Source organism: Pinus tabuliformis, chromosome 8 (assembly GCF_031772625.1).
Source record: "Pinus tabuliformis cultivar Carrire ecotype Pingquan chromosome 8, CPIR1, whole genome shotgun sequence".
Lineage (NCBI taxonomy): Eukaryota > Viridiplantae > Streptophyta > Pinopsida > Pinales > Pinaceae > Pinus > Pinus tabuliformis.
This window is the reverse complement of record NC_142294.1, coordinates 867,095,872-867,240,050: the sequence shown is the minus strand read 5'-3', so window position 1 is coordinate 867,240,050 and position 144,179 is coordinate 867,095,872.

Below are 144,179 nucleotides of genomic sequence, written 5' to 3'. Positions count from 1 at the left end.
TTTATAATATATATGTATGTTTTTTTAATGATTAAAATAGAACTTTTAAATCTTAATCTTATAATATTTCTTTTTGGTATAATCAAATATATCTATATTAATTTTTTTAAATAATTAAAATGAAATTTTAATATATATTTTATAATATGCATAGTTGTCTTTTTAATGATTAAAATAGAACTTTTAAATTGTAATCTTATATAAAAAAAATTGGTATAATCAAGTATATGTGTGTGTGAGAGAGAGAGATTAAAATATAATTTTTAAATTCTAATTTTATAAAAAAAAATTGGTATAATCAAGTATATTTACATTAAACTTTTTTAATTAATTAAAATAGAATTTTCAAATTTTAATTTTATAATATTTGTTTTTGGTATAAGTTTGATCAAGCATGGATGCCCCTTGGGATAGTTTAATTCCCCTAAATGTGGCTCCCATCCTCAACCCCACCCCATGAGATTTGAACTAATGACTTGGTGAAGGCTAAACCCCACATAAACCAATCAGTTTACACCTCATGAATTATGTGTATGTGTGTGTTTAGCAATTAAAAAGAAAATTTAAAATATAATTTAATACTATTTTTTATATTGTTTTTTATATATAGACATTTTAAAGAAATTTAGAATTTCAATGAATTATAAATTTAAATTTCAAATTTGCATGGAAAACACATTCATATATCATAACACAAAGTTATATATCAATATTACATATTTACTATTACCATATCAAATAGACTATATATTTTATTAGAAACAAGGCTTATCCATATTTGCAAAAGTCTAATTAATGTTATAAATTACACATAAAAATAATGCTTTAAAATGACAATATCAAAATGGTTAATTATGGCCCCTGTCGGGGCAACTCAATTGGTGATTGTCGTGATATGAAGTCTTTGTGAAGTATGTGGTTCAAAATCCCTCCTCACTAGCCTTATGGGTTGCATGTTGGGGCATGCATGGGTTCACCCAAAGGTTTAGTGGTAATGGTTGGAATTGACCCCATGCCACGTGAACATGATCCTGACCCAATTGGTAATTCTTCTAGATACAAGAAAAGGAAAAAATAGGGTTAACATACCTAATCCCCTAAGTGCTATCAAGGAGGTGGAATATTCAATTTTTTCTTTTTCTTCTAAGAATACTATTCTAGGGTTACTTTTGAGCTCATATATAGTTTTTTTTCACTGAAATCTTTCCAGCAACAATATTCTTGCTAAATTTTGAACTTTTATCACAATGTTATAGCCTTTCAAAGTTTACTCAAGGGATTTTTGTCTTTTTCCATGTCAACATGTTATACAAATGACATATTGGCTTTACTTGTACATGGTACTCATATTGCCACTTCATACCCCATATGATCAACCCTAGTTTTCACAAAGGTAACCCTTCGTATGCAAACTGTGGAATGATAAATAATTCTCTACAACTATTTGACATCATCCCTAAAAGGGATGAACCCTCATGGAATGCAACAATTGGGGATGCTCCCATAATGGGCTTTCCAATGAGGCATTGAAGTTCTTTAGCCAAATACTACATGTTGGTGGACTAACATTCATAATTTTCCTCTTCGCGTGTGCCATGCATTCTGCATGCAGCTACAGGGGAAGAGGATACATGCCCACATCATTAAAGCTAGATTTGAACTACCTCTTTTAGTGGGGAGTTTTCTTATTGGAAAAAATAAGTGAAAAAGAAGAAACCCTATTGTTTTTGCAAGTCAAGAAGAGGACAACAATAACATTATTGTACTATTTTAAAAACACTTTGAAGGAGAGGAGGGAAATGAATATGCCATAAGAGTGGAATAGACTACAACTCATTGGGTGGTTAGAGACAATGAAATATAGGTCGAGGTAATAACCATATCAATGGTTGTAGTAACCATATCAATGGCTGAAAGAGAATGCAACCATGGAGCATTTACAAAGTTTGAAGGCATTGTGTCCTTAAGTGAATATACTCTATATACTATCTATACTAACCCTAGGATATAAAAAACCAATTTATTTATCCAAACAATTCTCCAAGCCTAAAATTTCTAATTAAATAAAGTAATTCTTATTTATAATTTAAATATTCAATTAAATCACATAATATATCACACCTTCTTTCTTCTATGATACTCTTTCCTATGCTACTTCCTTTCACATTCTTTTAAGTTTTATTCTTTTATATTGTTGACTTTTTATTGGGTGCAATGTTGATTAGTTATAAATGGTCAAGACTCATGTTGTTTCAATCACCAGGTTGTCAATGGCATGGATGTAGTTGCTTCTGAGTTTTACACTGAGAAGGATCAAAAGTATGATTTGAACTTCAAGGAGGAGGTGGCTCTCTATCTTGCATTAATACCAATGTATGACTTCTCCTCCCAAAATTTCTCTAGCTCCATCTTGTAGAAGGGTGTCTCCATTAGTTGAATTTTGGGATCCTCATAGTTGTTTCCCAACTCCTTGATGAAGATAAAGGGGTAGTACCATTCACCAACTATAACAATAGGGGATCTTTTCTTCGAGAAATATGAATTGGAAGGGGGTAATCGTGCCCTCAAGTAAGCATTTTGGCCTCAAACATATGCAAGTCTGTCATGTTTACCATGTAAATATTTGGGGCTAACTAACCAACCATCCCTACGTAGAAACATTAGAGGAAAACCATCAGAAGTGATTCACTTTGAAGTGAACCCACATCTCTTTTGAATTACTTTGATATGTTGGTATGGACTGATGGTTTCCATAGATCTAGGATGCAAGTCTTTGATGCATATACAGATGAAAAATTTAATCAAGTGTTCTTCTATGGAGTAGGTTTCCACCAATCTATACACAAGTTGAAATGCTTAGCAACCAGCCTTCTCATTCTTTTTCAATTAGAACCCAATGATATAAAAAAATTATAAACATCAGAGGTCAATTGTTGATTGAGAAACACTTTATATAATTATGATATAATGCTAAATACTTTTTTTATGATTGGAATCCCTTTGAACCAAAATCAAACCATCCCTTGAGTTACAAATGGAGTTACAAACACTAAAGGAAAGTCCCACTCTGTTCTCTGAGAAACACAACTCACTTATTTTAAAGATTGGAAACATTGTTACAATCATAATGTTATCTAAATATTCTTCCCTTTAAAAAAAGAAATTTTCTCTCAAAATATTTCTTCCCCATGGAGGGAAATAACCTAATTGAACTACGAAAAAAAATGATTTTATAGCTCACATTCCATAGGGTTTATCAATCTCTAATTTCTCATATGAAACCACTCTTGTTCTGACAAGAGATGTCAAGGTTGATTGATCACTGGGAGTAATTTAATTGTGAGTTGGACTTCCATAATCAGGCATAATGGTAGAGCCCTATCCAACATTAGACTATATAGGTCTGATGACAAATGATGTGGCATGGTCTTTATTTTGTATGCCATCTTTTTATAGGCCTATTGAATTTCATAGGATGGAAGAGTGGCTTCAATGGCATGATTTGGGTTCAGTTTTTCCATTTCATCTAATTGCTTCACTACTTAAAACAACAACCTAGCTACTTCAAGACTGCTCCTAATTTTTCTATGTGATAACAAAAATTTTGTGGAGGTAGATGAGTTATGTTAAAATATTCTAAACTTTCGTTGTCTCCAACCCTAAAGCAAGAGATGAAGAAGTTGGCGCATTTCCATTTTATGGTTTCTTAGAAGAAAGGTTGACAGTAGAAAAGGCCAAGGCATGTATACTTTAGTTAAAGTTTTAGCTTGTCATCAAATTTTTTGTAAAATTCTTTGAATATTATGAACATTGAACAAATATTCAATATATTTTGTTAACAAACTTGATAATTCCTCAAAGATGATACAATTACCAATTTGTTGCATATTGACATATAACAAGATTTTTAATTTATGAACCTATTTCCTTAACTAAAGGCTACACTAAACATGTTTTCGTCCCAAAAAATAGAGAAGTACCAATATCATAGTTTTTTTGCATTCCAATGAGAACAACATATCTAAACTATGAAACAATGATACACAATTAGTCCGATGAAAAGTAAGGGAACCTTTATTTCTTATAGTGTCATGAAGTTTGGACAATCCTCTAGTTATAATACACAATTAGGCCACTGAAAAGTGAAGGAACCTTTCTTTCTCAAAGGGTTATGAAGTCTAGGCACTCCTACACAATATTCAATCTGAGCACATTGTGGACAAGTATCAGTAGGAAGCCCTAGAGGGTAAGCCCTCAATTCAGGATGGAAAACAAAATCCTGCAAAACACTCAGATTCCAAATGTAGGAAGACATGGTGCAGACTGAAATAATGTTGGCCCATATGCATTCTGGTTTCAATTTACTGATTTTTTGTATTTTTCCCTTTTGTTTTGTATTTGACTTATACAACAGAGAAACAAAGTTCTTAATCTTTTGTATGATTTCACAATGTTTCAAATTGTTGAATTGGTTTTGAGTATTAAATGCATCCATGATTTTTGATTTGGATGTTGCAGGAGACACTTTCACTGTCATCATGGAAGAGTAAGGGATTGATGCTACTCTTTCCTATGCTACTGCATTACGGTGTTTCTTTTACAACATGTGGTACAATTTCTAGTTTTAAATTTTTGTGGCCTAGGGGGTTTAGAAAAGATAGTGAAAAGGTGTTTTGTTAAGGCACTTAGTGGTGTAAAGGTCACCAACCATGCTAGATGATGGTACGGCCTAAATCGGTCCTATCCCCGAGTCATTTTGATAGCTTAGATTCCCCTAGGTGGTGGCTAATCAAGCCACATGTTAGTCATGTGGTCATTTCAAGACTTCCATAAACTAGCAAACAAAAAATTGTTAATATTGATTAAGGCTTCTAGTAAAATGTGTGTTGTAATTGTTAATGTGTCTAACGTTTCAGGTGAACACTTTAGGGACATCATCGTCAGTTTGTTTTATGTCCCTGAGACATCTTCAATTTACTTTATGTCCTAAGATGGGTGAAGTGTTCACCTAAAAAGTCGGACACATTAACAATTATAACTCACAGTTTACCAAAAGCTAACAATTACAAAACTCAGTTTACTAGTAGCCTTCATCAACATCAATTTAATGACTGTGAAAATTTTCATGCTAAAAAAAAATACCAAAGTTTTATGATAATTTGTACAACAATTACAATATAAATTTAAAAAATTCTATAAAAAAATTATATTAATTTTTTAATTTCATATTTAACTTAATAATTATGAAAATACAAGTAATTGTAAAAATTTATACTAATAAATTAAAAAACCAATAATAAATATAACTAGTTTGAAATTATCTACGAAATCTTAATATATTTTCATAAACTTTGAAAATAATTGTTAATCACTAAGCTTATGATTACTTGTAAACATAGAAACGTGTTTCATGAAAATAATAATCTTCGCAGCATAACTCCCATTTATCTTTTATTATCTAAGGCAAGCCTCTTAATGTTGTGTTCAATTATCTATAGAAAATAAGTTTATCTTCACTAATTACTTATTCTCTCATGTTTTAGGATAGACCTCTCAACATCCTACTAACATATTTTTTTGCATAGTGTTTCCCTTTTGTGGGTGAGAATTAACTAGTAATTGCACCACATGTTGCAAAGGAAACCCCATAAGGCAGTGGCATAAGAAAGAGTAGCTTGAAGAAAGAAGCTCTGATATGTTATGCGATTTAATTGAATGTCTAAATTATAAATATAAATTATTTTATTGAGGGCCTAGTGTTATCATACTTCACCTTCCTGAAAAACACTTTCCAGAATACAGGCGTTGAGGTACTCAATGGTGCACCCTCAGATTACGGGATCTTCAGGTAAAGCCCTCCCTCCTATATAGGCAAGGGGATCTTAAGGCAAGGGAAGCCTCCTTCCATTAACAAAATTCCATTGCTTTCTCTAAGTATATGTTAGCTATAAGTAATTGCATATTCACAAAGAAGACAGAGTAACATATGTATTGTGTTGTATTAGTATTGCCATTGCTTATATGTGCACCCATTAATCCTTGCATTCACATGCTCATATAGATGATATGGTCACTCAATAAGGTCAAAAGAGGCAATAGGTAATTATAGTTCAAATACCATTATACTTAGATTAATGGGATCCATAGTGCTATGAGTAATATGAGCTTATAGAAGGGAAGTTCGGTAGTGGGTGAAGGAGGTTTTGGTTGTCGAAAAGGTGAATCCAGTAAGAGGTGGCATACCATTGCTTACTAATAATGAGCAATATGCTTCGATATTGGCATGATTCTTAAACATTGTATTAGTTATAGACCTGGGGATCAGGCTCAACCCTGATCCATGCAAAGGAGTCATACAGATAACAAACGTTTACTGCTTAGGTTTACTTTAGAAGATATAGGAGTTGGCTCCTTACCTTAATGAATGAGCCTGAAGACTAGGGTCTAAATTGGGTAATAAATAGTATAAATAGAAATAAAAAGTATAGGTTTCTATTCTTATTTTGTTTCTTAGGTGGAATTCAAACATACTGCTTTTCAATTACTTTCATGAGCCCTTATATAAAATACTTCATTTATTGGGGATATATAATTACATGTTTCAATTCAAAACCTAATTATTAGCAGTGACTGTTGACCCCATTCTAGCCAGGAGCTGGTAGTAATCCAAGGGTGGTATCGTGTTCTGAACAGAGAGCATGACCAGGGACACTATCCAAAAATATCCCGCCGAGAGCTAACTACCTAGGAAAGCAAGCAATGCATTATGACGCTACCCAAACATACCCTGCTAGCCAAGAAGGAAGCAATCCATCTAGGGCCATTTTCCTCAAAATTTGGACTGGAAAACTGACCTCCTCATCTAAATGTCCAACTGGTCTAGGCTATGAAGAATGTTAAAATTAATTCATTCATTATTCCATGTATTTAATTAATCCAGAATGTATAACATATCAATATTCTCGACTCTGAAGAATGTTAAAATAATTCATTCATTCATTCCATATATTTGAGTAATCCAGAACACATAGTAGATGCTTTATAAATAGATAACATTGTCCCTAAAAATGGGATTTGTGTAGCACAAAGCAATACCCATTGATTGAAAATATAGAAAGGGTATTATATTTTAACTTTACTCTCGTATTCGTAGGGTACAAACAGTAATTAAAAAATGCATGCTCATAAGATGACCAAGAATAGGGAAACATGCCATCCCAATTTGAGAAATAGTACCATTTCATGTTCAAACACAAAACACTTTATTGATAGGATATCAATTTACAAAACCTGAAAATGAAGGAGGCCAACCAATTTGTAAATCTATGGATTTGATTTTACAGTCTCAATAGCTTGTACCATATCATTTAATTTTTCTCTTGTCACTTCTTTAACAATCTTTTTACCCTTCAAAGTATTGAAGGTGGGCACAACCTTTAGTCCCAGCTCCTTTTCCAAATGATACAACCAAAAACATCAATCAAAAGCATTAGTTTAAGATATGTTAGATATCACAAACAAAGGAAATATTTAACAAACAATTCAAATATGGATTTGAGAAAAAGCATGAGGAAAAATAGAGTGTTTAGGCAATGCCACTTTATCCATTAAAGAGACAAGTGAATAGGAGCGTAATAAATATTTGATAGAAAAAATGTGGTGTCATAGAAGAAGTGAGATGATGAACTTAAGTCATGAAATACGTCAAGAAAATCAACAGAACTTGTTCCCCTAGTTGCAATCTGTTAGGCCCCTATACTACTAGTGTAACCCCTTATTGTTATTAGTACAACCCCCTTATTATATTGTTGTACCCATGTAGTCCCCATATTGTTATTATTGTGCCCCATAGAAGCCCACTATTGTTATTATTGTGCCCTTACATTATTATTGTTATGTCAACTCTGATTATATTATGACCCCTTAGACTCCTATATATAGAAAGGAGGTCTTGTCATTTGTATCATCCAAGAATTGTTCATTTGTGTAATGTAAAGGAGGTTGCCCCCTCGAAGAGGCTTATTTCTAAGGCGTTCATCTATCTTTTCTATCTTTTTGTGAGTTGGTTTCATAACATTTGGTATCAAAGCTTTGGATTTTAGGGTTTCACTGCTCCAAATAGGTCATTGTGGAATTTTCGCTATAACTTTTTTTCTTTGACTTTTCAGAAGCGAAAAAGAAAGTCCATTTGAGACGAAATCACACTGAACCTCGGGTCCAAATTTCAGAGCTTTTCGTGCTATAATTGCAGAGATATGATCTGAGGAAGTTGGTCTTTTTGCAGACTCCTGAATTACATTCCAAATAGGTGACCTGGGGAAAATTGTCATAACTTTCTCTCTGAGCATCAGATTGAAATTTTGTAAGAAGGTACAAAAAGAGGACGGACTATAATTTCTTGTATATATTTTTTAGAGCTAAAGGTCAAAACAGTGACACATGGCACTTCATACAAGTTCGCTCTTCTGGAAAGGTCTATAATCAGGTCATCTTGGGAGATTATGCATAAATCTTCCTTGGAGAATCCAATTTGGATCAGACTGGTGGCATTGGAAAGAGGACATAGAGTGATACTATAGGTCGTGATTTCAGAACTGGAAGATCCTAAATTACAAAGTTACAGTTGTTTCAAGATGAAGCTCCTAAAATCAAGAAAAAGCGAGATGAGGAAGTTTGATGGCAAGGATCCGGTAAATTGGATACTACAGATGGAGAAATATTTTGATCTACATGGTGTACCATTGTTGCAAAAGGTATGTATTGCATCTAATTATTTAGAACCAAATCAATTTTTATGGTATAAAGGGCTTTGTTCTCATAAACCACTTGTCACGTGGTCAATTTTCACGGAGGAAGTGATAGCACATTATGAGGATACAAAGAGAAACTCCTTCTTTAGCCAATTGATAAATCTCAAACAAAAGGGTTCAATGGAAGAGCACATTGAGGACTTTCAAAAATTGAATATAAGGGTAAATTATATTCCAAAGAAGTAAAGGATTGATGTCTTCATAGGGACTTTAAAGGATAACATTCAACATGAGGTTCGTTTTTGGGAACCTGATTCATTGGAGGAGGCATTCGAGTTGGAAAGAAAAATTGAAAGCGAAATTATGGAAACAAGGAATCCAACCACTCATGACTATAATTATGGAAGTGTTTCTTCTCCTAGCCTTCCACAACCTACAAGGCTTACACCACAACAATTGGAAGAAAAAAGAGAAAAAGGGCTTTGTTACAATTGTGATAGAAAATGCACTAAAGGTCATAAGTGTGCTGAGAAGAAATTATTTTACATAGAGTATGAAGAGGAGGAAGAAAAGGATCAAGAAACATCAAAAGAAGAGGATATATGCCAAGACCCAACCCCCGAGAAAGAAGAAATGAATCCGACCATATCTTGTAAATCATTGGCAAGAATTACCACTCAAACTCTCAAGATAGAAGGACATATCAAGAAGAAAAAGGTTCAAGAAGTGAAAGATCACATCGAGAAAGAAGAAATGAATCCAACCATATCTTGTAATGCATTGGCCAGAATTACTACTCCTGAAACTCTTAAGATAGAAGGACATATCAAGAAGAAAAAGGTTTGATGAGCCCCAATTTTTGGTACAATTTGGGCTCATATTGGCCTACTTACCTTGTTCAACCATTCATCTTTTACCACTTATGCATTCATTTCTTAGTATATTCGTGTTGTTTGTAGGAAGAAGGGCAGGCATTATATCTATGTGACTAATACATGATGATTTCAGGTTCTTGGCATTAAAGAGAGCAAAAGACCACGCAAAAGGAGACAAGGAGACAGCAAAGGTGGCATTGCATGTTTATAGGGAGGTTGTCTACAGCTTTAAATGACTTCCCTCGTGCTTTTCACCTTAACTCCGAGCTCTAACAGCTCTCCCCACCGAGCTCAAAGGCAGCCAACACGTTCTACAGGATCAGCAGTTTGACTTTCAGTTAGACAGCCAAGCTCCACGAATGAAGGCAGCCAGCTTGATCCTCATTTTGTATAAATATGGAGGCCGTAGCCTTTGTTAGAAGCTTTTTGACTTTTGGAATTACTATTGTAATCTCTGAGCACGAGTTACAGCTCGGTTTTTGTTATTTTGTAAGCCAGTTTTGGCATGACATTAGACTTTTGAATATGAATAAAGGCAAGCAGATTTGGATCTAATTCTGAGTCTTTAAGGGAGCTATAGCTCTCAGGTTAGGGCCCAACCTGAGAGCAATAGACCTCCTCTGTTTTGTAGTGTTATTTGCCTTTCATTCCAGCACTTTGTTTCTTTACTTTGACATGAAATTCGAATTTACAGTCTGCTGATTTAGTTTTCGTGTGATTGAGTAGGATTAGCTTATGGTTACTTTGCTTTCAGTTGCTTAGATTCGATAGGAGGTTTGTAATACACAGGAGCTCCAAGAAAAAGGTTGTTAGAGATCACTGCCATCTCTGTTTAGGGATTGGGGTGCAGTCCACATCAACCACCAAAAAGAAACGCAGTCTTTTACTTCCATGCAAGCTGCAACATAGTCATTTTCGTTGAAGATCCATCCATGCACTTTTGATATTGAACCATACTTCTACATTTTTCATTCCATGCACGGCTTCTTTTCTCGGGTTTACATTGCTGTTCATAGGTTTAATGGCACAGGTATCATAGGTTAATGAATTCTCGTTTTTGGTGCAAGACATAAGTCATTTGTTTCATTTACACTTCTCCATACCATTCCACTTCCTTCTTCTTCTTCTTGACCTCTCCTCAAGCCACCTACTCGGCCTCTGTCCAGCTCGTTTACCCTCCAACTCATCCATTGCCACGTAGCTTCATCTTTTTGACCTTTCGTTGCTGCCATCCTTCTATCCACCAACCAACTTCGTGCACTCATTCTCTATCCTATTTCTCTGCCCCTGAGTCATCACAAGTTCCATCTCCACCTTACCTATCCACCCAAACCATCCCATCACTTCACCATCACCCAAAACCTCCACTTACAGCTCATCCTGTAGAAGTTAGCAGACTTCATGTAGAATTCCTTAGTTTCCTATAGGATCCCCTGCAGACATCCTGTAGAAGCCTGCAAACTTGGTTGCCGAGCATCCGAATGTTGTAGACCTCTGTGGACTAATGCTAGGGACCCTCTGGGACCTCTCCTAGCCATCCTGACCTTTCCCAAGCTTTCTCTCCCTTCGCACCACCTCTGCACAGCCAAACCCTAATAAGAGACAAATTCATAATCACTCCATCCACTTAAGCAAAAATACAAAAACAATGTTCTTTTTCATAGCAGTAGTTTGAGCTCATGCATTTCACATCATTAGAAGTAATGGCATCCTTTTTAGACATTTGCACTTTCACCATTGCATCATAGAGGTTAAACTAGTCAGATTAGGGTTTACTAGGGTTTCCATGCTTTGGTTGGCTTTCAGTTCATTGTTGCAAAGTAGATCAATTTCCCTTGAGATAGCCTTCATCCATCATTTAGAAAGCTTCTTCTGAGAGCATATAGAAGTTGGCTTGAGCCCTAGCGGACTTGTGCCAGCTGACCAAGTGACAGCTGCGACAAGAGCTAGTACTTGTGCATACAGCACCGTCGCTTCCAAGTTTGTATGAACTACCGGGTTGATAAAATTAGAGATAGGGAGCCCCAGGAGTTGTAGCATTATTGCTACAATACTGGAGCCCACCATCTTTTTGGCGCCGTTTCCGGGTAAGCGTCAGAGTATTAGTAATTGTTGCTTTTCTTCTATTTTCTTACTCTTGCCTTCTGCTAAGTAGTTTATTTCATTTCCATTATGCAAAAGTAGCATAGACATTTCTTGCTTTCATAGATTAGCATTTCCTTCTTTCATAGATTAGCATTTCATTTCTGCAAGCGTAGACTAGCATTTCCATTCCTGCAATTTCATTTGAGCAAAGTAGATTAGTTCTTTCCTGCTTTCAGTTTAATTATGTATCTTTCTAGTTAGCTGTAGATCAATCTGTTTCAGTTTTGCAGGTAGAAAAGAAAAAGCAAAAACAATAAAAAAGAAAGTCTTTTCCCTTTCATGCCTCGTAGGAACCGAGATAAATCAGGCAAATTCCTACCCAACACCCCCACCACATCGCTGAGTCACCCTTCTCTCTTCTTTGGTGACAGTGACCCAGAAGAACCTATAGGTGAACATCCAGAGATATACAAAGATCCTATAGTAGAAGAAGAGTTATATACCACTCCATCTGAAGCTATGGCTGACAATAGAAGAGAAGACGAGAGAATAGAAGGTGCCTTCCCCATCCGAGAGACCAATGGAGAAATGAAAATGAAGAACATTAGCCCCTCCGCCTTACCTCACTTCCATGGACTGACTACTGAAGATCCTGATACCTTCCTGTTTGAGTTTGCTGTCCTTTGTAGAACCTATGACTATACTGAAGATGAGCAAAAGCTGAAACTCTTCCCTTCAACTCTCAAAGATGCAGCATTGCGCTGGTTCATGGGATTACCTGGGAATAGTATCACCACTTGGGCTCAAATGCAGCAAGCTTTCAATACCAAGTACAGGGATTATTGTAGGTCTAAGGAAACCAAGGGAGAAATCTTTAGGATGACCATGGGAAATGATGAGTCCTTAGAAGATTATGAGGAGAGGTTCCAACTAAGCTATAAGCAGGCCAGGTGCACACTTGACCCTGAATCCCTCAAGTTGGTCCTACTCCGAGGAGTCCCTGAAGACCTCTTAGATACCCTTCACATGTTAGCTGGGGGGGACATTTACCAACTGCCTTATGAGGACATCAAGACTGTGTTTAGAAACCACTCCAGGGCAGCTAGGAAACGAGGTAGGGGAAACCTCCTCTCAACTAGTGTCCCTTTCTCCAAACATGAGCTTGCAAATCAATTAGAAGATCTCAAGAGTGAGGTGAGACAGACCATTTCCATGCAGCTGGACACATTTAGAATCCAGCAGAAGAAAGAAGAAGCTGAGAGAGCCTTGGCTGTCTTCTGCCCTAGGTGCACAAGGAGACACCCTAAGAACGAATGCCCATTGCATTCGGTTGAAGTATGTTTCGTTTGTGAGGAGGACCATCCCACAAATCAGTGTCCAACCTTACCTGGGTTTAAAGCCATGTACCAAGGGACAGAAGCTCCCACTGAACCTCTCTATTACCTCAACCAAAGGAGGCCACAAGGATCTAGACCTTATCAGCAGGGGATGCAAGGGGCACCTCAAGCTTATTACAGCCCCAACCAATCGACTCCTATGCCTTCCTGGGGTCCCCCTGCTCATCCTTCATGGTCCATGCCTCCTCCATGGTCTTATCCACCTCAGTACCCCACTCAACCTAGTTCTCATTCATATCATTCACATGCCCGGCCACAGCCTCAATGGAATGCACCGCAGTTGGGGTGGAGGCCCCAATACAACACTCCCCCTGCCATCTTGCCTCCACCACCAGTTCAACCTCAACCATTACCTCCTGCTCCTCCTAGGCAACCTCAAATGCCTGCTCAACCGAACCCGAACCCCAACAATAGACAGGCCCAGTAGGTATACACTGGGGAAACCTCATGCCCTACCTATGCTGTGGAGATCCAGGAGATCAATCTTCGATCTGGAAAGACTCTACCAGATCGCCAACCTCCTCCCTCAGAGGATGAGGAAGATAAACAGGAAAGTGAACCAAAGGCTATTCCACCCTTTCCTGAGAGACTAACAGCCACCACACAACCCAACCCAGAGGAGGATGAGCTTCTGGGTGAGCTCAAGCAGTTGTGTGTAAAAATACCACTTCTCCAAGCCATCAAGGATGTGCCAATATACAACAAGTTGGTTAAGGAAAAGTGCTTCAAACACCCAGGCAGGCGGAAGAAAGATGCTTCAACCATTAATGTCATAGGACAACTGTCTGACCTAATGCTAGGACAAGTCATCTACCCAAAGTACCTAGATCCTGGAAGTCCTATAGTAGATGTCCACATCAATGGCACCATCATACCTCACACCTTGATTGATCTGGGGGCTGCCATTAATGTGATGACCAGGGATACCATGCTCAAACTCAATCTTCAGGGTTCCTTGAGGAAGACCTCGACAGTACTGCAATTAGCAGATCGCTCCACCGTGACTCCCAAAGGGATTGTGGAGGATGTCTTGGTCTCTATTGACTCTTGGGAATACCCTGCAGACTTCCTGGTTCTGCAACCAAAGGAAAAGCTTACTGGATATCCTCTCATTTTGGGAAGGCCTTGGTTAGCTACTGTGGATGCTTACATAAGTTGTCGTGCAGGAAACATGACCATCAAAAATGGTCCCATGTCCAAGCAGCTAGTCCTATACCCTCCTGCCCAACCCTCCTTAGAGCATGACTTACCACTCTGGTTGGAAGAAGGAGAGGAAGACGAGGTGTACTCAGCACCTCTGTGCACCTTAGAGACCACTAGAAGAGACCCCCCAACCGAGGATGACTTGATTGAGACCTTGATCCAGAATCCACCTTCCAGTGCACTATCCTTAGAGGAATTGGTGGAGGATGCCCAAGCTAGCACCTTAGTGGATCTTTGTACAACCAACCCTGTTACTCCCAGAGTCAAGAATGTGGAGTTCAGCCCTGAGAAAGCATTGAAGATCAGCTCCTCCCTATCTCCTTCCCAGGAAAAGGAGATGTGTAGTCTGTTGGCCAACCATCTAGATGCTTTTGCTTGGAGCTATAAGGAAATGAAAGGAGTCCATCCTTCGGTCTGTACCCATCATATATACATCAAAGAGGATTGTAAACCGGTTAGGCAACCCCAGAGGAGAATGAATCCAGCTCTTAAGGACATTGTCAAGGAAGAATTGCAAAAACTTTTGGATGCAGGATTCATCTACCCCATCTCAGATAGTGAATGGGTGTCCCCTCTGGTGTTGGTTCCCAAGAAAAATGGGAAATGGAGAATCTGTGTGGACTACCGAGAACTGAACAAAGCTACCAAGAAAGACCATTTCCCTCTACCTTCACATAGATCAAGTGTTGGATGGACTAGCAGGAAAGAAGTTCTTCTCTTTCCTGGATGGGTTTAGCGGGTACAACCAAATCCAAATCAGCCCGGAAGACCAAGATAAGACCACCTTCACTTGTCCTTGGGGTACCTTTGCCTACTGAGTTCTTCCCTTTGGGCTTATGCAATGCTCCTGCTACCTTCCAGAGAGCTGTCTTGAGCATCTTCTCGGAGCTGGTCCATGATGCAGTGGAAATCTATATGGATGACTTTACTCCTTATGGGGCCAACTTCCAGGAAGCATTGTCCAATCTGGGAAAAGTCCTAACCAAATGCATCGAGATGAACTTGTCCCTTAGTCCTGAAAAATGTGAATTCCTAATGACTGAAGGGACCGTGCTAGGCCATACCATTTCTTGCCAAGGGTTACAAGTGGATCCTAACAAAATTGCTCTCATCAAGAAGGTTCCACCTCCTCAAAAGGTAAGGGATGTCCAGAGTTTCTTGGGATTAGCAGGATATTACCGGAGATTCATTAAAGATTTCAACAAGCTAGCCTCGCCATTGTTTGGCCTATTGGCAAAAGATGTGGAGTTTAAATGGACTGACGATTGTCAGAGGGCTTTAAATGAATTGAAGGACAAGTTGGTGTCAGCCCCAATCCTGAGAGGTCCAAACTGGGCCCTACCTTTCCACATCCACACTGATGCCTCGAACAAAGCCATAGGTGCAGCTTTAGGGCAAGTTGAGCAAAAACTTCCATATGCCATTTACTTTGTTAGCAAAAACTTGTCCAAAGCTGAGCTGAATTACACTGTAACCGAGAAAGAATTCTTGGCTGTGGTCCATGCACTAAACAAGTTCCGACATTATATTACTGGTTACCAGACCTTTGTACATACAGACCATGCTGCAATTAGATATTTAATGAATAAACCAGATGTGAATGCTCGTATTATTAGATGGTTGCTTTTATTGTAGCAGTTTGATTTGACCATTGTTGACAAACCAGGTAGAGAAAATGTTGTTGCTGACTTTTTATCTAGATTGGATTTGTCTGCAGATGAGTATGGAACAGTGGATGACCAGATGCCCGATGAACATCTGTTTGCTATTTCAGTCCTCTCTCCATGGTTTGCTGATATAGCAAACTACCTTGTTTCAGCACAGTTCCCTCCGCACCTATCTTCCAGAGAGAAGAGCAGAATCATCAGAAAAAGTGCCTCATTTACTTGGATCGGGGGCAATCTGTTCAAGCTTGGCCCCGATCAAATCTTAAGGCGTTGTGTAAGGGAGGAGGAAGTCTTTGATATCCACCTCACTTGTCATGATGGGCCTTGTGGAGGACATTTTGCAGCAAAGAGAACTGCCTTCAAAATCCTACAGGCAGGCTACTATTGGCCCACACTTCATCAAGATGTCAGAAGATATGTCAGCCAGTGTGACCAATGCCAAAGAATGGGGAAACCGACCCAAAGGGATGAGATGCCTCTCCAACCTCAAGTGACTCTTGAGCCATTTGAGAAGTGGGGCATGGACTTTGTGGGCCCAATCAACCCTCCTTCGAGGCAAAGGTCTTACATCATTGTGTGTACTGACTATTTGACAAAGTGGGCAGAGACTAAAGCAATCAAAGCAGCAACAGAAGAAAAGGTGGCCGAGTTCCTAAGAGAAAACATCTTCTATAAGTTTGGCTATCCAAGAGAGCTGGTCACCGATCAAGGGAGCCAGTTCACATCCAACCTGGTTGAAGATCTACTAGCTCATCACAAGATCAAGCATAGGACTTCCACCCCCTATCACCCTCAAGCAAATGGGCAGGTGGAAGTCACCAATAGAGCATTAGAAGGGATCTTGACTAAGGTGGTGAGCAGCAGCAGAAAGGACTGGGCAGATCGCCTGGTTGAAGCCACATGGGCTTACAACACCACTTGGAAGACCACCACCGGCTTCACACCTTATGAGCTGGTCTATGGGAAGAAAGCTTTGCTGTCCATTGAGTTTGAATACAACACTTTGAGGATGGCAGCTCAGATGGACCTAGATCTCAGCCATGCACAACAAGAAAGGCTATTGCAGCTGAATGGCCTGGATGAGCATCGAATGCAGGCCCTCCTTCACTCAGAAGTGGTTCAACTTCAGAGAAAGGTGTGGCATGACCAACATCTCCATGACAAGCAATTTCAGCCGGGAGATTGTGCTTTGTTGTATGACTCTAGATACAAAGATTTTAAAGGGAAGCTGAGAACCAGATGGCTAGGGCCATATTCAGTGGAAAAATGTCATGACAATGGATCTGTGCTTATTAGGACCATTGATGAGGAAGCCATCCCCATGCTTGTCAATGGGCATCGATTGAAGATCTACAGGAAGCCTCCCTCGAGACAAGAGTTCATCAAAACTATGGAGAAGGCAGTGTTGGTCATAGAGAAGGGTTCTGCCTCTGCTTTGGGCATACCCTGAAGAATCTAAGAAAAAAAAAAAAAAGAAGAAGAGAAAAATAATAATAAAGATCCTTGGGTGAAAACCTTTCTGAGGTGCCCAAGGCAGGTAATAGGGGTGAAAACCTCATTGAGGCGCCCCTATTGTCTTTTCAAAAAAAAAAAAAAGAGATTGGAAAAAGATCCTTGAGTGAAAACCTCTTTGAGGCGCTCAAGGCAGATGGCAAGGGTGAAAACCTCAATGAGGCGCCCCTGTTATCTTTCAAAAAAAAAGAGAAAAAAAAGAAAAAAAAACAAAGTCAGCAGATTCCTTATGTAAAATTGCATGCAGGTGTTCTATGGAGGAGAGGAAGCCTCTCAACTCAAATCCAAGGGTCCTCATCATGCAGCAAGGACACCTCACCAGCACCTCCTCCAAGAATCCTCATTTTCTCCAAGGTATGTGCAATTTTATTCCAGCTTGAGTCTTCTACAGGAAGACACAGATTTTCTACAGGAAGATGCAGATCTTCTACAGGAAGGTGCAGACTCTCTACAGGAACGCATCCTTTCTACAGGAAACACTGTATTTCTACAGGAAGCTTCCTGTAGAAGCTCAGAACGGGCCAGAATTCATTTCATGAGGCGATCTAACGGCTAAGGATCGGTTTGGATGCATGCATGCCACGGTTGTCAACCATGCACATTGCTGTTACCTTGCTCCACCGTCCTTGTCGACATGCAACCAAGTACCTGCACCAGCAAAGCAGATCGATGAGTCTCGAGGAAAAAGCAACCTGTAAATGGAAAAAGCGCTAGAGATCTCACACCATATTCATCACAGTCAGCTCGAGGCTCCGAGAGCATGATCGTGAGGCCATCCATCGTTGTGCAGCATGCACCCAAGGAGGAAGAACTGTTCCAAGACATCCCGCGGGAGTCCTGTAACAGTTAAACCTGCTAGAGTGGATACCATTCACCACGCAGGCCATCTGAACGGAAACATGGGCGCATGCAATTGAAGCATCCCATCCATCGACGGCAGCTCATGAACATGGACCTCCGGGCCTGTGTAAGTCCGCCAGCAGCAGGTAAATCGACTCATCAGCATCCAAGAGCCGAAACATCGTGTACAGCCACGCAGGTAAGTGTCTCGACCCTTCCTTCCATCAGACTGCATGAATGTTACTTTGATTGATTGCTAAGTGTAAAGGTGAATTGGTTGAGCGACTGTGTGGCCATTTGGCTGGCCACGTCGGCCAGTTAATGGTCTAGTTGGATGTGTGGGTGGCGGCCATGACAAAGAGAATGGGCAGCATGCACGTGAGAGAAATCCCGTCGAGGAAACGAGTTCAACAGGAGAGGCAGCGGCAGATCCGCGGAAATTGATGCGGCAGCAAGTGAACGCACAGTTGAATGATGGGGTGACGTCACCCAACGGTCCAGCGGGGACAGCTCACCCCCGCGCCACGGATTCCGCTGAATTTGAAATCTAATCGGCTAGATCGCGTTCATGCATTTATCACCCACCGGTTTGAACTCGAGCGGCTATCCTGATCCTTCTACAGTGTGATACGCCGAGCCTTTGGCTATCAGAGCGATTGAGAAGCACGCCCCAGGCGCAGACCGACTGCAATCTCTCCCGAAATCTGCGCGCTGCATTCTACAGGAACGTTGTCATTCTACAGGAACGCAGTATTCTACAGGAACGCTGTCATCCTACAGGAACGCAGTCTTCTACAGGAAAGTGGGTGCCTCACGTAAAAAGGTGGCCAATTAAAGAGGTAACCCTGAACTCTTCATGCAACTGGTTATTAAAGGTGGCAAGATTGTCATCCACAGTCGGGTCATAGAAAAACGGTGAAATTGTTCTCTGTTGTGCCTATACTGTCATTCTACAGGATGTCGAGTAATTAAATTGTGTCAAAGTTCCTCAGGGATAAGTTTGTGGGTTATGTGCATGATATCCTATGCTCTGTCTCAGTAAACCAAAACCTCTTCCACAATCACCACCTCTGGTTAACAAAACTGTGTTATCATGCCGGGTGGGTTTATTAGACGAGAACCCACTGATTCAGCCAAATTAAGGGAAAACCAGGAAGTGGTAGAGCTCTTCACACGAGCACAATGGATGTCTTTTTGTGATAAGCTGCAGGGTTACGATGATGAAGTGGCCGAAGAATTCTTGCAGGCTCTGAGGCCGAAATCCAAGACACTGGCCACAGTGAATTTCAGGGGCCTAAGCCTCAAGCTCACCCCGCAATATATCAGTCGAATCACTGAACTTCCAATGGGTCTGCCGTGGGATAAGGAAGAACGGAAGTTGAGCCAGCAGGCCAAGAAAGAATTCTTTCCACCTGAGGAGGAATTCTCGGAGGACAAAAATGGGGTGCGAAGAACGAGTCTGTTGCCACCATGGAATGAAGTCAGTTTGCAAATCATGAAATATATAACTTGTGAAGGCCGTTTTAGCATCGTGTATGCATATCACTTTCGGTTGCTCACTGAATTGAGGCACCGGATTGATCTTCCTGTAGAACAAAAACTGAGCATCCCTTATTTCCTGTTGCAGTCTCTAATTGAGTGTGCCACAAAGCTAAAAGAGGGCATACCAGATCAGATAGCCCACCATGGGTTGATCAAGCTTCTTGTGGAGGATTCGCTGCATTCATATAAGGCTCCCCTCTCATGGGAATCCTTCCGGAATTTGACAAGAGATGGAGACATTAAAATGTTGATTGAGGAAACGGGTTCTTCCAGCAGTGAGGAACAAGAAGCAGTGGCCGAGGGAAAGAGAGAAAAAGGCCAGAAGACCCCGACCACAGTGTAGAAGAAGGAACAAAAGAAGAAGCATGAAGAAAAGGATGACAAAGAAAAAGGCGGCACACCCATCTTGTCAGCAAGAGAAAAGAGGTTGAAGAGCAGAATGGACAAAGCTGAGGTGGTCCACGTCAGCCCAAGTACCTCATCAGCACCTGCAACCAAAGCAAAAAGAAAAACCCATGCGGCTAAGCAAGAAAAGGTGGTGACACCCGTGTCTACAGGAAAGCAAAAACAGGCTTCTACAGGAAGCCCGAAGACAGAGAAAGGGTCTTCTATAGGAAGCCCGAAAATTACCAAAACAGGGGCTTCTACAGGAAGCCCCGAAAAGGTGAAACCCAAAGAGAAGAAGGTGGATATTCTGGCACGGGAGGCAGCAGTTGTATTAGCTGGCCTCAGCACGCCACCTAAGCCAAAAGAAAAGAGGAAGAGGGAGACCCCTCTATACTTTAAAGCTCGAAGAAGTGTTAGGATAAAGACGAGCAAGCCACAGCCTCTGTCCAGCAGCCCGATTGTCATCGAAGATACACCTGCTTCTCCCAAGGAAAAGTCACCCTCCAGGATCACAGTCACCTACGAGAAGGGGAGTCCAAAGAAAAATATGTGGCAAGAAAGGTTAGACCTGTTGACTAAAAAAACTCGGCTACAGGAAGCTGAAAATGTTCTACAGGACACTCTGGCCCGGCTACAGGAAACGGAAAAGAGGGAAGGAGAAGGACCCTCATCACCACCAAGGGAGGGTGAGGTAGAACCACCTGAAGAGATAGAAAGAGAACATATACCAGAACCTAGCCCTTCGCCTAATCTGAGTTCATACTACACCTTTTTAGAGGCGGGCAAAATCATACCGCAGAAATTTACTGTGCCTCTATTTTTTGCACTAGAGGAAGAAAGAGTCTGTTCCCACACATGGATGCAGATCGCCAAATCAAAGGGTGTGGCGGACATAGGCCCTTTACAAGAGCAACTCAAGGAGGTCAGGAGTGAATTCACCATGGCTAAACATGTGGCTAATTGCCAACGTGTGCTTCTACAGGAAGAAAATCAGAAGCTGAGATTGCAGCTACAGGAACTAAGGGCAGGGGCAGGAACATCCTCCAAAGACATCACAAAAGAACAACAAAGCAAAAAGGAGCTGACCACCGGTCTTGAAGAGCCAATGACACTTCTACAGGAAGCAGAACAGCAAACAAAAATTGAAGTGCAAGCCCTAAAAGAACAGCTGCAACAAAAGGAAGCACAATTGGCCTGCATGGCCAGTTGGGCCATGGAGGCAATTCAGTGCAGACAACCTGCAAAATCCTATGGATTGTTCTTAAAAGATCAATGGCTGCAGTTCCAAATAAACACCTTGGCACAAAGAGGTATTTCACATATCCAAAACCCACAACAATTTTCTGAATTGTGCAGTACTAGTTCGTCAGAAGACAAAGCCAAATTAGCAGAGTTTTACCTTCACAATTTGGCTTTGCCTAATGAAGTCTCCTGGGATCCCAATATTGCCTTGGGTGATATGCAATTGATGGCGTTTGCCTCATGGTTAAACCATGAGGATCAAAGAGCAGCTGAAGCAAAATCGGTCATGAACCGAGAAGTGAGCGAGCCACTGTTCATTCGAGCAGAACTAGAGGATCCGGTGGCACTCATCTCAGCCCACCAACAGTTGGCTACGGATCCCACAGCTTCCTTGAGATTTATGGACCAACAGGCCCAAGCCATAGCTCACTTTGAAGACATGGAAAGGTTGTTAGGAGAAAGTGCTGCCCAAGCATGTACACGCAGATGGAATACCTTGGCACATAGCTTGAAAATCCGAGAGTACCATACCCCCATTCGGATGAGGGAAGCTTTGGCAAGGGTTGACCTTTACAAGAAATCCATGCAAAGCCTCCAGGCCAGCTGGATTGGCCTTAAACTCAGCCCACCATTACTGCTAGGGTTGACTGAAGGCAATACAGAGTAGGATAACAGTCAACAATGGGAAGAGGTGAACAGGAAAGCAGGGTTTCATATCCACAAAGAGGACACTACCACAGAGCCTTGGGATGCAAGGGAAGCAGTGAAAGCAATGAAGGATGAAGATTTGGACTAAGTTGCTCAAGGATGAGCAAATAGTTTAGCTGGGGGGTGATGATGAGCCCCAATTTTTGGTACAATTTGGGCTCATATTGGCCTACTTACCTTGTTCAACCATTCATCTTTTACCACTTATGCATTCATTTCTTAGTATATTCGTGTTGTTTGTAGGAAGAAGGGCAGGCATTATATCTATGTGACTAATACATGATGATTTCAGGTTCTTGGCATTAAAGAGAGCAAAAGACCACGCAAAAGGAGACAAGGAGACAGCAAAGGTGGCATTGCATGTTTATAGGGAGGTTGTCTACAGCTTTAAATGACTTCCCTCGTGCTTCTCACCTTAACTCCGAGCTCTAACAGCTCTCCCCACCGAGCTCAAAGGCAGCCAACACGTTCTACAGGATCAGCAGTTTTACAGCAGTTTGACTTTCAGTTAGACAGCCAAGCTCCACGAATGAAGGCAGCCAGCTTGATCCTCATTTTGTATAAATATGGAGGCCGTAGCCTTTGTTAGGAGCTTTTTGACTTTTGGAATTACTATTGTAATCTCTGAGCACGAGTTACAGCTCGGTTTTTGTTATTTTGTAAGCCAGTTTTGGCATGACATTAGACTTTTGAATATGAATAAAGGCAAGCAGATTTGGATCTAATTCTGAGTCTTTAAGGGAGCTATAGCTCTCAGGTTAGGGCCCAACCTGAGAGCAATAGACCTCCTCTGTTTTGTAGTGTTATTTGCCTTTCGTTCCAGCACTTTGTTTCTTTACTTTGACATGCAATTTGCATTTACAGTCTGCTGATTTAGTTTTCGTGTGATTGAGTAGGATTAGCTTATGGTTACTTTGCTTTCAGTTGCTTAGATTCGATAGGAGGTTTGTAATACACAGGAGCTCCAAGAAAAAGGTTGTTAGAGATCACTGCCATCTCTGTTTAGGGATTGGGGTGCAGTCCACATCAACCACCAAAAAGAAACGCAGTCTTTTACTTCCATGCAAGCTGCAACATAGTCATTTTCATTGAAGATCCATCCATGCACTTTTGATATTGAACCATACTTCTACATTTTTCATTCCATGCACGGCTTCTTTTCTCGGGTTTACATTGCTGTTCATAGGTTTAATGGCACAGGTATCATAGGTTAATGAATTCTCGTTTTTGGTGCAAGACATAAGTCATTTGTTTCATTTACACTGCTCCATACCATTCCACTTCCTTCTTCTTCTTCTTGACCTCTCCTCAAGCCACCTACTCCGCCTTTTTCCAGCTCGTTTACCCTCCAACTCATCCATTGCCACGTAGCTTCATCTTTTTGACCTTTCGTTGCTGCCATCCTTCTATCCACCAACCAACTTCATGCACTCATTCTCTATCCTATTTCTCTGCCCCTGAGTCATCACAAGTTCCATCTCCCCCTTACCTATCCACCCAAACCATCCCATCACTTCACCATCACCCAAAACCTCCACTTACAGCTCATCCTGTAGAAGTTAGCAGACTTCCTGTAGAATTCCTTAGTTTCCTGTAGGATCCCCTGCAGACATCCTGTAGAAGCCTGCAAAATTGGTTGCCGAGCATTCGAATGTTGTAGACCTCTGTGGACTAATGCTAGGGACCCTCTGGGACCTCTCCTAGCCATCATGACCTTTCCCAAGCTTTCTCTCCCTTCCCACCACCTCTGCACAGCCAAACCCTAATAAGAGACAAATTCATAATCACTCCATCCACTTAAGCAAAAATACAAAAACAATGTTCTTTTTCATAGCAATAGTTTGAGCTCATGCATTTCACATCATTAGAAGTAATGGCATCCTTTTTAGACATTTGTACTTTCACCATTGCATCATAGAGGTTAAACTAGTCAGATTAGGGTTTACTAGGGTTTCCATGCTTTGGTTGGCTTTCAGTTCATTGTTGCAAAGTAGATCAATTTCCCTTGAGATAGCCTTCGTCCATCATTTAGAAAGCTTCTTCTGAGGGCATATAGAAGTTGGCTTGAGCCCTAGCGGACTTGTGCCAGCTGACCAAGTGACAACTACGACAAGAGCTAGTACTTGTGAATACAGCACCGTCGCTTCCAAGTTTGTACGAACTACCGGGTTGATAAGATTAGAGATAGGGAGCCCCAGGAGTTGTAGCATTATTGCTACAATACTGGAGCCCACCAAGGTTCAAGAAGTGAAAGATCATATCGAGAAAGAAGAAATTAATCCAACCATATCTTGTAATGCATTGGCTGGAATTACCACTCCTCAAACTATCAATATAGAAGGACATATCCAGAAGAAAAATGTTCAAGAAGTGAAAGATCACATCAAGCATCAAGAAATGAATCTGACCATATCTTGTAGAGAATTGGAAGAAATTACCACTCCTCAAACTCTTAAGATAGGACATATCAAGAAGAAAAGGGTTCAAGCAGTGAAAGATCACATCGAGCATCAACAACAAGTTCTCCAACTTTTAAAGGATAATGAAACTTTGGTGCAGAATCGAATGAAACAACAGGTATATCAACATCGCAGTGAAAAAAGTTTTGATGTAGGTGATTGGGTATTTTTACGGCAACATCTCAAGCAAGCTATTTATGAGAATGAAATGTTGGCAATACTACATGCACTTAAGAAATGGAGACCTTACCCAATGGGAAGACACTTCAAGGTAAAAATGGATCATGATAGTCTTAAATACTTTTTAGAACAAATATTATCTTTAGAAGAACAGAAAAAATGGGTCACAAATATGTTGGGTTATGACTTTGACATCATCTACAGAAAAGGGAAGAAAATTTTTGTTGCAAATGCACTCTCAAGAAAGAATGAGGATGTGGAAGCATTGTTTTGTGCTATTTCTATTATCCAACCAGATTGGATAAACGAAGCAAGGGATGAATGGAAGAAGGACAAAGAAGTGTGGCCACTCATTCAAAAGTTGCAGAATATTCCAATTCAAACAATATTGCTAGAACTTGAAGAGGAAGGAAAAATCAAATTGGAACCTGGAGCAGTCATAGAAACAAGAACTCGACAGATACGAAATCGATCAAATTCAAAGTATCTCATCAAGTGGAAGAACTTACTCACCAAATATTCCACATGGGAGGACAAGAATTTTATACAGAAGAATCAAGAACTACTCAAGCGTTGAGGACAACACTTTTTGAAGGAGAGGGGCATGTTAGGCCCCTATACTACTAGCGTAACCCTTATTGTTATTAGTACAACCCCCTTATTAAATTGTTGTACCCATGTAGTCCCCATATTGTTATTATTGTACCCCATAGAAGCCCACTATTGTTATTATTGTGCCCTTACATTATTATTGTTATGTCAGCTCTGATTATATTATGACCCCTTAGACTCCTATATATAGAAAGGAGGTCTTGTCATTTGTATCATCCAAGAATTGTTCATTTGTGTAAGGTAAAGGAGGTTTCCCCCTCGAAGAGGCTTATTTCTAAGGCGTTCATCTATCTTTTCTATCTTTTTGTGAGTTGGTTTCATAACACAATCAAGCTTCAAGAACAAAACATTGGAGTATTTCTCTAATAGTTCTTGCAGATTGCGAGCAATAATCTGCATGGACCACACCTTCAAAGGAATTCAGAAAAAGGAAGCAATGTAGAAAGGGAACTTCTTCTTACTAAAATGGATTTATTATTAGTGATGTTTAAAGTTTCTTAAACCACAAGGATCGAGACCTTTTCTAGACAAATTTCTCATATTCTAAAGTATTATACAACATGGAGCATGACATTAATCCTTGCCTAAAAATATGAAAAGGTTGACCTAATGGATCAAGGGGGAAGAGGGAACCATCACAAGCCAAAATAGACTATGTTTTTCTATGAATGCATGCCCCGTGACACTGAACAAAAGCCCACAGAAAAACAATTGCATACACCAATAGGGACACCATTCTGTATGGAAATATCCATGCCCACAATATCAGATATCTTGGGACATTATTGATCACTTCTAATGGTTGATATGACCCTATTTTATCTTTGCATGCTCCTTTACAACTCATATATTTCTTTAGAGCTCCACAATTATTTAGTGCCAAGGACTTGTTTGATACACAAGACTGCCCCCTGGACTTGCAAGTCATGGTGCATGATTGGCCTTGCCTTCCTATTATGATGGAAACATCTGAAATATCCATTTTAGATTCCAAGCCATGCCAATTAACCCAATTATATCTTTGTCCAAGGTAATCATCACTAAGTGCTCTAGTCAGACACCACAATTGACTAGATAACAGTTCAAGGTAGAGACTCATTGTTACATCATCAACACTAAGCAACAATTGACTGTATTTTATATATACCTAGATACAAACAAGAACATAATTCTCATCTAACTCGAGATTTTCCTACAAGGACACAACTAGTGACATAACTCATCATCCAAAAAACAAATACCAAATACAAGCCATCATTTTCATTCTGCATGCAATGCAATCAAAACCATTTCATTGTGCATTCAACAACATTATCCACCAAGAGAGTGAACTCACTCTTATTCATTGCTCATTCATTGACACCTGGAATGTACGTCCTTTTTTGCCAACAAGAACTTAAAAGACCAAACTGTTTATGCTTTCTCAAGACAACAATAAAGACACAAATTTCAAGGATCATAATACTTTCATCAAATGGTATTGGATATAAGAGATACCATTAACCTTATCCTTCAATCGATGCCTTTACCTCTACCCCAAATGCCTCTACCTCGACTCCTTATTCTATCTTTACTATTGAGTCATTGGTTGCTGCTTACAATGAAAATAATTGGCGAAGGACTCATATGACTGGACCAACGGCTAGAGACCTTGTTGAAAGTCGATAATTCATACTAGGTAAACCTCTATAATCTCTATATCTCATAAAAAATGAGCATTGATTTACATCACTCTCTTCAATATTTATTTGAGAGAGTCCCTCAGATTCAGCATCATTTCTTTGTATTGTCTAAGAGACCTCCATGAGGGATTTTTTGAGTGGGAAGCCACCATTTATGATCATTTCTCTTTCCATTGCCTCTCTCTTTGGATGAATCGGCCATTGATCTATCCTCGACCTAAAAAATTAGTCTCCCTGAATTTCTCCAAAACTTCCTACATGCCAAGAACGATAATCAAACAATGAATTTCTATATAATATCTTCAACAATTTGAAAGGAAATTGAGTTGTAAATCTTACAAGAGGCATTACATCCAATTTACGTAGTGTTGGGATGTTCATCTGAAGGTTTGACTGCTCTTTGTTAACCATGATATGGCAAACAACAATTTTCCAACTCTTTATGAATCATATTATGAATTTTTCTAGCCATTATATTGTCTAAACCATGTACCTCATAAAAATTAAAGATCAATAATTGGTCTGGTACTTAAAGGGAAAAAAATTAGAATTAGATATAGACGTGAGCAAGGTGACATCATTGACAAGAGGCACCAATTCTACTATATAATCAATCACAAAGAGTAACCAGTCAGTTTCCTTCTACCACATTGTCTTGGGCTCTGGAGCTAGGGGTTCCAACCTCCGTAGATCTTTGAAAATGGTAGCTGCATTTGACTAATTCAGTGAAACAACCAAAATTGAAATAAGTTGAACCTGAAGACTAGTGTCTAAATAGGGTAATAGACATTATATATAGAGATAAAAAAGTATAGGTGTCTATTCTTATTTTGTTTCTTAGGTGGAATTCAAACATACCGCTTTTCGATTACTTTCATGAGCCCTTATATAAAATACTTCATTTCTTGGGGATATATAGTTACATGTTTCAATTGAAAACCTAATTGCTAGAAGAGACAACAACAGTGACTGTTGACCCCATTTTATCCAAGAGTTGGTAGTCATCCAAGAGTGTTATCATGTTTTGAATAGAGAGCATGACTAGGGACACTATCCAAAAATATCTTGCAGAGACCTAACTACGTAGGAAAGCAAGCAGTGAATTATGACGCTACCCAAACATACCCAGCTGGCCAAGAAGGAAGCAATCCATCTAGGGCCATTTTCCTCAAAATCTGGACTGGCAAACTGACCTCCTCATCTAAATGTCCAACTGGTCTAGACTCTGAAGAATGTTAAAATTAATTCATTCATTATTCCATCTATTTAATTAATCCAGAATGTATAACATATCAATATTCTGGACTCTAAAGAATGTTAAAATAATTCATTCATTCATTCCATGTATTTGAGTAATCGAGTGCACATAGTATATGCTTTATAAATAGATAATATTGTCCCTAAAAATGGGATTTGTGTAGCGTAGAGCAAAACCCATTGATTGAAAATATAGAAAGGGTATTATATTTTATCTTTACTCTCATATTCGTATGGTACAAACAATAATTACAAAATGCTTGCTCATAAGATGACCAAGAACAGGGAAACATCCCATCCCAATTTGAGAAATAGTACCATTTCATGTTCAACCACAAAACACTTTATTGATAGGATATCAATTTACAAAATCTAAAAATGAAGGAGGCCAACCAATTTGTAAATCTATAGATTTGATTTTACAGTCGCAATAGCTTGTACCATATCATTTAATTTTTCTCCTAGCACAGATGAGTAGCCAAATAAATATGAAAGAAGAAGGTTCTGTAGAAGTATTTAATCCATGAAACAAAAACGTTAAATTGCTGGAGAGAATGCTGGAAAATTATGATTTAGTGCAAGAGGGTAAGGATGATAGGGAGGCAGCAAGCAAAGCAAAAGTTGGAACAAGCAAAGCAAAAGTTGGAGTAAGCAAAGCAAAAGTTGGAAGAAGAGCAAAAGAAGAAGAAAAAGTAAACCAACAATTGCAAAGTGAAAGTAACCAACAACAGTTTAAAGAGTTGGTGGACATCAGCAACAACCTGAAACAAAGAAGTAAGTGGCAGAGTATAGGCCAATCCAAGAATATGCTAGACACAAAGATTGAAGAAATGTGGCAGTTGATGATGAAGCAGTCCAAATGGAGGAAAATGGTAGCATCAGGAAGCATGATCAATTAGAGTTTGAACCTGATTGACAAGAAGAATAAGATGGAGAAAAAGACAGCAGAAGTGCAGCAACAACAAAGGTATAAAGCATTTGGACAATTACAAAACAAAGTATGGGATCCAGGAAGATAAAGATCAGAAGACACATGATCAGGAGATCATGAATATTTTCTACTTTGGGGGTCTAATGCAAGAGCATTCAACCCAAGAGAAAATCATTGTAATTAAGTAGACATAGGGGGGTAATGTGTTTTAGGGAAGTTAGTTTCCTAAGTCTCAAGTTAATGTAATATTTAGTCTTTTAAGTGATTTAATTAGATAATGTGAGATGTTTGTAAATGCTCTCGAATAAATGAGAACATGAGTGGGAAATAATGACAAAAGAGTCTAAAGTCAATTAGGACTCTTTAAGCAGTTCCATGATTTGAGTAACTAAGGAGAGATCTTAGGAATTAAATGGAGATTAGAAGTGGACGTAGAGGATAGAGGATTTAGGAGTCAGTTCAGTAGATTTAGGAGTCGAACCAGGATTAATTCAACGAACCTTTCTGGGATAAATGTAAGCCTACAGGAAAAGTAGAGGAGGAGGCCACGAATAGTTGAGGATCAGGCCTGTGCGAGACACAGAGTCTCGAATGTAATCGTGTGTTTATATTTATATATACAGAGATTTATTCTTGACTATGTCAGCGTGTGGAACGAGTATTTCATGAATGAATTACTTGTGAATTCGTAGGTTCTGTAACAAGTTTTCAGACAGAGTTCAGAGGAACGCGCAGAAGAGCAGAATGATTCAGAGGGATCATAATGGGTCATTGAATCCATTCGAAGGATCCAAGAGGATAGTGATCAAAGGAGCATGCGGAGTTAAGCTCAGATCAGAGTGGCGCAATGGAAACAGTGAAGGATGAAGAACCTTTGAAGAAACCCGGAAACTATCGCAACCACTGAAAATGGTGTAAAAATTAAGTTAAGCAGAAGAACAGATAAGTGAAGTATCCATGCACAGTAGTCGTCGGATCGAGAAGACCAACGGCTAGGATTAAATCGCAAGAGTGGGGAAATCGGGATCACATCGCAATCCTTCAAAGGAAGGAAGCGATTGCGACATGCGATGTATAGCCAGACCCGAAACCCTATCGAATATGGCCTAAAACCCATTGGGTCCAAAATATATGTCGGATCGGAGTTTAAAGTGGAAGAGTCAAAGATCAAGCGATAACCGATAGCGATATTGCGACATTGTCGATAAGTGATGAGGTCGATCGAAGATCGGGTAGATCGACGATCGGAGAAGGAGGAGATCGGAAGTTATAGCGGAAAGGCTTGAAGGAGGCGGACCTGACAATAATTATAGTCGCAGGTGTAATGTTTTTGAGTTTCGACCTATGTGTTCCGGCGGAGTTTTCCTTTATATTTCTCTTGTTCCTGTGTAATTCTGATATATGTGTTGCCCGAGTCTTTTAATGCAAAAGTGATGTTAACGATTCCGATAGTCGCAGATCGGAGTCGGAGAGGTGGTGAGGCATATATGTATGTATGACCCGCGAAGGGAGCGATGCCCGATTGCGATAAAGGTAGCCTCGGGAAATGTGCAGAGGCCGTACCGATGCGGAAGAATGTGTACTTGCGTATGTTTTCCTTTGTAAATGGTTTTATAAGGAAAATAGTGCCGATAAATGGTTTGTGGGTTAAATATATGTGTAGCCAATGTTTAAAGAGGGGAGGTTACATATATAAGTTGTTAAAGGGATAATGAAGGTTATGAGGAGGTAAGTGGTCCCGATAGAAGGTTTAAAGCGGGGTGATTAATTTCCTTTCAAAAGGAAAAGGTGAGTTAATGTGTAGACTTTGGTAAGTCTATGAATCATTCCGCATGAGACTAAAAGAGGGCCTTAACCATTAGAGATGGAAGATTTGACTCCTTTGTGAGTTAAATACCTGGGACAGATGTGTGGATGCATTTTACATGCATACTGTGGGTGTAAGCGAGGGTAACCCTGTCATCAAATGAATCAACCATTGATCTATCTTCAACCCAAAAAATCAGTCTCCCTAAATTTCTCCAAAACTTCCTGTATGCCAAGAATGGTAATCAAACAGTGAAGTTCTATATAACTTCTTCAATAGTTTGAAAGGAATTTGAGTTGTAAATCTTACAAGAAGCATTGCATCCAATTTATGTAGTGCTGGGATGTTCATATGAAGGTTTGACACGCTTTGTTAACCATGGTCTGGTAAACAACAATTTTCAAACTCTTTATGAATCAGATTATGAATTTTTGTAGCCATTATATTGTCTAAACCATGTACCTCATACAAATTAAAGATTGATAATTGGTCTGGTACTTAAAGGAAAAAAAACTTAGAATTAGATATAGATGTGAGGAGAGTGACATCATTACCTCTATCTGGTACCATCCACTGACCATTGACGAGAGGTACCAATTCTACTATATAAACAGTCACAAAGAGTAACTAGTCAGTTTGCTTCCGCCACATTATATTGGGCTCTGGAGCTAGGGGTTCCAACCTCCATAGATCTTTGAAAATGGTAGTTGCATTAGAATAATTCAGTGAAACAACCAAACTTGAAAGAAGTTGAAAATAATTGGATCAAAAGGAAATTTAATTAGTCATAGAGAGTAACCAGTCAATTTCCTTCTGCCACATTGTCTTGTGCTCTGGAGCTAGGGGCTCCAACCTCCATAGATCTCTGAAAATGGCAATTGCAGTTTATTAATTCAGTGAAACAACCAAAATTGAAAGAAGTTGAAAGCGATTGGATCAAAAGGAAAATTTTCATGATTCGTGAGTACATATACCTGGAATTAGACAAATCTAGGGCTGAAGAGACACCATTTCCTCCACCAGACATATCTTCTCTGAGAAAAAACTTGGCAAACCTTTCTTTCATCAACTCCATATCCGTGCAAGTAAACCCCGATTATCCATTCAATAATTAAGAACTTGTGTTCATTGTATTGTTTCAATCCTTAGAAACTCACAATTTTGCAGAGTTCTCGGATTCCTTATATCAAAATAAAAGTAAACTCTTCCTTCTCATAGCCTAAAACGATCTTAAAAATTAGTCCCTGTTTGAGGACCATCAATATTCAGGCAGACCATTTTAAGCTTTTGTACTGTTCTTAGAAATTCAAGATTTCATATAGACCAAACATGGGATAAACTAAGCATGGAAGATATCAAATTGGTACCAAAACTACTTATTTTGCGCCTGGTTCTTGGATCAATTGGGTGGTACCAACCCTTGTGAAGCTTGGAAGTTAGGCAAAAGCGCGTTAATCCATTAAAAACTAGAACCTTACAGGCACGTAATGGATTACAAATTCAACAATAATGGCTTTTAGAGACACAATGAATGGATTACAATGAAATCTTGATTCTTACCTAGCTAGAGAATACTGAATAGTGCTCCCGCTCTTGCCGTGGCATGCCAATGCTTGCTACGAGAACCTTTGGTGTTCAGATGGTGCTCGAAACCTTGGAGTAGGAACCTCGATCAATCACAATTGTTTCAAATATCCTGAACAGTTCCAACTACCCAACTACCTTCGCTTGATCGAACAATTGACAATCCTCCAATCGACTAACACATAATCTAACAGTGTAGAGTCATGAAAGGTAGCCTCTAGGGAAGTTCTTCTCAGAGGGGAACATCTTATGACGTAACAAATCCCAACTAGAAATGTACTATTAATTATAATTATAGGTTTTATTCACTTTTAGATTTTAGTTTATGTAGATAAATTTTATTTTGAAAAATTAGATAATAAAAATTTTGTATTTTAATGATATATAATTTTATTTGAATTTCTAATAAATTATTTTATTCTATGGAAGGTTGTAATGGAAAAAAATTCCATGAAACAAGAAATATTTAGTGACTTGGAAAAGATCTGCCACTACATCTTGGCCACTAATACATCTATGGTTTAGATCAATCTCATTGAACATGCAAAAACACATGTTCAAGGCCGTATATTTAGTGACTTGGAAAATCATCTATGATTTAGATCAATCTCATTGAACATGAAAAAACACATGTTCAAGGCCGTATAGCAGGGGCACATTTTTTTAGGTGATTGTTATGGTATTGTTACTAATTATCTATATTTATGGATGTGTATCTTGTTTATGCATGAGTTGCTTGATTATTTATACTATTTGTTTCAAATAATTGCTTGAAATCCAATCTCTGCCATGCTAAATTACTATCTTTGAAACTGTCTCGAGCATGTGATGCCACTCCTTGAAATTGTTCGAACAGAGAAAAATTCACGACAGAGTATCATTGATCTTATAAATGTTGGAAAGATTATAAGGAAAGTCCCTATAATGGTGGGAAATTGCACTAGATTTACTGTCAATCGAATGTTCTTCCCATACACTCAATTGGCTTATATGTTGGCAAATATTGGTGTAGATATTCATAGAATAGACAGAGTCATCATAAGTTCTGGAATGCCAATGGGTCCATTGAGGTATCTTTGAGAGCATGTTCTGGGTGCATATACGTTTTGGAATGCCAATGGGTCCATTGAGATATCTGTGAGAGCATGTTCTGGGTGCATATCTAAAGTAAGAAATATTTTGGCAAAGTAAAACTTGGATATTTTAGCTATACAGAGCAACTTGTTACTTGCACGACAAAGTGATATGGATTTATTTTATTACCTACAAATTGCAAGATCTTGATCTATTGTTGGATATTAAGTATCTATTGAGGTTGGCAAGCAATTTGTTACAGCGTTTGAAGATCGGACCTTCAAGTCACCACTAACTGAACTTATGACAGAAAATAAATGAGCCAGTAAATGGCAATTTAATGAATAATATATATATATATATATATTTTGCCAAATGTTATTGATATCACACATGGATGTGGAAGTTTAATAACAATTCAATTCAAATTATATAACCGGAGTATTTTTAGTGCACTATTTTAACAATTCAAAAACGGATTTTGAATGAAGTTATTTAAAATTGTGTGAAGTTAAAAATGTTATTGATATCCCACATGAATGCGGAAATTTAATAATAATTTAATTCAAATTAAATGTTTATCTTTTTTTATTCATTTTCAACTCTTTTTTATTTTATAATAGAGTTAATTTTGTTAATTTAATAATAATTTAATTCAAATTAAAGTTTTATCTTCCTTTATTCATTTTCAACTCTTATTTTATTTTATAATAGAGTTAATTTTGTTAATATAAATAAGAGAATGAAAAAATAAAATAAAATAATATGATTGTATATTAATTTGATATTTTAAAATGGTATTTTTAGTATATTGTTATTATAAAGTTAGGTAGGTGAGTTGTTTTTAGTTGGATTTCAAGGTATTATGAAAATATGGTTGTCTCATAAATATTCAATTTACAACCAATATTTACTAATAATTACTCTAAAAGATGCAAAAAGAGACCAATAAGATTTTTAAATTGAAAAAATTGTATTTTGAATTCTATAATTAACAAAAATAATAATAATAAATTAATTATTCTATAATAAAATATGTTTTTATGAATATAAACAATATTTATAATTATAAATATGGAAATTGTAAGATAAATTTCTAGAAAAAAAGTTGTGCTTACAAAAGTAGATTTTTTTTTCCAAAATTTTATGTTAGAGTAAAAATTTGCATAAAATAATATGAAATTTAAATAATTAACAATACACATTATAGCTAAAAGAAATGAAGTTATGTATAAACTTAAAAACTACTTAATAAATTATGATGCATCTATACATCAAATAAACTTGATGAAATTATTAACATTTTTCATATTCCAATCCTTTCTCTCATACAAATAAACTTGATGAAATTATTAACATTTTTCATATTCCAATCCTTTGCTTCATGGAGGTTTCCCCGACACATTGTGAGTGTTTTATCAGGTCAATTTTTGGTATTTATTTATGTGATTTGTTTCTTGCTGATGGTGTATTTTTCTTTCTGATTTATTTAACTTTTATGAGCTCTAAATACCAATAAATAATAAGCTTTCTTTAAAAATGAATTTGAATATACTCATTGGCAAGTGAAACATATACCTTGGATTTACTAAAAAAAAAGAGGGTTGAATGGAAGTTGGACATTTTGTTTCCCCTCATTCCAGTCCAAGTACTTTATTAGTGGATACACCTGTTGTTTCCACTTGCTTAATTTTCGGAAGGTAGCTCTAAGACTCTGCTAGCCAGTTTCATTGTGCATTATTGTACACCCAACTATTTTTATGGTGCACAACCAACCCTTGTTAATTCCATGATGTACATTCAACACATTTCCTATGTTGGGTTAGAGTAAATTCAAAAGCAATCTTATCTACAATAAAGTTGTGTATTATCCTTTTTTGTATTTTTTTTTCTTAGTTCCCTGCTAACTCAATAAATTATTTATTAATATGAAAAATGTTAATAATTTCATCATAATTTTTTTTATGTATTCAAAATATCGGATACATCAAAATTTATTAAGTAATTTGATGTTTATACAAAACTTCATTTATTTTTAAGTACTCTGTATATTGTTAATTATGTAATTTTCATTTTATTTTATGTAAATTTTTAAATTTTTTTATAAACACAATTTTTTTTAAATTTATTTTACAATTTTCATATTTATAATTATAACTAAATTCTATTTTATTATATAATAATTAATTTATTATTATTTTCATGATTATAAAATTTAAAGTACAAATTTTTCAATTTAAAAATCTTAGGGCCCTCTCTTTACACGTTTTGAGACGATTGCTCACCTTATACTTAACCCCGTTCCTCGTTCTTCTTTTCCTAGTCCTTTGGTGTTTTTTTTTCATTCAAGTTCCGATACTTTGCTTCCTCCTCCGTTCATATTTTCTAATCTTGTTCTTATATTTTCCGCATCTTCTTGGCCATTTTTACGCTTCTTCTTGGATATGACTGGAGGTATAAATCGTTGCTTTTACTTTTTCAGCCAAATTAAAGCTAATGACAGGTGCCGCAATTATGGAATTGCTTTTACTTTATTGCTTTTCCATTGATCTCGAGACCAACTAAAGCTAGAGGCATCTCGATGCTTTCTTTCATTCGAATTCCTATCTTGTTTTGAGTGTTTTGCTGTTCGATGCTTTCTTTCATTCGAATTCCTATCTTGTTTTGAGTGTTTTGAATTCCTTTCTTTCATTCGAATTACTTTATTGCTTTTTCCATTGATCTCGAGACCAACCTAAAGCTAAAGCATCTCGATGCCTTCTTTCATGCTTATTCCTATCTTGTTTTGTGTGTTTTGCTGTTCGTGGCGTAGATAACTAGATTTACCTCTAACTTTATCTTTTCTGATTTTAACTCATTATCCTCCAATGAAATCTTTGTTGGATGGGCGTGTTGACGCTAACTCTGGTATGAGAATGTACTCTCGTTTCTTTTCGCCACTGGAGTAAGGTAGAATATAGTAGAAAGATCTGTTATGAAAAGAAAGCAAAGCGTTTTCCCAACAACGGTCCCACACTTTCTTTTTCCAGTAACAACACGTTCTGCTTTTTCTTTTCCAAATAAACTCTCAGATTCGCAGAAACTTTTCTTCGTTCTCAAGTCGCTTCATTGCCACGTTATGCGACATTCCCTGAAAATTTTATTTTCTCGTATCACCACGGCTATATGATTATATATTAATGCTTCTTGGATGATTGCATTTTACCTTGTTTCCCTGACTCCCCAGTTTTCTGCGTTCGATCTCCCTTGCAGCTTTAGTTACCCACAGATACAGCGCCCGCATTTTCGCATTCCTTTCCTCTGCGCTGCTCTCGCGGGATACCAAGAAAGCCATGGAAACCGTGACCACAGTACCTGCAGTCGACGACATATTCAACTCAGTCATGGAGTTGTTGAAGGATGTTATGAGAAAGGAGGATAACTGTCAGATTCTTCAAACTGACTTGAGACCTATGGAGAGCCTTGTGCAAGATATTGCCATCTTATTCCGATATCAACAGAAAGAGCCGCCGGAGATGGTGAAGATTTGGTTGCAATTGCTGCACAATTCGCTTACAGAGGCAAAAGGCCTGTTCGATCAGTCGCGGGGACAACGCCAAAGGTGTCTCGACTCTGTGGTGTGCAATCCAGGGAGACTGTCGGAAAAAATAAGAGCATGGAAAGCATTTTTTAATCATGTCTTTGAACGCTTTGAAAGTTGGGTATTTTTAAATGGGAAAATACCAAAACCAATCAAGCAAATACCACAGAGCCAATGCTCTGTTCCATTTCTTCCAGGACCTTTGCACAGCGAAGTTATTAAAACAAAATGACTCATAACAGTCCATTACACAGCATAAAACATTTTCTATTGATTTAAAAACAAAACTGTTATAAACTTCATCCTCTGCGCAGAAAGGGATTCACTGGAGAGACTCTGTCTCCTCATTTCTGGTCTTCCACTGCTGTGGGTATTACAACAACAATTTCTTGCTGCTCCTATGTTTTACAATGGCGAATAAAACCATTACATCCCTGTTTTCTTTAACTTCTCGCACTGCTGTGCGTTCAATACATTTCCATGAACAAAAAAGAATTACAGTCCTATTCTAGTTGAGCCCTTGCACTGCTGTGCATTCTCCATATAAAAAAAACGGGTTTTTCACCGCGCGTAGGCATATATCACAATACACTTCCATAAAAAAAAATACAACACACCACCGTGCGCAGCCACCATACATATGCATAAAACTAACTCACGTCGGCCTTTTTCTACAGCATAAAAAAACATATATAAAAAAACATATATAATAATATATGCCCATAACCATATTAAAGGGCCTCCACCAAAAACTACGAACAACACTTAATATTCATTAATTCTTCCATCCGGCAGTCAAACCAAAAACTTCCATTCCACGCAAAAAATTGATTTGACGCGGGTGGTATGCATCTTCGGGAAATCAACGGCTGAGATCGCGCGCCCAGATCACTTGGCTGATCCAACGAGGTTCGGGAGCCAACTTCGGGCAAACCAAACGGACTTTAACGTCCGGGGAGCAGGCGGATTTGGTGTTGTACAGGGGACGCGTGGCGCGTCCTGATTGTGTCGGGGCCTCCTCTGCGGGTACAGCCTTCTGCCAAAGGCGGTGCGGGGAGACCGGGCCGGTTTTCCAAAACCGCTGTGCAGTTGGAATTAATATTTCAACACTCCCCTTTAATTTCAACTGCTGGGCATTAGGACATACCCAAACACTTCCTCTCGTAGAGGGATTCCTCAGTACTGCTGTTACAAAGATATCTTCCTCACATAGAGGGATTCACCAACTGCTTCTGATGCAGTTCACAAACAAACAAAGTTGTCTTCCTCTTAATAGAGGGATTAACCTGAAACTGTGCTTAAGAGCACCTTCCTCATGATAGAGGGATTCACCATAACAATGTGCTGAAGAGCACCTTCCTCATGACAGAGGGATTCACCATGTGACTGTGCTTAAGAGCACCTTCCTCATGACAGAGGGATTCACCTGTTATAAAAAACATCTTCCTCTTAACAGAGGGATTTACCAAACTATGCTAAAGAGCATCTTCCTCTCAACAGAGGGATTCACCAAATGACTGCTTCAAATGCAGTTCCAAAACAAACAATCATTGCACTGCTGTGTGTGCAAACTCATTACAATGTTCTTTTATGCTGATGCATATTCTCTGCTGCACTGTTGTGCCATCTTCTTTACTGTGTCTACCCCACACTGCTGTGTCTACACTTACTGTTGTGTTGCTGCACTTCACTTACATCTCTTTGCAAACTCTGCATTGCTGTGCATTCTTCAAAGACATAATACTCTGTCTTTTCTGGAACAATTACTCTGTCCCACCTTACAAATTTACACTGTTGTGTGTAAACATTTCTTACATTCACTGCTGTTGCATATGTTGCATTTCAATTCAATGAACAACACATTCACTATACTTACATTTACTGCTGTAAAGGAAAAATTTCTTTTACATCTGCTGCTGTCCATTACCTTTCATTTCTTCAACAAAAAACTTTACGCTGCTGCATTTTCTTATTTGCAATGCTGTGTAAAAACACATTTCTTCATTCTCTCTTAGCTCTGGCTTCATTTTCTACGCACTACTGTGCTTCTCCTTCTTGCCATCACGCTGCTGCCTTCTCTTATGCACTGCTATCCATACCCATAACCATAGACTATCATCCCTGGGTTTTTATTTGCTGCTGCGTTGCCTCTGCAATTTGCACTGTGGCTGCCTTTTGTTTCATCATACTGCTGTGTGCCCATACACTAACTCTTTACTCTCCATTACTTGCACATAGAGAGAAATCATCCTCATGCTGTTTTGCGCTGCATTCTCCACACAACAAAAAAAATTAACACGGGCTGCTGCCTTTTCTTTTTACACCCTTGCTTCACACAATCTTAGTATTCATTCATTTTTTTTACAATGCACTGCTGTGCAATTCCTTTCGATTTGCTGCTGCCACACATTATCATTCCCCCATGTGCATTAAAAATCTGCTGTCCCTGTTTTTCTTTATGCGTTTCCTTGCATGCTGCATTGCATATGAAGAAAAAACATTACATTTTTTTTTACTGCTGTGTATTGTACTCACTCTGCTGTGAGTATGTTCTCTCACATTACATAGAAGGAAACTACCTTCCATTGCTATGCATTTCAATGCATGTACTCCATAAAAAAATTTCAAACTGCTGTTTTATGTTTTGTCTTCCCACTGCTGTGAGGGTCTCCATGCTCTGCATACTTTTCTTCTTGCGCTGCTGCTCTTTACATTTGAGCGCTGCCCCCATTTCTTCTCTGCTCTTATGGCAGATTTGATTTCATGTCTTTCCTTTATAAAAAGAAGTCTTCATTAAAGAATGACTGTTAAGACAGTTCAACAAAAAATTACAAGCTCCCCTTTAATGTATGCTTTATCTTCTTTCAGCAAGGTTTTCTCAAAAGAGACTTAGATCAACTGGGGAGTTCAAGGGGGTTTCAGGTTGCATTTCCTTCCTTTTCCATACTTGTGTAACTTTCTTCTTTTGCATGGGTCTAGCTTGTGTAAGAGCCCATGTCAAGTTACAGTCTCGTGCCATATGCCCAATGTTATGACACTTGAAACATTCAACATTGTTCATGAATAACATTTCATGATTTCTTCTAAAATTGTTTCTTGGAGGTTGTCGAAGACCACAACATTTATCTTTATGAAATGCTCTACAGTCTTTTGCCATATGACCAAAGTTTGAGCAAGCATAACAATAACCATAAAATGAACTTTGGTACCTGGGAGATGGAGGTTTCCTTGATGTACTTCTGAAGCCTTGCTGCCTTGAGATCCTTTGATGATCACCATTGCCTCTTGCCTCTTTGACATCAGCTACATTTCTTCTTGGAGCTGGTTTTCTGCTTGGAGCAGGATTTCTTCTATTGCAACCTTCATTTTTCTCCTTGCCTTTGCTGGAACTAGGAGCATCACCATCTCTTTCTGGCTTCTTCACATCTCCTTTGCTTAAAGCATCCTCATCCTTGTTTGAGGGTTCACCTACATACCCAAGTCCTGATTTATCAGATGGAGATCTGTGATAGCTGAGCATGTCATCCAAAGCTTGAGAGCTTTTCATAATCTTGTTCATCCCTTCAACCTTCTTCCTGAGGAGGACAATCTCTTCTTCTAACTTTTCACATTCATTATTTTTCTCTGCTAGTTGTCCCTCAGTTTCTTCCTTGCTACGAGTAGCTTCAACTGCTACTATTTTGAAGGAGATAATATATGTCTTCATTTTGGAGATTTCTTCATCTTTTGCTTGACTGCTCTTCATTTTCTTTTCAGCTCCTTGTGCCTGCTTCCTGGCTTCTTGTAGTTCGGACTTAAGGGAGGAGACCTCTACCTTGTACTGTCCAATCTCTTCCACAAGCTTATTCACTCTCTTGTGTCTTTGTTCAAGTTCACTTGTCAAGACATCTGCCTGCTTCTTTGCACTATTCAGCTGATTTGTCATGGATATGACTTCTTCATGATGTTTCTTCTTGCATTGGTCAAGCTCCTTCTTAAGCTTGGCAAGCTCTTCATCCCTTTCTCTTACTTGAAGTTTGATGAGGTCAAGCTTTTCATTTTCAGCTTCCATGATGGGTTCTTCTTGACTCATTGTCATGGTCAGTGCTCCCTTTGCATGAAGGTCATGCAGTCTGTCCCATATATCCTTTGCTGATGTATATTTTCCTAGATTCCTCTTCACAGAATCAGGCAGTCCATCCAAGATAGTCTTTGCTGCTTGTGCATCATACTCCATGGATTCTTTATCCATCTTGCTGTCATCAATCACTGACTCCCAGATTTCAATCCCCTCAGACATTAGGAAAGCCCTCATCTTTATTTCCCATACATCAAAGTTTCCATCAAACTTTGGAGCTTCAAATAGAATGTATTCAAATAAATTGCCTTCTAGTTTAGTAGAGGAGGGAGACACATTTTTAGCAGGCTTGGAGGCTTTCTTCTTTGACCTCGCCATTCTTATCTAGGCTTTAAATGCTTGACTGTGTTTTCTTTTAAATCACTGACTGTTCTTTTAACAGTAACAGAAAGGAAAGCTTTGAAAAATACCTTAACTCTTTTGGCTGAGTCTTCACACTGCTGGAGAAGTTTGACTGCTGCAACCACACCTTCCTTCAGCTTCTTTGAGTCTTCAAAGAGCCTGGACTTGCTCTGTCACCATCAAAGAGCCTGGACCAGCTCTGATACCACTGTTGGGTATTTTTACATGGGAAAATACCAAAACCAATCAAGCAAATACCACAGAGCCAATGCTCTGTTCCATTTCTTCCAGGACCTTTGCACAGCGAAGCTATTAAAACAAAATGACTCATAACAGTCCATTACACAGCATAAAACATTTCTATTGATTTAAAAACAAAACTGTTACAAACTTCATCCTCTGCGCAGAGAGGGATTCACTGGAGAAACTCTGTCTCCTCATTTCTGGTCTTCCACTGCTGTGGGTATTACAACAACAATTTCTTGCTGCTCCTATGTTTTACAATGGCGAATAAAACCATTACATCCCTGTTTTCTTTAACTTCTCGCACTGCTGTGCGTTCAATACATTTCCATGAACAAAAAAAAATTACAGTCCTATTCTAGTTGAGCCCTTGCACTGCTGTGCATTCTCCATATAAAAAAAACGGGTTTTTCACCGCGCGCAGGCATATATCACAATACATTTCCATAAAAAAAATACAACACACCACCGTGCGCAGCCACCATACATATGCATAAAACTAACTCACGTCGGCCTTTTTCTACAGCATAAAAAAACATATATAAAAAAACATATATAATAATATATGCCCATAACCATATTAAAGGGCCTCCACCAAAAACTACGAACAACACTTAATATTCATTAATTCTTCCATCCGGCGGTCAAACCAAAAACTTCCATTCCACGCAAAAAATTGATTTGACGCGGGCGGTATGCATCTTCGGGAAATCAACGGCTGAGATCGCGCGCCCAGATCACTTGGCTGATCCAACGAGGTTCGGGAGCCAACTTCGGGCAAACCAAACGGACTTTAACGTCCAGGGAGCAGGCGGATTCGGTGTTGTATAGGGGACGCGTGGCGCGTCCTGATTGTGTCGGGGCCTCCTCTGCGGGTACAGCCTTCTGCCAAAGGCGGTGCGGGGAGACCGGGCCGGTTTTCCAAAACCGCGGTGCAGTTGGAATTAATATTCCAACAGAAAGTGACTGGTTTGAGCACATTCCTCTTTCAGGCAATACCATCAACACCCATATGGTCGGCCCGGTCATCAAAATGTTGGAGGGTGTTATTAACAAGGAGGATAACCGTCAGATTCTGCAAACTGATCACTTGAGGCGTATGGAGAAGCTTCTACAGGATATTACCACCCTCTTCCGGGATGAACCCGATATCACCACCCTCTTCCAACGTCAAAAGAGAGAGCTCCTGAAGATCGTGAGGAATTGGTTACAATTGCTGCAAAATTCTCTTACAGAGGCAGATGGCCTACTCGATCGCTCCGCACGACGCCGAATCTTTGGCGACTGTGTCGTGTGCGAACCCAAGAGTCTCTCCAAAGAAATAAGGGAATGGAGAGCATCTTTTGACAACATCTATGACACCATCCAAAGTGACTTGTCAATTTTGGTGACTTCTCTCGAGTTTTTTTTATCAAAACCGTTATATGAAAAGAAGGAAATGTTCCCTCAAGAAGCAGCAACCTCCTCTGAGTTTGGAGGTTCCGGGTTTATAGAGGCTCAAGATCAAGTAGAGAAGTGGCTTAACGAAGGTGATCATGTTCACGTAATTGGCGTATATGGCATACACCGCGCTGGGAAAACGCACCTCCTCCAACTGCTCTGCAATAAATATAGACAGGTCGGTAATGTTTTCGAGCATGTGATTTTGATCACAGTTTCCCAAAATTATGAAATTTTAGAGTTGCAGGATCGTCTTGCTAATGAAATAGATTTAAGCCTCCCAAGCAGTTTTGATGAGAGAAAGATGAAGCTGTCTGCATATCTGAAGGAGAAGAACTTTCTTCTGCTATTGGATGACTTGTGGAGTCGCCTCGATTTGCAAGAAGTAGGTGTGGCTTTTGGGGATGATAAACACAGTAAAGTCCTATTCTCTACTCGCAGGAAGGATCTGATTCCAGAAATGAGCGCACAACAATCCACTGAAATACAACCCCTCTCTAAAGACGAGCGCTGGAAGCTGTTTCGCAGAGTGGCTTTCAAAGACGAGCAAGTTTCTATGGATATAGAAGACCGTGCCAGGAAAATTGCCAACGAGTGCAAAGGCCTGCCTGTGGCCGTAAATGTAGTCGCCGCAGCAATGGTTGGGAAAACCAGTGTAGATGAATGGGACAATTGTTTATCTTCCATTCAAAAGGTAGATCCATCTTTTCCAGCGATTCATCCTCGCCTTGATGCAGAACTCTATGCAGTACTCCGGTATGCTTATGATTCTCTGCCCAATTCAGACCTGAAGAGCTGCTTTTTATATTGTGCTATGTACAAGCAAGATGAAGAAATTGATACGCTCAGATTACTGCAAATGTGGATTGGAGAAGGCCTAGTCAAGAGCAAACAAGGAAGCTATTTAATGGACATGGCCATATGGCGCAAGTACCTCAAACTCCTTCTAGACCATTGCCTTTTCCTGCAAGTTAGGTGGTGGACAGATGTATTTAAAGATAGTAGAATAAGAGTTGACGAGTGTATTCGTGATATGGCGGTGTACATTGGGCAGAAAGAGGAGAACTGTTTATTCATGGCAAATCAAAATCAAAGAAATTTCCCTGAGGTTCAGGATGAGAATTGCTGCAGGATATCATTAGCCAATAATCTTTTGGAAGATCTTCCCAGTCATGAGTTGAGATGCCCAAAGCTCGCGAGTCTCACCTTATACAACAATCCAAATTTGAAAGAGCTTCCGTCAGGATTTCTACTCAGCGTAACCTCTCTCAGGGTTCTCGATCTGTCCGGCTGCACCAAAATAACTTCAGTCCCAGCGTCAATTGGGCAGCTAAGAATGCTTGAGTTTCTCTCATTACGAGAGCTTCCCATCAAAGATTTGCCGGAAGAGATATGCCATCTCTCTAGGCTTCAATTTTTGCATCTTTCATGTTGTAAATCTCTAGAATCATTCCCATCTACGATTGGACAGCTTCAAAATCTCAGGGGTCTTTATTCAGGCGGATGTGAGTCGTTACAGATGATTCCACGTGAGATCTCTGAACTTACTTCATTGAGCAGCCTCGTGTTACACACATTTTTAAGTGTGGAAAAGGAAGCGCCTGCAAGTATTTGGAGTTTGAAGGGTCTCAAAAACCTGACGGAGTTGAGAGTACGCGTAGAACCGTCCCAGGATGGAACAAAGTCAGCATTTAAAGATGGCATAATGGGAACCTGGTCGGAGATGAGGCACTTAGAGTTGGTCTACCCATTTAATATTTCAGATGAAATCATGGAGAATCTTCCACAAGACATGCAGAACATGAAGAAGCTGCAGAGTTTTAGACTATGGTAGTTACAAAGGGTTAAGTCTGCCTAATTGCAAATTTGAACATCTTGAAATGGTATATTTGTACGGGTGCAACAACATAACGGAGCTCTCTCCATTGGAGTGGATGCCAAATTTGAAGCTTCTAAAATTGGAGCGCTGCAAGAATTTGAGAGAGTTGGGGATAGGGAGCCCTAGCAGGGTTCCGAGTGGATATTTAACGTTACAGAAGCTGGTTCTCAAAGATCTAGATATGCTGGAGAGTCTAGCTGGACCATCAAACAGTGGAGTGTGGGATGAGAGGACACTACCTGAGCTCCGTGTGTTGAAGATAAGGAATTGCTTTTCTTTGAAAAGATTTCCTAATGGAATGGAAAAGCTGCCAAATTTATCCGCAATATTAGGATATCCACTTGGTTGGTGGGAAAACATTCTATGGAAAGATGATAACGTGAAAATGAAGCTGGAAAATATCTTTAAACAATATTTACCCACATAGCCGAGGTAAGTAAAAGTAATTTTTTATCAGTGAAACTTTTAAATTAATTATTTTTAATTAAATTCTTATTTCATATATATATATATATATAAATTAAAATATAACTTTTTTACGCTTTTAAATAGAGTAATAGCGGAAGAAAGGAATGCAATTTTCAGAATGCACATCGTGAGAAATGATGCCATTAACTTGCTTTTTCTAACTTGTTTTTAACCAATGTTTTGTCACAGGCGTTGATGATGGCTTACACTAGCCACTTTAAAGCAAGTCCGTAGAACCTCGGAAATATATTTGTGCAAGAGATTAAGCATAGCCACGAAAGAGGTACTTTTAAATTTGCATTTAATTTAATATTTAGTTTTTAAATTTTGTATATCCAAATTTCTTATATATAACTATATTATTTAAAATATTAAAATAAATTTATTTAATGTAATGTGATTAGATTTTATTTTTAGTATTAGATAATATTAATTTATATAAATTATTTTTTTTTAACATTTTATATAAATAAAATATAATTTTATGAGTTTTTTTAAGTTATTTATCAAAAAATAATGTTTTCTATTTTAAATTATAAATAATATATTTTTATATAAAATAAAAATAAAAATATAATTTGAGTATTTTTAAAGTTATTTATCAAAAAATAATGTTTTCTATTTTATATAAAATAAAAAATATAGTAAATTTTATAATAAGAATACATCATATTTTATATAAAATTATTTATAAAGTTTTATAGTTTAAATGAGTTTAATGATAAGTGTTTTTTCTCAGGAGGTTACTAGATCAAATTAAGGGGAGTAGAGTATATATAATTCCTTAGATTATAGTAATCAAATTGCTTAGTGGAGTTAGGTCCCTTGTCCACAAACATGATCTCTTCCTTACCTCACTTTAAAAATATATTATTAATATTAATATTATTTTTAAATCAAAGTAAAAATGAAAAAGCTAAATTTAAGTACAAAACATTTCAAAAGAACTTAATAACATAGATTTTACAAAATATACTTAAAAACCTAAGTATTTTGTAATGTTGTTGTCTATTTGTTATAGGTTTGGAAAAATTTCCGATCAAAATTGTCAAGAAGTTGACAAGAATTTGTTGGAATCCAAGTGCCCCAAGAGTTTTTCAAGGTGTTAAATCAAATATATGGTGAAAAATACATTTTAAACAACAAAAGATCAAGATTTGACCAAAAAATGTTTTGCTAGATTTCGGCTAAAAACTCCAAAATATATAATATTTAGACAACGCTATTTTGCAATACATATAACTTAGGAAAATGTATGAGTGGCTTCTTCCAATGCTTCTATTACTACTTCTGGTCTTCCGAAATCGGGTCTCGATATGTCGGTTGCCTCTAATATTTCGGCATACTTAGGACTTCAAGACCTTAAATTCGGTAGTCCATAACATTTGATCCAGGAAGCCATTTGCAGACTTCAACACACTATTGGAAAGCTCTTTCTGAGCACTTTCCAGTGGATAGGGTCCAATGTAGGCTTTGAGCCCATATATTATCTGAGAAATGGCTGCACACTTTCTGCCATTCTTTCCACCTTGGCTCTTCTTCTTCTTCTTCCTAGAACATGCTCTTCAGAGGCATTTTGCAAGGTTCCCCATACCATTTGAGATATATTTCAGAGCATTAACTAATTGTGACATCTCCAAGAGTATCTCAGCTGGTCTCTTGAGGCATAGCCTCCTCCAAAGTCTGGGATTCCAATCATCAATGTCTTCTTTTTATGGCTTCTATAATAAGCCTGCTACCGTGATGATTCTCTACAAAGCACTACATTAACCATGGGACTCCCCCTAAGCTTGACACGTATGCTGCCATAAACCCTCATGTTAGTCCAGTTGACATCAATGCCAACACTCTTGCCAACAATTAGACAATGCCAATTGCCCAACGCATCTCTCAACATGACTGTTGACATTAATGTAAACACACTTGTACCCACTAGCCATCTAGACAATGCAAACTCTCCAACAACACTATTGAGCTCTCCTCGCATATGAACACTATTCTAGGCTTGGCACTGCAAGGAAATATCCAAGCTAACAATGCCTTGGAGTCCTTGGGCTAAAAGGGAGTTTGATTTCTCTCCTCAAAAAAACACACACACACACGTTAACATTTGGTCATTCAACATTTAAATAAAGTGTCTTTAAAAAGTCACTTGATTGAATCTCCTCAAAAGTTTTGTTATTGAGTCACAACAAGAATGAAAACAAACACGCCTTAATCTTTCGGGATCATGAAAAACAATAAAGGTGATCCTCCCCTTCACACGAATTTGATTCTTGCACCAAAGGAAGAAATCTAGCCTTAACATATTATTTATGTTAATCTTTTAATATAAATCACAATTTAAATCCCAAACATGGATATAAATGTGGCATTCCTACAATAAGTAGGAATACTGTGTAGCATACAAACCTTTTAATCAAATCTCTAATCCTTTCCATTGATATGAAGAAAACCAACAAAGTGAGTGGACAATGTGTTGGAAAATCAAAGATATTGTATTAGGGTTTGATTCTCCTTTCTTGATAATTACTTGTGAGTGTGTTGGATTATTTCACTTCTTTATTATCTTATCTTTCATCAAGAAATTACCACAATATATGTGTATGAAGATCATAAAACAAGAGACACAAGATATAGTCACGTGCTAGGGAAAAACCCCCCTCGAGGGGAAATCCCAGTCAAGATAATTCTTCCTTTCAATAGTATTCTTTAATAGTCTTTACCCTAGACCAAGACCAAACTTTCCCTCCACACCATGTCATCCTCCCAGAACTTCGACCTCTTGCAACAAATTCAACTAGGCAATAGCTTCTGGCAACAACGAAATCTTAGGAGACTTCGATATCCCAACTGAGACCATGAAATAGAGAGAGAGAGGCACCAAAATTTAGATTGTATTCTTCTCTAAATACTTCCCCAAACTCGCACTTCTTTTGACCTCCCAACAACAGACTTCGCACTTCTCCAGGTCTTCTTGAGATATCGAACTTGCTTGAGAGTGAATGCTTCAAATGACTTCGACCTCCTTGTATATATAGGCTTCTTGTGGGTTGAATGAGGGTCCTTAGGCCAACTTGATCTCTTTTAGGCTGAAATGATGTGGAGGGTACATAATTCATATTGGACTTGATGCAAAATCTTTTTACGTGATCCAAAAGCCCAAGAAGGGTCTCTTCGAATATGAAATGACTATATAAATTCAATATTAATCCTAGGAGTCCACAATGGGGACTTTGACTAATATAATGATTACCCAAGCATGAAACTCATGCTTTAATAAGTCATTGTTACAATAATAAAAAATATTTTCTTTATTATTTTGACAAGTACATTTCATAATGACTCACGTACATTATTGAAGACCGAACATACATTTTCTAACGCAATGCATAGAGATGGTTAGGTTGTGAAGGATAGGAGAAAGTGTCACCATCGCTACTACACAAGCCTCCTTCATAATTATTGATAAATTTCCCTCTTTCATAATCATTAAATGATTGCCTTCTTACATTAGTGATTTTAGAAGCTACAATTATAGTTGGAACATTTTTATTCTTGATGTGGAGCTAACAAACGATGCATAGGGATCCTTAAGAACAATAAAGATGATCCTCCCCTTCAAAAGAATTTGATTCATGCACCAAACTAAATTAATCTTTTGGGATCTAGAGAAGAATAAAACTGATCAAAACTGATCCTTTGTTTGACACATTTAATTTGGGTACCATTTTAACCTCATCTTTGTTATAGTTTATTTGTTATACGTTTGAGAGTTTTTGTATTTTTTGGTCAAATTTGCCCAACATTCGATAAAAATTTATTGGAATCTCAAGTTTGAATTATGAATTCTCCGCGATATTAATAATTTAGGGGGTTTTCATGGTGCTAAATCCATAATGTATTCGAAAATGTATTTTAAATAACAAAAAAAATCACAATTTGACCAAAAATTGTTTCGTCGAATTCTGACCAAATACTCCAAAATTTATAATAGTTAGAAAATGCCTTAATCTTTTGGGATCATGAAGAACAATGTAGATGATCCTCCCCTTCACATGAATTTGATTCTTGCACCAACTTAAATTAATATTTTGGATGTTTGTTGTCATTCTTGTTGTGACTCAATAACATAAGTTTTGAGGAGATTCAATCAAGTGACCTTTTAAAGACACTTTATTTAAATGTTGAATGACCAAATCTTAATGTGTTCGTGTGTATTTTCCGAGGAAAGAAATTAGCCTCCCTCTTAGCCTGGGGACTAGAGTGAGGTTGTTGGTACCAGGCGTGTACCAAACCAGCCCACAAGTATACTCACTTAAGAGTTGAGAAGGGTCGAAGCTAATATAACAATATCCATAGGCACAAAGTCATTACGAAAATATCTATCAAAACATTAAAGCTCATCATGTCACTATTAGATTTGAACTTAGGTGGGTAAGATAACAACCATTCTAGCCAACCATCCAAGATAGCCCTAACTGAAAAAATTTTGGGCACTAGGCACCACCAAAGGAAGAAAGTTGGCCTCCCTCTCAGCCTAAAGACAAGAGAGAGGTTGTTGGTACTAGGTTAGCCCTCAACATAGACTCACTTAAGAGCACAACATAGTTAGTTTATTCCAGAGCATAAACATGTCAACTTAAAAGACTCGAACCCCAATGGTGAGGATAACAACTATTCTATCGACCTAGCCAAGTTAAACTCAATTGATATATATATATATATATATATATATATATATATATATATATATAGATATATATATATATATATATGATTTAAAAAGATTTTGGTATTTATAAATGTGATTTTATTTATAATAATTATTTTAAAAATATATATTTATTACATTTAAAAAAAACATATTTATTGTTATTTTTTTAATAGATGATTTAAAGTAATTTTGACATTCATTGTAATTTATAAATTTAGGTTGAATCATAATTGTTATTAAAAAATTACATTTATCCACAAATGTGGGTTGAATTATAATCGTTACTAAAAGAAAGCCACACCACATAAAATGACCCATTGGTGGTTTGTGAGGAAGCAAGCTTTCACTTCTACTAGGTGTCTCTTGGTCTTGGGTCATTATCTTATTTCTTCTTATCCAAGATAAACTCCTAACAAATAAAAACAATCTTAGGTCTTAATCGAAAACCATAAGATGGTTTTAGTCTAGATAGTATTTACAAAAAGGACAACATCACTTATGGTCATCGTTGAAGCCACCTTCACTGGGATCATGAGCTTTTTAGTATCATTTACCATTAATCTCACACATGAGACTGAATAATACCTCTAATTTCCATTTAACTTCTTGTCATAGATAAAAAAAAAACATATATATATATATATATATATATATATATATATATATATATATATATATATATATATATATATATATATATAGGAAAGAATACATTGAAAATCCTTTCTACATAGCCAAAAAGTAACATCTAAAATAGGACTGTTTAGAGGTCTTGACAAAAGAGCTTCCACTAATCACTTAATAAGCCATGTTTAATAGAGACGGAGGAACCCTCATGTGCAACCAACTGATACAATCTATTTTTTGGTGACAAACCTTCCTTGGACACAAAATTTGCCTTAGTATGTTCTGAGTAAATATGTCGATAACTGAATTGTAAGAGGGTTAAAGATATTTCTTTGAGCTGATGTGCTAGAGCCATTAGATTGATGTTTTGCACTTGAATATTTTTCTTCATCCAATGAATAGCTTGGGACAAGCCCCCCTCACCTATATCTGATATAAGTCTACGCAACTAACAAATTTCAACAAATAAAGCAATGTTAGAATTTCAACTTGATTATTCGTTCCAAGTCCAACATTTTCTCTGAAGGAAAAGAAATAATATTCATAGACATAAACCTCAAAACCAAAACCACACATGTTATCATTTCCCTAGCATGCCCCATCAAAATAATCCCAAAGTTGATCGTGATAAAAAACCAAAGGACCTACTTGTATTACACAAGTAATATTTGTCCTCAAGTTGTGTGAATTAAAAAAAACTCTTTCTTTTGACACCACCACCTTTGGTGGAATCAATATTATCAAAACCAAACTAATAGACTCCCCAAACTGAAAATCGGTCATAACCCATAAAAAACAAGACCAAAAAAATGATCGACCAAAAAGTACACAAAATATTCAAACCTTAAATAAAAACATTTATATTCGTTTGCATCCATATGAATCCAAACCATTTATACACAACTACACAAAAAACCTCATTTATATAGCAAGTAAGAGTGCATCTAGCCAAAATAACATTTAGTGCAATACATCTATGAACCAAAAACACATCAACATATATGATCTTGATGGCCTTTAGTATTAAAAAAAATCATACTACAACAAACACCTATATATCATCAAACTCATTTCCTATATTAGAATCCTCATCATCAATATCACCCTCTAAGCATTAAAATAAAATAGAAAAAGCCTCACATGTCAAATCGAGATTTTGTTTGAGTGATGGGTACATTTTTACTAGGGTCATGATAGAGGAGTTCAACTATGAATGCCACTAACATCAAGGTACATACAGTACTTGGTGTTCTTGATTAAATGCTAATTCTATATCCTCATACATGACAAAATTGAGTAGAAATGTTACAATACCCCCAATCCTGAAATCCTAAAAATTGTTAAGTCTACTGGATTTTGAGTGGGATCTAAAAATTTATTTTCTTCATATGAAATCCAATGAGGTCAGAACCACACTCAAACATCATCCTAAGTCAATTAATGGTAATGTTAAAAATTTAAGTAAATGGATTACTTTAAAAATTTAACATTACCATTAATTGTGTAGCATTCATAAGGCCCTAGGGTTAAATATTAGAGTGCCTCACTCATAAGTTATTGTTTTCTTTAAAAAAAATTCATTTGGAGGATCCTTGGTTGCATTGTAGAAAACCATTCGGTTTGGTGGAAAAATATTAGTTTGGTACTAGATTGGCCGATTCCATACAAGAACTATCCGTTTCAATATCAAAACAATTTTCCCAGTTTTGTGCCATTGGTCGGATTGGTTTCGGCACCAAAACAATTGAACTGATTGGTTTCAGTCTAATTCCAATAACATTGGGTGTAATACATCTTCCCTCGAAGATAACAAAAGTTTGTGTAGCCCATATACTCTAGTTCATTATAAAAAAATGCATTCTTAAAGACTTTATAATGCATCCAACAAATCACTCTTGGAAACCAGTAACAACCCTTTCTTTTTTGCAAGGCTCTTGAATTTTGAAAAGGCGAGCCACCTCAAAATAGATGACCTTTGTGAACATGCATAAAAAAAAGAGATGGTTTATTTCTTCATAATTATCTTAGTGCAAAGAACACAAACACAATCTATTCATATTTTTTTTTCTAGCACATCCCACGTCAGAAGATTTCCATTGGGAATTAGCCACATTAAGGCAATGCTTTTTGGGGGGATTTTAGCATCCATAGTGGCTTCCACCACCATTCTTTGTTTGAGGTTTGGTATCCTTGTTGAGTGTTATAGTAACCATTCGAAGAGTTATACACCCAAACTATTTCATCCTTGTTATTAGAAAGTCTAGTGTGGGCACCAACCATAGTATGAACAAATCTCTCCCATCTCATTTTCCAGCCCCCAGGTAGACCCAATTGATCAACATTTAACAATTCCTGTCTCTAAATGTGGTGTACCATGGATAAATGTTTTTGGATAGAGTTGTCCTTCCTCATTGTAGAAGGAACAAAATCATTTCTTCTAGAAGTAGAACCTTAATATGGAAACCAATAATGGCATCAACACTGACCTTCATAGAAGAACCTATGCATACCTTCCAAGAAAGAAAATGGCCAATCACAAGAAAATAAAGAGAAGTTCTTTCCATTGGTCAAAGACATCATGAATACCCTTGTTGGTTTTTCTTACCCAATTAACAATGGATTCAAGAGCAATATACTTGTCAATAAGGATATCCCACTAAAGACTACGCTTGTGTAGAAAATTTGAGATAGGTTAACTCGATAATGCAATATAAATCAAAGCAGAATAGTATAACCTACTTCTACTATCAATTTGTGGAAGCTTAAACATCGAGCTAAAAAATATAACCAAAAGAAGAAGAATCACTGGCACAATATACATGAAAATACTTTGGGGAAAGCCTCAGCTAAAAACCCCACACTATTGTATTATCATACATGGTGGAAATACATGGGAATTATACAAAGCCTTAGCTCTCATAGCTAGCCAGCTCTCAGTATAATCCTCACAGATGCTCATAGGAAATCTTGGCTTCTCTCCAACCTACCTCTCTGCCCTCCAAGCTCCTATTTCCTTACGATGTTCCTTGTGAATGATTAGCCTATTACCAAGTGGAAAACCAAGCTTTCAAAACTGCGCAATCCTCAAGGATGAATCCTTGACTACATGCATGAGTTTTCTACATGAGAAAACACATGCAACTGATAGTACACTGTCCTTGAACATTAATCTCAACTGGGTCTTTCTCAGAATAGACATGCATGAGTTTCTGATGAGGGAATATTCAGTTAACTGGAGTAGCACTAGTTGAGTGCATTAATGCATCAACTGATTGTTAACTCACTATTAGTTCCTCAAACAGTTTGGAACTAATTTAACTAGACTTAACTCAGTAAAATGAGTTAACTAATTACAACTCAAATATAACTCAATCTTGTCTCCTTAATTTAAGGGATAACTCTTGCATGACTTCAGAAAGACTTCTAACTTGAATTTCTCCAACTAATTAATTTAAAATAAATTAATTAATTATTTCCAAGTAGCTGTTAAGACTAAATTCGATTTTAATTCACAATTTAATTCAAGGACAAATTAAATTGGAATATTCTTGTTGCCATATTTCAACACTCCCTCTCAACAAGAAATGGATTATCTGCCACCCTGATCCTGTCTCTATGGAACTCAAATTTACACTTTGACAATGCCTTTGTCAAAATGTCAGCATCTTGCTCCTCTGTCGAAATATACTGCAACAACATGATCCTCCTCACTACACAGTCTCTGAGATGATGATACCAGATGTCGATGTGCTTGGACCTATCATGAAATACTGGATTCTCAGAGAGTTTGATACAACTCTAATTATCACAATAGATCACAGTTGGATCCATCCTCTGATCAAACAAACCAACTAGGATTTTCCGCATCTAGATGGCCTCACATGCTGCCTGACTTGCAGCCATGTATTCTGCCTCTGCCGAGTTGAGTGAAACCAACCTCTGTTTCCTGCTGTACCAAGAAACTACCGCTGACCCAAGGTTGAAAATCCCTCTTGATGTGCTCTTCCAATCTGATGGACTCCCTGCCCAATCTGCATCAGTGAAGCCCTGTAGCTTCACTCCCTTTGTCCGTCTGTACCATAATCCATACTGAGATGTGCCTCTGAGGTATCTCAATACATGCTTTTCTGCCTTCCAAAACATCTTGGTAGGCTAAACCATCACTTGACTCAACTGGTTCACCGCATAGCACAAATCTGGTCGTGTGTTCACTAAGTACATCAGTGAACCCACAAGCTGCCTATACACAGTAGCCTCTACCACTTCTCTTGAAGTAGCAACCTCCTTCCTCCAGTTACCTGCTAGAGGAGTCTGCATGGGCTTGCACTTCTCCATGTGGAATCTCCTGAGTATCTCGTTGGCATACTTGCCCTGAGACACAAACAACTCCCCATCCTTCTGCCACACTTCCATGCCAAGGAAGTAATGCATGAGACCCATGTCTTTCATCTCGAATTCTCTTGCAAGGTCCTCCTTGCAAGACACGATCAACTGATCATCACCAATCAATATGAGATCATCAACATAAAGAACGATGATCAACAACTTACCTTTCACCACGATGTGGTATAGGTTCGCATCCACTTCACTCTTTGTGAAGCCCAACCCGATGAAGTAGTTGTCTATCCTGGTGTACCAAGCACGAGGTGCTTGCTTCAGCTCGTACAATTCTCTCTTGAGTCGGCACACATGCGACTCACAATCAAAGGTCTCAAAACCTTCTGGCTACTCTATGTACACCTCTTCCTCAATCTGGTCATTGAGGAATGCAGTCTTCACATCCATATGATGGATCTTCCAACCCATCTGTGCTGATAGTGCCAACATAGATCTAATAGATGAGTACCTTGTGACAGGAGAAAAAGTCTCATCATAATCAATCCCCTCGACCTGTGAAAAGCCACGGGCAACAAATCTTGCCTTATGCTTCTCCACACTACCATCAACAGCTTGCTTTACCTTGTAAAGCCAACGAGAACTCACAACTGACTTGTTCTCCGGTCTTGGAACCACGTCCCAAACACTGTTACGAACTATGGAGTCATACTCCTCCACCATAGCATCAACCCAAATCAGTTGTTGCACTGCTTCCTCAAAGGAAGATGGCTCGGTCTCAACACATTCCCCAGCAAGGGCCATGTATCTAGTGTACCTCTCAGGTGACCTCCTTTGTCTGCGCTGAGAAGATGGTGCTCCCACATTCTCTCTCGCATCCTCCAACAATATGTCAGCTTCTCTTGTGCGCTTCCATCCATCTCTGGAAGACTTTGCTTGAGTGGATGTCTCCACTCCTGGAACCTCTGCATGTGGCTACTCCGCATCAGTCTGAGGCTCCTCCTCCTTAGGAACCAACAATTCCTCCACAGCCTGTAGTTGGAGCTCCCTCTCAAGGGAAACTTGCATGGCCTTCTGCTCATCAAACTTGATATCTCTGCGAACCACTATCCTCCGACTAGTAGGCAAGTACACCTGATAGTTGTGAGGTGTATCAGTGTACCCCACAAATATCCCCAACTCTTTTGTCAACTCAAGCTTCTTCCTTGCATCCTTTGTCACATGGCAATATACCAATGAGCCAAAGATCCTGAAGTGACCCATATCTGGTCTCTTACTGAAGAAATCTTCCTCTAGTGTCTTCATCCCAAGTATGCGATGTGGGATTCTATTATGCAAATAGACCGCTATGTTGCATGCCTCAACCCACAAGTGAAGTGGTAGGCCTTGGTCATGCAGCATTGCCCGTGCTGCCCCTACAATATTTCTTTTCTTCCTCTCGGCCACCCCATTCTGCTGTGAGTTATGAGGTGCTGTCAACTCTCGTTTAATTCCTTCTACTGCACAAAAGTCCTTAAACTCTTGAGAGACATATTCTCCACCGTTGTCACTTCTCAAGGCCATGATCTTCTTCCCTGACTCTTTCTCGACCAAAGCTTTGAACTCACAAAACTTTCTGAAAGTTTGGTCCTTATTCTGCATGAAATAAATCCAGTATTTACGAGAATAGTCATTAATGAAAATCACATAAGACCTTTGCTTCTCTATGGATGCCGTTAAGAATGGTCCACACAAACTAGTATGAACTCACTCTAAGATAGCCTCTGCTCGACTGTCTCGGTCATGAAAGGAATACTTGGTGTACTTTCCCAAGGTACAACCTTTGCATGTGTCAACTTGCTCAATTTTACCTTTGGGAAGTCCTGTAGATATCTACTGCATTATCTTCAAAGCCTCATGATGCAAATGGCCCAACCGCCTGTGCCACAACTCGCCAATGTCTTGGCTTTGCACCAATTCTTCTTTCGTACTCAATGCTGCACAATCATTTACCTCTAGTTTATAGAGATTCTTCACCCGAATCCCTATCCTCTTGGTCTGACCCGTGGCTATGTGTCTTAGGAACGCCTTTCCTTTACTGAAGACAACATCATAGCCTTTGTCCTCCAACATCGTGACCGATACCAAGTTCTTCTTCAGTTCAGGCACATACATCACATCTGTCAAGGTGATAGGAGCTCCATGCTCCCTCTGAAAAGCAACCGTGCCCACTCTTGAAACATTATACCTTCCGTCACCACCCATCTCTATGCGCATCTTGAGGTCTTTCTCCTCTAAGGCACTGAATAAATTTTTATCACCGGTCATGTGGAATGATGCTCCACTATCAAGATACTAGACACAACCCATCATCGATACACCATGCATGCGATGAGGGTAAATTCCATTTTGAACTGAGAGGCTAATGCCTCACCTTCCTATCCTTTCGAGGATTTTTTCTTCATCATCATTCTTGGATGAAGAACCATCTCGTGTGCTCCTCCTAATGTCCTCCTACATAAGATCTGACCACAGTCGTTCCAAATCTGGCAGTTTATCCCTTCCATTCACAGAGTCCTGGTAGTTATTCCAACTCTTTGGAAGGCCAAGGAGAGTGAGGCTCACCATATCATCATCGGCAATAGTTATTCGCACACTTCCAAGCTCATCTCTGCATGTGCTGAGCTTGTTCAGATATGTGGAAATAATATCACCCTTCTCCATATTGATTCTTCGAAGCTTATCCATGAGCACCAATTTCGTCTAGTTGCTACTGTTCTGGTAGAGGTCCTTCAATGTCTTCCACATTGAAAATGAAGTATCCTTCCCATGGAGACTCGAGACAATATGGTCTCGAACTCCCTCAAGGATGATCCGTCTTGCCTTTGCCACACACTTCTTCCACTTAACCAACTCTTATGCATTAGTTGAAGCCGGCTTTGGGATTTCTTGATCAATGAATTCCTTCAAGCCATTGTCTTCTAATACAACCTCCATTTTATCTTTCCATGCTATGTAATTCGAGCTACCTTTCAAGGCATACTCGAGTCTCAAGACATAGAACGCCATTGGCCAACCTTGAAGTATTAAATGAATTCGATTTGCACCTGCAACCCCAAACTTCAAACTTCGAATTTTGTTCCTAGTATACTGTTCACAGCTCTGATACCATGTAAAAAATCTATGATAGGTTAACCCGATAATGCAATATAAATCAAAGCATAATACTATAACCTACTTCTACTATCAATTTGCAGAAGCTTAAAGATCGAGCTGAACAATATAACCAGAAGAAGAAGAATCAATGGCACAATACACATGAAAATACTTTGGGGAAAGCCTCAGCTCAAAACCCCACACTATTGTATTATCATACATGGTGGAAATACATAGGAATTATACAAAGCCTTAGCTCTCACAACTAGGCAGCTCTCAGTACAATCCTCACAGATGCTCATAGGTAATCTTGGCTTCTCTCCAGCCTTCCTCTCTGCCCTCCAAGCTCCTATTTCCTTCTGTTGTTCCTTGTGAATGATTAGCCTATTACCAAGTGGAAAACCAAGCCTTCAAAATTGTGCAATCCTCAAGGATGAATCCTTGACTGCATGCATGAGTTTTCTACATGAGAAATCACATGCAGCTGATAGTACACTGTCCTTGAACATTAATCTCAATTGGGTATTTCTCAGAATAAACATGCATGAGTTTCTGATGAGGGAATCTTCAGTTAACTGTAGTAGCACTAATTGAGTGCATTAATGCATCAACTGACTGTTAACTCACTATTAGTTCCTCAAACAGTTTGGAACTAATTTAACTGGACTTAACTCAGTAAACTGAGTTAACAAATTACAACTCAAATATAACTCAATCTTATCTCCTTAATTTAAGGGATAACTCTTTCATGACTTCAGAAAGACTTCTAACTTGAATTTCTCAAACTAATTAAATTAAAATTAATTATTTCCAAGTAGTTGTTACGACTAAATTCGATTTTAATTCACAATTTAATTCAAGGACAAATTAAATTGGAATATTCTTGTTGCCATAGTTCAACATCTTGGCTATTAAATCCCACAAAGATCTAGCAACAGGAGACCATCCAAAAAAGTGGATACTTTTTAGACCCCACCCTCCCCACTACTTTGGAAGGGCAATTCTTTTCCAATTTTCCAAGTGAAGGCCTCTATACTCCCCTCTTCCTCTCCAAAGATAGTTGAAACATAATTTACTCATCATCTCCAAAGTTCATTTCAAATTTCATTATATGTTCCTAGAGATGCCAATATACCAATATAGCCTCCAACATTGCTTTAACAAGAACTATCACGTCTCCCTAGGATAACTACTTGTTACACCAAAAGTGTATCCTCTTTTTAAATTTGACCTAAAATCTAGAGCTTTGGCTCTACTTTCCTAGTTGTTGGGTTTGCCAACAAAACAAAGGTACTTTACACCTTCCTCTAGGTTCCTTTTTCTACATTGGAAATAAATAATCCAAATGGGATAGAAGATTATCCTCCAAAAAATTTGCATAGGCTATAAAAATTTTCCTATTTACCTCCATACTAGTACCTAAATAGTAGAGATTTAATATATCCAACACATTTTGGATTTCCCATTTAGTCCCAAAATAAAATAGCAAAATATATCGACAAATAATATGCGTAAGATACACTCGCCTATCAACATGTACAACTTTCTCCAATCTTTGAGATTTTGCATCCAAAATCCATGCACTCTGTTGTCACTTGCTGTGAAAGAGGGTTCTAGGTCGTGTCCTTTTAACTCTAGTCGCAATGATCCTTTTTTAACTCTAGCCGAAATCCCTTTGTATTTCCAACTTTAGTCGTGTTTCCTAATTCCCCTTTGAAATATCTTGAAAAACCTTCAAAAAAAATACCGAAGGCCTTTTAAAAGGATGGGACCTGCAAAACTTTATCGTTATCGGCCCATATACCTTTGCAATACGTATCTTCTCATCTCACTTTTTCTTTTTTAGATTGTGATATCACATCTCGCAAAGCTTCCCGTATTATTACCACAATAAAGTTCTTCCCCTGTCAATTGTGATATCGCAAATTATCCGTCGATATCGCATATCGCAGATTCCCCACCGATTTTCATATAAGTCCCTTCTCCTCTCGTCGATTGCGATATCACAAATTCTCTGCCGATATCGGAAGTTCATCCTGCTGATTGTGATAGTTCTCTCCCTACCGATTGTGATAAGTCTTACCTCGCCAATTGTGATATCACAATTGAGAATCACTCAAGTCACAAGTCCATCCTCCATCGAAGCCCTTTCCGACTTGTAATTGTGATGGACGCGGTATTTTATATATTGCGGTTTGTTATAGTTTCAGGTCCAGCCTGTCGGCAAAAAATTATGGAATATGGTAAAAAGGCCCTCTCCTGTATTGTGATTGCGATACCAGCAGGCCCGGATCAATGACCCAGATCAATAAACATTAAAATGTCTATCTCGCTTCGGCTCAGTTGGATGACGAGGGTATTTTTCAGCGTATATCCAACAGAACGGTCATCAAATGTAATATAGAGTAAATAAAGGCATGGGAGCTTAGGAAGACTTAATGGCTTAGCATGGAGTTCCACTCGAATGCACAACGAAGGACTGCCAGGTCAATCTCCACTTCTACTATGTGACAAATAAACACAGCCAATCGCTACCAACTCCTGAGAGTGGTCAAGTTGGGCAGTTAAGATGAAAGTGACGAGAACTGACCGAAGAGTAGGAAGGGAACATCATGGCAGAGACGTGGCCTGATCGAGGGCCTTCACAGGAAAATCAAGGGGACACTTCCTCGATCATCTTTTAGTTTTTCATTTTTTCTTTTATTCCTGTAATTTCTATTATTTTAAAGAAGGGAATCAAATCATGATGAAATCATTTTGGGGCGGCAGAGCCTTGCACGTTGAGACAGCTAGTCTGTGAGACAGCTAGAGCTTAGGCGAAGATATTTTTGTAAATTGTTCATTCAAAGCCAACCCTTCTCTGTATAAATAGGTGGGAGAAACACTTACTACAGGTTCCTGAATTCTACACTCGTATTGGTCCAAATTCTATGGTTCCATTTTTGTTCTAATAGTTTTTCATAAGGAACTCGTAGGATGTATTTTTGAATGTAAATGGACTGGCGAATGGGACTTATTTTGTAGACTAATGAAACTCTCTGTTGATTCCTATCAGAGAAATGCGCAGTATGTTTTCCCCTTTGTAATCTCATTCCATATATGTTTTTCTTTCTCTAAAATAGTGTGATGAAGCTGTCGGTTTCTCCCTTGTTCACGATTGTATATTTGTTACCAAGTAGCAACAGGACCTGTGTTAGCTACAAATATACTTAAGTACATCTAATGTGCACATAGTTTCTTGATATTTTGGATACAAAAGTGCCCATGAGTATATAGCCTGAAACCCACCTGAAACCTTGACTAGCGCTCCACTCCCACCACTCTTTCAGATCCTCCTGCTTCCATATTTATGTGGGAAGATCGTGGCTTAGGATTATGCATTGCAATCAGCCCTACGCACCGATTTCCCTCCTCCCTTTCCTCCTCTTCACTTTACTGCAACGTCAATATTAAGCTGCTTGTTGTTGTGTGTTGGACACCAGAACTAGACATTTATCTTTGAGGTTGGCCCGATTTACCCCCTAAACATTTGGATTCATGCATTGGCTTGAGTTTACCTTCATGAAGGCCAATTGAACCAAGCCCCCTTTTATTCTCCCTTTTCTAAAATTTCGTGACAATTGAAGTGCAACTAATTCCTCAGATAATCTCGAATGCACTCCTCTACTTAAGATGTCCTAGGCACTGGTCTACAATCAACCAAGAGGTTGTCTCTATGAAGCTTTCTATGTCTCCCGAAGCACTTGTGCTACGAGTGCTATTAAAAAAGAAAACATCTTTCTGGCACTGTTGTTGGGGAATGGGGTATGAAAAATCTTTACATTCCCTCTGTTAGGTGAGCAAGGGAAGTGTGGGTTGAAGATATCTCACCTTGGCGACTCCATTGTTTCAATTTTATGGTAAACATCTTAGCGACTCCACTGTCCATATCTCTATTCATCGTCCTGGCTTCCAAGCAGCCTCATAGTCACTCTGATGCTAAAGCAACCGAAAAATTTCCCCAGCTTTGAAATCGGGATCACTCGCCTAGGGGGTTTTCAAAATGGTCATTCCTGCATTCCTGGCCAACCAATTTGCTCCACTGAAATTTTCTTCTATTGTTGGTTATCCCTATCATGTCCCTTCGTTTCATGAATGGAATACCTATTTGCATAGATTCAATGGAAACACAAATAGAAGGTTGGACCAACACCTTAAGGATTTTCATGGATGCATGGAACAACAGGGTATTATTTTCGAAGATGCGTGAATGAAATTGTTCATGTACTCTTTAGAAGATGCTTTTAGACTTTGGTACAGAAAAATAACTCGTGGCAACATATCTTCATTAAAATGTTTTCATATAGCGTTCCATCATTACTACAAAATATTATATCCACTGAATGCTCTGTTTGAAGATTGTTGCACACATTTTAATGATGAAGATATTCCTAAGGTTGATGATCCTATTGAATATGTTTGTGGAGCTCCGCTCCAAGAAAACATCTACTCGCATCAAGAAGCATCACCAAATTACCAAGAAATAAAAGAAGGAAACACCATCAAGCTGCAAATAAACCCCAGAGGTCTTATTCGGCCGAATTTGATGTTTCTCCTTCCTATGATGTATATGACTTTAATGAAAAGTCAAGTGATGCAGAGCCACAACGCTCCCAGTCATGGGAAGCTGCACAAGAAGAGGAGGCCCACTAGGAGGTCAGCAAAGAAACTCCAGTTTACAATGCACATCCTTCACCGGGGGAACAAGTTCAAGAACCTCCTTCGATTTATGGTTGTATTATTCAGAGGAGGGTGAGACGATTGCAGAGGTTCAAAGGGAGTTGTTTACTAGTAAGTGGGGAGAAGGCTTCCAGCGACAAGTTTTTCTTGAAAAGTCTAAGGCCGACGAACTGAACGGTATTTGTGGCTGCCCTGACCAAGAAGATATTGGTCAACAAACTCTTTATGTAAATAAGGCAGTTGCAAATTTTCCTTGTCAATTGTATGATCCTGTAGCTGATTACATAAGCACATTCTTTGGTCAACATCGGAGGTTGTTGCTCGAGTATGCATCAAGCTTCTTATTTGCAAATTTTTCATGGTGCATGCTTGTTTTGTTTTTTAAATCTCAACAACACAGAGGCATATGGTCCAGTACTCTAATGCTGGTCTGGATCCATTGGAGGGTTGAACTCACTTAGGTGAATTGAGCTTCCATGTAGAATTTCATTTCTGCATTTCAGTTTGATGAGGAAAGGACTCCTAGCAGATAAACTCCCATGGAGATTTTTTGGTTGCACAGACTCATTATATTTCTGACTCCATGCCTAATGGTGAAGACTACTAGTCTTCAGGTTCTCAGCACCTTGCCAGCAAGGCACTACCCCCAGTTGGAGGCAATGTTGTCACTCGTTGCAAAAGAGGGTTCTAGGTTGTGTCTTTTTAACTCTAGCTGCAGTGATTTTTTTTAACTCTAGCTGAAATCCCTTTGTATTTCCAACTCTAGTCGTGTTTCCTCATTCCCCTTTGAAATATCTTGAAAAACCTTCATAAAACATACCGAAGGCCTTTTAAAAGGCTGGAATCAACAAAACTTTATTGCTATCGGCTCATCTCCCTTTGCAATACGTATCCGCTCACATCCCTTTTCCTTTTTGCGATTGCGATATCAGATCTCGCAAAGCTTCCCGCATACCGAAATAAAGTTCTTCCCCTGCAGATTGCGATATCGCAATTTCTCCACCGATATTGCATATCGCATATTCCCAGCCGATTGTCATATAAGTCCCTTCTCCACCATCCAATTGCGATATCGCAAATCCTCTACTAATAATGCATATCGCAAAATTTCTCTGCCTATTTCCACATCCAAGTCCTGTTGTCACTCCTTCGCTGATATTGCAAGTTCATCCTGTTGATTGTGATAGTTCTCTCCCCACCGATTATGATAAGTCCTCCACCGTCGATTGTGATATCACAATTGGGTATCGCTCAAGTCACAAGCCCCTCCTCCACCGAAACCCTTTCCGACTTGCGATTGCGATGGACGTGATATTTTATATGTTGCGGTTTGTTATAGTTTCAGGTCCAGCCCGTCGGTAAAACATTATGGAATATGGTAAAAAGGCCCTCTCATATATTGTGATTGTGATACGAGCAGGCCCGGATCAACGAACCAGATCAATGAACATTAAAACGTTTATCTCGCTTCCGCTTAGTTGGACGGTGAGGGCATTTTTTGGCGTTTATCCAGTAGCACGATCATCAAAAGTAATCCAGAGTAAATGAAGGCATGGGAGATTAGGAAGACTTAATGGGTCAGCATGGAGCTCCACTCAAATGCACAACGAAGGACTGCCAGGTCGATCTCCGCTTCTACTCTGTGACAAGTAAACACAGTCGATCGCTACCAACTCCTGAGAGTAGTCAAGTCGGGTATTTAAGATGAAAGCGATGGGAACTGGCCGAAGAGCAGGAAGGGCACATCATGGCAAAGACATGACCTGATTGAGGGCCTTCACAGGAACATCAGAGGGACACTTCCTCCATCATCTTTTCATTTTTCATTTTTTCTTTTATTCCTGTAATTTATATGTATTTTAAAGAAGGGAATCAAATCATGATGAAATCATTTTGGGGTAGCAGAGCCTTGCACGTTGAGACAACTAACCTATGAGACAGCTTGAGCTCACGCAAAGATATTTTTGTAAATTGTTGATTCAAATCCAACCCTTCTTTATATAAATAGGGGGGAGAAAAACTTAATACAAGTTCCTGAATTCTGCACCCATAGTGGTTTGAATTCTATGGTTCCATTTTGGTTCTAATTGTTTTTTCATAAGGGACTCATAGGATGTATTGTTGAATGTAAATGGACTAGCAAATGAGACTTATTTTGAAGACTAATGAAACTCTTTGTTGATTCCTATCAGAGCAATGCACAATATGTTTTCCCCTTTGTAATCTCATTCCATATATGTTTTTCTTTCTCTAAAATAGTGTGATGAAGCTTTTAGTTTCTCCCTTGTTCATGATTGTATATTTATTACCAAGTAGCAATAGTACCTGTGTTAGCTACATATTTACTTAAGTACCTGTAATGTGCACATATTTGCTTGAGGTTTTGGATACAAATGTGCCCATGAGTATATGGCCTGAAACCCTAACTAGCACTCCACTCCTCCCGCTCTTTCATCTCCTCTCGCTTCCATATTTCTGCGGGAACATTGTGGCTTAGGATTCTGCATTGCAGTTAGCTCTACGCACCGATTTCCATCCTCCCTTTCCTCCTCTTCACTTTACTGCAACGTCAATATTAAGTGGCCTATTGTTGTGCGTCGGCGACCAGAACTAGACATTTATCTTTGAGGTTGGCCCAATTTACCCCCTGAACATTTTAATTCATGCATTGGCCTGAGTTTACCTTCATGAAGGTTGATTGAACCAAGCCCCATTTTATTCTCTCTTTTTTAAAATTTTGTGACAATTGGAGTGCAACTAATTCCTCAGATAATCTCGAATGCACTCCTCTACTTAAGATGTCCTAGGCACTGGTCTACAATCAACCCAGAGGTTGTCTTGAGGAAGATTTCTATGTCTCCCGAAGCACTTGTGCTACAGGGGCCATTAAAAGCGATAACACACTCAAACCCTCAACCAGCAAGAGGAATAGATATGAGGATAAAGGACACCTCTAGCACAAACAACTTAAAGGCTTGAAAAAGGAATAAGCAATCCATTATTAAAACCACCATCTAAAAAGTAGAAACACACTCCATGATCCACTTGACCATTATTAGAGAAAAACCACTTTGAAGTAACATCAAATGCAAGACGGTCTAAAACACCCAATCATAAACTTTTGATGAATCAAGTTTTCTAATTAGAAAAAAAGAAGAATCTAACTTAACATTATGTAAATTTTCATGAGCAACACTAACTCCCTCATGTATATTCCTCCCTTCTGAAAAACCAAATTGTTTTGTAGAAATAACCTAAGATAAAATACACTTTATTCTTGTAATCACCCTCAAAGTAATTTTGTAGAGCATAAAATCATTGTAAGTTTCAACATAATCCACTTTTAATATTAAAACAATAAAAGTGGAATTGATATTCTCTCGAATTGGCCTCTTCAATCACCTGCAAAAATTCCTCCACTATCTTATCAAAAAGAACAAGAAAAACCTTTACGATGCAACCATCGAAACCAGGGTTCTTATCCTTTTTGAAGGTATGCAGGATAGAAACCAATTCATCCTTCGTGACCTCCATTGAAACTCTCCAGGTATATTTCTTCATATTAAAAAAAAAAATGATATAATTATACATAGTAAAAGTAAATTAAATAATGAAATATTCCTGATATATTGTATTTTTTTTGTTTGTATAAAAACAATAGAAGAAAATCATTTAATAAACAATTCCATAAATGTTGTAATTCAATTTTTCCCATAATAAAACCAAAATTGTACATCTTAAATATAAGATGGAGAACATAAGGTTTGAATCAGATTCCCTACATACAAGTCAACAAAATGGAAAAATAATTAAAATAATTTTAAGAAGTCTCACGTAAGGAAATTTGTTTACTTCAACCATACTCAAAAGGATAACAGGACCCAAAAAAGAATCCTCTGTGTTGTTTTATTGTTTTAAAAAAATTTAAATGAATAAATATTATGAAAAACATAATATTAGAGAATATTTGTTAGATAAATTTAATATTTTTTTAATAAAATATGAATTATAAAATAGTATTACAAAATATTTGTGTCTAGCTATAAAATAGGTAGTAAGTTTTGTAGTGCGGATAATATGATATGAATTAGTATGTAAATAAATATAAATATTAGTAATTTCTCTTAAAGGTGCAAAGATATAGCGAAGGAATTCAACATGTGTGTGATGTTACTGCAAAAATGTTGCAGCAAAGGAAAGATAACAAGTTAAAGGGTGGAGGATGGAGGGGAGGAAATGTGTTAAGGCTTGCAATAGTCTCACACTTTGCCGATTTCTGTTTGATAGATATTCTTGGAACCACCTGAATAAATCATTTTTTTCCAATCATACCACTATGTCAAAATCTTATATACATGTTATAATTTTTTTCCAATCATATCACTATGTCAAACTCTTACATACATATTATATCGAAGCTATAACATGCAAGTTAATGAGGAGAAACATTACCATAGGATTCAACATGAAGGTAATATTAGAACATCACTTGCATAGTTACTTTGGTATATGTTACCTCACTTTATGGTGAAGGAGCACTTCCACTAGCAAAAGATGTCAGATTAGGAATTGTTCCGGGAATTGCTTTGATAGTTCCAAATTTGGTTTATTCAGGAATACCTATGATAGTTCTAGAGTTGGTGGTCATCTTTGAATCATCACTCGTTGAGACATTGAGATCTCACACCTTTTGGTATCATTTGTGGTTTTCTCTTAAAAACCACCATTTCAGAGAGTTGATCTTGCTTTTTTGCATTTTTAGCTCTCACTCTTGTACTTTGATACATCCCTTCAGATTAAGGGGGGAATGTTAGACATCTAATCCTTGTGATTAAGATTTGGGTTAGTGTCTATTATGGAGATTAGTTATTGATCATCAAAAAAAATTGGAAACTGAATCCAATGGTTTCTTTGTTATATTTATACATGTACAATTTACATCGTTATTAAATCGAGTTGAATTCATTTTCCAAATTGTAATTCAACAATTTCAAGAATTGATGTTATTAAATTTTTTGATAAAATTTCTAAAATTGAATCTTGCCACAATTCCTTAAAACACAATGAAAACATGTACAAATATTTTGATCCATATTAAACCATAAACAAAATCATAATTTTAAATTTAGAAATACACAAAAATCCATCTTCGTAAAAATAGTTTTTATCCCATTTTTTATGTTGAAATTATAACATAGCATAGTAGAGTAACCACCACCGGTCATCACTGGATTAGTGCATACCATATTAATCACAATTCATATTGAATAAAAAAAATCACCCTTATCATCATAAAAAAATATACAAAAATCATAATAACAATTAATAATGCATATCAAAGATTTCAGTGGCGAAGAAAGAGATTTTGAGACTGAAACCAATCTCCTGATCTTCATAAATAATAATAATTAAGGAGGACAACATTCAACATACATTCAATGTTATTGCTCCGATATCACATCTCATTGCTGACTGTTGCGATATCACATCTCATGATATGTATGAGTTTTAGTTAGATTGGAATTGGAAATTGTGAGTGGACAATTCCTTAAGCAAGTTTTAATTTTGTTCCATGGGACTTTCACTATTATCTCCAACATTGTAACCTCACGGCAATACAATATAGTCTTGTAAGTGTTTATGACACCTTAAAAATAGGGTATTAATAATGATTTTGAAAAAAAATAAACGGTCAAAAACAAGTTTTGCACGCTTCCAAATACATTTATTTGACTGAAAAATAGCCTATGGCTGACAAAATGTCGGTCAAATTATAACTCTAAATTGGATAAAGAAGGTTGCAAATTTCCAAACAAAAATACTTCTGGTTTTCAATTATTTTATTTTCAAGTATAATTCATGTTTTCACTTATTATATTTTTAAGGTTGGTAAAGTTATAGTTATTTATTTAATGGTTTTAAATAAATTAAAATTTACAAATTTAAAATATTATATTAGGAATTTTTACCAATTTTTGTAATAAATATTTTATTAAATTATATTTTTTTTTATTAATTTTTTGAAGGATAGGTATACGTTTTCAAATTGGAGTTTTAGTGAGTTGAATTATGATGATTTTTATAACATTTGTAATAATTAAATGTGATTTATTTTCCAGAGAAAGAATGTGGAAAATGTCATTGTCAAGAGAACAAATAGCGGAGGAATCTAGGTTTAGAAATCAATAAAAACAAAAACAAAGTCAAATTACTTTTATTAATTTGATAAAATACAAAATCATTGGGAGATTAATTTAGTATTAAATAAAAATATTACTGTTGAAAGATTAATTTAATATTAAATATAAATATATAACGGTTAGTAAATTGACTTAATATTAAATTAATTTCCCAATAGTTATATATTTATGTTTAATATTAAATTCATCTCCTAATAATTATATATTCATATATAATTATTGATGCAGGAGTTGACTAACTTTGACAACCCGATACAGTTGGATCATCTATTGGTGTGTGTTATTGATCTGCATTTCCATGATCTGATCAATTGTGGCTTGTTCCATGCAGTCTGAGTTTAGCTCTATTGGTGTGAGTTGTTCTACAATGTCTGATAATGTGAGCACTGGTTCCAAGTAGAAGCAAACGTCTTTTGTTGGGATTTGAAACAAAATAAATTTTCTTTCGCTCTGCCATTGGTGATTTGACTTAAAGGCCAAGTGATATGAGAGAATCCCAACACGAACCTGCAATAGAAATTGGCAAGGCCTGGAAATTTGCGGAGCTCTATTAGAGTGGTTGGTGCTAGCTAATCCAAAATAACTTGTATCTTGGCTGGGTCCATATGCACACCCCTCTCATTAATGATGTACCCCATATATTTAACTTGGGTCATAAAAAAAATGCATTTCTTCAAATTGGCACACAATTTGTGTTATCACAAGGTTTGTAGAACCTATCGAATATGGTGTATGTGCTCTTTCTAACTCTGGCTAAAGATCAGGATGTTGTCCAGATACACTACCATGAACGAGTTGGTAAAGGGCCGTAATATTTCATCCCTCAACCACATGAAGGTTTTGGGGGCATTCGTCAATCTGAAAGGCATGAACAACCATTTGAAAAGGCCCTCCTTGGATTTGAAGGCAATTTTCCACACATCGGAGGGTTCAATTGGTACCTAGTGATAACCATACTTCAAGTCAATCTTTCTGAAATATTTTACCCTATTGAGTTGGTCTAGAAGATCATCAATTTGTGGGATTAGATACCTATTCTAGATAGTGATCTTATTCAACACCTGATAGTCAATATAGATCCTCCAGGTTCCGTCCTTCTTCTATACTAACACAATCGAGCTCCCACAAGGTGATGAACTTGGCATGATGTCCCCTTTCTGCAACAACTTCTAAATCTGCCTCTTGATTTCATTGTTCTCCAACACAGAACGTCAGTAGATCGATCCATTGGGTAAGGGCACACCCGAGGTCAGATCGATGGAGTGGTTAACTTGACAATGTAGAGGTACCCTTCTAGGCGAGGTGAAGTTGTCCCTGTACTCCTCCATGACCTTGTCCATTTATTGCTTCCCTGCGGAGGAACCCTGTCTGGAGTTTGTGGATGTGGCCACAATATTCCTCTTTCTCTGAGGGAAAATCATAAGGAATACAAATTTCTCGGCCTAGTAAATGATCTTACTGCATTGTTTAGCAGAGATCAAAGAAAAGGTGATAGGCGGTGCTACCACTAGTATCATGTACAAATTTTGACCCAAAATAATAATAACAGAACGAGGTATGGATTAATATACAACATGATGCTTCCATTTGTATGGTTAACCTAATAAAACATCATAGAATTTTAGAGGGGCAACATCGCACAATACCTCATCTGCAAAGGGCTTGATGCTATAAGGTAGGTGACACTACTGGCTGACACAGAGATCTCGCCCTTGGTGGAGCCACCCGATGGTGTACAACTGTGGGTGTGGCATTGTTGGCAGCTTCAATCTCTTAACAACCTTAGCTGAGATCAGGTTCTTCTGGCTCCCATTGTCAACGATGAACTGCACTAACAAACCCTTCACCCACACCTATGAGTGGAAGAGGTGACCCCCCTCCTCTGGATCCTTAGGTTCAACCTTTTAGAGCTTGGTGGTGGCCATCGTTACAGTGGGTTCGACGTTAATGATTTGCGTTCCCTTGTCGGTTCCCTTATCAAGTTCCAACTCAAAATAAAATCATGCATGCGTCTCTAAGTATCTTAGCTCAACCACTAGCATCCGCTTCACTTGACATTCGTTCGTGTTGTGAGTGGGAGTTTTATGGAACTCACACCACTTGTCAGTGTCTTTCTTCATCTTCCCATTATTCTTGGCTTGCGACTTCAAGGGGTTGTCCTAGGGCATAACGGCTAGAATTTTCCCTTTTCGTTGTGGCTTGGAGACACCTTTTCTCTTCTTTAGGTTCATAGATCCAAAGTGTCGCTTCTTCTACTTGAATTTTCGCTCAATATTGGCATCATATCAATATGTTGCACCAAGCGAGGAGATGTACATGGACTCCATATCCTCCTGAATGTATTTTTGCAAACAACTGTGGCACTTGAGCACCAAATGTTTCTCATAATATTTAATACATAATTTTGTGCATAGGGTATGGAAAATATTCGTCAGCTCATGCACATCTTAATCCCTTTGTTGTCACGGCGTAGTCCATTGTACGTACTTGTCCTCATAGATCCCCATGGGGTAATACTATTACTTGATGGCATCTTGAAAATAATTCCAAGTGGGTGCGACTAAAAATAGTAAGCGTTCTCTTTCATCCCTCTATTGATAGTAGGTTTCCCACCAGTACTTCACATGAGGGGCAACTTTGAGGAGTGCAAAAGTAATCTTTTCCCGATTGGAAAAATCATGAACCGAAAAATATCTTTCCAACATATTTAACCATCTATCTATGATGTCTGCATCTATCTGCCCTTCAAATATGGGAATGTCAAAGTTGACTTGAACCTTGAAGGGAGTGACACCTCTGAAGTGGCTGTCAGATGAAGATGTGTCACCTGTGGGCGTCCGCCGAAGGATTTGGGTAAAGATGTCCATCATCGCGTTCCTTTGTCGCTCGAGGGCCTCTTCGAGAAATATTTTGAAAGGATCTCCTGATCCGTCATCTTTCTTTTCTTCTGCCATGAGAGGTCATTGGGTTTTGTGAGACTAGTCTTGCAAACGTTCAACCAGTTCGAGCCCTAACTTGTTATATCTTGACCTTTTTGGGGACATGAAAAGAAAAATGAGAAAGAGAAGACTGCTCTGATACCACTGATCTAGACTTATGCAAGAATGAAACAAAATATAGATATAAACATAAATACAGAGATGCAACAGAAATAAATCTTCATTTCATTAATATCAAAGAACTAAAAGATGTTTACATACAAAATGGAAATAAACTAGATAGGGTGATGGTAGCTTATCTCTAAGAAGAGATGTGGTGGCTACATGCCTCTGAATTGTGTTACAATGAGGTTAAAAGGCCTATTTACTATTGAGAAACAATGGAAAACCCTAACCATCCAAAAATCTATCCCTAGGATATGAAGCGCCAAAATTGTGGGCCTTGTTGGGGTAAATTGGTACATCAACTTCATGGGGTTGTAACTTTGGCATATGATATTAGTTTGGTGCATATGATACCTCGTTATAAATATCTATCCAAGGTTTACAAATTTCAACTGCCAAAATTAGTTAAAGACTCACGCAAGACCGTTTTTTATGGAAACATCGTTTAGGGCCTCAAAACCGCTCCGGAAATTGAGGGCCCGAAAGAATGCCAAAAATAACAAACTTTGCTACAATCAAGGAAACTGAAATAAATAATGGTACAATGGTGGGGGTCCAAGTGAAATAGGTAGGTGACCACCAATATCCACCTAAATCAAGGTAACACTTCTCATGATTGTGAATTCAATTTTTCTTTTGTTAATGAACCTTCTACCATTGAAGAAGTTTCTAGTTGTGATGAATGGAAAGATGCAAGGCAAAGAGAGTATGATGCTATCATAAAAAATGACACTTGGAGGTTGGTGGATCCTCCTATTGGCATCAAATCTATTGGTTGCAAATGGGTTTATAAAATTAATTATAAGGCAGATGGTTCACTTGACAAGTACAAAGAAAGACTTGTAGCAAAGGGGTATGCACAAAAGCAAGGTTCTCATTATACAAAAAAAAATCTCCTACAACTAAATGGGGCATTATTTGAACCTTGTTTTATCTTGCAACTCAAAAGGGATGGAAAATACATCATATGGATATAAAAACAATCTTTTTGAATGGAGATTTCAAGGAGGATGTCTATATGTTTCAACTTGAGGGTTTTTCTATCAAAAAAAATAACAAAGGGTATGTAAATTGGTGAAATCATTGTATGGTTTGAAAAAGGTATCCCGTGCATGATATGAAACATTAATTGGACATCTTCTCAAATTGAATTATAGGATTTTTGACCTAGATTATGCAACTAATTTTGTTAAGAAATTCGGAAGATCGGTTGTATATCTAGTTGTCTATCTTGATGATTTAGTGATCACAGGGAACAATGATGATTATATAACATCTGTTAAAAGGGAGCTACAAAATATTTTTGATATGACATATTTGGGTTTGCTTCATTACTATTTAGGAATTGAAGTTGATAAAAAATCCAAACATATTTTTATTTCTTAGAAAAAATATAGTGGAAAATTGTTGAATAAATTTGGAATTTAGGATTGTAATCCTATTTCTACTCTGGCAATGGAGCAAAACCTAAATCTCACTTGAAATGAAGGAAATGTATTTGAAGATCCAACAAAGTACAAACAACTTGTTGGAAGATTAAATTTTCTAACTACTACTTGTCCTGACATAACTTTGCTGTAGGAATACTTTCCAGGTTTATACATCAGCCCTGTGAAGGTCATCAGATTGCAGAAAAATGAGTGCTCAAATATTTGAAAGGCACTCATTCATATGGCATCAAATATTCCAAAGTTTCAGACTTCCATCTCACTTGTTATTCAGATTCAGATTTTGATGGAGATAAGAAGCATGGAGTCTCTACTTCTGGTTATTTGATTAATATTAGAACAACAACTATCACTTAGAGATCAAATTTCTACTGATTCTACCACCTTAGTTGAATATGTTGCGGCAACTCAAGCTACAAAAGAAATAATTTTCTTCGGAAAATACTTGAATATTTTCAGGAGAAACAAAGTTCTTCAACTCCTCTATTCATTAACAACTCTTCTACAATTCAATCGGCCAAGAATCCTAAATTTCATGATCGAAGCAAACATATCAACACCAAAAATCACTTGATTCGACATTATGTAGAGGCCAGAGTCTTTCATATGACACATTGTCCTACTTCAAAGCAGTTTGTAGATATTTTTACCAAAGCACTAGGACGTGGAAAGTTTGAAAATTCATAATGTTAATTGGCATGTCAAATGTCCCTTGAAATTAAGGGAGGATTGTTAACTAATCATTCAAGATTATTTTGTACCATATTAGTTAATAGTTTTAATTTTCCATTAATAATTTACCAAGACAAAATTGTCTCATACTAACTTTACGTATGTATAAATGTATGCTTTCAGTTTTAATGAATCAATTTATCATCGTGGAGTTTATTCACGATCCTTTCCATATATTCCTCACACAGTCTGTTAGTATTCAAGTTTATTGTGCCTATAACAGCCTCCTCCCACATCTACCCAAGCAACCGGCCAGTCGGGGTAAACATGCGATGAGAGGCCACAATGATATGATTCAACCCTCTAAGTCACGTTAAGGAAGTGGAACCAACGGAAACACACCATACAAACATTCAAGATCAGCCTTAGGATCCTCAGGAACCAATCTGACACTTCAAGCAGCTTGCCCCTAGGTTTCACTGAACTTTTGGACAACTTGACCTCTAGACGCTCTCATGCTATGGGCATGCCAATGTCCAGGGACTTCTAGACGCTCTCACAGGACTTCCTGTCAGCATCTAGGGACTCTTTTTATTAGTTATGGGCTAGCGTACCTGGGCATTAAGCCATATTTTTAGGCCCAAAGGCTAGGTCAGTGCCCAGAATTTCACGATACCTCCAGAGCAGTAAATTAACAAGGAAATGACAGTGAAAAAGAAATAATTTGAATGAGACCTTGACTGGACCCCTACTGAATCAACCCACCAAGGCATTCTAGAGTGTTTGTCCAACCAAGGCTTCCAGGACTAGTAACTCAATCCAAGCTGTTACAGGGCTTATAGAGCATTTTTCCAACCAAGGCTCCCAGGAACTAATAAATCAACCCAAGCTAAGGAAACATGAGAACCAACCAAAAAAAAACAAGGAAATAAACCCACAATATTCATGGCTATCTAGGAAATGGAAAGGCTAGGCAATCCACTATCAATCCAGGTAATCCTCCATGCCAGTGACATATCATGACCAACAATCCACATGCATATGCCATGCATGCCAAAACTAGTGAGAAAAACATACATGCAACTCAGTACCTATGAGAAAATCCTATTGTAGCTACTGATCCTGATGCCTTCTTGTGATTTTTTGCTCTTCCTTTGCCTTCTTGCTCCAAGAATCCAAGTATGGCAAACCCTCCAAGAGTGCTCCAAGAAAACTCTAAGTGTCCAAGAGTATGAGCGAGAGAGAGAGAATAATGAGAGAGCTCCAAAACAAAACTGACAAAAGGTTACCAACTGATCCTCAGAAGCCTTTTTATGAAGTAGGCCTTTACTTTCTTCATTTTCCATTATTTTCCTCCTCACATGCAACCTGTGGCCTTTCTCCTACCTTTTCTCCTAATTTCCATCATTTTCATAAATAAATGTGCCAAAATGACATTTTTCCTTTCGAAAGCCTTAACCATTTCCTTTGTCAATTTCCTTAGCCATTAAATAATCACAAGTGATCCCCATCACTAGGCTTTTGTCTAACATCCAACTTGGAATAATTGCCTCATCAACCGTGGTTATTACTTTTTCTTTTATTAACTTTTATTACATGGAATTTTCACCAGGGTTGTTACAGAACCCTCCCCCTTGATGGAACACCATCCTCAGTGTTCAACAACACCTATAACTACAAAAATCCTGTAAGCAAAATAAACTACTTATGGAGATTTATAACTTCGCTCAATGCAATATTTACAATGATCAACTCGCTGAGAAGAAAACCAACATGGAAACATAACAACATAACATTGTCATGACATGACACCCATACCACTTATTGGAGCTATATAAGATAACTCATGTGGTATTTACATCCATATACATATGTACATATACCAAAATCACCAAACATATACCAAAATATATACCAAGACATATACCAAAACACCATACCAAAACTTCTTTGCCTCAATCGACAAACAAGGAAGGATACATAGCCCACATCTGATCCGCCATCTCCCATGTAGCTTCATCGGGCCCGAGGTGCTTCAATTCCACTTTAACTTGCTCGATTTCTCTGTTCTGGAGCATGAACACCTTTTTTTTGCAATATACACTGAGGCTCCGGTTGGAATTCTCCATATGGTTCTAGTTGCAATACAGACCAGTCAATCACTTGATTAACATCTCTAACATACTTCTTAAGAAATGACACATGGAAAAGATGATGGAATTTCATTATCGAAGGTAGTGCAAGTTGATAGGTCACTAGACCAATTTTCTCAACAATATTGAAGGGTCCACAAAACCGTGGTGCTAGCTTGGCACATGATCAAATTCGTAAGGAGATTTTCTTTGGTTCGATGCACAAGTACACTTGCTCCTCAACCTAGAACTCTTTGAACAACCTATTATGATCTACATAGCTCTTTTGCATGTCTTGTGCTGCCTTTAGATTCTTCTTGATCACTTGCATTTCCTATTCCATGTCTGCCAACATGTCTGGTCTAATCAACACTCTGTTAACTGGATCCAATCCAACTGATAAGAGTATTGCAAATCTGCCCATAAACTGCCTCAAACATACTCATCTTCAAAGATTCTTGATACCCATTATTGTAAGCGAACTCTACCAGTGGAAGGTACTCTTCCCACTTTCGATGTTGATGCATCACATACATCCTCAACATGTCCTCCAATATCCTATTGACCCTCTCTGTTTGTCCATCTGTCTGTGGATGATAAGTTGTACTGAAGGCCAACTCTGTGCCCAAACCTGCAAACAATTCCTTCAAAAAGTTGGAAGTGAGATTCACATCCCTGTCTAACACAATCTTCTTCGAAACACCATGCAATCTGACCACATCTCTGATGAATACCTATGCTACATCGCTAGCTGAGAATGTAGACTTCACTGGAATGAAATGTGCAACCTTTGTCAACCTGTCCACAATAACCATGATGGAATCATGTTGCCTCACTATCCTCGGCAAACCTATGATAAAGTCCATGGAAATGTCTTTCCATTTCCACTCTAGAACCATAATCGAGTGAAGCAATCCACCTAGATGCTTACACTCTACCTCCACACGCTGACAATCAAAACACCTAGCCACAAACTCAGCTACGTCCTTCTTCAGGTTCGGCCAACAATAAAATCTCTTCACTGCTGTCAGTGTCTTATGATAACCTGGGTGACTTGAATATGGTTTCACATGAAACTCCCTCAAGATCACCTTCTTGAGCTCACTATTATCTGGCACATATATCCTGTCTCGGAATCTAACCAATTCATCTATTGTAAGGAAATAGTCTACATCCTATGCACCTGCACCTATACCTGTACTAGTACTTGTACCTATACATGTACTACCACTTATACCTATATCAGTACTTTGCTACAACCTGTGCATAATCTCCATATATCTGACATGATGTTGACCTGCCTGCAAGATCCTAGCCTATAAGTCTGTCTGATAGGAACTCATAGATGCTAAGTTATTTACCTATTTATGCATGCTAAGAGCATCTGCCACTATGTTCTCTTTGCCTTGATGTACCTAATCTCAAAATCGAATTCACTGATCATAGCCAACCATTGAGCCTGCCTACCATTTAGATTTGATTGGTTAAATAGATACCGCAAACCATTGTGATCACTCATAAATGGAAATCTCCTACCCAGAAGATAGTGTCTCCACATCTTCAATGCATGTATAATTGTTGCTAACTCAAGATCTCACGTGGGATAGTTCTTTTCGTGCTCATTCAATTTTCGCGACTCGTAGCATACCACCTATCCATCTTGCATAAGGACTCCACCAAGTCCTTTCTTGCAAGCATCTGTGCATACTACAAACTCTTTGTCCAGATCTGCAATCTTTAACACTCGTGCATGTGTCAAAAGATGCTTAAGCTACTCAAAAATAGACTCACGCCCCTTTTTCCATTCAAACTTCTTGCCTTCCCTTTGCATTTATGTGATAGGATAAGAAATCTATGAGAAGTTCTTGATGAACCTCCTATAATAGTCTTCCAACCCCATGAAATATCTCACCTCATCCACATTCTTAGGAGCTACCCACTCTAGGAGGGCTCTTATCTTTTCTGGATATACTGCAATTCCCTCCTTGGAGACAACATGCCCCAAGTAATGTACCTCAGTCTAAAAGAAACTGATTCTCTCTCAACAATCTCAACATTGTTGCTAAATGTTCGACATGCTCTTCCTCATTTTTAGAATATACTAATATATCATCAATGAACAAAATAACACACTTATCCAAATACAGATGCAACACACTATTCATCAAGCACATAAATGTAGCTGGAGCATTAGTCAAATGGAATGGAACTGCAACAAACTCTGAGACTCAATGTAGCTACTTTGGATTTCATGTTCTTTGAATATTCATGCAACCTGAAGAAATTCCTCATGCCAAGCAACCATGCGTCTACATCCAGCGATTTCTTCATCTCTTCGTCAAAAGTAGGTGGCTTTTCTTTCTTAAACTCATCTAGCAAGTATACCCTATCACTCCTCCTGTACAGATGATAACAATGACGATCATAGTGCCTATCCGAATTAGGACTAGAATAATACCTATGTCTATCCCCTCTCCTATCTGGAGTGTCCAAAAATCCTCCATCTATGACCATATAATTTCTATCTAACATGTGACCACCATGATATCTACTATCATATGCCCCATTATTTCAGTCCTCTTGCTCATAGCTGATCCGACATGGTCCATGTCACTACAAATTTGACACTCTGAAGTATCACTGCATTTACCTCTGCTTGTTTCTCCTGTGCCTACATGATTCTGTCATTATCTGCCTTACAACTCCTTATTTCTTCCTTTAAGCTTCTTAGTGTAACTGCCAAATCGGAAGAGTTCCTAACACCATACTACTCTTTTGATTCATAGGGAGAGTCTTTGTAGTCAACCATCTTGCTAGCCATTTGATATTTCTTCTTGCAAGGTATATCATGTCAGCTAAACCAAATCACAATAAAACAATGTACCTTAGTATAACTTGGGGATGATACCTTGTCTACAAGATCAACAAATCAGCGTGATACATGTATACCATAATCATGACATCATATAGAAACCTAACAAATAAGCATATGACCATGCAACCATCATTCTATCTAGGGTCCATTCATCAATGCATGACCTTAACAACACATACTACGATCTCATGCATGAAAATAAAAATTACATCATTGTACATTTGACCACATGCAAACATGAACATGCATAAGTAATATGTAACCAACTACACATATGCATAAACACATATGATCAAGCATAAACTAACAATGCTTGAAACCAAACCTACAAGAATGATACATGCAACCAAGCATACAACAACAATACATGTAAGCAACATAAATCGACATGTAACCATTCATGCACTCACAATGATGTATTCCATAATAACAACATCAACTTCCACATGACGACACCACTACAACCATGATCAACACCATGCAATGCAACAAGCACATGGAATGAAAGTGTAAGAGACACACATGCAATTGACATTCATGCATGACCAACACACCTCCCATCTAGTCTGAGGGGTGAACCATGCTTTGATACCACTATGTAACACCCTCCTCCCACATCTACCCAAGCAACTAGCCAGCTGAGGTAAACATGTGACGGGAGGCCACTATGATAGATTCAACATCCTAAGTCATGTTAAGGAAGTGGAACTAACGGAAACACACCATACAAACATTCAACATCAACCTTACGACCCTCAGGAACCAATCCGACACTTTAGGTAGCTTGCCCTTGGGTCCCACTAAACTTTTGGATAACTTGACCTTTGGATGCTCTCATGCTATGGGCATGCCAGTGTCCAGGGACCTTTGTACACTCTCAAAAGCCTACCTACTGGCGTCCAAAGATTCTTTTTTTTCAGTTCTGTGCCAGCATCCCCGGGAATTAAGCCACATTTTTAGGCCCAGAGACCAGGTCATTGCCCAAAATTTCATGATATCTCGAGAACAGTAAATTATCAAGGAAATGACAGTGCTATAGAAAGCACTTAAATGAGACCTTGACTGAACCCCTACTAGCCATGATAGACATTTCGTCAAACATATCACAAATATGTAATCTACAGGTGTAAACAATAGATCTGAGCATAGGGGTCTCATACTTAGCTGAGAATGGCTAAGAAGCATTGATGTCTCAACACATCAACTTCCATTTCATCAATTAGGTCATAGATGCATTGATCATTCATTCACAAGTAAAAACATGATGAGATCCATACATAGCTTCTGTCATAAAGCATATAAATAACCATCATAATAGAAGCAAAAATACTCATGAAATCACAACCATATAAACCACATATAATCCAATATAGTACTCATATATTTACAAGGAGAAATAACCTCATATTGATGATGCAAATTCCAAACCCGAGATGGGACTTCCACATTCCACTCGACCGTAGAATGGCTGAGCCAAATATCTCTTCAACCATTCACCCTCGTACCATATTCTAAGCCTGAATTTGGGATCTCATAGAAGACATTAATCAAAACTCATCCAGGGCTTCTAGAGGCCATCCACCTCAAACCATCAAATAGTGATTCCACCTCACAGCCGAACATCACAAAACCATCATCAGATTTATCTTCATCCAAGCCTTCCATGACTTCCATAGCATTTGTTCCAACTAAGGATTCCATGTTATCAGGAAATCTAGTGTCTATGCAGAGCTGCTAGTCCCACTAAGGTTGGTAGCTACCTTAGAAACAAACAAACTAAAACCACTTTCGTTTTCCTTTATGAGAAGTAGATAAGAGGGGAAAGAAGGAGACCAATTTCTGTCTTGCGCTTGGTTCCTTGCTTGATTCCTCTCCCTTCTGATAGATCTTTGCCACTCGCTTCCTCGTCTACCCAGCTTCAAAGAGCACCTGTAGAATCAAAGCAGCATAACACTATCCAAGAACAAAGATCTACTATCATAAACAATATAGGACCATATATATATTGACCACACAAATGCATATATCATCAATCATACAAGAATGTGGAGGAAAACTTGAATAGCTTTATTAATAATCAAGAATAGCAAAGAGGATTACAACCAATTGTTCTAACCCAACGTCATCCTCTTAGCAAGAAAGCCCCTCTTCACCTCATGAAAAGCTTAGATCACCCAACACTATGATGTTACACCAAGAAACCAGCAGCACTTCCTTACAATATACAAAATTCCAGCCTCTGGATCTCTGGGATGAGGGATCCATATATAGATTTTTGCAAGGGGGGTGAGTCAGCTTTTGAGATTTGATTAGTGTCCTCTCTCTGATAGTTCTTGATTCCACTTGGAGATTGATGATCTCTTACTCATCCCTGGGCGAATGCAGAGAGGCAAGTGTCACAGGAGAAGTTTCTGGAAGATTCCATGATCCTCCACCTCACAGATTGACCCTGCCATTTGTCCACTCTCACCCATCGCACCCCATAGAAGGGATTTTCAGTATGCATCGCACCTCCCGTGTGCATTTAGGTGGGATGCAGCGCACTTTGACCATGGAGCAGGTGAGATGGTCCAATTTTGACCAGTTCTAAGTAGTTTTTCATGGAGAACTTCTGGGAGATGATGTAATCAGCTGACCTTGTTCTTTTAGGGGTTGGAACAACACTTTTAGGGACTTAGGAGCCCTTGGTTTATGGACATTTATGATTGGGGTTGCAGTGCCCAAAAATGTCTATAATAGTTGCCCCCTAAAGCATGAGGTTGTTAATCTTTTGATGTCGGGTGAAATGCTTTCTCATGAGGATTCGAAGTTTTTTCAAGCTGGAAGGTGACCTGTAATAAGATACAATACAATACATTATCTTCATAATATTTTCATGATCTAGCTGAGGCGGGCATTTCCCATGCTCAGCTTTATAAATTCATTTTCATGTACATAAGACAGACAATTGTCTGTGTGCAGACTGATGATTCTGGTAGAGCCATCATCCCTTTGATTGGATGATTATCTGTGCAACAATGATGTACATTTGATGTCTTTATTTTCCTGAATATATATCGCAGCCCGGATGGATGAAACTAGATCCGGGGTCTTCAATCTCGTTCGATCTTCACTCAAAGTACAAGTCGATCCATGTGAGAGATGTTCTGGAGTCGAACATGGAAAGACATCGCCTGATTACCAGCCAATGATGTAAGCTGTTAACAGGCGCGAGAGGAATCACCGATAATGATGATGACCCTCAAGGTACTACAGTACAATTCACGTGGTGTGAATAAGGGACTTGGCGTCGAACACCACGCAAAATCTTTTGGTCAAAGGCCATTGATGTAAACCTGTCGCCGGAAGTGAGAAACTTGCCATTGAGGCATGCAAGCTTCAAAGTACTGAAAGGGTTGTTCCTAGATCGACTTCTTGGATAATGAGCTGATGTCGACAAGAAGCGATCCGTCATAGGAGGGCCTTAGTGAATCCCACATCAATGACACGGAATGTAGGAAATGATTTTAATGGAGGTGAAAACGATCTGATGACATAAGGTTCAGGGTGGCGGTCATGAAAGAATGGAGCGTAAATGTATTGCAGTGGATGAGACACAGGTGAATTCTCTGAGCGGCTTCTCTTCAACATATCGGCGACACTGACATGATGGATTGGTATCGTTAACCCCGAATATGGATGGTGTGATGGACCAATGGTGATATGACCAATGAACGGAACAACCTAACCCGACTCGGATGTGGAGTGAAAGTGTCATGTTCAAGAGCGACTTGCTACCAATAAAATTTCTTCAAGTTTTCTTCCCAATTTTTCCCCAGTCATTGCTGACCAGTACCTTTTTATTTTTGTCAAGCTTGAGGAGGATAACATATGCTTGTTCTATAATTTGCCCTTCCGGCAAACCCATCGCTATGTTTTAACGAGCCTAGCGATAGTGAAACTCGTTCTTGTCTGTATGGACAAGTTTGTCACTATTCGGTTTTAATGAGTTTAACGACAAAGATAACTCGATCCTTTTCAATTTTAGAGAGTCTGAAAAAGGGACGTAAAGAAAACTTCAATAATCCTTTTTCATCATGTAATCCCTTGAGTTCGAAAAAGTATAAAATAATACAAAAGGGATGAATTTTCGGTAATTTTAACGAGCCGAACAAAACAAGCACTCTATCTTTTTGTGTAATAATCCCTCAAGTCCAAAAAGATTAAAATCTAAAGGAGGGATAACACTTCCAATCACTTTAACGAGCTGGAGAGGCCAATTGCTCGGCACTCTTTTCATATTTTACGAGTCAGTTGAAAAGAGCTTAAAGGAGACTCGTTTTTCGAGGAACGAGTGATAAGTTCGGGTAGCAACTAATTCCAGGTAAGGTTTGGAATTTTCCAATCACGGCAGTGTCACAAGGATGGCTAACAGGATCAATCTTCGCAGCTATTCCTCAAAAAGGGTAAACAATCAAATGGAGGTGAATGATCGGCCAATACAGAGTGGAGGTGATGATGAGAACAAGACCAAGGCTTAAATGGCTGATGATAATGCATTCACGATGGTTATTTACCGGAAATTGGTTCATTTTTTAATGAGCTTAAACTCTGGGGGAATGTTTGCTCATTGCTTATGTTTATTTTTTAACGAGCTTGAATTCCGCGTTAAAACTCCTCGATCCAGTCGTATAATAAGGATGTCTCATTTAAAATGGCATTTTTTCAAAGCTTTTCCCCGCATCCTTTCTTTATGCAAGTTAGGAAACGAACAATCCTACGAGTTTAAAGGGTTAGAGGACCTACAAATTAAAAAAATAAATGGTCGCTCTTCGCTTGCACGTCAAAAGGTTTGCATGCCCCCAGGTATAGCGAAAAATTTCCAGGTTACCAAAGATTGTTCTAACCGCACTGCGGACAAAACACTTCCTCGGTGATGTCTACCGAAAATAGACAAAGGTGAGCGGAGCAACGTGCCTCCACTCACATAACTTTAACGGAGGAATCTTATTCTAGTCTAATCTCATAAACTAGTCATATATCCTTCACGGAAACCTACCCTATACCCAAGGTTTTCCTGTCGAAACAGACCAGGGTGCATGCCCCCTGAGTTTCAGTCATGTCCTCCGAATCACTCGCACTCATCAGGGGGACGGACTGGGGATTGATGAGACATTCCTTGCATGAAAAGACCATTCAGGGATGGTATTTGACTATTTTCTATGTGTGAACCGGGGAATGAAAGCTGGTCTACGAGCTTGACCACTCTTCCTTCATGCGGAAAACACATTACTCTAAAGAGTGAGGAGACAATGGCTCCCATGCAATAAATATAGTCAGGTCCAAGGAGTAGATTATAATCCAGGGGTCCTTGAACTACCATTACGTTCATGTGAACGGTTTTCCTTCTCAATGTTATCGGCACATTGGGAAGGATCCCTAACGGTCGACTGGTTCCTTTGTCAAAGCTTGTTAGATTTTTCATCTCAGGCAAAAGCGATGGCGAACCAAGCGCTTTCCAAGCAGTTGAGGAAATGATACTCATAGAAGCCCCTTCATCTATGATGGTACCGGCCATGACCATTCTATATATTTGAGCAATGATTCGAAATGTTACGCTAGCCGGTAAACGGGGTTTGCCTAGTAGATTCCAATCGAAGGAAACAACTAGGTTTCTTGGGGGTGGGACCGAATAGACGGCCAGATATGACTCTGACGAACTTCCTTCCTGCAGTAAAGGAATGGGTAGACTGCCCCCATGTTCATCAGAGTCTGTGCTTACGAAGAGAATTTGGACAGTGTCGTTCTTGTTCTCTCTGGTGACTGTATCATCTGAAGATGGACCTTCTGAAGGCAAGACCGGGTCAACTGCCGCCTCGACCTTTTGACTTTCGTCTGGTGTGGATTCAGAGGGTTCATCTTCAATGATAGACGCTTCAGCCGACCACAATGGCGTGTCAGCTAGATTTTCAACTAGTGATGGACTCGGCAAGAGTTTCTTATATCCAGGAGGAAGTCGTAACGGTGAAACCGGACGGTCGTCCAAAACTCTTTTAGCCTCGTCTAAGAAGGGACAACGGTGGACGGCGTGATCGCCTTCACACAGTTTACAAGGAAATTTACATTTTCCTTTTTGTCCAGGGGCTTCACTTTCACTAGTTGATGGTGTATTCTCAACATGATCGTCAGAGGTTGATGACACCGGATTGTGCAAATGAGGAGACCAATCCCTTAAGATCCAAGGGATGCAAGGACAATCTCGATGATAGTGGTCTCCTTTGCAAATGACACATGGCGATTTAGGCCTGGACGGTGCAGTGTGTGGATTTTCACTAGACGATGCCTGGTTGCCCCTTTTCGCCTTTGGCTCCTTCTTCTTCTTCTCTTTCTTCTTCTTCTCAGTCACTTGATTTTTGGCCTTACTAGCTTCATCAAGCGAAGATGAAGGAGAGGGAGAATTGGACGAAGTAGAAGGTTGGGGGGTAACTCTAGTATCATTTAGTTGCTGACTTGATTGTTCAGGAATCACGGTGTTCTGAATGACAGAGGTCGAGAAGAGCCATACGGGCAAGCCAATTGTCAATCCTGGAAGCGACAATGTGGCCATATGAGGTGCACCAACATCTCCCCAAGAGGAGAAAGGACTAGGATTTCCCCCAAGGGGAACTCCTTGGTTGGTGGACTCCATTTTTCTCAACCTAAGACCAACGTAGGAAAGGTGATATTTATTCCGATTAAAATAAATTTTAGACGCTTTGACACAACTTGTTTTTTCAATTTTTAAGAGTCGAGAAAAAACAAAAGATGACTCTAGTCGCCTTCGATTTTTAATGAGCTTGAAGTGACAAGTGCTCAGATGGACCTTTTCCTTTAAGGAGTCTGAAAAGGAATGAAAGAGACTACTCTAGAAATCTAGATAGAGGGATTACCAAACCAATCGCAAAACTGCAGAATACTTTTTACGGTACGGCAGTCAATCTTCCCGAATGTTGTGTTCAGTGCATTGCGATCGATAGGGCGGCAAACACGGCTTCCTATGGATAAAGGATAAAGCCTATTGTGGTCTCCCAATATATACTTGACGGTACATGGGAGCACAAGTCCGTACTGGCACTTATCGTCTCAAAGTGGAGGAATCACCCAACCATCAATGAAAACAACAGTTACCAGACTTTACGACGCAGGAATACGTCTCTAGCCTAGACTTCTAAATGTTGTGCGTTAGGTTCCAAAGCATTTTTAGATTCATTAAATTTATTTTACAGTTGATCTTGCTTAAGAAATTTGCTTTCAGGTTCACTGCGTGATGTAGATATACAATTCCTAAAATGCAATCTAAGATGATAAACAATCATTTAATCTTCTTTTTGCAATGAAAATCCTAGCTACTAAGGAAAGAGAGACGATATTCTTTCAACATAGAGCAGAGAGCACACACTATATGCATTGTCCTAAATCAAACCAACAAACTGTCTAAATGAAAATGCCCATGCATGTATTTGTTTTCAGCCTTCTTAATGTGTGAATGATAAAAAGAAAGCTAAGTGCAAATCTGAATTATTTTTCAGAGCGACATTACTAACAAGTTTCTTTTCAAGACAAAATGAAGACAATGACGATACTTTGTTATTTGGAATTGAAAACTTGCTTTCAACACTTGAAAAACTATTAATTCAAATCAAATACAAGAGTAACAGTGTAATCGACTATCAAGAACAATCAGATTCTCTACTATGACTGAAAACGACACTTGCGACACTTCCAGATCAAGAAACGACAGTTCAATTACACTACTTCTTTGTAAAAGAGAACTGAAAATGGCTCACAATACATAAAACATTTACAGTTCTTTGCACAATAGAGGCGGAATAATGGCAAGGAAGGGGGTTTCCAACAGAGGTATACTGACTACAGACAGCAAAACTCCTGAATAGAGCTGAAAAGAGTGAAAAAACAAAAGTCTGAAGGAAAAATTAGCCCTTTCTGATCAGCGCACCTGTTACACAGGGATTCCAGTATGCATCCCACCTACAGCACACGGGAAGTGCAATGCATACTAATATCCTTGAAGAGAGGGTGCAATGGTATAGTGCAAGATTTTTGATCCAGTTCTTGATCACAGTTTGCAGCACAGTTCAGGGATTTAGGCCGAGCAAGTGGTAATTAGTAAATAAATCATAGGGGAAGATCTAAGGAGGTTACTAGAGCCACCACAAGAGCAATTAGAGAGCTTGTAAATCGATTGTTCAGTTTATAAACAAGACCTGGAGATAGACTGAAGCAGCATTGATCTACTTTGCACTTGCATAGCAAATGCAGTTCGAAGGCTAGCCGACTTGACTTCAGGCTCTGTCTGTAAGTTTATAAAGCAAACAAATATAGACAAACAAACAGTCTATTCACTCCCCAGTGGAGTCGCCATTTTGTTATCAGGAAATCTAGTGTTTATGCAGAGCTTCTAGTCCCACTAAGGTTGGTAGCTACCTTAGAAACAAACAAACTAAAACCACTTTCGTTTTCCTTTATGAGAAGTAGATAAGAGGGGAAAGAAGGAGACCAACCTCTGTCTTGCGCTTGGTTCCTTGCTTGATTCCTCTCCCTTCTGATAGATCTTTGCCACTCGCTTCCTCGTCTACCCAGCTTCAAAGAGCACCTGTAGAATCAAAGCAGCATAACACTATCCAAGAACAGAGATCTACTATCATAAACAATATAGGACCAGATATATATTGACCACACAAATGCATATATCATCAATCATACAAGAATGTGGAGGAAAACTTGAATAGCTTTATTAATAATCAAGAATAGCAAAGAGGATTACAACCAATTGTTCTGACCTAGCGTCATCCTCTCAGCAAGAAATCCCTTCTTCACCTCATGAAAAGCTTAGATCACCCAACACTATGATGTTACACCAAGAAACCAGCAACACTTCCTTACAAGATACAAAATTCCAGCCTCTAGATCTCTGGGATGAGGGATCCATATATAGATGTTTGCAAGGGGGGTGAGTCAGCTTTTGAGATTTGATTAGTGTCCTATCTCTGATAGTTCTTGATTCCACTTGGAGATTGATGATCTCTTACTCATCCCTGGGCAAATGCAGAGAGGCAAGTGTCACAGGAGAAGTTTCTGGAAGATTCCATGATCCTCCACCTCACAGATTGACCCTGCCATTTGTCCACTCTCGCCCATCACACCCCATAGAAGGGATTTTCAGTATGCATCACACCTCCCATGTGCATTTAGGTGGGATGCAGCGCACTTTGGCCATGGAGCAGGTGAGATGGTCCAATTTTGACCAGTTCTGAGTAGTTTTTCATGGAGAACTTCTAGGAGATGATGTAATCAGCTGACCTTGTTCTTTTAGGGGTTGGAACAACACTTTTAGGGAACTAGGAGCCCTTGGTTTATGGACATTTATGATTGGTTTACAATGCCCAAAAATGTCTATAACATTCCAGGACTAGTAACTCAACCCACAGCTACTGCCAGGCTTCAAGAGCATTTGTCCAATCAAGGCTTCCAGGACTAGTAACTCAACCCACCAAGAGCTTCCAGAGCATTTTTCCAGCCAAGGTTTCCAGGACTAGTAACTCAACCCAAGCTGTTATAGGGCTTCCAGAGCATTTGTCCAACCAGGGCTTCCAGGAACTGATAAATCAACCCAAGCTAAGGAAACATGAGAACCAACCAAAACAAAACAAGGAAATAAACCCACAATATCCATGGCTATCCAGGAAATGGCAAGGCTAGGCAATCCATTGTCAATCTAGGCAATCCTCCATGCCAGTGACAGATCATGACCAACAATCCACATGCATATTCCTTGCATGCCAAAACTAGTAAGGAAAACATACATGAAACTCAGTGCCTACAAGCGAATCTCAGTGTAGCTAGTGATCCTGATGCCTTCTTGTGCTTTTATGCTCTTCCTTTGCCTTCTTGCTCCAAGAATCGAAGTATGCTACACCCTCCAAGAGTGCTCCAAGAAAACTCTAAGTCTCCAAGAGTATGAGAGAGAGAGAGAGAAAAAAATGAGAGAGCTCCAAAAATGAACTAACAAAATGTTACCAACTGATCTTCAGAAGCCTTTTTATGAATGAAGACTTTATTTTCTTCATTTTCCATTATTTTCCTTAATTTTCCTCCTCACATGCAACTTGTGACCTTTCACCTCCTTTTTCTCCTAATTTCCATTATTTTCATAAACCAGCCTAAATCCATCTTAACTCCGGATCTATCAAGCGCCCAGAGGGATCAAATCTCTCAAGGCACAAACCTCTTTTTTGAGTGAAAAACTTAAGGAAAGGTTTGCACCTCGAGAGATTTGATCCCTCTCGGAGCTTGATAGATCCAGAGTTAAGATGGATCTAGGCTGGTTTCAGTTGTGTGTGGCCAAAGAAAATCTAACGAACATATGATTAATTTTATCAATAATATGTAAATTCATCTAATATTAATATAATCATTTTAAATATGCTAAATATGTCTCAGATTAATCTGGTCATTTTAATTTTAAATTTGCTTAGTTACCTCAATTTGTTGAGATGATAAATATTGTTAATAACTTTAATGATGAAAAATGATGAAATAAAAATTTTGAATGTAAAGTGACAATGTAATAGTGTTGAATGATAGAAAATGTGAATAATAAGAATATAGTCAATTATAAATAGTCTTCATTGTGATTAATCTCAAACTATTTTCTTCTACTATTCTTATTGTCACCCTTGTTACTTTTGTCATATTTTCATATCGATTATCATATTTTCATATCGATTATATGAAAAGGATAAGTTAAATCATAAACCATTTAAATCTTTAGCTCGAGCTATTGTAGTAAACATCATACCTTGTCTCTTTTTCTCTCCAATATTAATAGGTTGAATTTCTATAAAACAAAAACCAATGTACATTGTCCATAATTTTTTGTGCTTACACTGAAATCAATGCACACTGGTGGGCTCCAGTATTGTAGCAATAATGCTACAACTCCTGGAGCTTCCTATCTCTAATTTTATCAACCCAGTAGTTCGTACAAACTTGGAAGCGACGGTGTTGTATGCACAAGTACTAGCTCTTGTCGAAGCTGTCACTTGGTCAGCCGACACAAGTCCGCTAGGGCTCAAGCCAACTTCTATATGCTCTCAGAAGAAGCTTGCTAAATGATGGACGAAGACTATCTCAGAGGAAATTAATCTACTTTGCAAAAATGAACTGAAAGCCAACCAAAACATGGAAACCCTAGTTAACCCTAATCTGACTAGCTTAACCTCTAGGATGCAATGGGTGGAGTGCAAGTGTCTGGAAATGATGCCATTACTTCTAATGATGTGAAATGCATGAACTTAAACTACTTTTATTGAAAAGAACATGTTTTTGTATTTTTGCTTAAGTGGTTGGAGTGATGATGATTTTGTTTCTTATTAGGGTTTGGTTGTGCAGAGGTGGTGCGAAAGGAAGGAAAGCTTGGGAAAGGTCAGGGGGGCTAGGAGAGGTCCCAGGGGATCCTTAGCATCAGTCTACAGAAGTCTACAACGTTCGGATGCTCGGCAACCAAGTTTGCAGGCTTCTACAGGATGTCTGCAGGGGATCCTACAGGAAACTCAGGGATTCTACAGGAAGTCTGCTAACTTCTACAGGATGCTCTACCATGGGAGTTTTAGGTGATGGTGAGGTGATGGAGTGGTATGGGTGGATAGATAAGGTGGAGATGGAGCTTGTGATGACTTAGGGGCAGAGAAATAGGACAGAGAAAGAGTGCACGAAGTGGTTGGTGGAGAGAAGGAAGGGATCAACGAAAGGTCAAAAAGATGAAGCTACGTGGGCAATGGAAGAGTTGGAAGGTGAACGAGCTGAACAGAGGTCGAGTAGGTGGCTTTAGGAGAGGTTAAGAAGAAGAAAAAGGAAGTAGAAGGATATGGAGCAGTGTAAATGAAACAAATTACTTATGTCTTGCACCAAAACGAGAATTCATTAACCTATGCTACCTGTGCTATAAACCTATGAACAGCAATGTAAACTGAGAAAAGAAGCCGTGCATGGAGTGAAAATGAAGAAGTATGGTTCAAGATCAAAAGTGCATGGATGGATCTTCAATGAAAATGACTATGTTGCAGCTTGCATGGAAGTAAAAGACTGCGTTCTTTTTGGTGGTTGATATGGACTGCACCCCAATCCCTAAACAGAGATGGCAGTGGAGGCACTAACAACCTTTTTCTTGGAGCTCCAGTGGATTACAAACCTCCTATTCTGATCTAAACAACTGAAAGTGATTTAACCATGAATTAATCCTACACAATTCTCATTAACCAAATCAAATCAGCAAACTGTATTCTTTGAAATGCATATCAAAACAAGGAAACACAATGCTGGAAAGAAAGGTAAATAACACTACAAGAAGAGGAGATCTATTGCTCTCAGGTTGGGCCCTAACCTGAGAGCTATAGCTCCCTTAAAAACTTAGAATTAGATCCAAATCTGCTTGCCTTTATTCATAATCAAAAGTCTAATGTCATGCCAAAACTGGCTTACAAAACAAAAAACACCGAGCTGTAACTCGTGCTCAGAGATTACAATAGTAATTCCAAAAGTCAAAAAGCTTCTAACAAAGGCTATGGCCTTCATATTTATACAAAATGAGGATCAAGCTGGCTTCCTTGATTCGTGGAGCTTGGCTGTTCCAACTGAAAGTCAAACTGCTGTAAAACTGCTGATCCTGTAGAACGTGTTGGCTGCCTTTAAGCTCGGTGGGGAGAGCTGTTGGAGCTCGGAGTTAAGGTGACAATCACGAGGGAAGTCATTTAAAGTTGTAGACAACCTCCCTATGAACATGCTGTAGTCATTTAAAGTTTGTACGAACTACCGGGTTGATAAAATTAGAGATAGGAAGCTCCAGGAGTTGTAGCATTATTGCTACAATACTGGAGCCCACCTTTGTTGTCTCCTTGTCTTTCCATCCGCGTGCACATGCTTGGGCAACAGTTTCTCCTAGCAGTCTTTCCATGTCTTCAAAATGAGCTATGGCTTGGGCCTGTTAGTCCATAAATCTCAAGGAAGATGTGGGATCAGTAGACAAGTGTTGGTGTGTTGAGATGAGGGCTACTGGATCCTCTGGTTCCGCTCGAATGAGCAATGGTTCGTTAATTTCTCGGCTCATGACCGATTTTTCTTCTGTTGCTCTTTGATCCTCATGGTTCAACCATGAAGCGAACGCCATTAATTGCATATCACCCAAGGCAGTATTGGGATCCCAGGAGACTTCATTAGGCAAAACCAAATTGTGGAGGTAGAACTCTGCTAATTTGGCCTTGTCTTCTGACGAACTAGTACTGCACAATTCAGAAAATTGCTGGGGGTTTTGTATCTGAGAAATACCTCTTTGTGCCAAGGTGTTTATTTGGAACTACAGCCAGTGGCCTTTCAAGTACAAAGCATAGGATTTTGCAGGTTGTCTGCACCTTATTGCCTCCATGGCCCAACTGGCCATGCAGGCCAATTGTGCTTCTTTTTGTTGCAGCTGTTCTTTTAGAGCTTGCACTTCAATTTGGCCTTGCTGTTCTGCTTCCTGTAGAAGTGTCATTGGCTCCTCAAGACTGGTGGCCAGCTCCTTTTTGCCCTGTTGTTCTTCTGTGGTGTCTTTGGAGGATGTACCTACCCCTGCCCTTAGTTCTTGTAGCTGCAATCTCAGCTTCTGGTTTTCTTCCTGTAGAAGCACACGTTGGCAATTAGCCACATGCTTAGCCATGTCGAATTCACTCCTGACCTCCTTGAGTTGCTCTTGTAAGGGACCTATGTCCGCCACACCCTTTGACTTGGCGATCTGCATCCATGTGTGGGAACGGACTCTTTCCTCCTCTAGTGCAAAAAATAGAGGCACAGTAAATTTCTGCGGTATGATTTTGCCCGCCTCTAAAAAGGTGTAGTATGAACTCAGACTAGGCGAAGGGCTAGGTTCTGGTATATGTTCTCTTTCTATCTCTTCAGGTGGCTCTACCTCACCCTCCCTTGGTGGTGATGAGGGTCCTTCTCCTTCCCTATTTTCCGTTTCCTGTAGCCGGAACAGAGTGTCCTGTAGAACATTTTCAGCTTCCTGTAGCCGAGTTTTTCCAGTCAACAGGTCTAACCTTTCTTGCCATGTATTTTTCTTTGGACTCCCCTTTTCGTAGGTGACTGTTATCCTTGAGGGGGACTTTTCTTTGGGAGAAGTAGGGGTATCTTCGATGACAATTGGGCTGCTGGACGGAGGCTGTGGCTTGCCCGTCTTTATCCTAACACTTCTTCGGGCTTTAAAGTACAGAGGGGTCTCCCTCTTCCTCTTTTCTTTTGGCTTAGGTGGCGTGCTGAGGCCAGCTAATACAACTGCTGCCTCCCGTGCCAGAATATCCACCTTCTTCTCTTTGGGTTTCACCTTTTCGAGGCTTCCTGTAGATCTTCAATCGATTCCCATTGATAAGCATGGGGATGGCTTCCTCATCAATGGTCCGAATAAGAACAGATCCATTGTCATGACATTTTTCCACTGAATATGGCCCTAGCCATCTGGTTCTCAGCTTCCCCTTGAAATCTTTGTATCTGGAGTCATACAACAAAGCCCAATCTCCCGGCTGAAATTTCTTGTCATGGAGATGTTGGTCATGCCACACCTTTCTCTGAAGTTGAACCACTTCCGAGTGAAGGAGGGCCTGCATTCGGTGCTCATCCAGTCCATTCAGCTGCAATAACCTCTCTTGTTGTGCATGGCTGAGATCTAGGTCCAGCTGAGCTGCCATCCTCAAAGTGTTGTATTCAAACTCAATGGACAGCAAAGCTTTCTTCCCATAGACCAGCTCATAAGGTGTGAAGCCGGTGGTGGTCTTCCAAGTGGTGTTGTAAGCCCATGTGGCTTCAACCAGGCGATCTGCCCAGTCCTTTCTGCTGCTGCTCACCACCTTGGTCAAGATCCCTTCTAATGCTCTATTGGTGACTTCCACCTGCCCATTTGCTTGAGGGTGATAGGGGGTGGAAGTCCTATGCTTGATCTTGTGATGAGCTAGTAGATCTTCAACCAGGTTGGATGTGAACTGGCTCCCTTGATCGGTGATCAGCTCTCTTGGATAGCTAAACTTATAGAAGATGTTTTCTCTTAGGAACTCGGCCACCTTTTCTTCTGTTGCTGCTTTGATTGCTTTAGTCTTTGCCCACTTTGTCAAGTAGTCAGTACACACAATGATGTAAGACCGTTGCCTCGAAGGAGGGTTGATTGGGCCCACAAAGTCCATACCCCACTTCTCAAATGGCTCAAGAGTCACTTGAGGTTGGAGAGGCATCTCATCCCTTTGGGTCGGTTTCCCCATTCTTTGGCATTGGTCACACTGGCTGACATATCTTCTGACATCTTGATGAAGTGTGGGCCAATAGTAGCCTGCCTGCAGGATTTTGAAGGCAGTTCTCTTTGCTGCAAAATGTCCTCCACAAGGTCCATCATGACAAGTGAGGAGGATATCAAAGACTTCCTCCTCCCTTACACAACGCCTTAAGATCTGATCGGGGCCAAGCTTGAACAGATTGCCCCCGATCCAAGTAAATGAGGCACTTTTTCTGATGATTCTGCTCTTCTCTCTTGAAGATAGGTGCGGAGGGAACTGTGCTGAAACAAGGTAGTTTGCTATATCAGCAAACCATGGAGAGAGTACTGAAATAGCAAACAGATGTTCATTGGGCATCTGGTCATCCACTGTTCCATCCTCATCTGCAGACAAATCCAATCTAGATAAAAAGTCAGCAACAACATTTTCTCTACCTGGTTTGTCAACAATAGTCAAATCAAACTGCTGCAATAAAAGTAACCATCTAATAATACGAGCATTCACATCTGGTTTATTCATTAAATATCTAATTGCAGCATGGTCTGTATGTACAAAGGTCTGGTAACCAGTAATATAATGTCGGAACTTGTTCAGTGCATGGACCACAGCCAAGAATTCTTTCTCGGTTACTGTGTAATTCAGCTCAGCTTTGGACAAGTTTTTGCTAACAAAGTAGATGACATATGGAAGTTTTTGCTCAACTTGTCCTAAAGATGCACCTATGGCTTTGTTCGAGGCATCAGTGTGGATGTGGAAAGGTAGGGCCCAGTTTGGACCTCTCAGAATTGGGGCTGACACCAACTTGTCCTTCAATTCATTTAAAGCCCTCTGACAATCGTCAGTCCACTTAAACTCCACATCTTTTGCCAACAGGCCAAACAATGGCGAGGCTAGCTTGCTGAAGTCTTTAATGAATCTCCGGTAATATCCTGCTAATCCCAAGAAACTCCGGACATCCCTTACCTTTTGAGGAGGTGGAACCTTCTTGATGAGAGCAATTTTGTTAGGATCCACCTGTAACCCTTGGCAAGAAATGGTATGGCCTAGCATGGTCCCTTCAGTCATTAGGAATTCACATTTTTCAGGACTAAGGGACAAGTTCATCTCAATGCATTTGGTTAGGAATTTTCCCAGATTGGACAATGCTTCCTGGAAGTTGGCCCCATAAGGAGTAAAGTCATCCATATAGATTTCCACTGCATCATGGACCAGCTCCGAGAAGATGCTCAAGACAGCTCTCTGGAAGGTAGCAGGAGCATTGCATAGCCCAAAGGGAAGAACTCGGTAGGCAAAGGTACCCCAAGGACAAGTGAAGGTGGTCTTATCTTGGTCTTCCGCGCTGATTTGGATTTGGTTGTACCCGCTAAACCCATCCAGGAAAGAGAAGAACTTCTTTCATGCCAATCCATCCAACACTTGATCTATGAAAGGTAGAGGGAAATGGTCTTTCTTGGTAGCTTTGTTCAGTTCTCGGTAGTCCACACAGATTCTCCATTTCCCATTTTTCTTGGGAACCAACACCAGAGGGGACACCCATTCACTATCTGAGATGGGGTAGATGAATCCGACGTCCAACAGTTTTTGCAATTCTTCCTTGACAATGTTCTTAAGAGTTGGATTCATTCTCCTCTGGGGTTGCCTAACCGGTTTACAATCCTCTTTGATGTATATATGATGGGTACAGACCGAAGGATGGACTCCTTTCATCTCCTTATAGCTCCAAGCAAAAGCATCTAGGTGGCTGGCCAACAGGCTACATAGCTCCTTTTCCTGGGAAGGAGATAGGGAGGAGCTGATCTTCAATGCTCTCTCAGGGCCGAACTCCACATTCTTGACTCTGGGAGTAACAGGGTTGGTTGTACAAAGATCTACTAAGGTGCTAGCTTGGGCATCCTCCACCAATTTTTCTAAGGGTAGTGTACTGGAAGGTGGATTCTGGATCAAGGTCTCGATCAAGTCATCCTCGGTTGGGGGGTCTCTTCTAGTGGTATCTAAGGTGCACAGAGGTGCTGAGTACGCTTCGTCTTCCTCTCCTTCCTCCAACCAGAGTGGTAAGTCATGCTCTAAGGAGGGTTGGTGATCTGGATTTAAGCAGGAACGCAATAGATTACAGAGATAACCATAAATACAGAGATGCGATAACCATAAAAATAGAGATGCAGCGGAAATAATACTTCATTTCACTAATGGAGAATACTGAAATATGCTTACAAATAGAAATGACCCAGCTAGGGCGATGGTAGCTTATCTCTGAGAAGAGATGTGTCAGCTACATGCCTCTGAACTGTTCCGAACTGTCTTTACAATGAGGCTCGAAGGCCTATTTATTATTGAGAAACAATGGAAAAACCTTAACATTCCAAAACCTAACCCTAGAAGATGAAAACGCCAAACTATGGGCCCCGTTTGGGTAAATTGGTACATCAACTTCCCGGGGTCGTAACTTTGGCATACGATCTCCGTTTTACGCGCATGATAGCCCGTTGAAAAGATCTTTCTGAGGACTATAACGCAAACAACGATTTTTTACCTAAAAAATCACAGGCGCGGGATTTCCCAAAAAACGTCGTTTAGGGCCTCAAAACGGCTCCGGAAGTTTAGGACCCGAAAACTGCTAAAAATAGTAAATTGTGCTATAATTAAGGAAACTGAACATGTCAAGAGGGACAATGGTGGGGGTCTAGGTGGACTTGGCAGGTGGCCACCAATATCCACCTGGATCAGTTGGGCAGGAGGGTATAGGACTAGCTGCTTGGACATGGGACCATTTTTGATGGTCATGTTTCCTGCATGACAACTTATGTAAGCATCTGCAGTAGCTAACCAAGGCCTTCCCAAAATGAGAGGATATCCAGTAAGCTTTGCCTTTGGTTGCAGAACCAGGAAGTCTGCAGGGTATTCCCAAGAGTCAATAGAGACCAAGACATCCTCCACAATCCCTTCGGGAGTCACGGTGGAGCGATCTGCTAGTTGCAGTACTGTCGAGGTCTTCCTCAAGGAACCCTGAAGATTGAGTTTGAGCATGGTATCCCTGGTCATCACATTAATGGCAGCCCCCAGATCAATCAAGGTGTGAGGTATGATGGTGCCATTGATGTGGACATCTACTACAGGACTTCCAGGATCTAGGTACTTTGGGCAGATGACTTGTCCTAGCATAAGGTCAGACAGTTGTCCTATGACATTAATGGTTGAAGCATCTTTCTTCCGCCTGCCTGGGTGTTTGAAGCACTTTTCCTTAACCAGTTTGTTGTATATTGGCACATCCTTGATGGCTTGGAGAAGTGGTATTTTCACACACAACTGCTTGAGCTCACCCAGAAGCTCATCCTCCTCTGGGTTGGGTTGTGTGGTGGCTGTTAGTCTCTCAGGAAAGGGTGGAATAGCCTTTGGTTCACTTTCCTGTTTATCTTCCTCATCCTCTGGGGGAGGAGGTTGGCGATCTGGTAGAGTCTTTCCAGATCGAAGATTGATCTCCTGGATCTCCACAGCATAGGTAGGGCATGAGGTTTCCCCAGTGTATACCTGCTGAGCCTGTCTGTTGTTGGGGTTCGGGTTCGGTTGAGCAGGCATTTGAGGTTGCCTTGGAGGAGCAGGAGGTAAAGGCTGAGGTTGAACTGGTGGTGGAGGCAAAATGGCAGGAGGAGTGTTGTATTGGGGCCTCCACCCCGACTGAGGTGCATTCCATTGAGGCTGTGGCTGGGCATGTGAATGATATGAATGAGAAGTAGGTTGAGTAGGGTACTGAGGTGGATAAGACCATGGCAGAGGCATGGACCAGGAAGGATGAGCAGGGGGACCCCAGGAAGGCATAGGAGTCGATTGGTTGGGGCTGTAATAAGCTTGAGGTGCCCCTTGCATTCCCTGCTGATAGGGTCTAGATCCTTGTGGCCTCCTTTGGTTGAGGTAATAGAGAGGTTCAGTGGGAGCTTCTGTCCCTTGGTACATGGCTTTAAACCCAGGTAAGGTTGGACACTGATTTGTGGGATGGTCCTCCTCACAAACGAAACACACTTCAACCGAATGCAATGGGCATTCGTTCTTAGGGTGTCTCCTTGTGCACCTAGGGCAGAAGACAGCCAAGGCTCTCTCAGCTTCTTCTTTCTTCTGCTGGATCCTGAATGTGTCCAGCTGCATGGCAATGGTCTGTCTCACCTCACTCTTGAGATCTTCTAATTGATTTGCAAGCTCATGTTTGGAGAAAGGGACACTAGTTGAGGGGAGGTTTCCTCTACCTCGTTTCCGAGCTGCCCTGGAGTGGTTTCTAAACACAGTTTTGATGTCCTCATAAGGCAGTTGGTAAATGTCCCCCCCAGCTAACATGTGAAGGGTATCTAAGAGGTCTTCAGGGACTCCTCGGAGCAGGACCAACTTGAGGGATTCAGGGTCAAGTGTGCACCTGGCCCGCTTATAGCTAAGTTGGAACCTCTCCTCATAATCCTCTAGGGACTCATCATTTCCCATGGTCATCCGAAAGATTTCTCCCTTGGTTTCCTTGGACCTACAGTAATCCCTGTACTTGGTATTGAAAGCTTGCTGCATCTGAGCCCAAGTGGTGATACTATTCCCAGGTAAACCCATGAACCAGCGCAATGCTGCATCCTTAAGAGTTGAAGGGAAGAGTTTCAGCTTTTGCTCATCTTCAGTATAGTCATAGGTTCTACAAAGGACAGCAAACTCAAACAGGAAGGTATCAGGATCTTCAGTAGTCAGTCCATGGAAGTGAGGTAAGGCGGAGGGGCTAATTTTCTTCATTTTCATCTCTCCATTGGTCTCTCGGATGGGGAAGGCACCTTCTATTCTCTCATCTTCTCTTCTATTGTCAGCCATAGCTTCAGATGGAGTGGTCTCTAACTCTTCTTCTTCTATAGGATCTTTGTCTATCTCAGGATGTTCACCTATAGGTTCTTCTGGGTCACTGTCACCAAAGAAGAGAGAAGGGTGACTCAGTGATGTGGTGGGGGTGTTTGGTAGGAACACTACAACAAAACAAGCAATTTGCACCAGATTTAGCACCAGATTCTAGTGCATTTTTTTCTCAATTGGGATGAGAAACCTGGCGCTAAATCTGGCTCTATTGTACAATTTTTAAAGCATCCTTTTTTGCACCAAATTTTGCATCTTTTTTACGCCAAATTTTCCATCATTTTCTGCATCATATTTTGCACCAAGATTTTCATTTGGTTTTACAATAGGTTTTGCTTCCAGTTTTGTGCCTTTTTTTGCATCATTTTTTGCTTCCTCTTTTTTGGAATTCTTTGCTTCTATTTTTGTGTCATAATTTGCATCGAGTTTTACACCATCTTTGACATCTTATTTAGCGCCTTTTTTTACATCCAATTTGTGCCAATTTTTGCATCTGGTCTTATGCCATCTTTTGCTTCTAATTTTGTACTTATTTTTACATCTATTTTTGTGCCAATTTTTCTGCCTTTTTTTACACCATCTTTTCCATCCAATTTTGCACCATATGTTGAATCTGATTTAGTGCCAAATTTCGCATGCATTTTTGCACCATTTTTTGCATCCACTTTTGCATTTTATTTATCTCCCTTTTTTGCATCCTATTTTGCACCATATTTTGCATTTAATTTTGCATCATTTGTTGCATCCAATTTAGCATCATTTTTAACACCATTTCTTGCATCCAATTTTTCATCCTTTTGAGCATCTAAATTTGCATCCTATGTTGAACCATATATTGCATCCACCTTTGCATCCCATTTTGTGTCTATTGTTACGTTCACTTTTGATCCATTTTTTCGTCTACTTTTGCATTTGTTTTTGCACCAAGTTTTGAATGATTTGTTGCATCATTTTACATCCAATGTTGCATCTCAATTTGCATCCAAAATTGAGCCATTTTTATGCCCATTTTTGCACCATTTTTTCTTCTTTTGTGTCCAATTTTGCACCATTTTTTATGTCCAAATTTGCATCCTTTTTGGTATCTAGTTTTTCATCCTTTTTGGCTTCCAAATTTGCATCCTTTTTTCTGCCACATTTTGTGTCCACATTTGCATCTCATTTTGCACCTAGATTTTAGTTGGAATTTTCATCTAGTTATGCATCATCTTTGACATCCTTGGTTTCACCATTTTTTAGTCCCATTTTGCATCTTGTTTTGTGTCTTTTCTTACATCCTTTTTGCATCCTAATTTTACACCATTCTTTGCATCCTCATTTTGGTGTCCATTTTTGCATCCTTGTTTGCACCCAATTCGGTATCCTTTCATATGCCCTATTTTGTTCCCTTCTTTGTGTCTAGTGTTGCACCCTTTTTTAATTTTACTTTAAAAACCTTTTTGTGTCATTGTTTGCATATTGTTTTGATGGCTAGTTTAACATCCAATTCTACTCCCAATTTTTCATCCATGGTTAAATCCACTTTTGGCTTCTTGTTTAGAGTTTTACTTTTATTTCCATTTATGACCACCTCTATGGGTTCATTTTACTAAGTTCATTTACATAGTGAAATATATTAAATTTTCTAAATATCATTTTGCTGTAGGATTTAATGCATGGTTAGATGAAAACAAAACCCTCTCAGTTTATCTCAGAAACCTAGGACAAACCAATTAAGAGAAAGGTTGTTCTAAGGCTTAGGATTCTTAGTAGATCAAGATGTAGAGTATAGATTAAGAAAAAGAGGATGAATTCTTGTGAGTCCTCGCATGCAGGTCTTCTTGGAGTTTTACGTATAGCCAAGAAGCGCTCCTAGCTAGCTCCAAAGCTTGGTCCTACACATAAGAGAGAGAATAAAGCAACCTTCACAACATAATATCTTAATAATCAAAACTATAAAAAACATATAAATATTATTGAATAAATAAATATAAACCAAAAACCCATGCGTACATTAGTTAAATAGAAGAAGTAAAGAATGAATAGAAACATATGGAAGGAAGAACAACTGATCTATATGAATAAAGGAGTTGGAGGAAAGTTACAACAATCAGATATAGTTGCAACATCACCTCCCCCAACTCATAGCTCCAAAACTCTCCCTCTCAAGACAGATCTCAAGAGCGTGACAATACAAAATTCCCATCATTTTTTCAATGGCCAAGCCTCTAATATATAGGAAAGTGGAGGCTATGAAGATTTCCAAAATTCCTCATTAGTTCAATTTGGGAAAAATCTTTTGGGTGAATAATGTTTCCTCATATAAAAAATGAATTTTCCACTTTTTAGATGCTTTTGTGCTTAGGAAAGAGCTTCCCCATGCTTTATGGCTCTTTCCCACTTTTGTATGCTTTTATTTTTTAGGAAAAAGCTAAAGATGAGGATAAAGAGATTACATTCCACCATATGTTTCCGAAAGTGACCAAGAATGTCAAATTCAAATTCTAGTTTGCTTATGTTTTAGTTTTTTTTTTAAATATATATTTAGTTTTAGTATTTTTTTTTTTCTAGAAAAATATATTTAGTTTTTGGTATATTTTTCTATAAGAAAAATTATATTTTGTTTTTATAAAAATGGATTTTAAACATTCCATTCATGCTAAATTTGTGATTTTATGATAGGAGTTTAAATTATATATAGTAAAGTAACTTAATGTCATGTGTCATGTTGCTGAGATGGGTGTTATACATCTCTTTCTTGCTAAGTTATAGAATGTGCTTGGGTTTTCTTAATGCAATAAAACTAATTATGTTCTTCATGATATCTTGAAATGTTCATCTTGAACCAGGCTAATAAAACAATAAAGTTAAAATAGGTTTTCCTTTGTCCTTTATAGATCTTTGTCCCCATTAATCTTGGTCTTAATAGATTAATTGTCTTGTGGTGGCCTTGAGTGGTCACTTCCATTAGTTGCATGCTTTGTAGTTTTCAGTTAGTGACATTTTTTAGGCTTGATAATATGTTATTTAATTTATCAAAATGTGTTATTGTCCATATTATTGTTAAATATTAATATTAAATATGCTGATTTTTAAGCATGTTTTAGCAAAACTTTCCCAAAATGTTTATAGATTGTATTTTATAATGCAATTATTCTTTGCTTGATGAAATTGTTTTGGATATTTTTTTTAATGATTCATTGATTGATGAAATTGTTATGGATATTTTTTTTAGTATATTAAATTGTATGTGATAAAGTCAAAAATCACCTCTTTTTTAGATTTTCATTGATCAATTTCCCTTAAGGCCATCAAGTTCACCATTTGGTCCCAGGTTAAGGAAATATAGGAGTCATGAAGTGGAATTGTCCAAGCACTTAAATCTTGAGACATGTTTCTTTTTAGTCACTTTATACTTTCTTTCTATGTAAATTTTTGATGAAAATAGTCTTGGAACATGAGGGGCATCAATAGTAAGTGAAAACAAACTCCTAAAAGAAAAATGGTATGCAAAGCACCCATAAATAATGTTGATATAAGAAGCAAAAATATTAAGTGAGGTTCAACCTCATATAATTAGAAAATGGGGGAGGAATTTCCAAGTAGTAGTGATTGATGCTTAGAGATACTTGGGTGGAATGGTTATTATTTGAAATGATTAAGACATCAAGGTTACCAATATGTTTACCTCTTTTCGCATTATGACAATACAATTTTAGTTAATTGACATTGAGGACTACTACCATGTATCCAATGTCTATGACTCCAATATCGCAAATGGAAAACCTCTATTTCTCAATTCTATTTCTAGCACAAGTAATTTATACTCCCCATCTCCATGGATTGTTGGGAGTGACTTCAATATTATAAGTGTCTCGAGGAAAAGAAAGAATGAATCGAAATGTTTAACAAGATATTTTGTAAGCTATACCATTAAAGCCACAAAGTAGTCTCCATTAAAGTTGTCAAGAAATGAGTCTCCAACCCACACATGTGGATCAATGAGATGTAATACATGTGTGTGTGGTTACGAACTCAATACACCTCTATAATAACTCCACAAACTTATGTATTTCACTCTGTCACATAAATTGATAGTAGTGTGACATAAGTAAACCAAGAGTAGACATGAAAGCCTTAGGAAACAAACATTCCTTAGATCCTCAATTAGGTGCTTAAATGATGAAGTGAAAATGCAAGGAGAAAAGAAGAATTCATGATTTAACCATCACATACATGTGATCAAGTGTGACTAGGAGTGTATATATTCATATATTTTCCAAAGAGGGAGTGAATACATGAGTTACCATTTATTGGCCCTTATTTTTCTTTCTTTTTCATTTTCTTATATATAGGACTTAGGGAATAAGGTTTTCATAAGTTTGGCACAACTCATAGATATAAGATTTACATGAATTTTCACTTCAACCTTAGAGTTTAGACTTAGATAAATCAATATAGTGTATGTTTAATGATTTTGGCTTTCACTTTTTTATTGTATTCCATCACAAATACAAAAGGGGAAATATTTTGCCACAAATCTATGAATGCTTAATCATAAAGTCGTCATGTGATGAAAACAAATTAATGATGTTATTCTCTACGAAAATGATGGGTATTCTTGAGAAAATCTTATGCTTGTGGATGTTTCCTCCCTGGTTGAGAGGGAGTGAGGGTAGACACCATGTTATCCATGTGTCATGTACTATGGCTAGGATTAACAATCGTAAGCCTAGTAAAGGCACTAGTAGGGATAATGGTGGATTGGATAAACATCTGGGACCAATATTCTTTGAGAATTTGGACATTGACTAGGACTAATCGCCATAAGTCAAGTACATTAATCCAAGATAAGAATAGTCATGAGGATTGACATTTTTTGGTGTCAAATATTATGATAGTGGATTAGGAGATGATCATGTGAGGACATACCTGGTAAACATCTTGGTGGGGTAAGTGCCTTGAAAGGCAGTGGTATCCAAATTTATGCCTCCCAACATTGTGCTCTGATCTAATGGAGAGATAAACTTGTTAGTCAAGGCCTTACTATTTTGAAAATTTTGGCTATGATGATGTAAATCATCATTGATGCTTATCAATCTAGATCCCTTCTTATATGAATATTTCAACTTGAGAGTACTTTTTTGTCTCATTATGAGTACCTCGCTAGTTTAGAGGGAGGGTCATCATCTTCATTATTGCCATCATCACCACCATCAATGTGATCATTATTGTCATCATTTCATTATCATCATAATCACCATTCATGTCTTCTTCATGATCATCATCATCATCATGATTTTGTATATTGTCGTCAATTGTTCATAATTATAGGTATCATAAGAAATATCACCAACCTTAGGACACATGATATATGAAAGAAAAATAACCACTTTATTTTTTAGAAATGATTGATGATCATCAACATCACTACCATTATCATCGTCATTATAATTGTCATCATCCCCATCATCATAACTAATATAAGTTTTATCATAATTTTTGTCATCTTCATCATGAACATCATAATCATCATTCATGCCATTATTGTTCTTGATTATGACCAAGATGAAAATAATGATAATGATGATCAGATGATGATGACTTGGAAGATGACGCCAAAGATAATTATTATGATTTTTACCATGATAACATTTAAAAATTGGGAGGAATGGCCAAGGTCATTAGCATCATCATCATTGTCATTGTAACTCCCATCGTCTTTATCATCATTGTCATTATCATAACAATCGCAATTCATGTCATCGTCATCATCTTCATTATCATCATCGTTATAATTATTGACATTGTCATCAGTTGTTCATAATTTTCAATGTCATAAGAAATATAATCAATGCAAAAGATATGATGTGTGTTGGAAAAGGGATGCAAAAGTAAACAAAAAAATGGGGGTAAAAATAGACGTAAATTTGGATGAAGAGTGGACACAACATAAGTAGATGCAGAACAAGACAGAAAAATTGAACAAAAGTGGATGAAAAAGTAGATGCAATAGTTCATACAAACTTGAACACAAAATAGGACTCAAACATGGATGAAAAAGTGGAAGAAAACATGGGCACAATAGTAGGCATAAAACTTAGCATGAATTGTGGTGAAACAAATGTGGATACTCCAATGAATGTTAAAAAAAAGGGACACAAACTTGAATGCAAAAAGGAGGAAAACTTGGATGAAAAAAGGGATGTAAACATGGGCCAAACATGGGTACAATAGTGAACACAAAATTAGTTGCAAAACTAGACAAATCAAAAGTGGATGTAAAAGTAAATTCGAAATGGGATGCAAAAAACATAAACAATACTTGATGCAAACTTGGACACAAAAGAGGATGCAAATATGGATGCAATAGTGGAAGAAAATGTGGGTTGCAATGATAGGCATAAGATATGGCACAAATAATAGCACAAAAAAGGTGGATGTAATAATAGACACAAAAAAATATGCAAACTTAGATGCAAGACGAGATGCTATAAGGGATGTAAAAGTGGATGCAAACACGGTTGCAACATGAGAAACAAAATTGGATGCAAAATATGGATGAAATGGAAGTACATGCAAAAGAAGATACAAAATGAGATGCAAAACCCAACACAAAAGTGGATGCAAAAATAGATGAAATATTTTATGCAAAAGAGGATGTGAAGATGGATGCAAAATTGGAAGCAAACGTGGGTACAACAGTATGTGCAAAACATGGAACAAATTTTGTCACAACAAAAGTAGATGTAATGATAGATGCAAAAAAAGAAGCAAATGAAGATGAAAAATAGGATGCAAAAAGGGATGTAAAAGTGGGTGTAAACATGGGTGCAACAATGGATGTAAAATAGCTTTTGCAACTTATTTGAAAGAGCAATTTTGTCCCAACAATTAGACTTGTAGCATAAAGAACATGGTTAATACATATGATTCGACCAAAAACTAGTTACTACCAAAATTCAACCAAAAAAAATATTACTGCATAAAAATAGAATTAAAAACAAAAAAAATAAAAACAAAAATTTCCCAAATTAAAAATAAATAAATGATAAACTTTTTTTTTACCAAAATTTAGTGATTTTTTTAGTGCTAATACTAACATCACCATTACAACAAGATATTTTTTTAGTGCTAATACTGCCATTACAACAAGATATAAGAGGGATATAATGCAAAAAGTTTAATAATAATATGTATGTAGAAGATGGTCTTCAGACTGGTGAATTCATGATAATCAATGGGACTACAGTCAAAATAATTGGATGTTATTTACTTTTTTACATAGATTGTCAAAATAATTGCATAAATCGATTTTTTTTAACCAAAATTTAACAAAAACTTTGCTAGTGCTAACATTAAAACCACCATCACAACAAGATATCTTTCTAGTGTTGACAACACCATTATAGTAAGATACCTCAAGAGAGACAGAAAATTTAAAAAGTATGATAGTAATATGTATCCAGAAGATGGTAGTGAAACTAGTAATTGTTCATTCTCATTATCATAATCATTGTCATCATCATCACCATCATCCTTGTCATCGTTATTGCCATCATTACATTATCATCATAATCACCATTCATGCCATCATCATCAGCTCCATCATCGTCATCATTATGGACATTGTTTGCAATTGTTTATAATTATAGACGTTGTAAGAAATATCATCAACCCAAAAAATGTGATCAGTGCTAGAAAAGGGTTGTTTAGGACACATTGATATACGTAAGAGAAATAACAACTCTATTTTTGAGAGATGATCGATGATCATCATCATCACCACCATTATCATCGTCATTGTCATTTTTATCATCCCCATCATCATCATTAATGTAATTTCTATCAACATTGTTGTAATCATCATCATCATTCATGCCATTATTGTTTTTGATGATGACCTAGATGAAAATGATGATTATGACACCAAAGATAATGCTTATGATTATGACAATGACAACATCTAAAATTGGGAAGATTCGCCAAGGTCATTAGCATCGTCATCATCATAATCATTGCCATCATCATCATTAATGTCATTGTAACCACTATCGTCTTTATCATCATAATCACAATTCATGTCATCGCCATCATCTTCATTTTCATCATTGTCAATATTATTGACATTGTCATCAATTGTTCATAATTGTCAATGCCATAAGGAATATCATCAATGCAGAAAATATGATGAGTGTTGGAAAAGGGATGCAAAAGCGAACATAGAAATGGGGGCAACAATAGAAGTAAAATTGGATGAAAAGTGGATACAACATAAGTAGATGCACAACAACATGAAAAACCTAACACAAAAGTGGATGCAAAAGTAGATGCAGTTGTCAATGCAAACTTGGATGCAAACATGAAGGCAAAAGTGGAAGCAAACATGGGTCCAATGGTAGGTGTAAAACTTGGCACAAACTGTGGTGAAACAAATGTGGATGCAACAAAGGACACAAAAGTAGATGCAAAAATGGATGAAACAAAAGTGGATACAATAGGGGATGCAAAAACATACACAATATCTGATGCAAACTTGAACACAAAAGAGGATGCAAATGTGGATGCAAACGTGGAAGAAAATGTGGTTGCAATGGTAGGCGCAAGATATGGTGCAACAAAAGTGGATGTAACAATAGACAAAAAATATGCAAAATAAGATGCAAAAATGGATGTAAAAGTGGAAGCAAACATTGATGCAACAGGCAAAACAAAATTGGATGAAAAAAATGGATACAATGGAAGTAGATGCAAAAGTAGATACAAAACGAGATGCAAAACCCAATGCATAAACCTGACACAAAAGTGGATGCAAAAATAGATGCAATATTTGATGCAAAAGAGGATGTGAACATGGATGCAAAATTGGAAGCAAACGTGGATACAATAGTGAGTGCAAAACATGGTGCAAATTATGGCATAACAAAAGTGGATGTAATGATAGATGAAAAAAAAGAATCAAAGTATGATGCAAATGAAGATGTAAAAAGGGATGCAAAAAGTGAAATTTAAAATGGGTGCAACAGTGGATGCAAAATTGTATGCAAAAGTGGATGCAATAGAAGTCGATGCAAAAGTAGATGCAAAACGAGACACAAAACCCGATGCAAATCCTGGTCCAAAATTGGATACAAAAAGGGATGCAAAAATAGATGTAGTAGTTGATGAAAACCTAGATGCAAATGAGGATGCAAACGTGGATGCAAAATTATAATCAAAAGTGGGTGCAAAAGGAGGTGCCAAACTAGGCGCCAATTGTGGCACAAAAATATTAGATGCAATAGTGGGTACAATAATAGATGCAAAAGAGGATGTAAATATGGATGCCAAACAAGATGGAAAAGTGGATGCAACAAAAGTAGATGCAAAATTATATGCAAAACTAGACACAAAACTTGATGTAAAACTTGGCGCAAAAGTGATGCACAAATGGATGAAAAAATGGATGCAAAAAATGATTTAAAAAAGGATGCAAAAAAGGATGCAAAAGTCGATGCAAAAGTTGATGCAAGTGTAGGTGCAAAAAGTGGATGCAAATGAGGATGCAAAAGTATGTCAAACAAAAATAGATGCCAAAATTGATGCAAAACCTGGAATAAAACCTGGTGCAAAGGATGACACAAAACGTGGCATAAAATTTGGTGCAAAACGTGGTGCAAAACCTATCATAATACCTGGTGCTAAACTTGGTGTAAGATTTGGTGCAAAACTTGATGCAAATTTTGTGTCAAGTTTTGCACCATATTTGATAAATGGATGCAAATAGCACCGAAAATGGGCTCTAGATGCAAAAAAAGAAGTAAAAAGGGACGCTAATCGCTGGTTTTGTTGTAGTGGAATTTGCCTGATCTATCTCGGTTCCTACGAGGCATGAAATGGAAAAGGCTTTCTTTTTCTTTTGATTGTTTTTGCTTTTTTCTTTGGTACCTGCAAAACTGAAACAGATTGATCTACAACTAACTATAAAAGATGCAGAATTAAACTGAAAGCAGGAAAGAACTAATCTACTTTGCTCAAATGAAATTGCAAGAATGGAAATGCTAGTCCACGCTTGCAGAAAGGAAATGCTAGTCTAGGAAAGCAGGAAATGCTAATCTATGAAAGCAGGAAATGCTAATCTATGAAAGCAGGAAATGTCTATGCTACTTTTGCAGAATGGAAATGAAGTAAACTACTGAGCAGAAGGTAAGAGTAAGAAAATGGAAGAAAAGCAACAATTACTAATACTCTGACGCTTCCCCGTCAACGGCGCCAAAAAGATGGTGGGCTCCAGTATTGTAGCAATAATGCTACAACTCCTGGCACTTTCTATCTCTAATTTTATCAACCCGGTAGTTCGTACAAACTTGGAAGCGACGGTGTTGTATGCACAAATACTAGCTCTTGTCGCAGCTGTCACTTGGTCAGCTGGCACAAGTCCGCTAGGGCTCAAGCCAACTTCTATATGCTCTCAGAAGAAGCTTGCTAAATGATGGACGAAGGCTATCTTAAAGGAAATTAATCTATTTTGCAAAAATGAACTGAAAGCCAACCAAAACATGGAAACCCTAGTAAACCCTAATCTGACTAGCTTAACCTCTAGGATGCAATGGGTGGAGTGCAAGTGTCTGGAAATGATGCCATTACTTCTAATGATGTAAAATGCATGAACTTAAACTACTTTTATTGAAAAGAACATGTTTTTGTATTTTTGCTTAAATGGTTCGAGTGATGATGATTTTGTTTCTTATTAGGGTTTGGTTGTGCAGAGGTGGTGCGAAAGGAAGGAAAGCTTGGGAAAGGTCAGGGGGGCTAGGAGAGGTCCCAGGGGATCCTTAGCATCAGTCTATAGAAGTCTACAACGTTCGGATGCTCGGCAACCAAGTTTGTAGGCTTCTACAGGATGTCTGCAGGGGATCCTACAGGAAACTCAGGGATTCTACAGGAAGTCTGCTAACTTCTACAGGATGCTCTACCATGGGAGTTTTAGGTGATGGTGAGGTGATGGAGTGGTATGGGTGGATAGATAAGGTGGAGATGGAGCTTGTGATGACTCAGGGGCAGAGAAATAGGAAGAGAAAGAGTGCACGAAGTGGTTGGTGGAGAGAAGGAAGGGATCAACGAAAAGTCAAAAAGATGAAGCTACGTGGGCAATGGAAGAGTTGGAAGGTGAACGAGCTGAACAGAGGTCGAGTAGGTGGCTTTAGGAGAGGTTAAGAAGAAGAAAAAGGAAGTAGAAGGATATGGAGCAGTGTAAATAAAACAAATTACTTATGTCTTGCACCAAAAACGAGAATTCATTAACCTATGCTACCTGTGCTATAAACCTATGAACAACAATGTAAACATGCAATGCCACCTTTGCTATCTCCTTGTCTCCTTTTGCGTGGTCTTTTGTTCTCTTTAATGCCAAGAACCTGAAATCATCATGTATTAGTCACATAGATATAATGCCTGCCCTTCTTCCTACAAACAACACGAATATACTAAGAAATGAATGCATAAGTGGTAAAAGATGAATGGTTGAACAAGGTAAGTAGGCGAACATGAGCCCAAATTGTACCAAAAATTGGGGCTCATCATCACCCCCCAGCTGAAATATTTGCTCATCCTTGAGCAACTTTGCTCTGGCTCCTCGTCCTTGGCTGAGAACTAGAGCCCGAAACATGCTCTTCCTTTCCTGTTTTTGGTGGCCCTGCCTTTTCTGCCCCTGGTGGTGACGAGGGTGGCGCTTCTTCCCTCTTTTCCGTTTCCTTGAGCCGGGCTTCGGAAGCCGATTGGCCTATTTTTCGTGTCCAGGAAGTTATTTTTGGGCTTCCCCTCTCGGGGGTGGCCGATGGTTTAGAGGGGGTTCTTTCACTGGGTGAAGTATGGACACCCCCTAAAATGGTTTGGCTGCTGGGTGGAGGCTGCGGCTTGCCCGTGTTTATTCTCTTACTTCTCCTGGCTTCAAAAGGTAGAGGGATCTCCCTCTCTCTCTTCTCCTTCGGCTTTGGAGGTGTACTAAGGGCGGCCAGCGTAGCTGCTGCCTCCCTTTCGAGAATACCGACCTTCTCCTTCTTGCGTTTTGCTTTCTCAAGGATCCTTGTAGAGGGCCCCTTCTTTTCAGATTTCGGGCTTCCTGTAGAAGCCCCTGCTTTACCCACTTCCGGGCCTTCTGTAGAAGATCCTTTCTTTACCAATTTTGGGCTTCCTGTGGAAGACCCTGTTTTAGCCACTCTCGGGCTTCCTGTAGAAGCCCCTGCTTTGGAAATTTTCGGGCTCCCTGTAGAAGCCTCTTTTTTAATGATTTTCGGGCTTCCTGTAGAAGACCCTTTTGCCAATTTCGGGCTTCCTGTAGAAGACCCTTTCTCTGTTTTCGGGCTTCCTGTAGAAGCCTGTTTCTGCTTTCCTGTAGACACAGGTGTCTCCACCTTGGCTTGCTTTGCTGCATGGGTTTTGCTTTTTGGTTTGGTTGCAGGTGCTGACGAGGTACTCGGGCTGATGTGGACCACCTCAGCTTTGTCCGTTCTGCTTTTCAACCTCTTTTCTCTTGCTGATAAGATGGGTGTGTCACCTTCTTCTTTGTCATCCTTTTCCTCGTGCTTCTTCTTTTGTTCTTTCTTCTGCACTGTGGTCAGGGTCTTCTGGGCTTTTTCTCTCTTTCCCTCGGCCACTGCTTCTTGTTCCTCACTGCTGGAGGAAACACTTTCTTCAGTGAGCATCCTTATGTCTCCATCTTTGGTTAAATTCCTGAATGATTCCCATGAGAGGGGAACCTTATATGAATGAAGTGCATCCTCCACAAGAATTTTGATCAACCCATGGTGGGCTACCTGATCTGGTATGCCTTCTTTGAGCTTCGTAGCACACTCCATCAAAGACTGTAGCAGGAAATAAGGAATGCTCAGTTTCTTTTCTACAGGAAGATCAATTCGGTGCCTTAACTCAGTGAGCAACCGAAAGTGATACCCGTACACGATGCTATAATGGCCTTCACAGGTTATATATTTCATGATTTGCAGGCTAACTTCGTTCCATGGTGGCAACAGACTTGTTCTTCGCACCCCATTCTTGTCCTCCGAGAATTCCTCCTCAGGTGGAAAGAATTCTTTCTTGGCCTGCTGGCTCAACTTCCGTTCTTCCTTATCCCACAGCAGACCCATTGGAAGTTCAGTGATTCGCCTGATATATTGCGGGGTGAGCTTGAGGCTTAGGCCCCTGAAATTCACTGTGGCCAGTGTCTTGGATTTCGGCCTCAGAGCCTGCAGGAATTCTTCGGCCACTTCATCATCGTAACCCTGCAGCTTATCACAAAAGGATATCCATTGTGCTCGTGTGAAGAGCTCTACCACCCCCTGGTTTTCCCTTAAGTTGGCTGAATCAGTGGGTTCTCGTCTAATAAACCCACCCGGCATGATAAAACAATTTTCTTAACCAGAGGTGGTGAATGTGGAAGAGATTTTGGTTTACTGAGACGGAGCGTAGAATGTCATGCATATAACCCACAAACTTATCCCTGAGGAACTTAACACAGTTTAATTACTCGACATCCTGTAGAATGACAGTATAGGCACAACAGACAACAATTTCACCGTTTTCCTATGACCAGACTGTGGACGACAATTCTGCCACCTTTAATAACCAGTTGCATGAAGAGTTCAGGGTTACCTCTTTAATTGGCCACCTTTTTTTTCGTGAGGCACCCGCTTTCCTGTAGAAAACTGCGTTCCTGTAGGATGACAGCGTTCCTGTAGAATGACAGCGTTCCTGTAGAATGCAGCGCGCGATTTTCGGGAGAGACTGTAGTCGGTCTGCGCCTTGGGTGTGCTTCTCAATCGTTCTGATGGCCAAAGGCTCGGCGTATCACACTGCAGAAGGATCAGGATCGCTGCTCGAGTTCAAAACGGTGGTTGATAATTGCATGAGTGCAATCTAGCCGATTAGATTTTGAATTCGGCGGAATTCATGGCGCGGGGGGTGAGCTGTCCCCGCCGGACCGTTGGGTGACGTCACCCCATCATTCAACTGCGCGTTCACATGCTGCCGCACTAATTCCCGCAGATCCGCCGCCGCCTCTTTGGTTAAGCTCGTTCTCTTCGACGGGATCGCTCTCACGTGCATGCTGCCCATTCTTTTTGTCATGGCCGCCACCCACACATCCAACTAGACCATTAACTGGCCGACGTGGCCAGCCAAATGGCCACACAGCCGCTCAACCCATTCAACCTTACACTTAGCAATCAATCAAAGTAACATTCATGCAGTCTGATGGAAGGAAGGGTCGAGACACTTACCTGCACAGCTGCACACGATGTTTTGGCTCTTTGGACGCTGATGAGTCGATTTACCTGCTGCTGGCGAACTTACACAGGCCCGGAGGGCTATGTTCATGAGCTGCCGTCGATGGATGGGATGCTTCAGTTGCATGTGCCCACGTTTCCTTGCATATGGCCTGTGCTGTGAATGGTATCCACTCTAGCAGGTTTAACTGTTACAGGACTCCCGCGGGATGTCTTGGAACAGTTCTTCCTCCTTGGGTGCATGCTACACGACGATGGATGGCCTCACGATCATGCTCTCGGAGCTTCTGGCCGACTGTGATGAATATGGTGTGAGATCTCTAGTGCTTTTTCCATTTACAATTTGCTTTTTCTCGGGACTCATCGATCTGCTTTGCTGGTGCAGGTAACTTTGTTGCATGTCGACAAGGATGGTGGAGCAAGATAACAGCAATGTGCATGGTTGACAATAGTGGCATGCATGCGTCCAAACCGATCCTTAGCCGTTAGATCTCTTTATGAAATGAATTTTGGGCCGTTCTGGGCTTCTACAGGAAGTTTCCTGTAGAAATACAGAGCTTCCTGTAGAAAATCTGCATCTTCCTGTAGAAACTCTACATCTTCCTGTAGAAAATCTGCGTCTTCCTGTAGAAGACTCAAGCTGTAATAAAATTGCACATACCTTGGAGAAAACGAGTATTCTTGGAGGGGGTGCTAGTGAGGTGTCCTGACTGCATGATGAGGACCCTTGGCTTTGAGTTGAGAGGCTTCCTCTCCTCCATAGAACACCTGCATGCAATTTTACATAATGAATCTGCTGACCTTGTTTTTTTCTTTTTCTCTTTTTCTTCTTTTTTTCTCTTTTTTTTTGAAAGATAACAGGGGCGCCTCAATGAGGTTTTCACCCTTGCCATCTGCCCTGAGCGCCTCGGAGAGGTTTTCACTCAAGGATCTTTTCAAATCTTTATCTTCTTTTTTTTTTTTTCTTTTTGAAAGACAATAGGGGCGCCTCAATGAGGTTTTCACCCCTACCACCTGCCTTGGGCGCCTCAGAAAGGTTTTCACCCAAGGATCTTTATTATTTTTTTTTTTTTTTTTAGATTCTTCAGGGTATGCCCAAAAGAGGGGCAGAACCCTTCTCTATGACCAACACTGCCTTCTCCATAGTTTTGATGAACTCTTGTCTTGAGAGAGGCTTCCTGTAGATCTTCAATTGATGCCCATTGACAAGCATGGGGATGGCTTCCTCATCAATGGTCCGAATAAGAACAGATCCATTGTCATGACATTTTTCCACTGAATATGGCCCTAGCCATCTGGTTCTCAGCTTCCCCTTGAAATCTTTGTATCTGGAGTCATACAATAAAGCCCAATCTCCCGGCTGAAATTGCTTGTCATGGAGATGTTGGTCATGCCACACCTTTCTCTGAAGTTGAACCACTTCCGAGTGAAGGAGGGCCTGCATTCGGTGCTCATCCAGTCCATTCAGCTGCAATAACCTCTCTTGTTGTGCATGGCTGAGATCTAGGTCCAGCTGAGCTGCCATCCTCAAAGTGTTGTATTCAAACTCAATGGACAGCAAAGCTTTCTTCCCATAGACCAGCTCATAAGGTGTGAAGCCGGTGGTGGTCTTCCAAGTGGTGTTGTAAGTCCATGTGGCTTCAACCAGGCGATCTGCCCAGTCCTTTCTGCTGCTGCTCACCACCTTGGTCAAGATCCCTTCTAATGCTCTATTGGTGACTTCCACCTGCCCATTTGCTTGAGGGTGATAGGGGGTGGAAGTCCTATGCTTGATCTTGTGATGAGCTAGTAGATCTTCAACCAGGTTGGATGTGAACTGGCTCCCTTGATCGGTGGCCAGCTCTCTTGGATAGCCAAACTTATAGAAGATGTTTTCTCTTAGGAACTCGGCCACCTTTTCTTCTGTTGCTGCTTTGATTGCTTTTGTTTCTGCCCACTTTGTCAAGTAGTCAGTACACACAATGATGTAAGACCTTTGCCTCGAAGGAGGGTTGATTGGGCCCACAAAGTCCATACCCCACTTCTCAAATGGCTCAAGAGTCACTTGAGGTTGGAGAGGCATCTCATCCCTTTGGGTCAGTTTCCCCATTCTTTGGCATTGGTCACACTGGCTGACATATCTTCTGACATCTTGATGAAGTGTGGGCCAATAGTAGCCTGCCTGCAGGATTTTGAAGGCCGTTCTCTTTGCTGCAAAATGTCCTCCACAAGGCCCATCATGACAAGTGAGGAGGATATCAAAGAGTTCCTCCTCCCTTACACAACGCCTTAAGATCTGATCGGGGCCAAGCTTGAACAGATTGCCCCCGATCCAAGTAAATGAGGCACTTTTTCTGATGATTCTGCTCTTCTCTCTTGAAGATAGGTGCGGAGGGAACTGTGCTGAAACAAGGTAGTTTGCTATATCAGCAAACCATGGAGAGAGTACTGAAATAGCAAACAGATGTTCATTGGGCATCTGGTCATCCACTGTTCCATCCTCATCTGCAGACAAATCCAATCTAGATAAAAAGTCAGCAACAACATTTTCTCTACCTGGTTTGTCAACAATGGTCAAATCAAACTGCTGCAATAAAAGTAACCATCTAATAATACGAGCATTCACATCTGGTTTATTCATTAAATATCTAATTGCAGCATGGTCTGTATGTACAAAGGTTTGGTAGCCAGTAATATAATGTCGGAACTTGTTCAGTGCATGGACCACAGCCAAGAATTCTTTCTCGGTTACAGTGTAATTCAGCTCAGCTTTGGACAAGTTTTTGCTAACAAAGTAGATGGCATATGGAAGTTTTTGCTCAACTTGTCCTAAAGCTGCACCTATGTCTTTGTTCGAGGCATCAGTGTGGATGTGGAAAGGTAGGGCCCAGTTTGGACCTCTCAGAATTGGGGCTGACACCAACTTGTCCTTCAATTCATTTAAAGCCCTCTGACAATCGTCAATCCACTTAAACTCCACATCTTTTGCCAACAGGCCAAACAATGGCGAGGCTAGCTTGCTGAAGTCTTTAATGAATCTCCGGTAATATCCTGCTAATCCCAAGAAACTCCGGACATCCCTTACCTTTTGAGGAGGTGAAACCTTCTTGATGAGAGCAATTTTGTTAGGATCCACCTGTAACCCTTGGCAAGAAATGGTATGGCCTAGCACGGTCCCTTCAGTCATTAGGAATTCACATTTTTCAGGACTAAGGGACAAGTTCATCTCAATGCATTTGGTTAGGACTTTTCCCAGATTGGACAATGCTTCCTGGAAGTTGGCCCCATAAGGAGTAAAGTCATCCATATAGATTTCCACTGCATCATGGACCAGCTCCGAGAAGATGCTCAAGACAGCTCTCTGGAAGGTAGCAGGAGCATTGCATAGCCCAAAGGGAAGAACTCGGTAGGCAAAGGTACCCCAAGGACAAGTGAAGGTGGTCTTATCTTGGTCTTCTGGGCTGATTTGGATTTGGTTGTACCCGCTAAACCCATCCAGGAAAGAGAAGAACTTCTTTCCTGCCAGTCCATCAAACACTTGATCTATGAAAGGTAGAGGGAAATGGTCTTTCTTGGTAGCTTTGTTCAGTTCTCGGTAGTCCACACAGATTCTCCATTTCCCATTTTTCTTGGGAACCAACACCAGAGGGGACACCCATTCACTATCTGAGATGGGGTAGATGAATCCGGCATCCAACAGTTTTTGCAATTCTTCCTTGACAATGTCCTTAAGAGCTGGATTCATTCTCCTCTGGGGTTGCCTAACCGGTTTACAATCCTCTTTGATGTATATATGATGGGTACAGACCGAAGGATGGACTCCTTTCATCTCCTTATAGCTCCAAGCAAAAGCATCTAGGTGGCTGGCCAACAGGCTACATAGCTCCTTTTCCTGGGAAGGAGATAGGGAGGAGCTGATCTTCAATGCTCTCTCAGGGCCGAACTCCACATTCTTGACTCTGGGAGTAACAGGGTTGGTGATGAGCCCCAATTTTGGTACAATTTGGGCTCATTTTGGCCTATTCTACTTGCTCAAACCATTCATATTTTATTGCTTATGCATGCATTTCTTAGTTTGTTCGTGTTGTTTGTAGGAAGAAGGGTAGACATATTATCTACGTGACTAATTCATGATGCTTTCAGGTTTTTTGCATTTAAAGGGAGAAAAGACACGAAAAAGGAGACAAGGGGACAATGAGGTGGCACTGCTGGTTTTTAGGAGAGGATGTCCACAGTCTTGGGGACCTTCCTCGTGATTCCCACCGTAGCTTCGAGCTCCAACCAATCTCCCCACCGAGCATAGAGCACCGAGCATAGAGGCAGCCAACTGTTCTACAGGAACAACAATTATGACTGTCCTACAGGATTAGCAGTTAAACTCTAGTTGGACAGCTGAGCTCCTAAAATCAAGGACACTTGTTGGATCATTGTTTTGCATAAGTATAGAGGCCGTAGCCTTTGATAGGTTGTTGAAACTTTCGCATTACTATTGTAATTTTTGAGCACAGCTCGGTGTTAGTTCTTGTTGTAAGCCAGTTTTGGCATAACATCAGTTATGAATAAAGAAGGCAGATTTTGATCTAGCTTTGAGTTTTCTTAAGGAGACTATAGCTCTTAGGTTAGGGCCCAACCTGAGAGCCATAGATCCCCTCTGCTATAGTGTTATTTGCATTTCGTTTCAGCACTCTGAGTTTTCATTTTCACATGCAATTTGAATTACAGGTTGTTGAATTAGTCTTTTTCATGAGTTTAGATAGGATTTGCTTATGGTAAATTTGTTTCCAGTTGCTTAGGTTAGCAGAGGATAGATATAATCTATTGGAGCTCCAGCAAAAAGGTTGTTAAGGCTCACTGCCATCTCCCTTAGAGATTGGGGTGCAGTCCATAACTAACCACCAAAAATACGCATTTCTTTACTTGATGATTGCTGCAATACAGTCACGGTTATGTTAGATGCTTCCATATCATTCACACCTGCACCACACACCTTCATCACCGCTTCATACACATTTCTCTTCACGTTTTGGATTGCTATTCATTGAATTTATACGCACAGGTAGTTTAGGTTAATGCATTTTCTGTTTGGTGACAGTCATAAGCATTTGTTTCATTTACACTGCTCTCTCTCATTCCATTACCTCATTCTCCATCTTGATCACGCATGCAAACACATCTTTGACCTCTGCTCCGCTCTGTTATCTCCCAAAGTCTTTCACTCCTCACATAGTTTCATTCTCTAGCCCTTTCGTTGACCTAGTCCTCTATCTTCCAACCTACTCCCTACACTCACTCCCTATCCTATTCTTCCACTTCTGAGCCATCACCAGCCTTATTCCTACCTTACACATCTCCCCCTACCATTCCATCACTCCTCCATCACTTCAAACACTCACGGTAGGTCATCCTGTAGCAATTTGTAGACATCCTGTAGAATCTCTGCGTATCCTATAGGATCCCCTGCAGATATCCTGTAGGAGGCCACTCACTCGGTTGCTGAGCATCTGAATGCGAGGAACCTCTGTGGATGGATGCTAAGGATCCCTAGGGACCTCTCCTAGCCTCCCCAACCTGTCCCACGCTTTCCTTCCTTCTCCATCCCATCTGCACAACCAAACCCTAGTTAGCACAAAATCACAATTATTCCATCCACTTAAAGGAAAAATACAAAAACATGTCTTTTATGATACAAGTAGCTTAGATCCATGCATTTCCACTTATTAGAGGTAACAGCAGCATCGGTAGAGGTTTCATTCACATTCTTTGCATTGTAGAGGTTAGACTAGTTAAATTAGGGTTTCCTAGGTTTACATGCTTTGATTTGCTTTCAGTCCATTTCGTCAAGTAGAGTAGTTTTCCTTTGAGAATAGCTTTCGTCCATCAATTAGCAAGCTTCTTCTGAGAGCCTATAGAAGTTGGCTTGAGCCCTAGCGGACTTGTGCCAGCTGACCAAGTGACAGCTGCGACAAGAGCTAGTACTTGTGCATTTAGCACCGTCGCTTCCAAGTTTGTACGAACTACCGGGTTGATAAAATGAGAGACAGGAAGCCCCAGGAGTTGTACCATTATTGCTACAATACTGGAGCTCACCATCTTTTTGGCACCGTTGCCGGGGAAGCGTCAGAGTATTAGTAATTGTTGCTCTTCTTCTACTTTCGTACTCTTACTTCTGCTCAGTAGTTTATTTCATTTCCATTCTGCAAAAGTAGCTTAGTATTTCTTGCTTTCCTAGCTTAGTATTTCCTGCTTTCATAGATTAGCATTTCCTGCTTTCCTAGATTAATATTTCCTGCTTTCCTAGATTAATATTTCTTGCTTTCCTAGATTAATATTTCCTGCTTTTCTAGATTAATATTTCTTGCTTTCCTAGATTAGCTTTCCAATTCCGCAAATTTCATTTGAGCAATATAGTTAGTTGTAGATCACTCTGTTTCAGTTTTGCAGGTACCAAAGAAAAAGCAAAAGAACTCAAAAAAAAAAAGAGAAGTCCTTTCCATTTCATGCCTCGTAGGAACCGAGATAGATCAGGCAAATTCCTACCAAACACCCCCACCACATCACTGAGTCACCCTTCTCTCTTCTTTGGTGACAGTGACCCAGAAGAACCTATAGGTGAACATCCTGAGATATACCAAGACCCTATAGAAGAAGAAGAGTTAGAGACCACTCCATCTGAAGCCATGGCTGATAATAGAAGAGAAGATGAGAGAATAGAAGGAGCTTTCCCCATCTGAGAGACCAATGGAGAGATGAAAATGAAGAACATTAGCCCCTCCGCCTTGCCTCACTTCCATGGACTGACCACTGAGGATCCTGATACCTTCTTGTTTGAGTTTGCTGTCCTTTGTAGAACCTATGACTATACTGAAGATGAGCAAAAGCTGAAGCTTTTCCCTTCCACTCTTAAGGATGCAGCACTACGCTGGTTCATGGGATTACCTGGGAATAGCATCGCTACTTGGGCTCAGATGCAGCAAGCCTTCAATACCAAGTATTGGGATTACTGTAGGTCTAAGGAAACCAAGGGAGAGATCTTTCGGATGACCATGGGGAGTGATGAGTCTTTAGAGGATTATGAGGAGAGGTTCCAACTTAGCTATAAGCGGGCCAGGTGCACACTTGACCCTGAATCCCTCAAGTTGGTTCTACTCCGAGGAGTCCCTGAAGATCTCTTAGACACCCTTCACATGTTAGCTGGGGGGGACATTTACCAACTGCCTTATGAGGACATCAAGACCGTGTTTAGAAATCATTCCAGGGCAGCTAGGAAACGAGGTAGAGGAAATCTCCTCTCCACTAGTGTCCCTTTCTCCAAACATGAGTTTACAAACCAATTAGAAGATCTTAAGAGTGAGGTGAGACAGACCATTGCCATGCAGCTGGACACATTCAGGATCCAGCAGAAGAAAGAAGAAGCTGAGAGAGCCTTGGCTGTCTTCTGTCCTAGGTGCACCAGAAGACACCCTAAGAATGAATGCCCATTGCATTTGGTTGAAGTGTGTTTCGTTTGTGAGGAGGACCACCCAACAAATCAGTGTTCAACCTTACCTGGGTTTAAAGCCATGTACCAAGGGACCGAAGCTCCCACAGAGCCTCTCTATTACCTCAACCAAAGGAGGCCACCAGGATCCAGACCTTATCACCAGGGGATGCAAGGGGCATCTCAAGCTTATTACAACCCCAACCAGTCAACTCCTATGCCTTCCTGGGGTCCCCCTGCTCATCCTTCATGGTCCATGCCTCCTCCATGGTCTTATCCACCTTAGTACCCCACTCAACCTACTTCTCATCCATATCACTCACATACCCAGCCACAGCCTCAATGGAATGCACCTCAGTCGGGGTGGAGGCCTCAGTACAACACTCCACCCGCCATTCTGCCTCCACCTCCAGTTCAACCACAACCATTACCTCCTGCTCCTCCAAGGCAACCTCAAATGCCTACTCAACCGAACCCGAACCCCAACAATAGACAGGCCCAGCAGGTATACACTGGGGAAACCTCATGCCCTACCTATGCTGTGGAGATCCAGGAGATCAATCTTAGATCTGGAAAGACTCTTCCAGATCGCCAGCCTCCTCCCCCAGAGGATGAGGAAGACCATCAGGAGAGTGAACCAAAGCCTATTCCACCCTTTCCTGAGAGACTAACAGCCACCACACAACCTAACCCAGAAGAAGATGAGCTTTTGGGTGAGCTCAAGCAGTTGTGTGTAAAAATCCCACTTCTCCAAGCCATCAAGGATGTGCCAATATATAACAAGATGGTTAAGGAGAAGTGTTTCAAACACCCAGGCAGACGGAAGAAAGATGCCTCAACTATCAATGTCATAGGACAATTGTCTGACCTTATGCTAGGACAAGTCATCTGCCCAAAGTACCTAGATCCTGGAAGTCCTGTAGTAGATGTTCACATCAATGTCACCATTATCCCCCACACCTTGATTGATCTGGGGGCGGCCATCAATGTGATGACCAGGGATACCATGCTTAAACTCAATCTTCAGGGTTCCTTGAGGAAGACCTCGACAGTACTGCAATTAGCAGATCGCTCCACCGTGACTCCCGAAGGGATTGTGGAGGATGTCATGGTCTCCATTGATTCTTGGGAATACCCTGCAGACTTCCTGGTTCTGCAACCAAAGGCCAAGCTTACTGGATATCCTCTCATTTTGGGAAGGCCTTGGTTAGCTACTGCAGATGCTTACATAAGTTGTCGGGCAGGAAACATGACCATCAAAAATGGTCCCATGTCCAAGCAGCTAGTCCTATACCCTCCTGCCCAACCTTCTTTAGAGCATGATTTACCACTCTGGTTGGAGGAAGGAGAAGAAGACGAGGTGTATTCAGCACCTCTGTGTACCCTAGATACCACTAAAAGAAACCCCCCAACCGAGGATGACTTGATTGAGACTCTGATCCAGAATCCACCTTCCAGTGCACTACCCTTAGAGGAATTGGTGGAGAATGCCCAAGCTAGCACCTTGGTGGATCTCTGTACAACCAACCTTGTTTCTCCCAGAGTCAAGAATGTGGAGTTCGGCCCTGAGAAAGCATTGAAGATCAGCTCCTCCTTATCTCCTTCTCAGGAAAAGGAACTGTGTAGTCTGTTGGCCAACCACCTAGATGCTTTTGCTTGGAGCTATAAGGAAATGAAAGGAGTCCATCCTTCGGTCTGTACTCATCATATATACATCAAAGAGGATTGTAAACCGGTTAGGCAACCTCAGAGGAGAATGAATCCAGCCCTTAAAGACATTGTCAAGGAAGAATTGCAAAAACTGTTGGATGCTGGATTCATCTACCCCATCTCAGATAGTGAATGGGTGTCCCCTCTAGTGTTGGTTCCCAAGAAGAATGGGAAGTGGAGAATCTGTGTGGATTACCGGGAGCTGAACAAAGCTACCAAGAAAGACCATTTCCCTCTACCTTTCATAGATCAAGTGTTGGATGGACTGGCAGGAAAGAAGTTCTTCTCTTTCCTGGATGGGTTTAGCGGGTACAATCAAATCCAAATCAGCCTGGAAGACCAAGATAAGACCACCTTCACTTGTCCTTGGGGTACCTTTGCCTACCGAGTCCTTCCCTTTGGGCTATGCAATGCTCCTGCTACTTTTCAGAGAGCTGTCTTGAGCATCTTCTCGGAGTTGGTCCATGATGCAGTGGAAATATACATGGATGACTTTACTCCTTATGGGGCCAACTTCCAGGAAGCATTGTCCAACCTTGGGAAAGTCCTAACCAAATGCACCGAGATGAACTTGTCCCTTAGTCCTGAAAAATGTGAATTCCTAATGACTGAGGGGACCGTGCTAGGCCATACCATTTCTTCCCAAGGATTGCAGGTGGATCCTAACAAAATTGCTCTCATCAAGAGGGTTCCACCTCCTCAAAAAGTAAGGGATGTCCGGAGTTTCTTGGGATTAGCAGGATACTACCGGAGATTCATTAAAGATTTCAGCAAGCTAGCCTCGCCATTGTTTGGTCTGTTGGCAAAAGATGTGGAGTTTAAGTGGACTGACGATTGTCAGAAGAGTTTGAATGAGTTAAAGGACAAGTTGGTGTCAGCACCAATCTTGAGAGGTCCAAACTGGGCCCTACCTTTCCACATCCACACTGATGCCTCGAACAAAGCCATAGGTGCAGATTTAGGACAAGTTGAGCAGAAACTTCCATATGCCATTTACTTTGTTAGCAAAAACTTGTCCAAAGCTGAGCTGAATTACACTGTAACCGAGAAGGAATTCTTGGCTGTGGTCCATGCATTAAACAAGTTCCGACATTATATTACTGGTTACCAGACCTTTGTACATACTGACCATGCTGCTATTAGATATTTGATGAATAAACCAGATGTGAATGCTCGTATTATTAGATGGTTACTTTTATTGCAGCAGTTTGATCTAACCATTGTTGATAAACCAGGTAGAGAAAATGTTGTTGCTGACTTCTTGTCTAGATTGGATCTGTCTGCAGATGAAGATGGGACGGTGGATGACCAGATGCCTGATGAGCATCTGTTTTCTATCTCAGTACTCTCTCCATGGTTTGCTGATATAGCAAACTACCTTGTTTCAGCTCAGTTCCCTCTGCACCTCTCTTCAAAAGAGAAGAGCAGAATCATCAGAAAAAGTGCCTCATTTACTTGGATTGGGGGCAACCTGTTCAAGCTTGGCCCCGATCAGATCTTAAGGCGTTGTGTAAGGGAGGAGGAAGTCTTTGATATCCTCCTCACTTGTCATGATGGGCCTTGTGGAGGACATTTTGCAGCAAAGAGAACTGCCTTCAAGATCCTGCAGGCAGGCTACTATTGGCCCACACTTCATCAAGATGTCAGAAGATATGTCAGTCAGTGTGACCAATGCCAAAGAATGGGGAAACCGACCCAAAGGGATGAGATGCCTCTCCAACCTCAAGTGACTCTTGAGCCATTTGAGAAGTGGGGCATGGACTTTGTGGGTCCAATCAATCCCTCTTCGAGGCAAAGATCCTACATCATTGTGTGTACTGACTATTTGACAAAGTGGGCAGAGACCAAAGCAATCAAAGTAGCAACAGAAGAGAAAGTGGCCGAGTTCCTAAGAGAGAACATCTTCTACAAGTTTGGCTACCCAAGAGAACTGGTGACCGATCAAGGGAGCCAGTTCACATCCAACTTGGTTGAAGATCTCCTAGCTCATCACAAGATCAAGCATAGGACTTCCACTCCCTATCATCCTCAAGCAAATGGGCAGGTGGAAGTCACTAATAGAGCATTAGAGGGGATCTTGACCAAAGTGGTGAGCAGCAGCAGAAAAGATTGGGCAGATCGCCTGGTCGAGGCCACATGGGCTTACAACACCACTTGGAAGACCACCACCGGCTTCACACCTTATGAGCTGGTCTATGGGAAGAAAGCTTTGCTATCCATTGAGTTTGAGTATAACACTTTGAGGATGGCAGCTCAGCTGGATCTATATCTCAGCCATGCACAACAAGAAAGGCTATTGCAGCTGAATGGACTGGATGAGCACCGCATGCAGGCCCTCCTTCACTCAGAAGTGGTTCAACTTCAGAGGAAGGTGTGGCATGACCAACATCTCCATGACAAGCAATTTCAGCCGGGAGATTGGGCTTTGTTGTATGATTCCAGATACAAAGATTTCAAGGGGAAGTTGAGAACCAGATGGCTGGGACCATATTCAGTGGAAAAGTGTCATGACAATGGATCTGTCCTCATTCGAACCATTGATGAGGAAGCCATTCCCATGCTTGTCAATGGGCATCGATTGAAGATCTACAGGAGACCTCTCTCAAGACAAGAGTTTATCAAAACTATGGAGAAATCTGTATTGGTCATAGAGAAGGGTTCTGCCTCTGCCTCTGGCACACCCTGAAAGAAGATCTGAAAAAAAAAAAAAAAAAAAAAAAAAAAAAAAAAAAAAAAAAAATAAAGATCCTTGGGTGAAAACCTCTCCGAGGCGCCCAAGGCAGGTAGTAGGGGTGAAAACCTCATTGAGGCGCCCCTGCTATCTTTCAAAAAAGAAAAGAAAAAAGAGATAAAGATCCTTGAGTGAAAACCTCTCTGAGGCGCTTAAGGCAGGTGGTAGGGGTGAAAACCTCATTGAGGCGCCCCTGCTATCTTTCAAAAAAAAAAAAAAAAAAAAAAAGAAAAAAACAAGATCCATAAGTTATTTGCATGCAGATTGCAGGTGTTCTATGGAGGAGAGGAAGCCTCTCAACTCAAGGTCAAAGGTCCTTATCATGCAGCCAGGACACCTCACCAGCACCTCCTCCAAGAGTGCTTATGTTCTTCAAGGTATGTGCACTTTCAATTATAAATTGAGTCTCCTACAGGAAGACACAGATTTTCTACAGGAAGGTGCCAGTTTCTACAGGAAGGTGCAAATTTCTACAGGAAGAGCTGCCTGTCTACAGGAAGCTCTGTATTTCTACAGGAAACTTCCTGTAGAGGCTCAGAACAGGCCAAAATGCATTTCATGAGCAGATCTGATGACTACGGGTTGGTGTGGACGCATGCAAGCCTCTTTTGGGCCCATGCACAACGCTGTTACCTTGCTCCACCATCCTCGTCAACATGCATCCAAGTCCCCTGCACCAGCAAAACAGATCAATGAGTTCTTGCGAAAAAAGGCATTTTCAAAGATAAACAAGCGCGGAGATCTTACACCACAGGCATCAGAAGCTCCGGAAGCGGGATTGAAAGACCAGATCCTCCGCCGTGCAGCATACACCCAAGGAAGAAGAACTGGTACAAGACACCCGCGGGAATCCTGTAACAGTTCAACCTACTGGAGTGGATACCATTCACAACACCGCCATTTCCAAGGTAATGCGAGCGCATGCAACCACAGCATTCCCTCCATCGTCAGCAACCTGTAACCATGAGCCTCCGGGTCTGTGCGAGTGCGCATGCAGCAGGTAGATCCGCTCACCATCATCGAAAAACTGGAAAAATCGTGTGCAGCCACGCAGGTAAGCGTCTAACCCCTTCCTTCCATCAAATCACATGAATATTACTTTGATTTGTTTGCATGGCGTAAAGGTGAATGGTTGAGCAGCCGTATGGCCAAGTAGACTGGCCACGTCGGCGAGTTATGGTATAGTTGAATGTTCGGGTGGCGGCCACAAAAAAATCAGCAGCACGCACGTGAGAATCCGTGGGAATGAGTTCAGCAGAAAAAGGCGGCGGCAGATCTGTGGGAATGAATGCGGCAGCAAGTGAATACGTCGGTGAGTGGTTGATGACGTCGCTCAATGGTCCGGCGGGGGATGAGCTGTCCCCCGCGCCACGGATCGCGCCGATTCAAAATCTAATCAGCTAGATTTTGACATGCATTCAATCAACCACCACTTCGAACTCGAGTGGCTATTCCGATCGTCTCTGCACCTTGATACGCCAAGCTGTTGGCTACTAGAACACCGGTGAAGCGCACCTCAACCGCGGTCCAATTGCAGTCCTCCCGGAAATTTGCGTACTGCTCCTACAGGAACACAGTTCTACAGGAACGCAGTCTACAGGAACGCAGTCTTCTACAGGAACGCGGGTGTTCACGTAAAAAAAGGTGGCCGAGTAACGAGGTAACCCTGGACTTCTCACGCAAATGGTCATGTAAGGTGGTAGAATTGTCAGTTACTATCTGGGTATAGAGAAAATGGTGAAATTGCTGTCTGTAGACTTATACTGTCATCCTACAGGATTGTTGAAGTAGTTAGACTGTGTCGTAAAATTTTGTGGATTATACGCATTGTTCTGCACTCTGTCACCGAAACTTCACACTCCTCCACCATCACCACCTCCGGTTAAGAAAATTGTGCATCATGCCGGGTGGATTTATCAGGCAAGAACCCACAGATTCAGAAAAATTGAGGAGAAATCAGGCCGTGGTAGAGCTTTTTACATGAGCACAGTGGATGTCTTTTTGTGATAAGTTGCAAGGGTACGATGAGGAAGTGGCTGAGGAATTCTTGCAGACCCTGAGGCCAAAATCCAAGGTGCTGGCCACAGTCAATTTCAGAGGCCTAAGCTTCAAGATCACCCCGGAGTCTATCAACAGAATCACTGAGCTTCCTATGGGTCTCCCGTGGGATAAAGAAGAACGAAAGCTAAGCCAGCAAGACAAGAAAGAGTTCTTCCCACCTGAAGAATCATTCACAGAGGACAAAAATGGGGTGAGAAGGACAAGCCTGTTGCCACCATGGAACGAAATCAGTTTGCAAATCATGAAATATATCACCTGTGAGGGTCGTTACAGCATCGTGTATGCATATCATTTCAGGCTGCTCACCGAATTAAGACACCGGATCAATCTTCCTGTAGAGCAGAAATTAAGCATTCCTTATTTCCTGTTACAATCCTTGATTGAGTGCGCTACAAAGTTCAAAGATGGTATACCAGATCAAGTCGCACACCATGGGCTGATCAAATTGCTTGTGGAGGATGCACTGCACTCATATAAAGTTCCCCTCTCTTGGGAGTCATTTAGGAATCTAACACGAGATGGGGACATAAAAATGCTAGTCGAAGCTAGTGGCTCCTCCAGCGGTGAAGAACAAGAAGCAGAGGCCGAGGAAAAGAAGGAAACTAGCCCAAGTACCCCGACTACCATGCAGGAGAAGCAGCACGAAGAAAAAGATGCTGAAGAAAAAGCTGACTCCCCCATCCTGTCAGCGAGGGAAATAAGGTCAAAGAGTAGAAGGGACAAAGTTGGGGCAGGCCACGTCAGCCCAATTACCTCTCCAGCACTCACAAGCAAACAAAAAGATAAAACCCCTGCAGCAAAGCGAGCGAAAGTGAAGACACTCGTCACTACAGGAAAGGAGAAGTAGGCTTCTACAGGAAGCCCGAAAACAGCTTCTACAGGAAGCACAAAAGCACAGAAACAGGCTTCTACAGGAAGCCATGCAAAATCAAAATCAAAGGAGTAGAGGGTGGATGTTCTGGCCAGGGAGGCAGCGGCTGTATTAGCTGGCCTCAGTATGCCACCTAAGCCAAAAGGAAAGAGGAAGAGGGACCCTCCTCTCTACTTCAAAGCCTGGAGAAGTGTTCGGATAAAAACAGGGAAACCACAGACGCAGTCCAGCAGCCCAATTGTCATCGAAGACACCCCTGCTTCTCCCAAAGAAAAATCACCCTCAAAGATTACAGTTACCTACGAAAAGGGAAGTCCAAAGAAGAACACATGGCAAGAAAGGTTAGATCTGTTGGATGAAAAAACCCGGCTACAGGAAGCCGAAAATGTCCTACAGGATACTTTGGCTCGGCTACAGGAAACCGAACAAAGAGAAGGGGAAGGACCCTCATCACCGAAGAAGGGTGAGCTAGCACCTCCTGGAGAGGAAGAAAGAGAACATATCCCTGAACCTAGCCCTTCACCGAATCTGAACTCCTACTACACCTTCTTGGAGGCGGGAAAGATCATACCGCAAAAATTTACTGTACCTCTATTTTTTGAACTAGAGAAAGAAAGAGTCCGTTCCCACACATGGATGCAGATCGCTAAATCAAAGGGTGTGGCAGACATAGGCCCTTTACAAGATCAACTCAGGGAGGTCAGGAGTGAATTCACCATGGCAAAACATGTGGCTAGTTGCCAACATGCGCTTCTACAGGAAGAAAACAAGAAGTTGAAATTGCAGCTACAGGAGCTAAGGGCAGGGGTAGGAACCTCCTCCAAGGACACCACAAATGAGCAGCAAGGACAACAAGAGCTGACCACCCATCTTGAGGGGCCAATTACACTTCTACAGGAAACAAGACAGCAGGGCCAAATTGAAACACAAGCTCTGAAAGAGCAGCTGAAACAAAAGGAAACACAATTGGCCTGCATGGCCAGTTGGGCCATGGAAGCCCTGCAGTGTAGACATCCTGCAAAGTCTTATGGGTTGTACTTAAAGGATCAGTGGCTACAGTTCCAGATAAACACATTAGCACAAAGAGGTATTGCACAAGTCCATAACCCGCAGCAATTTGCCGAATTATGCAATACTAGCTCAGCAGAAGACAAAGCCAAGCTAGCAGAATTCTACATCCACAATCTGGTTTTGCCTAATGAAGTCTCTTGGGATCCCAATATCGCCTTGGGTGATATGCAGTTGATGGCCTTCGCTTCATGGCTAAATCATGAGGATCAGAGAGCAACTGAAGAAAAATCGGTCATGAGCCGAGAAGTGAGTGAGCCACTGTACATTCGAGCAGAACCAGAGGATCCGGTTGCTCTCATCTCAGCCCGCCAATAGTTGTCTAATGATCCCACAACTTCCTTGAGATTTATGGACCAGCAGGCCCAAGCAATAGCCCACTTTGAAGACATGGAAAGATTATTGGGAGAAACCGCTGCCCAGGCATGTGCACGCAGGTGGCATACCTTGGCACATAGTTTGAAGATCCGGGAATACCATACCCCGACCCGGATGAGGGAAGCATTGGCAAGAGTGGACCTTTACAAGAAATCCATGCAAAGACTTCAGGCCAGCTGGATTGGCCTTAAACTCAGCCCCCCATTGCTGCTAGGATTGGCTGAAGGAAGTACAGAGAAAGATGACAATGCACAATGGGAAAAGGTGGACCAAACAGCCGGGTTTCATATCAACAAAGAAGACATCACCACAGAAGCTTGGGATGTAAGGGGAGCAGTGAAAGCCATGAAGGATGAGGATCTTGACTGAGTTGCTCAAGGATGAGCAAATGGTTCAGTTGGGGGGTGATGATGAGCCCCAATTTTGGTACAATTTGGGCTCATTTTGGCCTATTCTACTTGCTCAAACCATTCATATTTTATTGCTTATGCATGCATTTCTTAGTTTGTTCGTGTTGTTTGTAGGAAGAAGGGTAGACATATTATCTACGTGACTAATGCATGATGCTTTCAGGTTTTTTGCATTTAAAGGGAGAAAAGACACGAAAAAGGAGACAAGGGGACAATGAGGTGGCACTGTTGGTTTTTAGGAGAGGATGTCCACAGTCTTGGGGACCTTCCTCGTGATTCCCACCGTAGCTCCGAGCTCCAACCAATCTCCCCACCGAGCATAGAGCACCGAGCATAGAGGCAGCCAACTGTTCTACAGGAACAACAATTATGACTGTCCTACAGGATCAGCAGTTAAACTCTAGTTGGACAGCCGAGCTCCTAAAATCAAGGACACTTGTTGGATCATTGTTTTGCATAAGTATAGAGGCCGTAGCCTTTGATAGGTTGTTGAAACTTTCGCATTACTATTGTAATTGTTGAGCACAGCTCGGTGTTAGTTCTTGTTGTAAGCCAGTTTTGGCATAACATCAGTTATGAATAAAGAAGGCAGATTTTGATCTAGCTCTGAGTTTTCTTAAGGAGACTATAGCTCTCAGGTTAGGGCCCAACCTGAGAGCCATAGATCCCCTCTGCTGTAGTGTTATTTGCATTTCGTTTCAGCACTCTGAGTTTTCATTTTCACATGCAATTTGAATTACAGGTTGTTGAATTAGTCTTTTTCATGAGTATAGATAGGATTTGCTTATGGTAAATTTTTTTCCAGTTGCTTAGGTTAGCAGAGGATAGATATAATCTATTGGAGCTCCAGCAAAAAGGTTGTTAAGGCTCACTACCATCTCCCTTAGAGATTGGGGTGCAGTCCATAACTAACCACCAAAATTACACATTTCTTTACTTGATGATTGCTGCAATACAATCACGGTTATGTTAGATGCTTCCATATCATTCACACCTGCACCACACACCTTCATCACCGCTTCATACACATTTCTCTTCACGTTTTGGATTGCTGTTCATTGAATTTATACGCACAGGTAGTTTAGGTTAATGCATTTTCGGTTTGGTGACAGTCATAAGCATTTGTTTCATTTACACTGCTCTCTCTCATTCCATTACCTCATTCCCCATCTTGATCACGCATGCAAACACATCTTTGACCTCTGCTCCGCTCTGTTATCTCCCAAAGTCTTTCACTCCTCACATAGTTTCATTCTCTAGCCCTTTCGTTGACCTAGTCCTCTATCTTCCAACCTACTCCCTACACTCACTCCCTATCCTATTCTTCCATTTCTGAGCCATCACCAGCCTTATTCCTACCTTACACATCTCCCCCTACCATTCCATCACTCCTCCATCACTTCAAACACTCACGGTAGGTCATCCTGTAGCAATTTGTAGACATCCTGTAGAAATCTCTGCGTATCCTGTAGGATCCCCTGCAGACATCCTGTAGGAGGCCACTCACTCGGTTGCTGAGCATCTGAATGTGAGGAACCTCTGTGGATGGATGCTAAGGATCCCTAGGGACCTCTCCTAGCCTCCCCAACCTGTCCCACACTTTCCTTCCTTCTCCATCCCATCTGCACAACCAAACCCTAGTTAGCACAAAATCACAATCATTCCATCCACTTAAAGGAAAAATACAAAAACATGTCTTTTATGATGCAAGTAGCTTAGATCCATGCATTTCCACTTATTAGAGGTAACAGCAGCATCGGTAGAGGTTTCATTCACATTCTTTGCATTGTAGAGGTTAGACTAGTTAAATTAGGGTTTCCTAGGTTTACATGCTTTGATTTGCTTTCAGTCCATTGCGTCAAGTAGAGTAGTTTTCCTTTGAGAATAGCTTTCGTCCATCAATTAGCAAGCTTCTTCTGAGAGCCTATAGAAGTTGGCTTGAGCCCTAGCGGACTTGTGCCAGCTGACCAAGTGACAGCTGTGACAAGAGCTAGTACTTGTGCATATAGCACCGTCGCTTCCAAGTTTGTACGAACTACCGGGTTGATAAAATGAGAGACAGGAAGCCCCAGGAGTTGTAGCATTATTGCTACAATACTGGAGCTCACTAGTTGGTTGCACAAAGATCCACTAAGGTGCTAGCTTGGGCATCGTCCACCAATTTTTCTAAGGGTAGTGTACTGGAAGGTGGATTCTGGATCAAGGTCTCGATCAAGTCATCCTCGGTTGGGGGGCCTCTTCTAGTGGTATCTAAGGTGCACAGAGGTGCTGAGTACACCTCGTCTTCCTCTCCTTCCTCCAACCAGAGTGGTAAGTCATGCTCTAAGGAGGGTTGAGCAGGAGGGTATAGGACTAGCTGCTTGGACATGGGACCATTTTTGATGGTCATGTTTCCTGCACTACAACTTATGTAAGCATCTGCAGTAGCTAACCAAGGCCTTCCCAAAATGAGAGGATATCCAGTAAGCTTTGCCTTTGGTTGCAGAACCAGGAAGTCTGCAGGGTATTCCCAAGAGTCAATAGAGACCAAGACATCCTCCACAATCCCTTCGGGAGTCACGGTGGAGCGATCTGCTAGTTGCAGTACTGTCGAGGTCTTCCTCAAGGAACCCTGAAGATTGAGTTTGAGCATGGTATCCCTGGTCATCACATTAATGGCAGCCCCCAGATCAATCAAGGTGTGAGGTATGATGGTGCCATTGATGTGGACATCTACTACAGGACTTCCAGGATCTAGGTACTTTGGGCAGATGACTTGTCCTAGCATAAGGTTAGACAGTTGTCCTATGACATTAATGGTTGAAGCATCTTTCTTCCGCCTGCCTGGGTGTTTGAAGCACTTTTCCTTAACCAGTTTGTTGTATATTGGCACATCCTTGATGGCTTGGAGAAGTGGTATTTTCACACACAACTGCTTGAGCTCACCCAGAAGCTCATCCTCCTCTGGGTTGGGTTGTGTGGTGGCTGTTAGTCTCTCAGGAAAGGGTGGAATAGCCTTTGGTTCACTTTCCTGTTTATCTTCCTCATCCTCTGGGGGAGGAGGTTGGCGATCTGGTAGAGTCTTTCCAGATCGAAGATTGATCTCCTGGATCTCCACAGCATAGGTAGGGCATGAGGTTTCCCCAGTGTATACCTGCTGAGCCTGTCTGTTGTTGGGGTTTGGGTTCGGTTGAGCAGGCATTTGAGGTTGCCTTGGAGGAGCAGGAGGTAAAGGCTGAGGTTGAACTGGTGGTGGAGGCAAAATGGCAGGAGGAGTGTTGTATTGGGGCCTCCACCCCGACTGAGGTGCATTCCACTGAGGCTGAGGCTGGGCATGCGAATGGTATGAATGAGAAGTAGGTTGAGTAGGGTACTGAGGTGGATAAGACCATGGAGGAGGCATGGACCAGGAAGGATGAGCAGGGGGACCCCAGGAAGGCATAGGAGTCGATTGGTTGGGGCTGTAATAAGCTTGAGGTGCCCCTTGCATTCCCTGCTGATAAGGTCTAGATCCTTGTGGCCTCCTTTGGTTGAGGTAATAGAGAGGTTCAGTGGGAGCTTCTGTCCCTTGGTACATGGCTTTAAACCCTGGTAAGGTTGGACACTGATTTGTGGGATGGTCCTCCTCACAAACGAAACACACTTCAACCGAATGCAATGGGCATTCGTTCTTAGGGTGTCTCCTTGTGCACCTAGGGCAGAAGACAGCCAAGGCTCTCTCAGCTTCCTCTTTCTTTTGCTGGATCCTGAATGTGTCCAACTGCATGGCAATGGTCTGTCTCACCTCACTCTTGAGATCTTCTAATTGATTTGCAAGCTCATGTTTGGAGAAAGGGACACTAGTTGAGAGGAGGTTTCCTCTACCTCGTTTCCGAGTTGCCCTGGAGTGGTTTCTAAACACAGTTTTGTTGTCTTCATAAGGAAGTTGGTAAATGTCCCCCCCACCTAACATGTGAAGGGTATCTAATAGGTCTTCAGGGACTCCTTAGAGCAGGACCAACTTGAGGGATTCAGGGTCAAGTGTGCACCTGGCCCGCTTATAGCTAAGTTGGAACCTCTCCTCATAATCCTCTAGGGACTCATCATTTCCCATGGTCATCCGAAAGATTTCCCCCTTGGTTTCCTTGGACCTACAGTAATCCCTGTACTTGGTATTGAAAGCTTGCTGCATCTGAGCCCAAGTGGTGATACTATTCCCAAGTAAACCCATGAACCAGCGTAATGCTGCATCCTTAAGGGTTGAAGGGAAGAGTTTCAGCTTTTGCTCATCTTCAGTATAGTCATAGGTTCTACAAAGGACAACAAACTCAAACAGGAAGGTATCAGGATCTTCAGTAGTCAGTCCATGGAAGTGAGGTAAGGCAGAGGGGCTAATGTTCTTCATTTTCATCTCTCCATTGGTCTCTCAGATGGGGAAGGCACCTTCTATTCTCTCATCTTCTCTTCTATTGTCAGCCATAGCTTCAGATGGAGTGGTCTCTAACTCTTCTTCTTCTATAGGATCTTTGTCTATCTCAGGATGTTCACCTATAGGTTCTTCTGGGTCACTGTCACCAAAGAAGAGAGAAGGGTGACTCAGTGATGTGGTGGGGGTGTTTGGTAGGAATTTGCCTGATCTATCTCGGTTCCTACGAGGCATGAAATGGAAAGGCTTTCTTTTTCTTTTGATCGTTTTTGCTTTTTTTCTTTTGGTACCTGCAAAACTGAAACAGATTGATCTACAACTAACTATAAAAGATGCAGAATTAAACTGAAAGCAAGAAAGAACTAATCTACTTTGCTCAAATGAAATTGCAAGAATGGAAATGCTAGTCTACGCTTGCAGAAAGGAAATGCTAGTCTATGAAAGCAGGAAATGCTAATCTATGAAAGCAGGAAATGCTAATCTATGAAAGCAGGAAATGTCTATGCTACTTTTGCAGAATGGAAATGAAATAAACTACTGAGCAGAAGGTAAGAGTAAGAGAATAGAAGAAAAGCAACAATTACTAATACTCTGACGCTTCCCCGGCAACGGCGCCAAAAAGATGGTGGGCTCCAGTATTGTAGCAATAATGCTACAACTCCTGGAGCTTCCTATCTCTAATTTTATCAACCCGGTAGTTCGTACAAACTTGGAAGCGACGGTGCTGTATGCACAAGTACTAGCTCTTGTCGCAGCTGTCACTTGGTCAGCTGGCACAAGTCCGCTAGGGCTCAAGCCAAATTCTATATGCTCTCAGAAGAAGCTTGCTAAATGATGGACGAAGACTATCTCAGAGGAAATTAATCTACTTTGCAAAAATGAACTGAAAGCCAACCAAAACATGGAAACCCTAGTTAACCCTAATCTGACTAGCTTAACCTCTAGGATGCAATGGGTGGAGCGCAAGTGTCTGGAAATGATGCCATTACTTCTAATGATGTGAAATGAATGAACTTAAACTACTTTTATTGAAAAGAACATGTTTTTGTATTTTTGCTTAAATGGTTGGAGTGATGATGATTTTGTTTCTTATTAGGGTTTGGTTGTGCAGAGGTGGTGTGAAAGGAAGGAAAGCTTGGAAAAGGTCAGGGGGGCTAGGAGAGGTCCTAGGGGATCCTTAGCATCAGTCTACAGAAGTCTACAACGTTCGGATGCTCGGCAACCAAGTTTGCAGGCTTCTACAGGATGTCTGCAGGGGATCCTATAGGAAACTCAGGGATTCTACAGGAAATCTGCTAACTTCTACAGGATGCTCTACCATGGGAGTTTTAGGTGATGGTGAGGTGATGGAGTGGTATGGGTGGATAGATAAGGTGGAGATGGAGCTTGTGATGACTCAGGGGCAGAGAAATAGGACAGAGAAAGAGTGCACGAAGTGGTTGGTGGAGAGAAGGAAGGGATCAACGAAAGGTCAAAAAGATGAAGCTACGTGGGCAATGGAAGAGTTGGAAGGTGAACGAGCTGAACAAAGGTCGAGTAGGTGGCTTTAGGAGAGGTTAAGAAGAAGAAAAAGGAAGTAGAAGGATATGGAGCAGTGTAAATGAAACAAATTACTTATGTCTTGCACCAAAAACGAGAATTCATTAACCTATGCTACCTGTGCTATAAACCTATGAACAACAATGTAAACTGAGAAAAGAAGCCGTGCATGGAGTGAAAATGAAGAAGTATGGTTCAAGATCAAAAGTGCATGGATGGATCTTCAATGAAAATGACTATGTTGCAGCTTGCATGGAAGTAAAAGACTGCGTTCTTTTTGGTGGTTGATATGGACTGCACCCCAATCCCTAAACAGAGATGGCAGTGGAGGCACTAACAACCTTTTTCTTGGAGCTCCAGTGGATTACAAACCTCCTATTCTGATCTAAACAACTGAAAGTGATTTAACCATGAATTAATCCTACGCAATTCTCATTAACCAAATCAAATCAGCAAACTGTATTCTTTGAAATGCATATCAAAACAAGGAAACACAATGCTGGAAAGAAAGGTAAATAACACTACAAGAAGAGAAGATCTATTGCTCTCAGGTTGGGCCCTAACCTGAGAGCTATAGCTCCCTTAAAAACTCAGAATTAGATCCAAATCTGCTTGCCTTTATTCATAATCAAAAGTCTAATGTCATGCCAAAACTGGCTTACAAAACAACAAACACCGAGCTGTAACTCGTGCTCAGAGATTACAATAGTAATTCCAAAAGTCAAAAAGCTTCTAACAAAGGCTACGGCCTTCATATTTATACAAAATGAGGATCAAGCTGGCTTCCTTGATTCGTGGAGCTTGGCTGTTCCAACTGAAAGTCAAACTGCTGTAAAACTGCTGATCCTGTAGAACGTGTTGGCTGCCTTTAAGCTCAGTGGGGAGAGCTGTTGGAGCTCGGAGTTAAGGTGACAATCACGAGGGAAGTCATTTAAAGCTGTAGACAACCTCCCTATGAACATGCAATGCCACCTTTGCTGTCTCCTTGTCTCCTTTTGCGTGGTCTTTTGCTCTCTTTAATGCCAAGAACCTGAAATCATCATGTATTAGTCACATAGATATAATGCCTGCCCTTCTTCCTACAAACAACACGAATATACTAAGAAATGAATGCATAAGTGGTAAAAGATGAATGGTTGAACAAGGTAAGTAGGCCAATATGAGCCCAAATTGTACCAAAAATTGGGGCTCATCACACACTGTTAATCCAATCACTTTAAAATTAATGTACCATCATACATCCAATTACATCAAATCAGAAATCAACATCTACATTGAAATCAATGCATCTAATGCAAGCAGTCAAATAAGATTAAAAAACAACATTTACACTCAAATCAATGCATCTAGTGCAAGTAAGCAAATAAGATTATAAACCAAAATCTACATTGAAATCAATGCATCTAGTGCAAGCAATAAAATAGGATTAGAAATCACCATCTACACTGAAATCAATGCATCTAGTGCAAGCAATCAAATAGGATTAAAAATCACCGTCTACACTGAAATCAATGCATTTAGTGAAAGCAATCAAATAGGATTAGAAATCACCATCTACATTGAAATTAATGCATTTAGTGTAAGAAATCAAATAGGATTAGAAATCATCTATATTTAAATCAATGCATCAAGTGCAAGCAATCAAATATTATTAGAAATCAACATCTACATTGAAATAAATGCATCTAGTGCAAGCAATCAAATAGGATTAGAAATCACCATCTACATTTAAATCAATGTTGCATTTAGTGCAAGCAATCAAATATCATTAGAAATCAACATCTACACTAAAATCAATGCATCTAGTGCAAGCAAGAAAATAGGATTAGAAATCACCATCTACACTGAAATCAATGCATCTAGTACAATAAATATTCTTCCCTCTCTCCCCCCTTCATATATATCTATATCTCCCTCCATCTCTCCTTATTTGTCTCTCTATCTCAACCCCCCAAACACACACACTCTCTCACTCCATATATATCAATCCCTCTATCCCTTCCTCCCTCTCTCCATCTCTCTCTTCTTCTCTCTCTTAACTTTCCATCTATATATCTATCTCCCTTTGTCTCTATATCACCCCCAAAAATACACTGTCTTACTCCAATATATCTAGTTATCCCTCCCTCCTCCTCTCCCTCTCTCTCTCTCTCTTCCTCTTCTCTCCCTGTCCCCCGCTTCTATCTCTCTTCCCTCCTGCTGTCCTCTATCCCTCTCTCTCTATATTTCTTCTCACTCCCTCTCTCTCTCTCTCTCCACCTTTCTCTCTCTATATATTTCTTCTTACCTCCCTCTCTCTTTCCCTCCCTCTCTCCACTCTCTCACATCCTCTCTGTCTTCCTTCCTATCTCTCCCTCTCTCTCTCTCTCCAACTCTATTATTATATCCCTCCCTCTCTCCTCTCTCTTTCTCCCCCCCATTCTCCCCATCTCTCCTCCTTTGTCTCTTTATCTCACCCCAAACATACACACTCTCTCTCCGTGTCTCCCTTGTCACTCCTCTCCCTTCACTTCTCACTCTTTATGTATTTCTTCTTTCCTCTCTCTCTGCCCCTCCAAATCCATCTCCCTACCTCCCCCTCTCTCCTCCTCTCTCCCTCCCTCTCTCAAGTCTTCTCTCTCGTACTTCCTCTCTCCCCCTTTCTATCCACCTCCCTCTCTCTTCCCCCATCTCTCTCTCTCTCTCTCTCTCTCTCTCTCCAAGCCTCTCTCTTCCCCCATCCTTCTCATCCTCTCTCTCAAGTCTTGTCTCTCGTTCTTCTTCTCTCTCCCTTTCTCTCCTACCTCCCTCTCTCTTCCCCCATCTTTATTTCTCTCTCTCTCTCTCCAATCCTCTCTCTTCCTCCATCACTCACTCTCTCGCTCTCTCTCCAACTATGTTATTATATCCCTCCCCCTCTCCTTCTCTCCCCCCTTCTCTCTGTATTTCCTTCTTTGTCTCTTTCTCTCACCCCTAAACATACACACTCTCTCTCCATCTCTCCCTTGTCACTCCCTCTCTCTCTCCACTTCTCACTTTCTATACCTTTCTTCTTCCCTCCGTCTCCCCCCTCCAATTCCATCTCTCTATCCCTCCCTCTCTCCTCCTCTCTCACAAGCCCTCTCTCTCATCCTTCCTCTCTCCTACCTTCCTCTCTCTCTCTCTCTCTCTCTCTCTCTCTCCCCCCTGCATCTTTGTGTCTCCCTCTCCTTCTCTTCCCCTTATCTACCTCTCTCACTCATCTCCCCCCCTCTCTCTTCATTCCTCCTCTCCCCTCTCATTTAGTTTATCTCCATCTCTCCCTTGTCACCCCGCTATGTCTCCACCTTTATCACTCTATGCCTTTGTTATTCCCTCCCATATATTTCTAGAGTTAATATATCTCATGATATATTAATATATATTATAATATAACAAATTTGATATTGTATTAATCCAAAGTTATTAAATTTAATAATAATATTATTATAATATATTAATATGAATATTAGATTTAATAATAATAATAATAATAATAATAATAATCTCTTAAGATTAATATTAGGGTTAATAATGTTTTTTTGCTTGGTATTAATAATAATTTGGCCTATAGTTTTCACCTAAAAAAACCTCTTTTTTGAGTGTTAGTAAGTAGAAATAGGTTTATGGAGTAAATATAAAAAGAGGTTTTATTTATTTACCACAGTTCTAGAGTAAATATAAAAAAAGTTTATTTATTTGCCATACCTTTCTTTAAAAAGAAGCTATTTAACTCATGCACATTATCTCTTCTAAAATTAAATATAAAAAAAAGTTTATTTATTTACCATACCTTTCTCTAAAAAATAATTATTTAACTCATGCACATTATCTCTTCTCAAATTAAATATAAAAACAGTTTATTTATTTACTATACCTTTCTTTAAAAAATAATTATTTAACTCATGGATATTATCTCTTCTGAAATACAATTAACCACTTATATAATTATATAACGTTGTTTATTATAATATTTCAAAAATTGAGAATATAAAACTATTTGAGATATTTAACTACATTCATTTAAGAATTTTTGTTGAGAGAGAAACATAGGTAAATATAATTTAAATATTTAACACTTCAAGTTTAGAAAAAACAAATAGGTAAATAGGATGAAAAATTAAATATTATTGAAGTGAAGATTAAAAGCTTTATTAAATATGATTAATAGTTATAACCTATGTTGCATGAGTTTTTGGAACGTGGGAATATTTGGAACTCAAGTAGAGTGTCGGGAATGGCTAGAACTAATTGGGAGCCATAATATTATATAATAAAAAAATTTAAAATATATAAAAAAATTAATTATATAATTTATATAATAATCTAAATATTCAAATATTAAAATCAATTTAAATATATAAATAATAAATATATAATCTCTTATATATAAATATATTCTTTGAGTGTCTCTCTCTCTTTTATATATATAAAATATTAAAATGTCAAGTTCATTATGACACATGACGAATCTTTGAAACAATTTGGCTTAAAAATACAAAGGAATAGTTTTACATATGTTTCTCTAGTTGTTCTTAAGAGAAAAAGTAAAGAAACTCTAATGTTTTAGCATTCACTGCCAATATGCACACACAATCTTCTGCAATATATATACATAAACAACAAAAGAAATACTCATCAACATGATATCCTAGATATCGGGCTTACATCGAGGTGCCACACTCTTCCTTAACCCATGAAGAGATTGCTCAAGTTTCTCAATTAAGGATATTGGTGTTAAGAATGCCTTTGGCCTTTCTCCGTGCGAAGGTTTCAACTTAGGCTCATGTTTTGTGGGTAGTTCAGCATATTTCTCTACAGACTTTGTATTCCCCAACCCTAGGAATGTCAGAACTCCAAAAAAAAATAGTCTTCAAAGCTCCCGGAACTTTCCCAAGCTCCCATTGCACATCCCGCTGAAAAGGGAATGTTCCCATACCAAGGTTTCCCAACTCTTGAGAGCGGTTCTGGTGTAACATAGATTATAACACAATATAGTTTCTATTTTATCACTAATTAATTGTTTAAAAACCTCTGCTGAGTATGGAAAAAGTATAATGAATGTTTTCTCTACACTTCCACACTCTGTAAAATGACATTGTAATGACAGTAGTTTTTATCCGCATTTCCTTGTTATTTGAAAATGCTCTTTTTCTGCACTCATTTCAGAACACCGCACGATGTTCAAATCTCCAGTTCAACCCCGTCAGCATATTAGAACTACCCAGAGTTCCAGTAGCCATCAGAGCCGGTAAGGTCAAGAAACCGAAACGACCGCACCCAGAGAACAATGTAATGAGTCCCTGAATTACAAATTAGCAATAGAATTTCTGTTATTTTTTACCTTTTTGTTTTGAATGAACATTCTAAATTTGCAGAGTAATTTTTGTTATTTGCTTTGACCGCATCCAGAGAAAAATGTAATGAGTCCCTGAATTACAAATTAGCAAGAGAATTTCTGTTATTTTTTACCTTTTTGTTTTGAATGAACATTCTAAATTTGTAGAGTAATTTTTGTTATTTCCTTTTTATTTTGAATGAACATTCATTGCACTTTTGTCTGTTTTCTTTAGGAGGAAGAGGAGCCAGCAAAGGGAAATCGCAGAGGTACATCTTACAGTGGTCTGCTGGTGTTGTTTGCGTGAAGGTAGAGGTCGAGGGAGTGGCTGCATGGGTTTAAGAATCTTATTATAATGGTCCCACAACAACTAACTGCAACCAGAGAGTTTCTCTAGAGCCTACTTTGTAAAGGCTGATATATTGCCAGCGCGCATTAATAGCGCAACTATTGAAATACCTCAAATCTTAGGGTAATTTGTGATATTTAGGTTATTATTGAATGTTAGACTTAAACTCCGTTTCATTTCAATATAGGAATGTTTTTTGTTTTCACGATATCTCCAAACAGCAAACATGCACTTCAGAGAATTATCGCTATTAACAGCAAACATTTATACATTGTGAGGACGGTGGAGGAGCACCTCACCTCCTCGTTTCTGCCCGTGGAACTTAGTACTCTGCATAATGTATTAATGATGTGGAGCTAACTCACCCTTTTCCCTCTAGCTTATATAAAGAATCTAGAATCATGTCAGTTCTGGTATTATTAGGCAAAACATTGGTGGGAATATTTGTAAATAAATTTCAAACAGCACTAGTAGTGTGAGACATAAGATAGTCAGAGCACTTACCCATTCAATAACCACTTACCAAATTAATTTTTTTTTAAATGATTTGTCATGCACTAATAAAACTCTGCTACCTGTAAAACTGAGTTTATTTCAGGTAGCTCCTCAAGCACAGATGTTTGCAGTAGATATGCTTCTGTTCCATATGCTTCATTTGAGGTTGCTCTGAATGTAAATGCAGGCAAATGTGAAAAAATGCAGACTAAATGTTTTTTATCTACCTGATGAAGACATGGAATTTGGATTTGGTTATTGAGTTCAATACAGGATAGAAGCTTCAGAGACCATGATAGTCAATATGATCAGGCATCTCAAGCTTACTTGAAATAATATTCAAAGAGTTTGCCCTTTTCATTCCATCCTCCAAGACAATGACAACTAATTAATTTTGTTTCAACAGCATATTGAACTAGTTTCTCCACCTTTCTTAGATGAACAAATTGAAACACTTGATGTTGTTGGCAACTTGCCCTTGTTTGTGTGTCTGCATACATTTAAGAAAAATTTTAACCTGTATTTTATATAGATATTTATCTCAAGCCCTGATGTATTAATTCTTTTTGGGATTAAAACTGAGGTGAAATTGCCGGGATTTGGGAGAACTTCTAAGCATTTAATAGATTCCAGTTTATAAGACTATATGCAGTTGGTCCTTTTTAATATGATAGGATATTTGCACTTAATCCTGTAGAGCACCTGTGTCACGGGTTACGTCATATATTTTGAAGTAAGAGGAGCAAACTATCAAATATGTTATTTCTACTATCGAATATGCAATTCTGACTATATCTGAAATGGACATTCTGGAAGACAGTTATCAATGGCTTAAGTACAGGAAGAAATTTATGGTGTTTTTTTTGTATAGCTCTTTTGATCCAATCTCACTAATTACATTAATTTACTTTCCAATTACATATTGAACCGCAAACTATTAAAAATGTTTAGATAGTTATTTTGTTGCGAAGAAAATAGTAAAATTTGATATATATTATAAGATAATTAAAATCAAAGAAGTAAAGTAAGTATATTTTTGTAAATTTAGGATTCAAATCAGTGTGTAAATCTCATATACCAATTTGATATCTCAGATTATAATAATAATAATTATCATTTATGTAATC